The 121,896-nt window shown below is 37.5% G+C and overlaps 1 protein-coding gene across 1 annotated transcript; it reads right to left on the bottom strand.

Moving 5' to 3' along the window:
* Nucleotides 1-1,201: 1,201 nt before the first annotated feature.
* CRB1 (crumbs cell polarity complex component 1) lies at nt 1,202-115,277 on the bottom strand. The gene is given in 13 exon segments (XM_070941064.1): nt 1,202-1,417; nt 25,079-25,205; nt 27,478-27,606; nt 29,620-30,514; nt 32,857-33,022; nt 36,139-36,689; nt 48,896-49,843; nt 82,562-82,640; nt 82,642-82,748; nt 89,742-89,878; nt 94,474-94,654; nt 106,299-106,926; nt 115,182-115,277. Coding segments are annotated over 13 exon segments (4,260 nt in total).
* Nucleotides 115,278-121,896: the final 6,619 nt, after the last annotated feature.

The raw sequence follows: 121,896 nt of genomic DNA, 5'->3' as shown, positions 1-121,896 counted from the left end.
AATGTACTGCAGTCTAAAAGACAATTTGAGGTTTAGGACCTGTCGGTCTTGTTTCTGTTTGATAATATCGGATGAATTGCTGAAACATGGAATTTGCAAGGGCACAAATTATTTCCTAATAAAATCCAAATGAAAACAACTACATTGAAGCAAACTTCTACTGTTTCCCATGGATTTAAATGATGTAATAAATTAATAAAGTTTTGGTCTAATCCTAAAATGCAAAAAAAAATTCCCACTGGAATTTTTTATTTTTTTAAAATAAGGCAAGAGCATGTTCTTGATGAACAAAGCCTTGCTGAGTTTTGTACACTAAAAATAAATAGCTTGAACATCTCTGTGTCTTACATGCATATGCACAGCCATGCACCACACACACACATCTGCACGCTGCCTTGCATTCTTAGTTCTTCTCCTAGCCATTTAAATTTATCTCTGCCCAGTTTGAAAATGCTGGTAGTTTTATAGGGTTATGCATCTGTGCTCTAAGTCTACAAGTCTTTAAGATGACAAACACACTCCAAAGAGAAGAATGGTTTCAAAGTTTTATTTTGCTGCAAGAAGAGCTTTTTCCCATAATGTTGATTTAATTCCTGTTTAAAGAATTTAAGTTGATGTACTGCAGAGAAACACCATTACTTCTAAAGACTCTGTATAGAAGTAAGTGAAGGACAAGGAGTGTACATGGATCATTGTGTGACAACATTCTTCTGCAGTGATGGTCAGAAGGGAAAGTGACCCAAACAAGTGGCTTTCAGTCACATCTGAAATGCAGGCACTTAACACAGATCCCAGGAACCATTACAGTCTAAAGTTGATTGTAGTCTATATATAATGTTCAACGCAATGAATAACAATTTCCATAAAATGAGATATGGCACCCAGCCACTTTTATCATGAACGTTTTCCAGAATGAAGTCTTGCATGCCAAAGTGCTTTCCTGTGCAAGCAAGGACAGAGGGATAGTTTGGCTTTTTAAAAAATGTTCTCTTCCTTCCACAGGCACTGAATGTGCAAAACGCTACCACTAGAAAGGCAAAGCTGAAAAGTCTCATGCAATCTTGAAGCCTCCTTTGATTAATAAGCAAGGTATCTGAGTTTAATGGCAGAAATCCTTATGGTCTTATAGGCTTCTACGGTGGTATCCAAAACAATCTTTTTGTTTTATGTTATCGATTGAGAAGATCATTATTAATTTCAGTTAGATCAGTCTTTCCAAGGGAGGAGGTTGCACCATGTTCCACATTTCAACCCGGGATCCCTCCTTCTCTTGGCGACTGGGGCTGTAAGTCCCTTGAGTGGCACGTTTATTGGCAGTAATGATGGAAATTATGACTACCAGAAGAAAGATCAGCAACAAGACCAAGATCATTGAGCCAATGGTGGTGAATATATTGAAGGATAGATCAGCTGTCAGCTGGAAGAATGGAAAGAAGGAACAATATTATGTCACTGAAGCAGAAAAAATAATAAATACAATTTTATCATGGAAATAACTGGCTTACAGTCATGAGTACATTTCAGGATACTTCTCCCCATAGGGAGAAAATCTAGCTGGTTATCTTTATACATACAGCAAACTTTCAATATAGGAACAAATTTAGGAATAACAACAATATTGAAGATCCAGATTAAAATTTGTCTAATTTCCTGACAACTATAGCTGCTGCTTGTTTTTCAGCATGTTGCAGCCATAGGGTTGACTCCCCATTTTCTTATACTTCAGAGCTACCATGGTAAAAAAAAACTATATCAGTGGTATCTTCACCACAGGATGGGAGTTCAGAGCGCCAAGTTGCTTGCAAATCACTACAGAGATACAATAAACAGCAGGACATTCACATAACATTCTTCAGTCATCTTGTATCAAAGGTGCGAGATCCCAACTAAGTCAATGAAATTTGCTTATTCTGAGGGGAGGGGATAAAATTTCTCCCATCAAACTGAAACCTGATTTAAAAGTACAGAAAAAAATATTTTGCTCAATACTAATTAAAATCTTTGGGTATATTGCAAGGCTGCATATAAAAGAGAAAAACATTTCTTGTGGTAATCTAAAACTACAGACAGAAGAAATGAGTGGGGAATGTTGGGATATATAGATAAGAGTATATACACCCAGCAGAGTTCCCAAAGTCTGAAGTTCCAGCTGCCCAGCTAAAGAAAGCAAGCACTTACATTCAACAGTGGCAACATGGGAAGATGCTGGCCATTTTTCACACTTAAGACCTTTGCAGTATCCCCACAGTCACATGATCTAAAATTTGAATGCTTGGCAACAGTGTCCCCAAGGTCACATGATCACCTTTTGCAACCTTCTGACAAGCAAAGCCAGTGGGAAAGTGAGATTCTCTTAACTGTGTTACCAACTTAACAACAGCAGGGGTGGATTCTACTTACCTTTACTACCGATTCGCACGCGCTTGCTTCGCTCGTATGCGCAGAAGCATTTTGATGACGTCGGGGTCGGTGGGCAGAGCCTCCCGCTGGTTTTACTACTGGTTCTATAGAACTGGTGCAAACTGGGGGCAACCCACCACTGAACTACAGTGATTCACTTAGCAGCTGTGGCAAGGAAGGTCATAAAATGGGGCAAAACTCATTTAACAACTGTCTCATTTAACAATATAAATTTTGGTCATAAGTCGAGGGCTACCTGTACTCTGAATTATCCCTCCCCCTCAAAACAATCATACACATGTATAGACAAGATAAAGTAAAGACAACATAATGCCAAGTAATGGGCTCCTAGATGGATGGCATTCAATATGCTACTGAGGAATTGCTGAGGTTCTGTCAGGTATTAATAATGATTATGACACAGTTAGATTAAAGCCTTTGAGACAGCTACTTTGTGATGTTACCATGCAGGACAAAAAATTGCAATGGGATCAGGAAATGTGAAAAACATGAACACAGGAAAGCTCAACACAATGGAAGATGAAATTGGCTATATATTGACCTTAGCCAACTAGAAATGAATTAGTATTGGACACTAACAATATCACATTATTTGTTACTCAGGATATGAAAAACAAGCAATCATGTTGCTTTCATAGTCAAGAAAGAGATATCAAAGATGTACTAGAATATAATATAGTTAATGACCAAATAATACCAACTAGACATTGTGGTCAATGCTTTAATATGATAGTTATCCAAGTTTATACTTTAACACTGATACAGAAAAAAAGAAAGCTGATGAGTTTTACAGTCGTGTTTAATCTAAAACTGACCAAACATGTGCTACAGGTATCTGAAGACTAGAATGCTAATCTTTTCCAAGTTGGAAATTGATTGATTATGTGCCATCAAGTTATTTTTGAACGCTTAGCAACCATACAAGGAGAAAAATATAGATGGACTCTATAACTGAAAAAACTGAAATGAAGCAGGAGAATGACTTGTTTCTGAAAATCCACTGATTTCTTTATTGCCAACATAGACTTCAAACAACCCTAATTTTTACAAATAGATATTCCAAGATGGAGTACATAGAAATAATTTTAATCGTATTATTGGTAAAATAGATGGAAAAGATCAATTACAACAGCAAAGGCATGGCCAGACTATGGAACAGATTACTGCTCATGTGCAAAAGAGCTCAAGAAGGAATTGAAAAGTATTTCAGACAGCTGTGAGAGCCGAGAAAAATTGGTATTGTAATAACAATCTAACCACATCAAAGATTAAAGTCTAAAGGCAGTTCCAACCTCAAATTGAAACGCTAAAGAATACAAATGATCCAACAGTAAGAGATTCCAAGAAGATCAAACAAAAATGGAATATATACTGAAATTCTGTTGAGTAGAGGTGTCACTATCCAATATAGCTTAGAAGATATTCCCTATGTATAAGAACCTTTGTTATTGGTCATTACCAAGGTGGAACACCACATAAATTGATGGAATTCTACAGATATCTGGCAAGTAACAGAAGAAGTATCTATCAAGGATGTAATCAATTTATCCTAACAAATCTCTACCATGATACAGTGGCTAACAAATTGGAAAAGCTCAGTCTACTTACAATATATGGAGGAGGAGGAGGAAGAGGAGGAGGAGAGTTAGAAGAAGAAGAAGGAGGAGGAGGAGGAGGAGGAGGAGGAGGAGGAGGAGGAGGAGGAGGAGGAGGTGGTGGTGGTTTAGGAAAATCCAACACAACTTAAAGCCCTGCATGAAAAGGAAGATAGTAGACATTCAACTGATTTTAGAAAAGGCTGAGGAACAAGAGATGCACAGAGGAACAAGAGATGCACAGAACAACAGTATGAATTATTATTGATGCACACTGCTGGGTAATTGAGAAAGCCAAAGAACACCAAAAAGATGTCAATATGTGCTTCATTGATTATGGAAAGGCCTTTAATTATGTTAACCATTTGAAGTTGTGGAAAGAGAGTGAGAGGAAAATGAGAATTCCAGAGCATTCAATTGTTTGAATGGGAAACCTTTACACAGGTCATGATGCTAAAGATCAGGTAGAATTTGTTGAAACCGACTGGTCTAGATTGACAAATGAGCAAGACAAGTCTATATACTCTTTATTTGATTCAACTTAAATTCTGCATATACATTTGGGGATGGGGACTGTATTGGAAGAGGATGATCATGATATCAAAACTGGAGGAAAAACACAGATAATATACAAATTAAAATATATGATATATTCAAAAGCAACATGTGTCCAGACAGCATTCCAAAATCTGCTTTCAAATAATGGATAATTAGATTGGGAGAGTATACCTCCATGTCTAAAATAACTTTCTCTCTTAGAAGTAAATATGACATAGAATTGAATTCAACTTGAAAACCATTTATATATAATTCTACATATGAATTTTCATTACATTCTAGGACTATAAGTTCAGTAAAATCAGAATAGACCCTCAACAGCTTGGACAGTATTTGATTTTACTTTATGAATTGTATTGTGCTGACTGTGCTATTGATATATTTATATTATAAATTTTAAGAACAACCTGAAATCTTAAAAACAATACTTAATTCAGTTAATGAAATGTTGAAATTATGATGCTTGTAAAATTTCTGTTTAATCATTTCATTTGTATTACTTTTTTCTCTCTAATTGTGTATCTTTTTCTCTCTCTTTAAAAATAAAAAGGCTTAATAAAAGTATTTTTTTAAAACATCAACTTTATCAATCAATCAGTCAATAAACCAGTCAACAAAAATTCAAAGGTTACTCCAAACAAAACTTTATAAATGCAGGAGTTTCTCTAGTTCATTTTATTAGTACAGCTAAGCCCACATACAGTTCTATTAATAATAAATGACTCCCTGTTGTTTCCTAGTGTTTATTTTTCTTTCTTCATAAAGGCAACAGCATGCAAGAATAATTAATTTATTATATGAATCTTTTTTTAAACTTAAGACTGTCCTGAAGTTAAATTAAACCTTTGCAAAGACACCAGCCATTGGTTATGAGTTGCAGCCTATGTCAAATATGGAAAACAATTATCGTTTCCATAATGATATTGTGATTATGTAAGATTTATATTAAAATTATTACTGTAATTATTAAATAATGCTGATAATTTTTAAATTATCGCAATGTATATTTTACTGTAAGTTTCTTAGAATAGCATGATTCAAGCAGCATAGAAGCTTTTATAATAAAAATAAATATAATATAAACAATACTAAATATTAGAATGAAGAAAGTTGTATTATATTCAACAATGTAATATTTTATACAGTGTCAGGAAACTTTCATGGCATCACCACTAGCATCAAATATTTTCCAGGTGACATTAATTAGTTGTTGAGGGACACTTGAATTTGAAGAGCTATGAAAGATATTAAGATATTTTCCCTATCTGTATCAAGAAGCACAAATGTAACTAGAAGTACCATGGGAAAACAGACGTGCTGGACAGCATCACCCTGGGAGAATTTTGATTGTCAATTCCGATTTTGTTTTGGTACTTTTGATTTGGAATACTAGTGACAATTGAATTGTCAAAAACAGATTATATGCTTGGGGCATAACTCCAAAAATATTTAAAAACAAAAGAACCCAGGAGGGTTTAAAAAAAAAAAAGTAAACCAGACCAAAGCTTTCAAAAGCCACTTCCTGAAGATTAAGAAATCAAATTTGACTATATCTGCAGAGTGGTATTTCTGACAATGACTCTTACAGATTGCTTTGAGCAAAATTGTTTGGGCTCAGCATCTATAGGAAAGATAGTAATCTAGTTTCTATTTTCCCATGATAACAGAATCACAGGGTCACATGACAGATAACAAATAAATTGTTGATAGTGGATCCATGTAAAATTGACTCCATGAATCTCTTTAAGGATCTAGTAATCTAATTATCTTAATTCTCTTTTGTCTGGGAAAATGGAATATATTGTATTGTACGGACATATGGTATTTTCCACACAAACTCACTTTTATTAGATAACATTCTCATCGCAGATGAGAAATAATAGGCTATTCTTCCACCGTAATTTCTTAAATGTTTGGGGGAAAATGTTTAATTTCACTCTACTTCAGGAATTTCCTTCCTTCCTTCCTTCCTTCCTTCCTTCCTTCCTTCCTTCCTTCCTTCCTTCCTTCCTTCCTTCCTTCCTTCCTTTCTTTCTTTCTTTCTTTCTTTCTTTCTTTCTTTCTTTCTTTCTACATATGGCTGGGCAATGGTGTTTGCAGTATTCTTCAAATTTTTGCCCATCAGACACATTAGGACTGTAAGTTACTGAATCCCTGACTATATGACCTTAGCTGAACATTTTTCTAAATTCACTTCTGGGAGTCTTCTCCAATCTGAAGTCTTCCATTCCTAGATATTAGGGATGTAAAGCTGCCCAACAACTTTAACATCAGTTCCCAGTGGAAAGTCAAATGGGTCGCTCAACATCCAAACATAGGAATACATATAAATGACCCCACAAAAAAAGTGCTAGGCTTTGAACTATCAGATCAGCAATGGACAATCCTGAATAGGTTTTGCATCTCACATAACATCTCCCAGTATAAACTGACCATAGTATCCTCTGCTCAGTGTGATTGCAGGGTCCCACATCAAACAGTACATCACATTGTGACTGGTTGAGGTCCAATATCTGATTTGTTTAATATAAATGATGCTTCAATGGTTGGATGGCCTAGACCAAGGATGGCTAAGCTTTTCGTTGCTGTGCATGCATGCACCCATAATGCAATGCACGTGTGACCCCCCCACACACCCCACCCCATGCATGCGTGCACTCCCCCCTGCACTCCCCCCTGTACCCCTGCTCATACACATGTGACCCCTCAAATGCGCCCCACCCCCCTGTGCATGTGTGCATGGCTCCCGCACGTGACCTGCCCCTGTGCATGCACACACATCTCCCACATGTGCCCCAGCCCCCACGCATGCTCAGCAGAGACCCAAAAACCAGCTGGCCAGGGGGAGGCACATGCGCATGTGTGATGGAGCTGAGCTGGGGCAACAGTTTGCGTGCCCACAGAGAAGGCTCTGCATGCCACCTGTGGCATACATACCATAGATTTGCCATCATGGGTCTAGACATTGATATTTGAACATAGATCTTTTTGACATTTATACTTTATCATGTTTTATTAATTTAGATGATATGTAAATATATATTCCAGGTCCTTGAATGATATACCATACGCTGAATAAGTAAGTAAGTAAGTAAGTGTCCAGAGTTACTCAAAAGGATAATTCAGGCAGCATGTTGAGATTCACCCTACAAGTGAGTTGGAGACCACATTTTGAACCTCTAAGGTATAAATGGGAATTATTTTTAAAGAAGTAAAAAATTCTAATGTGATGGAAACATACAAAGCTGCTTTAATCCCACCCGACAGTCCTTCTAATTCTGTATTTAATCTGATTGATAGCAGATCTCTTGGGTCCCTGGGAAAAGCTTTTCCCATCACCTGCTAGACTATATATATGAAGGATGGTGGAGTGTTGAAGCTGTGAGATTCTGTACCCAGCTTAGTGAATTTACTTAATGAATCCTAAACTCTTTTTCTGGGAAAAAGAGTTTATATATCTGGGAAAAAAATATCATTTCTTGGTTTTTAATAGGGATTGAGTTCCAAACTTCCACCCCACTTTATTATGAATGTTTCAGAAAAAATTATGTTGTTTCCTTAATTATTCATAAAACACACACAGAGACATATACATGCACCCATATTAGTCAACAATGAAAGGGGGTTGGGGGGGGTGTCTTAGCATGAAAATTCCCCTGCCATCTCAGCCCAAGGAATAGCCTTGGAGGACAGGATGAAGAGTTGCTGCTAAGGTAATGGAAAGATAAACAAGGCTTGAACCCATTCCGTGAAATTGAGTAAACATCTTCCCTAGTTCACATTTAAATAAAGTGAGAGAAAGATGACTCACATTTTCATTTGCAAGATTCTGTTGCTATGGCTGTTACAATAATACCAGTCCTGTATCACCTGTGTGACATTGGTTTCTTAGTCTGGTCTACCTTATAAGATTATCACTTTCCATTTATTTGTGCATTTATCTAAACAATCTTTATAAAGAAAGAAATATAATCTGGGACTTGAAAGGTACCAAAAGATGGTGTTTAGCTACATGTGGTGGTATATGTAAATTGCCTGTATAATTATAATCTTTTTCTAACCATTTATTATTTATATTACTTTCCTCACTGCTTTAAATTTCAATTTATTTTAGCTTGGATTCTTAATCGCAGGGTTTGCTTTATTTTAAAGTAAAATTTAAATTCACTTTCATCCTCATTACAGGATTTAATCTGCCTTTTAAATGTTTGGAAATTTTTAGCAGTTCTTTGAGCCAGTTGTTTAGAAAAACAATATTAGCTCTAGATCAAATTTGTTTCTATAGCATGCACTTCCATCTCTCTCCTCTTTCTCTATGATGATGTGGTAAAGGAGCTTTTTGACATTACTCTAGACATCAGAAACAAATGGTTAGAATATGTGCACAAGCAAACATTTAGTACTGCCTGCTTGCCAGATAGGCTGTACTCAAATATAATTATTCAAGCATATCTTTTAGTATTATGGTATATATGGGAAAGACCTTGGGAGATGGAGTGAAGAGATGTTGTCTAAGGAATAGTCAAATAAGAGATAGCATAACCTGCACCTGTATAATGGGCAGAGCAAGAAGTTCAGAAGGAACCTTCTCAAAGTTCTTGGGCTGTAAAGTCAATGGTGGACAAATTGTACTTTCAGACTTGTAGTATTGATAGCCTTACAAGGTACACTAGATGGGAAACATGACTTTTTCTAGTAGTATTGTAAAACTACTGTTAACAGAATCTTGCAAGTTTTTAAAGTATAATTCTCTTGCTGTCACTTTTGTAGTCTAAGAGAATTTAGGGAGGATTGCCTTCTGAACCTCTTGCTCTGTCCACTATGCAGCTGTGGGATATGCTATCTCTTACATGACAGTTCCCTGGGCAGCATCTCTTTCCTTTAGCACATTTAGGAACAAAATAAAATGATTATTGGAGGAGCTCTCTGGAATGTTAGGCATAAAATATTTCTTCTGGCTATCCTATCCTATCCTATCCTATCCTATCCTATCCTATCCTATCCTATCCGTATTCAAGGAGTCAGTTAGCCCTTTTTGGATCAGGCCTGGATTCATTTGTATTTGGGAATTGAGAACTCTTTCCTGCCTTTATCAACAAGGCAGTGCCTCTTTTTTTTTTTTTTTGCATCTCTTGAGGAACCTTTGTCCCTCATTTGATTAACTGGGAATATGTGTATTGAATGTTAAGCAGGGAGACCCCCACATTTTCACCTCAAACAAAATAAGAAATGAATTTAAGGGCTCTGCCTCAGGCAAAACATCAGAGGAATTTGGAGGGAAGCCGAAAGAGCTCTGAAATCTTGAATAAAAGCTATAGGGATTTAGGAATCCTTTTTTTAAAAAAATAAAGAATGACTGGAGAAATCTGAAGCAAGCTTGCAGATTCCTGCTCAGATAAGGCACGTGAATTTTTTCAAAAGAAGCTAAAGGGAGATTTGTTCATATAAAACTCCTTAGGTAGCATGTGCCTATTCATATTTAGAACCAAACTCATTCAGTATTTTGATAATTTACTCTTTCTTAGTTGAAGGTTGTAGTGTTCTGACTCTTTGGAGACTAAATGTGATATAAATAAATAACAATTGATACAATATTATAAATTATTTTGCCATCATTTCCCAACCCCTTATGTATGAACTGGGTTTTTTCCCTCTCACAGATTTAACTTTGAATTTAAAAACTGATAAAATTAACTATAGTCCACTAAATGGGAAGTTCAGAGGGTGATCTGTAAGTAGACCAAGGGTTTATAAACTTGACAACTTTACGACTTGTGGATATACAACTCCCAGAATCCCTCAGCTAGTCATGCTGGCTGGGTTAATTCTGGGAGCTGAAGTCCACAAGTCTTAAAGTTATCAAATTTGGATCTAGACATTAGCTCTCCGCCTAGCCTACCTGACAGGTTTGTTGTGAGAATGAAATGGTGGGAGTGATAGGGAGAGAGTGGGGGGGAAATTATGTTACTTTGCCAGTGGTGCAGTAGAGCAGTTTTAGGACTGTGGACTCAGATGGACTTCTAATGGATATTGTGAAATATTAAAAATACTCTAAGCCATTGCATAATCAATGCTTTCCTTAAGAGCTGTCTCCCTATTCTATTGTCTTGTCCTGATGGATGCTGCTGCTGAAAGAAAAATAAAGCTCAGAAAAATAAAACATACATAAACTTTTATGTATGTTTGTGTGAATGGTAGCTGCTTAGCAGTTACTACTGGAACTACCAATGGGGCAAAAACACTAGAAGAGACACTGATAATGCTTTATTGTCTTATTCTACTGCCTGCTTGCCAGAAGAACTGAAAACAGAGTGTGGAGATTGACTTCTAGGTAAAGGCATTTTTAAAGATCACTTTGATCCTTGTGCTGGAATAAATCAGAGAAAACAAGCTTATGTACTCCAAGTATTTTTTCCTGTTTTTTTTTCATTGATAGTATTTTAAAATATTTGGATATGTGCATCTAAGTGTGTCTCACTCTTAGTTTGACAGATTTAATAGACAGTTAAAAAAGGAACAGGGCCACACTGTTAACATGAAATCCTTTTCAGCAGTGAAGCTCTCAAGTTCCATTCTTGATGTTCAGAAATATCGTGATTTGCACCTTCTCAGTAACAAAAAGGTGTATTTTGGTTGTTGAGTTAAATGAATGAATGTCCTACATAAATTTGCACTGGTATTTTCTGGTTTTCATTTCGTAAACGTTGCTACAGTACTGTGATAATTTCCCTCTAGCATTTTACAACATCTTCTTAAATCATCTAAGCATTGTGCTACCATATCAGTAACGAGGATGGGTTTTAGATTGCTTTAGTGATGAATGGGAAATGACCTATGAAAAGTGTTGACCTATGAGTAATGGTTGCAATTTGGTGCATTGTAGTCTTTCTTTTAGCTACTGAGAGTATCATTTAAGTAAGATGGCAAAATTATCAAATTTAAGTCAATGGAATGGATAATGGAATGTTTGGGGCCATTTTTTCTTTCACATGCATGCTTTGTACAATTGTAAAAATCGATATGTCTTTCTTTATGATGCTATTAAACAGGTATTTAATTTATTCAATCAACAAATGTATAAGCCCAGTGCCAAGATTCTATACTGTTGTATTATCCTTTCTTTTTTTCCTGCTATATATCAATTCAACAATTAATGAATTGGGGAAATTACTTCTGTGTAATACTGCATGAAATAATGAATTCCTTGTCTCATACAGTAGCATCTGAAAGTCATTCCATCCATAAATATCAACTGTGAAAATCTCCACTCTGTAATTCTTGGATTGGAAAACTATATTTCAACCACTGCATTCAAGGAAGTAGAGTATGAAGATACAAGGCTGAACAAGGAATGCCCAAGATTAAGATTATTTTCTTTCATTATTAAATTAATTATTTCATTAAAAATTAATTATAAAATTAAATTTAAAAAATCATAAAGAAATTTACAAAATTAACGACAGTAGCATTCACATTTTTTAAAATAGGTACTTCAAGCTTTTTTCTCTCAATGCCATTTAATCAGCATGTAATATTGCAAACTTCATCAACATCTGCCTATCATTTTGAACAATCAATGTACGTGCAAATACCATCAGTTTCAGGGTATTTCCTTAACAATCATGTCTGTGGCATAGATTTTTGAACATATTTCAGAGAAAACTGTTCTAACCAGTTAGTGCCAGAATTCAGCAAATAACATTGAACATGTCTCTACTGCTATCATGAATCTCTGATTAGCAAAACATTTAAAAGGTTTCATGCTGTCACAGCTGGATATCAAGTCAACCCCTCATCTACTGTACGTAGCTGCAACACTTACAGTGCAACCAATTTCTGCTTCCAACTAAACATAGCAGAAGGTAGTGTGCTATTGGTCTTGTGTCCAACATGTGACTCCCTGCTATCTCATTGTTTATTGTCATCTAAATAACTGTGGCTTGTGTTAGCAAGCTTCTGTGAACATTATTGCTGTGAATAATTTCTTTTTAAAAAGCTGATATGATCTGAAAGATGGGGCAACAGACTCATCTGAGCTTCTCCACTAATTATCTGGCATGCTGGTCTGAACACCCTGTATCTTCCATATGCAAACAATTAGTGAAGGGGAAAAGAATGGTCAAGTAACAAATCCTTTGAGATGTTGGGAACTGTGTTTATTTTAATTCTAATTATTTCATAATGCAGGAGGGCAGTGATGTTATTAAAGGTGTCATAGGTTAATTAAAATTAAAAGAGGCTTAATTCACTTATTCTACATGATTTCACGCCAATATACAATAGCCTAGACTAGAACCAAATATTGACCATGGGGACGTTCTTGAGAAGGCTGCAGAAAAAGAGATAGAAACATGTGGTACAGTGGTGGGTTGCCCCTGGTTCACACCGGTTCTATAGAATCAGTAGTAAAACCGGCGGGAGGCTCCGCCCACCAACCCCGATGTCATCAGAATGCTTCTGTGCATGGCCTCATTGCGAACCGGTAGTAAAGGTAAGTAGAACCCACCCCTGATGTGGTATCTGAAGTGGGGTTGCTCAGCTCTTTCAAAATATGAGGTTCTTTCATGTACTGTTGCATTATTGCTGTACTAGTCAGTTCTTTGGAGAAACAATGTCAAATGTTACATGTTTTCCTATTCCTTATTTCTTGGTAGGTCTTTCTCACATGAACATGAAAGAAACAGTTTTGGTGATGTTTATGAAATAGAATTGTGACTCTACTGTTTTAGTATGCTATAGTAATTAAGGCATCAGGCTAGAACCTGGGATACTGTGAGTTTTAATCCTGCCTTAGGCACAATGCCAGCTGGGTGACCTTGGGGCAGTCACTGTATCTCAGCCTAGGAAGGAGGCAACAACAAATCATTTCTGAAAAACCTTGCTAAGTAAACTGCAGTTCAGGCAGTGACTAGGAGTCAAAACAAAGAAGGAGAAGAAAGGAAAGGAGAGGAGGGGAGGGGAGGGGAGGGAAGGAAAGGAAAGAAGGAAAGGAAAGGAAAGGAAAGGAAAGGAAAGGAAAGGAAAGGAAAGGAAAGGAAAGGAAAGGAAAGGAAAGGAAAGGAAAGGAAAGGAAAGGAAACGGAGTTGTAACTAGGGATGTAAATTAAACTTGTTACAGATTTCTCTGAAAGTGGATTTATAAGATCCCTCAGAATGGATTCCGTGAGTGGCATGATGAGCAACACTGAAAAGTTTACTAGTATGTAACTCTTTCTTGTCTAAAATCACAATGTGAAGAAAACTTAGCTTCTAAGAAGTGCATGCAAGGGAATATTTACTTAAAAATAGCTGCATTAGGAAAAAGTATTTAACAAAGGACAGCTCCCCCCTCCAAATATACATATGTTATTCGGTGACAAAAATGGTCAACAAAAATGGATGCCATGTTTTTATGATCTTAATTTTTTTAAAAAAAACATTAAAATTCCTGTTGCTTCCCACTCTTTTTCTACTCCATACTATCTAATACCTTTGGAATTTTATTTTTTATTTATTATTTTTAAATTTAAATGTTCAAACTTCCGCATACATAGTATTTCAAATGTAGAACAAAAGCACCTAAATTTAATACGCTGCACTTTACAACTGTAATGAAGGTGGCACTAAAATATTCATTCTTTACCGACAATAGGTGACTTCTGGATCTTTAAAAAAAATTACTACTTTTGTAGAATCCCACCTACTTGTCTGAAATTTAATAGCTTTCAACACATAGGAATATGCCTTAATGTATAATTTATTTCTATATTTAAAAAGTAACAATTGCTTAAAAACTTTATTAAAGCACCAATTATCTGCACTGATTTTTTTAAACATTAGGTTAAAAAAAATCAGGAATCTAGTAGCATTTTTTCTCCTAACAATACATTTTATTAAAAGGCATATGTTTGCGTGAACTGCATCTTACTTCATCAGAATTGGCAGGAGTGCTTCTAAATTTCAGCTAGTTCTAGCAGTTAAAATGACATTAATAGAGGTAGAAATAAAAACCAATTTATAAGAGAAACTTTGCAGCAATACTAAATAAAATAAAATGGCAAGTTTGCCATAATAGTTAATTTAGAGCATCTAGATCTCTACCTTAATCTATCCATAAATCAGACCAACCTAAAATACAGTCAAAGTCAGCTTGGTTCACATCAAAACTTTGATTAGCTGATATCCATGAAACATCCAAAATCTCTTCTCTCTCTTTAGGAGAGAATTTTAAGCACAATTAACTACTGTATTTTTTGGAGTATAAGATGCACCTTTCCCCCCCAAAAAAGAGGGTGAAAATCTGGGTGCCTCTTATACTCCAAACGTAGCCCCACCCAGCCTCGCAAATGGAGATTTCAGAGGTTGAAAGAAGCCTCTGAAAGAAGCTCCAGAAATAAAGCCTCTGAAAGGCTTTTATGTAAAATAATAGGGCAAGGAACAAAAGAAGAATCAGTAAAGGTTCTAACCAAACTATGCTATCAAATCTGGAGAATGACACAATACCCAACAGATTGGAAGAGGTTAATCTACATACCAATACCAAAGAAAGGAGATTGAACAGAGTGCAGATAATCCTTCAGTATAAAAGCCTCTGAAAGAAGCTTCAGAAAAAAAGTCTCCAAACAGAGCTTCAGAAAAAAAGGCCATTTTTTCCTGAAGCTCTGTTTCGGAGGCTTTCAGAGGTAGAAAAAAAAGTTTTTTTCTGAAATGGAGTTTCAGAGGCAGAAAAAAAAGCAAGGCACAGAGCTCACAACCAAGGAACCAGTTGCTAAAATTCACCTCTGGGAACAGCTGATTGGGGGTATTCTGGGAGGCATATCCACCAATCAATCAGCTTTTTTCCTATTTTCCTCCTCAAAAAACTAAGATGCGTCTTATACTCCGGTGCATTTTATATTCCGAAAAAATACAGTATTTTCAAACATAAGAAAGGTGTATATATTTAATTCCTTTGCATGCTGCTGATATATCTGAGGGAGATAGGCAATTCAAAAATGTGAAAATAAATAAAATATCAGATACTGTATATGAAAAATTGCTATAGTTCCCATTTTTAGTTCTAATCTGAGATCAAGTTCATGACATGGCATGGCTTGGCATAGCATGGCTTTGCATGGCTTTGCATGGCACGGCATGGCACGGCACGGCACGGCACAGAACAGAACAGAACAGAACAGAACAGAACAGAACAGAACAGAATAGAATAGAATTTGTCTCCAGTGCATAAGCTCTCAGTGTACATGCAAAACAACAAAATAATCATAATGACAAATGATAATAATCAGAATAATGATACTAGTAGAGTAGGAAGTGAAACAGATGAGAAGGATAAAAGTAATATAGCCATACTACATAGATTTTATTATAGATTTTAAAGAAATGCATATACTGTAGCCCCAACCCCCTTTACTCCTATTTGAATATTGTTTATAATGTAAATAAAGCTCAGAAGTTTCCCATGAGTTTTCCTGGTGCCAGAAGTTCTTATTCCACGGGGAATGTTGTGTGAAGTGGTGGGATGCAGTGGGGAAAAGAACAAGATGAAACCCAAGGGAGAAGATTTCACCTAAAATATGCCGAGAAAGTTGAAATGATCTATTCCCATCCAGCCATCTCATTATCTGTAATTGCCCCCTAACCAATAGAACTGTGCTTCTTTTTAACTAGCGGTGTGTTTTCATTTTTTTTCTACTTCTCAACAGAAGCAAGGGGAGGTGTCACAGGCACTTTGTGTTTCCTTTTAATCTCTCCTTTTTTTATTTTGTGTTTGTTTTGCTTTTCAAAGAAAGTGAGCAACCGGTTTGACAGAAGTACAAACAAGACACCACAGAGGCACTAGCCATCCAAATTAAATACGACGGTTAACAAAATAATAAAACAAAGCATCGTTTACTACACTGATATCCTCCCACAGATTTTGCTTTTTGTAATATTTAACATAGCTCTTGTTCTTAGCACTTGCGAGTCTATTGCAAACAGAATGTGTTTTGAACAAAGCTTGTAGAAAAAAGGAGATTTTGCAATTTCGAGGAACCTTTATTATTATTATTATTTTAAAAAGGGGGAAACAAGATGAACCACAGTTGGTACTGCCAGGAGGACCCAACAATCTGAAAGCATGCTTTGTTAGCATTAATGAGTTTATAAAATTTTATTAAACCTCATTAGGGAGTCACCAATTCCCAGAATCCCTTCTTAGAACATTTTATTTCATTTTTACTTAGTGTTGTCTCCAGGTTATATTTAGCATACTATCACCACAAATCAGTGCCACTGCTCATCTCTTTGACATCTCTTTCAGGGCAACTCTGCACCACTACCCAGAAGAAGCAAACAAGGTGAGCACCTAGCATTTAGAAAGACAGACAGACAGATAGAAATTGATTTATAGTTAATGAATACAATACAGCATCTGTTATGCTTTTAACACGATCAAGTGCAGCACACCAATGCATCTGTTGTAGCTATGGGGGAATCATTTAGCTTTATCATCTGTATTTATAGCAGGAGGATATGCCACAAACATAGAAATATAGTGGTGCACTTGCATGAAAATACAAAAAGCTATTTCAGGATTCTTTTTTTATTTTTTTAAGGGGGAGGACTAATATTGCATAACACCTCAGCAGCTGTGAATATTTTTAATATAAAAAATGTTTGGTTATTTATACCTGTGCAATTGTGTAGTGATTGAAAATCTGAAGGTTTGAGGAAGATGTAAGTGTAACTCAGTAATAAATGAACCTAAAATAGGAGCTTTTACTGAGTGGATTATTTTTACAAATAACTCAATAGGGTGAATATATTTAACACATTTCCTCCTACTATTTCCCCCACAACAACCCTGTGAGGTGAATTGGGATGAGTGTTCTGACCTAGGCTTCCTTAAAAAGCAGGAAGCAGGAATTGGTCCCGGCAAAAACCTCTTTTATTTACACGACTGTGAATTACTTTCATTCACAGTCAACAAGGTTTGTCCAAACAGTTTTTCAAAGGAATATTTCTTAACACACCTTATCTCGCTTGGCAAGCCAAGCTGCCATGTAACTTGTTTCCAACCGCAGAGTAAGGCAAAACTTGCCCCAGAGTCTCTTAGAGTCACAAACAAAACTTTTCCCTCTTGAAACTACCAAACAAACGAATTGTTTCCTGCAAAAGCCCCCTTCCTGTTCGCTCCTCTTTTGTTTCCTATGGGAGGGGCCAATCATCTCCAAGGTGTGGTTTTACTCCCAAGTCGACCCTGCTTTCTGAGTTGTTCTTGTCTTCTGGCAGCTCTGCGCATGCGCACGCTGGGAATGGACTCCAGCTATTCCTCTGCTTCACTGCTGTCTATCTCCCTCTCTGCCTCCAACGCAGAGCCCTTGTCCAAGCTTTCCCCAGCCTCCAGGACTGGCCCATGTTCCTCTCCAAGCACCTCACTGTCTGACTCTGCTGCCAGCTTTGCTGGCCTCAGGCAGGCCACAATGAGAGAGAGTGACTGGCCCATTGTCATTCAGCTGGCTTTCATGCCTAAGGTAGAACTTGAACTCATGGACATGAACTCATTGTCTCTTGCTTTCTAGCCTGGTGCCACTAGATTAAGGTGACCAGACGTCCCACTTTTGGTGGGACAGTCCCGCTTTTGAACAATTTGTCCCGCGTCCCGCGGTGTTTTAAAAAAGTCCCAATTTTTGGAAAGAATGCATGGCGCAGTGGTGGGTTGCTCCCGGCTGCTTCCTTAGTCCCAGCTGATGGCTAGAGGGAAAAAAACTGTTTAAACTCTTGCCGCGGGGCTTCAAAGGGCCGCCCTACAGCTGATCAGTGTTAAAAGAAAACAAATGAGTAGACCGATGCCTGCAAAATAGAAAAAACAGCCCCTTAAAGCTTCAGCATAGGTTAATTAGCACAAGTTGATTAGATCGGCTTCCCCACTCTCAGCTGATTTGCTCTCAGCTGTTTTGCTCAGGGCTCTGTAGTTGCTAGCTGCAGAGTGCTGGAGATTTTTTTCCCCTAACTATGCTGAAAAAGCAAAACTGAAAGTAAAGAAGGGTCTTCGCTGCAACGTGGCAAAATGAGGTAGAGAGAGATTTCTTTTTCTTTTTCCTCACCAAAAAAGATAGGTGCAAAACTGCAAACAATGGGAAATTTAGGGCAAAAGAGGAGAGTTCAAGATTTTAAAACACAAAAGAAAAAAAGCTCTATTTAACTAGGGAATTGTAATAATTGAGATACCATTAATTGTATATTGTGTTGAAAGCAGGAATGGTTAAGTTGTGGTTTGGAGGAATATATGGGGGAAATTATTTGGTTTATTATTATTGGTAAATATAATTAATTGATTTGTAAGAAATTGGATTGCATGGAAATAATTGGAATATTCATGTTCATATTGATTAATATACAAAAAGATAGTTATATAACTAATTGATTTATATTAAAATGTTGAATTTGTATTAAACAACTGTATTACATAATTAACCAATGTGAGGATGGATATGAAAATAGATGACAATGCGAAGGAGTATAATATAGAATAGAAGGGAAAATTGAATTTGATTAAGATTAGAGATGAGGATGAAGGGTAATATTGGTTTTTTAAAAAAATAGATGAGGAATAAATATGGCAAAAAGGAAATAAAGTAAATTTAATAGAAATGACTAAACACTGTTTAAATTTGTGAACCGGCCAAATATTCTGTTCAAAGAAAATACATTGTATGTTTGTATGTGTGTTTCTAATTATTGCTATTTATTCATATTTGTTCTCTTTTATTCTTTAAAGTTTAACAATTCATTCTTTATCTTAATATCTTTATATTTGTTTGGGGTTGGCTTTCTTCCCTTTCATCTTTTTTTTTGTACAGCAATCTTTCTCCTCAAACCTACCACCTCTCTCTTTTCTTTCCTTCTTACTTTCTCTTCCCCCCCCATCTTCTCCTCCCTACTTCCTCTTCCTTTCTCCTTCTCCTCCTCTCTTCCTCCCTCTCTTACCCTCACTCCTACTCTAATTTCCCTTCCCTTCCTTCATCCCTCTCTATTGCTGTATCCTTTTATGCATATGGACTACTCAGAGGGCTGAAAAAGTTATTTTTGACTGGTCTGGTCCTCACACTTTTGACCAGTCCTCGAACTTATAACTGTCCTCACATTTTACATTTTTGCCCTATCTTGTCATCATGGTGAAGAGAAGCAGTTGTGAAATGAGTGACATGGTTGTTAAGAATGCTGCACGGGCATAAATGTGAGGATGGTCATAAGTATGAGGACCAGTCAAAAGTGCGAGGACCTGTCAGAAATGACTTTTTTCAGCCCTCTGGTTAGTCCTTTTGTGCATATGGACTACTCAGAGGGCTGAAAAGGTTTTTTTTTTACTGGTCCTTGCACTTTTGACCAGTCCTCAAACTTACAACTGTCCTCACATTTTACGTTTTTTGCCCTATCTTATCATGGTGAAGAGAAGCAGTTGTGAAATGAGTGACATGGTTGTTAAGAATGCTGCACGGGCATAAATGTGAGGATGGTCATAAGTGTGAGGACCAGTCAAAAGTGTGAGGACCTGTCAGAAATGACTTTTTTCTATACACATAGCCATGGCCACCTGGTCACATGACCAGCTAGCCACGCCCACAAAATGGTGGGTGTCCCACTTTACCAATGTTAAAATCTGGTCACCTTACACTAGATCAAACTGGCTCTAAGACAACTTGCAAAGCTGTATATTAAATTATTATTAAACTCCATTTGAGAAGCAACCTCTGCTTTCAAAAATTATATAAATGAAAAAATAGATTAGTGCAGTATGAAGTAAGTTTGAAGGGAACTTCTTTTTATAATGAAGGAAAATAAACACTATTTCAGTATTTGTAACTAACTGAATACTTCCATAAAAGAGATCCTTTTGAATTATTGTGATATGAAAAATGAAGGAACAAGAACTAGGTCTTCATTATAATCTGGACACTGTATGAATATAACTCTAATATAAAGCAACCACAAGTATTTATAATTACAGTTCAATCCTTCTCACAGCATTAGTTCTTAGCCACAGCAAGCCACTGAATCTAACACTTGTTGTCTCACCAAGTAGAAGTACCTGTGTAACCTTGTTAGGTTCAAAAGCTAAGCAGAAGCTAAGCAAAATCAGACCTGGTTAGTATTTGGAGGGAGAAAGTACAAGGTTGTTGGTTAATCTGAGAAGTAGAAAAAACATTCTGAAAGAATATACTTCTGCATTGCATGAATATGTCTGTGAAGCAGTGGTGAAATCCAATTTTTTTTTACTACCGGTTCTGTGGGTGTGGCTTGGTGGGCATGGTGTGGCTTGGCGGGCATGGCTTGGCGGGCATGGCAGGGGAAGGATACTGCAAAACCCTGTTCCCACCCCACTCCAGGGAAAGGATACTGCAAAATCTCCATTCCCACCCCACTCTGGGGCCAGCCAGAGGTGGTATTTGCTGGTTCTCCGAACTACTCAAAATTTCCACTATCAGTTCTCCAGAACCTGTCAGACCCTGCTGGATTTCACCCCTGCTGTGAAGTCATCTGCAGTCAAACTTCACGCAAGGTAATCTTTTATATTACCTTTTACTAGTAAAATCTGAAGTGCTGCCCACAAGGAACAAATAAGAAATATATTTATACAAAGGCCATAATTTGTTTTGGTGAATATACTACTCATTTTGGAGTTGATTTAAAATCCCTCAAGTTAACATTATATTGCTGAGCTAAGGCCAAAGCACATTCTGCTTATTCTTTCTTATTTTAATAGGATTATTATTAATTTGTTTTGCTTTGACAAAATGAGCACATATAAGAATGGCAGTAAGATAAAAAACGAAAGATGAACATGCAAGATGAAGGGAAAAGATATGTCAACGGAAGGAAAGGTTGTTATTCAAGGTTTGACACCTTTTTCGTCAGTACGATAATTAGTCAAGAATAACTGCATGGAAACAACTATGCAAATATGGAATAAATTATTTATGAAGTGGTAGGCATTTATTATTGTAATTTAAGTGCCATTAGGATGTATACGTCTAACTACCAATTGCAATTAATGAATATATTAAGGCCCCTCCAATAGGCAAATCCCAGTGTCATATTTTGCAAAGAGGTATTTTTCAGTTTTGAATTCATCATTACTAATATTTGCCATGCTTATTCATGGTTTCAACATTATTAGGAGAAGTGTAACTCTGTAATATACAGCTGTCATTTTTTTTGTGTTTGTTTGTTTGTTTAAAGAATGCACCAATACTAACCCTGAAGATACAGTACTGGATTTGGTTATTGCATACTAGAAAAAGGTAAGTCTGAATGGGAGCCTGTAGGCTTTTAATCTGGGCCCTGGGTGCTGCATTTTCAAACCAAAGAAACACAGCCCGGGCTTCAAGCCTTGGTGATTTATATGGCTCTAGTTAAGGACTGTTATATTCTACTGTTTACTCTACTCTAATAACTGACAAGTTGTTAAGAAAGTTGATAATTCAGAAAAGTAATGGGTCAGAACCAGAGAGAGAATTTTAAATGTAAACAAACAAATTTCATGCAGGAGAGAGAGAGAGAGAGAGAGAGAGAGAGAGAGAGAGAGAGAGAGAGAGAGAGAGAGAGAATATGTGTATGTGTGTATATATTTCAGTTGACATTTGGTGAAATCAAAATAGCAGGCACCAAATGTATTCTGAAATTGGAAAAGAAGGCTTTCTGTCCTGAGGGAGGGCTGATCCTCCCAGCTTTTAGTCTTTAGTGAAAGACACTTGTCTCGAGAGATGTTTAAGTAATCACACACCTCAGGGCTCAGGTGTAATGCAGTTTGGAAACAGCATTGCTTCAGCTTTCGAAGTAGCATGGATCTGAAGTGTGCATAAACCTTTATAAATCATGACATCCTCAAAGACAATGAGAATAGCACAGAGAGACACAAATGAGAAAGACAGTGGCAGCATGACAAAAGCAGAAGGTTTATTATTTGCACAAAGACAGAGATGCTAATACAGACAGAATGTGGCAAAAGAATACAGATGTACAATGAATTTGGAGGATGGACTTGATAATCAAGGTGTTAGGAGGAGTCATTTCCATGATTGCAGGAGTTAATGGGCTTAGCAGCATGTATGTAGGGAATATTTAAAAAAAACTTTTATGTTTTTTATGCAGTCAGCTGAAAACCCCTCAGAGTCACTCTGAGAGTGAGGTGTTATCTAAATTTTATGAAGGATATAAACAAATAAACAAATATGAAGGAATGGCTGTTAGTTATTTTAATGACACATTTTAAATACATATTTGCACCCTAGTATCTGATCCCACAATCTCAAAATTCATTTTGAAGAGGGGATTATATACATGCCCTGCCTATTCTGCAAAATGGACATTTTTTTCATTTTCATGTTTATATTGTAGAAGATATTTTTGAGAGCAATCATTCTTACAAATTCTGTAATTTTCCCATATTCCAAACCTATAACATAATTTATTATTGCAACATCATTGGTGTTGCTTAGATATTTTCTATTTTTTTGTTTTGTTTTGCAAGATAGCCCCAAAAAATTATGTACAGCAATCAGAACTGTCTACCATAATATAATATTAGTAAAGCATTTTTCTTCTATGTTATTCAACTCAGTGCTACAGCCATTTTCAATACGAAACAAAGAAAAAGTGTTTATTCAGACTATTCTGTGTCAGAATAAAAGCCCTTATTAAAATATTGGTAGCCATACATTAATTTTTGCTTTGGAGCACATGGTTAATGAACTGAATATTAAATTCATTCATTCTGCATTCTTTCCAGGTCATTATCAATTCACTTTCCATTTAAGATGGTAATGCTAGATACCATCCACCCATCCATCCCTCCCTCCCTCCCTCCCTCCATCCATGGAGATGAAAGGATACCTAAAGTTTTGATGACAAAATAAGGGTTGAACCTTAATACAAGCCATGGTGGTGCAGTTTTTAGAATGCAGTACTGCTAACTCATGGCTCACTCCAGGAGTCTGATTCTGAATGGCTCAAAGTTGACTCAGCCTTCCATCCTTCTGAGGTCAGCAAAATGAGGATCCAGATTGTTGGAGGCAATATGCTGACTCTGTACACCATGTAGAGAGGCCTGTAAAGCACTATGAACAGTATATAAGTCTAAGTGCTATTGCTACAAGCCCAAATTTGGGTCTACCTACTAAAGATGGTGAAGCAGCAATACAGGAACTGGGTGGGACAGGCTAGTATTGAATCTTAGCAAGACAAAGTAACTTTATTCATAAATCATCTGAACCTAGATTGAGTCCATTATTAGGACAATCTGGAACAGCACTTTTCTGAAGTGAGTGCTTTAAGTTCATAGGAGCACCCAAATATATCATTGATTTCATTATGATCTGAGTTCAGTGTGTAATTTAAAATGTAATTGGGAAGGATATTAATTTGATCATTACATTTGAATCAATCTGTAAAAATAATTATGATTTTAGCTGCAACTAAACTAAACTATCTACTCTCAATGACATCACTCTATCAAATGTCTGGACTGAAGGAAGCTAGAGTAATTTTAAGAATACTGAAACAATTCAGTATTCAATTTTTTATAGTTAAAATTGCATGTGTACAATATAACTAAAGACATGCAGGGGCATGCTTCCATCCAATCAGACATTACATGCATGCACACACATGTGCACAAATTAAGACACTTAAGATCAGTGATAACATTTTGAAAGTCAGAAATACAAGTTGGTGATTTCAAAGTATTGGAAGAAAATGACCACATTAAAAAAAAAAAAAAAGTAAGGGAATAAATAGCCTCTTGATGCTCAAGCTGCAAAATGTAAAGGAAACCAAAGCGAACCTAAATTGGATTTAATGTAAGTAAACTGAAATCAATATTAAATTCAAACTGATAATATAATTAATCCCTATTCCTGACACACTTTACCCTTACTATCATATTAAAATTACAATTTGGCAGCAACATTTGGACTGGAAGGGCTCCAAATACAATCCTCAGTGCATTGGGAGCACTCTCTATATAACTCTAAGGCTATAGGCTGCATCCCCTGTTTTAAAGTTTGTTTTTGCATCATACAATATTAAGGGAGGAGGCAGGATAAAAACCAGACTACTGAAGAAATCCAAACTAGAAGACATTATCAGCAAGTGAAAACGGAGATCTGTTTTTGGAACCTTTCCCTGCCTTCTCTATCACTTTAAAAGTATCAAGTATCACAAATCTGTCTCACGGCCCCTGTGTTTACCATTGCAATAACAACTCCAAATCATTGCAATGACGGACTTTACATCTACCTGAAATACTGCAAAACATGGTTAGAAGTTTTGGATTTGTTTTTATTTTTACTCTCACTTTGGCCAAGATATCTTCTGCTGTGTTTTGATGGCTTTAAAATAACACTGGAAGGATTTCGCTGCTAATCATCTGGTTCACCCCATTCCACGGCTGGGTCATCATCCATGCGCAGAATGAGGTAAGAAAGTAGCTGAAAAAAATTCTGCCACAACAAGAGAGAGACAAAAAAGGAGATGTCGCTTACATCTATTTCACAGCGATCACCAGCATAATTCACATCACAGATACAGTAAAATTTGTTGAAATGGTTCTGGCAGAGGCCCCCATTGAGGCATGGGATAGAGTTGCATTCATTGATGTCCACTTCACATCTGTAAAGGAAACATTAGATTAATATTTAGACCAGCTGTTCTAAGAAAAAGTGAAGGGAAAGAAATTTGGCTTTCTGTTTTCAAGGGCTCTGAAATGGTTTAAGCCATCTTTCCTCAACCTGATTCTTCCAGATTTACAGGACTTCACTTCCTGTTATCTCAAGTCATCAAGGTCCATGCTGGGTATTATGAATATTTAAGTATAAAACATCTCACTGCAGAAAGTGAGTTAACAACTTCTTTGGAAGTCAAGATTAATAGTTTCCATAAATGAGACTAATGCTCTCCTTTTTAAAAGTTGCATTTTAATGAAAGTTGCATTTTAATGAAAGGAAACCAGAATGGGAGGAGAGAAGGACAAAACAAATAGGAAAAAAATTCAGAAAAGAGAAACAGTTATAATAATAAAAACCAATGGATTCTCCTGCATTGCTGTATTATGGATGGATTGCAGATTTGAGAATGTTGAGAATATCATTTGACAATGATATGAAGGAATATTTAAAGTGAATTAGATATATGCAATGTAAATTCAAACACAAGCATTAGTATGACATTACTGCTCTGCTATTTGTAAAAACAATAGCAACTATAACTAGAAAGTTGTGGTATCTGTTAGTTTATGTTCTCTGATCACACAGAACACGGATGAAATCTAGTAAGTATTGATAATGCTATAGAAAAGTTTGTAATGTCAGATATATAAATATATATTTGTGTATAGATCTAGGAAGTGTGAAGTGTCGTAACAAGAGTTCCAAGATGGCAAACACTTTAAGAACTTTAAACATAATTGTGAAAATACTTCAAACAGGAATCAAGGTTTTAATTCATATATCTATAGCATACTAGAAGAAAAATTTTAAAATATCAATCTGACCTAAAAAAAATTTCCAGGCCACATAACATGAAAAAAGTTCTGGGCAGTTTACAATATTTAAAATAAACATTTCAGAATTGGTTTGGAATATACAGTATGTTCACTTAGAATAATCCTAAAACATGCAGGCACTCTTATTATATGTCAAGAATATAGGAAGTGATACCCAATGTCATTTATTCATTACTGAAAAGCTAAAACTTTTTGCTAACTAGTAAGCTTGAAAATATAATGATTTTAATTTCTTTAATTATAGTAATTAGGTTTCTAGATCAGCAGAACATGCATTTTCTTCTTGTTAGAAGAAGAAAAAAATGCACCATTGCTTTTTGAATATTCTTAATTCATCCTTAAATATACATGAACTGGTATTTAATGTTTTCTTTGGGTATTTGGGCCATATAGTGCATCATGGCCAAATTCTGTCTGCATTTATAGCCAGAAATATTTCATGTCATTCATCATTCATATTTCACATTAAACAATACATGCAGTTGTGTGCAGTTCACTTTCATTTTTGTTAAAAGTGATTCAGCTATGAACAGGGGAGTGAGGCTGTGAAACATAGTTTTATTCTTCTTCTATAAGTTTTTTTCAGGTGACATTGGTTACATCAGCCTTCCCCAAACTAGGTTCTCTTTATATTTGTGGATTCCAACCACTAGAATTCTTAGTTACATCAAAATGTTTGTCAGCATTCCAGTGCTGACATAAGGAAGAGAGTTGAGTTCTTATAACTCAGAGAGTTATAAGATGCGTTGCAAGCATTGCTTGTAGGTAGTATTTAAAGGATGAACTCCATAGATTACAAATTTTTTGAAAGTAGCAATGTAGGATTTAGGGAATCTTGTTCATTGTGTAAATGGAGTGTGCATGGAGCTAAAATGAATAGGAAACCATAAGGTAAAGCAAATCATGATTTGTGCTATATGTAGGGTTTATCTACACATGCAGAGAAACCATGTGGTATAGCTTCCCGGAGATGGGCTTGATCACAATATCTTCCAACCTTTTTGAAACAATAGCATTTTGTAACTGACGTAATCTCATTCATGAATTAAGTTCCTTCATGCCAATAATTTTATTTTACCTTTTAAAAAACTAATCCCACCTTATACAAAATAGCCTTTTAATGTGAAACCTTCATGTTGGAGTGAGCCCTTCAAAACACATTTGTGTGGGTTCTGTTTTATTTTTTGCCCCACTGCTTCTGCAATAGAATTAATAGCAAGGTGATACATTACTGTAGTAAACAAACCTAATATTTCTGCTAAGCCCAGTGTCCGTTGAATTAGATTGTAATAGTAACAGTTAATACATAGCATTGTGCAGTTGCATGGAAAAATTAAACATTCATTCTCAAATCATATATGTCACATCAAAAGGTCTTACTGTAACCCTGCAAAGCCTGCGAGGCACATGCACTCTAAGCGTCCTTCAAACTCAGTACAGTTGCCATAATTGTAACAGGTGATATTTCTGTTCTCATTCCCACACAGTGTTGAAGGCATTCGTATGTGCCTATAGTGGGAGAGAGAAAAACCAAGTCTGTAATAATATCCCAATATTCTTTCCAGGCATATCTATTTTTAATATATTAAAACCCTGATATGAAATCTACTGAGTCTTCTCTTGGATTCAAATAAGACTAAATAGAGATGATTACTTCCAAGTAATCAGATACCAAAGATATAAATAGGAGACCTCTTGGGGTCTTGGGCACTCTTTTTCTAGAGTGGGAGACGGAATGGGACAACTTGCCACAGACAAATTGCTGCAGCCAACTCGCCATGGCCAACTCATCATGACCAACTTGCTGTGGTACAACTCACTGTGGGACAATTTAACAATTTTATTTAATTTAACAATTTATTTTATTTAATTAATTAAAGTAAAAAAAATTTAAAAAAATTTTTGACATTCACATTTCATTCTGTTCCTCCTTTTGCATCCTTTCTTCAATAATTCTATTCCATTATTTCTTCGATATTACTGTCCTACAGCGAGTTGACTGTGGCTAGTTGCCTTGCAGTCAGTTGGTCACAGGGACTTGGCCGTGGCAAGTTGACTGTGGCGAATTGTCATAGACAATTCTATGGGAAAGGTGAGTGGGAAGAAGGACTAACCCAAATAAAGGGAGCGGCTATTTTTAGGAAGTGTCTTACTGAAGTTAATGTATCTTCTTTTTAGGCTTTCAGAGAAGACTGAAAAAAAAATTGGGTTGCTTAAAATGAAGAGCAGAGAGGTGTGGTGCTTGCCTAGGATCTGATGCATTTCTTCCGAATCACTTCTAAGCCTGCCCATTCCTGGTATTTCTATAGTTAAGAAAGACACCATTGATGGCTACCTTGACAAAATTACAATCCTTTTTTTTTTTTTTGTAACAATGGTTTACCACTACATTCTTCCAAAAAGCTAGTTCAATTTCACAGCCTAATTTACAGGTCTGGAATTCTTTAATGGTCTCTCATTTAACAATTAAGCAGGTCTGTGAAGAGTGTGTTTTAAAACCTCTTTCAAGCTTTCCTGAATTCCAAAATAGTAATTTTCCCTATTGTTTCTGCTGCATGATCCAAAGACTGTACTTCCAAATTCCCACACTTCCCAAATGTTGGGGGGGGGGTCACATTTATGACCTGCTTACATATGTATTCTCACAAGAAGAGGAAAAATTCCAGCTCCCATCACCCATTTTTTCTGATATATTTCTTTAAGATTATTCTTTTGATAGTGTATCTAATTGTTATCTAATCGTTAGAAGTTATCTATCAAAACAGATTATTTTGTTTAAGAAAATTTAAATGGCCACCCAACTCACTCTCAGGGACAAGAATATCCCCCCCCCCTCAAAACAAGGGTACTGGTAAAAAATTGGGGGGGGAGGTACAAAATAATTCGTATAAATTACACAAAACCCCAATAGCATAAACAAGCCTAAGTCACTAAACAAAGAAAATGAAATGAAGCAGATCAGAATTATATTTTTGGAAAAGTTTTAAATACTGTAGCTATTTGCATTTTAGATAATGAATTAAATGTAATATTAAGTCTCAATGGCTGTTTGTTTGTCCATGAGGAGCCGTTTGAGGGTAAGGGTTATTTTGAATTCTGGAGTATCAATGTAGTTACTTATTTCTTTCTTCCGCTCCCCATTTTTGGCTATTTCCCCATGCCAAATGGCCCCCATGAACTGTAGTTGTTATGGGTATGTGAAAGTTAGGATCCACTCCTGTTTTTGTATATTAAAAGCCTTTTCACACCTTCTTTTCTTTGAGTAAGTACTGACTCTTGGCAACTGCCTGGAGAGGTCCTTGCACTTTTCTTGGCAAGATTTCAGAAGTGGTTTGCTATTGCCTGCTTCCTAGGGCTGAGAGAGAGTGACTGACCCAAAATTACCATGATGGCTTTGTATCTTAAGACAAGACTAGAACAATTTCCCAGTTCCCAATCTTGTAAGCCTTAACCACTACATAAAACTGGATCTCTAACTACTCATAGTGAATGACTATCTTTATCAAAGCTTTGTTACCGTACCTGCAAAATCTTCCAGTGAAATTCCCAGTGCAGAGGCATGAATAACCATTAATGCCATCTACACATGTGGCACCATTTCCACAAAGATGTCCATAACAGTCATCTATGTCTTCTTCACACCTCGTTCCTCTGTATCCAGGATCACATACACATTTGTAAGCTGATATCCCATCACTGCAATTTCCATGAAGACAAGGGTTTGAGGAGCATTCATCAACACTGAGTTCACATTGAGATCCAGTCCATCCCTTGGCACATGTGCAGCGAAAATAGCTGTAAAAATCTTCACACAGCCCACCGTTCAAGCAAGGATTTGAGCGGCAGGCATCCAGCTTAAGGCAACCGGTGACAACAGAATTGGCAGAGATCTTGAGAAACTGCTCTTCTTGTGGTTTTTTAGTATTGTTGAAGTAAGAGAGATGAATTCCACCAATCTCCACAGTGCTCATGCACCCTCTCAGTCCACCTTTTTTATCAAAAGCTTTGTCAGCCAGATAGACATCTGTGCCTTCTCTTAGGAAGTTAAGGTTTCCAGTGGCAACAGTACTTGTAGCATGGTCTCTCTCATCATTTATATCAAGACGCCATCTTGATGACTGAGATAGTGGCTCTATCATAGAGTAGGTGACCTTGTGCCACTTCCCATCATTCACTGATAGGGAACTAGCCAGGCTCAATATAAAAAAGCTATTACCACTTTGCAGCTGAAACAACAATTTGGTATCCTGAATGCTGACAGAGAAGAACTCTGGCTCCTTCTCGGCATAAAGTAGTATCACATCTGAGTCTCGAGTCCGAAAACCAAAGGTTATATTAGTGAGGTCTCTCCTGATCTTCCCATTGCTTCTATAAAAGATGGCACTGCTTCTGCCATTAAAAATGGCATTGGAGATACCTGAGCAGGGATGGGAAGAATTAATTTACTGCATAAGGCTAGTGCTATCATCTCTATATATTCATGGAAGAATTCACGTGGTTTCCACGTGGCATGAATCCAAAAATGCTCAGCAATAAAAGAGCACACTTTTGTGAATCTTAAGAGTTAGAGAATTGATTATTTTCTCCCTATTGTCTAAAATATTGATAGCCCATACTTATTATTTCCTTGATTGTTCTGACTTTGTAATGATTGGTGTAATTATAGAGCTGGAAAATTTCTTAAAACTTTAAGAAACCTGCAACCAATTAGCATGATAAAGTACATCTGAAATAATTTGCCAGAAGAGAAGAAGAGGAGGACATTTGAGGTCAGTTTAAAGGTTTAACCTTATCTCACTGTATCCTCAAATAGAAAGACAGTGGTACTGAATTAGCACTGTGCTGTTTTTAGAACTGCCTTAACTCCAGCTAAAAGATCTGGGTTGCAAAACTGTAGATAATTACATCACAACAAAGAATTAGATTTTTCTGGATAAACTTTGCTACCACATAAATGTTCATCTAGATATAAGAGTACTATCTTGTACTATTTCAGAATAGTGAACATATTCTGAAAAGTCAAAAGGCAACACTCTGATAGCTAAGCATTCCTCTTCCCCTTTCTCCCTCTTAATGATACAAGTAGAACCATATAATTAGTTGAACATTTGGGGCTTTCTGAGAAAAATGAGTTGGCCTTGGTCAGTATCATGAATTCCTATTCTGTCTTGATGGCCCTACAGTACATGATTTTATGGGGTTCAAATCTTAGTGGCATTAAGGATATTTGGCAATTTTTCAGAAAAAAAATCTCTACAAAATTAATATTTTCCTTCTCTTTACTCCTTCTTCAAAATATAGAATACACCTAAAGTAGATAGACATGCATCTACTACCAGATCATTTCAGATTTGTAGCAGCAGGAATGTCTGATTCCTGATCATTTAACACAATAACAGTATGTCCTAAATTGTATTGCTAAAACATTTCTGATTTGGGCAATCAGAAATTGATTCTCTATTGTTACGTTTGTGTATTGCCTATTTTGATGAATCTCAGGGTATAAAAAAATAGCAGATTTCTGAAACCACAATCTTGCCTTGGAGAGGAAGATCGGAATGTAATATTTATTCATACCATCTTCTCCTGCTTCCTATTTTACCGTGCAAATGTGCATTTCTATACACTATGGAAAGCTACTGACTCCCTGCAATTTTCTTCTTAATGTGTCACTGCAGAATGCATTCCACCATCATCTTAAATGCATACTGGAGCTCCGATTGTTTTTAAGGATTTACTATGACCTTCAGAATAATGGAACTATATATAATTACAGTAAGTGGCAAAATTTAACACCAAAATTTCCATTAGAGCCACTCACATAAGTTCCTCTGTGTGTTAAAAGCAAAAATGAAACCATCAGTTGAAGGAGCCTTGCTGGTCAGCCCCATTTCTTCTGGTGAATTGCACATTATCTCTGGAGCTATGATGCTTAACCCAGGGCCATAGGTGGCACTCCTATTAAAACCCTCTATTTGCATTTTTGGACTTTGGGGCAAAATGGATTGTACAGTCCAGTGGCGAAATCCAATTTTTTTTACTACCGGTTCTGTGGGTGTGGCTTGGTGGGCATGGCTTGGTGGGCATGGCAGGGGAAGGATACTGCAAAATCTCCATTCCCACCCCACTCCAAGGGAAGGATACTGCAAAATCCCCATTCCCTCCCCACTCCTGGGGGAAGGATATTGCAAAATCTCCATGCCCACCCCATTCTGGGGCCAGCCAGAGGTGGCATTTGCCGGTCCTCTGAACTACTCAAAATTTCCACTACCAGTTCTCCGAACTGCTCAAAATTTCCACTACCGGTTCTCCAGAACCTGCTGGATTTCATCCCTGTTACAGTCTTAAGGTACCTGCCTCCCAAAATGAACTCAACTATGTTCACTTTTAGAGTATATGATCCTTAGCATCCCATACAAAGCCTTGTGTATCAGCTGATCTAAGTTGCCTATTTGTAGTCTTCTGTTTTTTAAATTACTGGTCATGCTCACCTCAGTTGGAATGTTTCTATGCTAGTGATATCAATAATTAGGCAACCAAAATAACAGAATAACATAGTTGCAAGGGACCTTGGAGGTCTTCTAGTCCAACCCCCTGCTACAGCAGGAAACCGTATAACATTTCAGACAAATGGTAACCCAAACATAGTACAAGAAGCGGATCACCCATTTAGCCTGAAAGAGTGGCAGAAAACCTGTCACTCTATTACTTTAATTTGCAAAAGGCAATAGAAATAATGGAGGAAGCTGAAATACTTGCATTCAAATCCTTGATACACCAGCAGGCATTGGGCTTCAGGAGGGCAAGGACTGAGGTCACACCATTTGACTTCTTCGCAACCTTTCCCGGCCATATTTGGTGGACAAGTACAAGTGAAGTCATCCCAGATTGAATAGCAAACACCACCATTCTGGCATGGAGTGGACTAAAAAGGAAAACATGGGAATGAAAGGTGAGCAAAGTTTTCTGTTTTTCCAATCAATTGAAAAGAGCACGGGGGAAGAAAGAATCTGACTTTCTCCTGGCTTCCACTCAATGCCACTAGTGGCAGTTAATCTTGTTTTATTGTTAATATATTTTAATCAGGGATGCATCAGATCTGGTCTTCCAGATGTTGAGTAACTTTATCATCAGGTTGGCCAGTGGACTAAAGGGAATTTTCTACTCAACATTTTGCAGGCCATATGTTATCCATTTCTTTTACGCAATGTTTAGAGTGGAGCTGGCAGCCACTCTGGCCTATTTATCTGTTTGCTAAGCAAGCAAAACCAATAAAAAGTGGTGGCTTTAATCCATTGACAAAATACTTGCTTCAAATGTCAAAAAATTCTCAGTTAATTTCCTGACCTGACCAGCTAAAGTATCTTAGGTAGCAGAGTTAGCGAAGACCTCTGATTTCACCCTCAACTGGGAAATAGACAGGAAGCAAGAAATCTGAGATTGGGTCTTTCAACTTCTCTGCCCTTTCAAACAGCCATGGGGGGGCTCCAGTTTTTATGAGAATAGCGGTACTGTGAGAGAGGAAGTTCAATCTTCTGTGCCACTTTCTCTAGATCTAAATTAGATCCTAAGGCTGCTAGGAGACACACTTGGGAGTTGTTGTGGGGAACATAGGTAACATTTTTGGGCCTGCATTTCTTTTCCTGCTCTGGTCTAATAACTTCAGGAGATGGAGAATTGATTAGACCCAAAAAGCAAAGAGAACGGAGGGAGGAAAATAAATATTAACCTTTCTCTTGCTACTTCCCACCACACAAAGGTCTCCACCCCTGTGGATGATTTTTTAAAATTATTATTATTATTGTTGTTGTTGTTGTTGTTGTTGTTGTTGTTGTTTTCAAATAAAAAAATAGAATCCCATGTCAATACAGACAATACTGGTAGGCGTAATAACGGTTTTGCCTATTATAAAGGCACTCTGTTGTATAGAAAACAGCTCTAACCAATCAATTGCTTTTTCAACCTAATCGTAGAAATGCTTCTTCTTTAGGGATTCTTTTTTGTCTTTGAACTGCCAACAAATCGAAGCAACAGCAAACAGAAAACTCTTAAAATGACAGCAAGATGTTTGAATATTTGTAATTTTAAAGTCTTGCTTTTATTTTATTTATTTTTTGTACTTTTTTACAATTTTATTAACTTCCTTGTGCATTCAGCTGTACAGGAAAACTAGTTTCAACTGAATGCATGCCTGCCTGCCCAGATGCATAATTAAATGGATGTAAAGGCTGGAGGAAAGCAAGGAGTCCAGGTGAAGGGAGAAATAACTTTGAACTTCTCAAGTCAGAGGAAATGTCAGGCTATAAAGTTGTGAAGAATGAATGAATAGTAGATCCTGTCTACCTTTTTTAAAAATATATTTTTATGACTTTTGCCTTGACTGGCTTCTGTTCACCACTTAATGGTTCTGATATCAAGTAGCACATGTATGTAAGCCTTCATAGAACCAAGATTACAAATAGCATGCTTGTCAAAGGACTCCATTAATGTATGCAGGGCATTCCCAGACCTACTGTTTCGCTCATAATTTGAAGCAATCGAGAATGGTAGCTACTTCGGCAGGCCTAGAAATACTACAAACCCACTAGGAACACTAGGAAGCAATCTGTGCTCATCTTCCAGCCGAATACTGGAAAAGCAAAATTTAATCAGCCTCCCAATTCCCTGAACTCTTGCAGGTCCCGGAGCAACAAAAACCCTTTCCACCATTCCATATAGAAATAAAATAAATTGCCAGCTCTTTTTTTAAATCCATGTATTCAGGCTCCATTTGTCTGATTTCCATGAAAAAAAGAAAAAGAAACAAAATCTTAATAGTTACTGTTACGGGACCTGAATGCCATTCCTATTGCATTAAAATGCTTCTTTCAAGTTGTGAAGAGAAATAATAGCTTGTCAGCATTTTTTTGTAACCACATGCTATTCCCTATAGTATTAACTATGGTTGAATCTTGCTCTTGAGCCTGGAATGGTAGGAGAAGCAAAAATGTCTATAAATAGGGACCAGGTCTGCTTCTGCATTAGTGCAAATCCGTTAGATTGAAGTCTCCTCAGCTCCTCAACTCGTGAGGGGAAGAAAACAACAACTACAAATAATAAGAAAGCAAAAAGTATTGGTGAACATTAGCCATTGCATTTGAAAGCAGCAGAAACCATGTAATAGAGAAATACAGAAAGAGAGTAGCCTAGACAAGGGTTAGGCATGCTGTGAGTTCAGTTGTCATTCCTCTCGTAGGCTTCAAATGGCAAGGAGAAGTGAAAATGAATAAGGAATGTCATCTTTTCCTAAAAATATATATATATATATATAGCGGTATAATTTAAAAGTTGAAAGCAGGGCAAACTCTTGAGGAGAAAATCAGGCAAGCTTATAAGGAAATTGTTAAAATATTCCTAAATGTTTGAGATTTAAATGAATAGCTGCTTAATTTGAAACATACATCATATAAACACAGAATCCTCAACATAATATATTCCATAAGCCTGCACATTCCCTTGCATATAATTGATAGATAATAGTTTTTTTTTTTTTAAAAAGGATGCCATGTTTTACGAAGTGTTAAAAGTTGTGAGGTTTTTTGATACGTCTAATCCATTTTTGGCTACTTTTACACTTCTTCAGCAATACAACATTCACTTCTTGTTTAACATTTTATGAATCTTGATGCCAGGTCTAAATGCCTGTAACATGCCCCATGATTATCTTGTTCTGTAAAGTGTGGTTTTAAAATAATTATGAGAATATTTTGGTTTGGGAACTACAGTGAGTTCAAGTTGCTCTTAATGAACAGCAGCTTTGCTTACTGGTTGTCATTACTGAGAGATTTAAGAGCTGCCCTTCCAGTCTACCAGACATTTTGTGGTATCATTGCCCACAAACTGCAAAACAGTTTGGCAAAATCAGATCTTACCCACTTTTTTCACAAAAAGCCCTGAGATATTCCTAATATTCTTGTCACATGTTGCTTAGGAACCCTACCAGGTCAAAGGGAAACTCTTTTTAATTATGAGAACAGCACCTTTAAAAAACCAGATTCATACCTTGCAGAGGTCATCTCCAATGCATCCTGCAACTACATTGAACAGGGTACTCTTGCTGCTGACAGAATTCAGCGACGCAGTGACCGGGTAAAATTCAAGTGGGTGGTTGCCAAATCTTAAATCTTGAACACAGCCTTTGAAAAATCCACCATTTAGAATGGTTTCTTGCTTGTCTGGTAATCCACCGATGTAGAGAATATCCCTTCTGAGTATTTTTCTTAAGGGTGTAGAAACAGAGCCCAACTTTTTTGATGATTGGAACAAGTCCATCGTGTTTGGCCCCATTTTTAAAGAAATGAAATAGAAATTTCCATCGTTCATAATCTGCATACTTAAGAATTTGTTGGAGTGCGGGCCTGACATTGCAAGTTTCCCGTCTTCTAGCCAGATCTTGAGAAATAGGGACGTGTTTCTTTCTAGACCCAATAAGAAACCAAAAGGCTTGCGTGTTCGCACGAACATTGATATTGTGGCATTTTCATGACTTTCTTCTAGGGAAAAAGCAGCATATCCAGTGGTTTCCTCATGACCAAATCTTCCTGGAATGTATTCTTGCTTTCACATGAGAAAAAGAGAGAAAGTAATGACCTCTTTAATATAAAAATGCTATTTAACATATCATAGATCAGCAGTGCCCAGCACTGAATTTAAACTAAATGCTTGACACTGATTATACTTTTAATGGTAAAATAAAAATGAGCTTCTCTACCTGATTTTAGAGTTGTGATCTGTTGAATTGGTTTGGGTATAGAGTTGCTAAATTTGATTTAAAATACAATGTCTCTTGAGTCAACCTGTGTTACATCAACCTGGCCATCTGAAGCCAACTTTGCAAAACAAGGATGGAATTGGGAGGAGAAGAGGCAGGATGGAATGACTGGAGTCTGGTTGAATCTGGATCATCTTTTTTTTTTTTTTTTTTTTTAATACTCCAAAGCTATGTTTCTAATAAATTCACATTTCTAATAATTTATCAGTAAAATCAATCTGATTAATTAGCAAGTCCCTCTGAACAGCATATCAGCAAGAACTCTTTTACTGATATATGTTATATGCTATAATGCATGGAAGTAGGGGAATGGAAAATCAGATTGGGGTTGACAGAGACAAAATGGATTACATGAAATGGCTGAGTGACAACTAGAATACTGAACAGTCACTGGGTACTTTTCACTGACAAGTGATGCTAATTTTTTTTCCTGGTTTAGCACTCCTGGTACTTATCAGATGTATTTCTATCCAGCTTGAAATGTTCATTAGAGAGGCAACTGTATTGCTATTGGCTCTTCTCAGATTTCCTAGTTTTAATGTGATAGGTAAAATCTGGTCAATGACAAAAAAAATATGTCAATAATATGGACTGGCAAGTACATCAAATTACTTCAAAACCGAGGACTTCCGGTTTGCGAGCCTCGGCGACGGCGGTGTTTCTTTAAAGACCGCCAGCCCCGCCGCCTGTAGAGCCGCCCCGCGATCGAGGAGCGGCTCGAAAACTCCAAAATCTTGAAGATTGAAGGAGAAGAGATAGCAGGGTACAGGTTGAGCCCCTGTAACCCCCCAGGGAACTGTTTCTGGGGAGGAAACAGGCGTGGCTCCCTTCCAACCTGCTGAAACTCCGGGCGGCGTGGGACGTTTCTGCTAATTAGCAGAACAAGCCGGCAGCAGCAAACTCTTAAAGCGAAAGGAACTAATTTTAACAAACAACGGAAATATCAACTTGAATCCAGAAACTTGAAAACTGCAAGTATCAGTGCTTTGTTGACTTTTTAATTTAAAAGAGAAAGTGAGTGAGTGAAAGTGATTTGAAAAAAAATGGCGCCCAGCATTTGAGTTAACGAGCTAATGAAAGTGGATTTGTGAAGCCTTCCTGCTTTGTTACAAAGTTATAAAGCTGCTACAAAGTTGCTCTATCTAAAGAAAAAATTTCTTTTTCTAAAATTTGACTTTGTTTTACTTCAGCTTCACTTGATTAAATCTGGGGGACTTTTTTAGAAGCTTTTGTGGAAGAGGGAAAGGAAAAAGAACTTCCCTCTTTAGAAAAATTAGCTTACGTGGCACAATGGCTTCAAAGAAGCAGGAAGGGAAGGCATCAGGGGGGGGATCCCCCACACATAAACATCAAACGCAACTTCCCCCTGCTCAACAGTTACAAACTCAGAAAAAAGAAATTGATGTGGGAGATTTAAAAGACTTTATTTCTAAAACTTTGGATGAAAAATTTCAAGAATCTCAACAGGAAATAGATCATAAACTTCAAAAATCACATGAGGAATTTCTGCAGGAAATTAATGAAGTTAAAGATATGGTGAAGCAGAATCAAAATATGGTGACCAAAAAAATATCAGAAGTGGCGTCTGGCCTGGCAAATTTTATTGGGAAAGTTGATTTTAAAGTTGAAGAACTCAAATTAGAAGTTAATGTTAGGATGAAAGATAATGACTATAAAATTGAAGAAGCTGATAATAAAATGCAGAGAATTGAAGATGAGATTGTCATGATACAATTCCGGGCGATGGAATTTGCCATACGGCTTCGGGGAATTCGAGAGGAGGAGAGACAGGACTTGAGACAAGTTTCCTCTGAAGCCCTGGCTAAGATCTTACAAGTTAACCCTGATCTGGTATTTCACAAAATAGATAAAATTTACAGAGTGAACTCTTGGGTGGCCAGACAAAGACAATTGCCTAGAGATGTGGTCATATATTTTACTGAGAGAGAAATTAGAAATGAAATCCTCCAAAAATCTTTTCACACCTCTGTACAAGTGGGGGGCTCACGACTTGTAATTTTTAAAGAATTACCTCCTAAAATGCTGAAAGCTAGAAAAGAATTTGGTTTTCTTGTTAAGGAATTGAAAGACTTACAGATACCCTTCCGGTGGGATGCGCCAGCTGGGATAATTTTTAGATATAAGGGAGAAGGATATCGATTGAATACTGTGGAGAAAGCACAACATTTTTATAGTACTATTCTTAAGGAAAGAACACCATCTCCACGTACATCTACAGTTTTGGAGATTAAGGAGAGTGAAGAGAGGCAATTGGAAGAACAGCCTAAGCAGGAATTAGAAAATGTGCAAGGTGCAGAAGGAGGTTTTCTGAGTGAGCCCTTGCTGGATTCTTCTCCAATTTTGGATTTGATTCAGTTGACTGAAGTTAAAGATCAACGTATAACTAGAGCTCAATCCAAATTACTTAAACAAAAGCAACAACAACAACAGGAAAGACAAGACAAGAAGGCAGCAAAGAGTACCCCACAAGAGAGTGGAGCTATGGGAGGAGCAAGATCGAAGCTCTTGGATGAACTTCAAATATTTTGCTCTGCGCTCCAGAAACAGGCCGATGACCCTTAAGTGTTTATCTTGGAATGTCAATGGGTTGAATTCAGCACAGAAAAGGAAGAAACTATTTACATATTTGAAACAATTTAATAATGATATAATATGTTTACAAGAAACGCATATTACAACTCAAGATCAGAAATATCTGATAAATTCAAAATTAGGAGTACATTATATATCTTCAACTTCGCAGAAAAAGAATGGTGTGGTTATTTATGTAAATAAAAAATTAACAGCAAAAGTTATAGAAGTAGATCAAGATGGTAGGTTTGTAGCAATTGAATTGCTTACAGCAAATGGTCAAATTCTTTTGATTGGAATTTATGCTCCCAACCAACAACAGGATTGTTTTTACAAGATGTTACATACTAAAATAGTGCAATGGGACTATAGATCTATTTTATTTATGGGAGATTGGAATGGAGTAATTGATTCTAAATTAGACAAAAAGAGCTTGGCAAAGTCTAGAATTAGACTACCGCAGACTTTTTTTGATTTGAAAGAAGATATGGAACTAAAAGATGTTTGGAGAATACATAATCCAAATGAATTGGATTACACTTTCTTTTCCGATAGACATAGGTCCTTTTCTAGGATTGATTTTATCCTGTTGTCAAATGATCTACTTATTAAGACAAAAAGAACAAAGATTTTTCCAAGAACTTTGACTGACCATAGCCCTGTATGGATAGAAATTGAGATGGATAAGGTTGAGAGACGTTCTTGGAGATTAAATGAGAATTTGTTTAGATATGAAAAAAATACAATAGAACTTAAAAAGCATTTGAAAGAATTTTTTGAGATAAATTTGAATAAAGGTACCCCAATTGAAATTGTTTGGGACGCTAGTAAAGCTTATATGAGAGGGGTACTTATCTACATGAATTCTAAACATAGACTGTTCCGACAAAAGAAAAGATCTGAGTTGGAAATGGAAATAAAGAATAAGGAACAATTACTTATTAAAAACTCAACAGATGAAAGAATACGAAGTGCTATAAAACTTTTGAAAGACCAATTTCAAATGCTTATGGCGGAACAAGTTGCAACAAGTTTACAATACGCGAAGCATAATACATTTTGCAATGCCAATAAACCGGGCAGATGGTTGGCCTACACACTGAGGAAAAAACAAAGTATACGGACTATTGATAGTATTAACATTGGAGGGAAAGAAATTTTTCAACAAAAATTAATTAAAGAAGCTTTTGTGGATTATTATACTAAATTATATGCCAAAGAAGAGGTGCAGAATGGACTTATAGAAAAATATTTAAAGGATAAGAGAGTTACAAAAATTACTGATCAACAAAAGGAAAGAATGAATTATCCTATAACAGAGGAGGAGATAATAGCAGCAATTAAGCAGCTAAAAACAGCCAAAGCTCCTGGCACGGATGGTTTGACTGCAGTGTATTACAAAACTTTACAAGCTGAAATGGTGGAACAACTTAGAGATTTATTTTGCAATATTCAACAAGGGGGTAAAATACCCCCATCTTGGACAACTGCTTATATATCTCTGATACCAAATTACTTCAAAACCAATTTACTTTGGAAATCACATCTTTATCTTTAAATCATGAAGATACTTTGGAACAATTACAGTACCAATATATCGTAGAGCATTTGATGCATTGTATATTTAAAGAAAAAAAATCATATAATAAGCCTTAGTGCCTATGCAATCTAGGGAATGGTGAAACAAGTATTATTACATTGTGCTTTCTATAAAGAATAGAATAGAATAGAATAGAATAGAATTACAGAGTTGGAAGATAGCCATGCTCACTATTTGCTGGATTTCCTAATGAAATATTCAGGAAGGCTGGATATATTTTGTGTAAACTATCTTTTATCAAATGTGAATGACAGTGATTGCTAGGTTTTGTCAAATACTGTAGCAAGTAAGGTCCAACAAGATTTCTTTTTATCAGATGAGGAATAGATAAGGAATAGATAAACACAAGAATAGGCTAACAAATTACCATATTTAAAATGGGGGGGAAAAGGAGTGTTTATGTGCATGTTTATGTTTTTATAGTCCTGACCAAGGGCTGAAATCTCTCAATCAGGTTGGAGAGAAGGAAGTGGATTACGCTCAGTTGTTGGCCCAACTAAACATCAATCAGTTTGGCATGGTTCAAAGCAGAAAAATCAGCTTTGGTCTTCAGTTAAAATAGTTTTTGACCACTAATGACTAGAGTACCTCATTTCATTACAGTTCAATCACCTCATTTCCAGTTAGATGCCTCAGTGCCAGCATTCTCCTTTGACTTTCTCAATGACCTTTCTTTGAAACCCAAAAAGGAAAAAGGGAAAATGAGGAGTGACCCAAGTAGATTTTCTCCAGCTGAGTGTCTCCAAGATCAGCCTCTATGAGGAGAAGCTGGAACTTGAAATAAAATAAACAGACAATTCCACTCTATTGACCAGTGCAATGGCTTTATATCATTTATCAATTACAGGAGCTAGTACTCAACTTCCCTGTAGCCACATGTGTTTGAAGAAAGCTTTGATGAATAAATAGAGGAGTTACCATAATAGGTATCAACCTCAGAATAGTGGGATTTTGGTTCAAGTCACAAAGCCCTGAGATCCAAGGGAAATGCAACTATTTACCAACCAGGTATCTTGAATCCCATTAGGACTGATTTGCTAAGGAAAGGTAGGTTGACAGTTTCACAATGCAGGGCAGTCTTGGCCTAGAAGGACTTTCTATTTATATCTATGATTTTGTGACAGAAATAGAGATTACGCATGAGTGCCAAACTCTCTTACTGTCACTCATGGCTGAATCATAGGTTCTGTCCTTCTGTTCTTGGGTCAGAATGAGCATGTGGTCCCATAGGTACACTTCTTCAATTTTAACAACACAACTAGAAATGGATCACTTTGAAAGACCCACAAAAAAAAGAAAAAAAAACCTTGGTAGTACAGTGGTCTAAGGCACCCTGTTATTAAGCTGCTTATTAAGACCAGCTGCCTGCAATTACTGCAGGTTCGAATCTCGCCAAGGCTCAAGGTTGACTCAGCCTTCCATCCTTTCTAAGGTAGGTAAATTGAGGACCCAGTTGTGGGGCAATAAGCTGACTTTGTATAAATATACAAAAGGATGAAGGCTATTGCTGAGTACATTGTAAGCTGCCCTGAGTCTCTGGAGAAGGGCGGCATATAAATCAAATTAAAAAAAAAATATTTAGTTGGACCAACAATTGAAGCTAGTCTACTTCCTTCTTTCCTTACCATTTTTCCTGCATATAACTTGGAGTTGCCATAATTCATATACAATTTGATATGACATAGGCCTGGACCAAGGGTGAAATCCAGCAGGTTCTGAGAGGTTCTGGAGAACCGGTAGCGGAAATTTTGTGTAGTTCAGAGAACCGGCAAATACCACCTCTGGCTGGTCCCAGAGTGGGGTAGGAATGGAGATTTTGCAATATCCTTCCCCCAGGAGTAGAATGGGGATTTTGCAGTATCCTTCCCCTGGAGTGGGGTGGGAATGGAGATTTTGCAGTATCCTTCCCCTGCCACGCCTACCAAGACACTCCACACCCACCAAGCCACGCCCACAGAACTGGCAGTAAAAAAATTTGGATTTCACCACTGGCCTGGACCCTAGGGACACTTGTCCCGTCCCACTGTAGTAATATATCATTCAAAACAAATTATCCAAAACTTTTAAAAACGTGTGGTTTAGAGAAGGGCGAAGTGTAGTGAGAATTGGGTTCCACAAAAGGAAAAAAATAATACCCGAATGAGAGTGAGAATTGTTAAAGTGTTACCCAATTTTGTTGCCCAACTGCAAGAAACACACATTCACTGTATTCTCATGTGTATCATTGCTCACAGCTACAAAATATTGAAGGCTAATTAGAACTAAGTTCTGCAACACACTTATCTTTCATAGAACAAGGAGTGTTAAGAGCAATAAACTATTTAAAATCAAAATCAATCCATAAAAGCAATGCCTCACAAACACCATTCCCAGACTTTTCTTTCATACGTGGCACTAAAAAAAACAAAAAACAAAAAACCAGTGGGGCTGAGATATCCGCAGGCCATTTTTTATTTATTTATGTTTGCCTGCAGCGTTTATTCTAATGAAGGAGCCTAAGACCCACAAAAACAGGAGAGCGGTCACTGTGAAAATCCTTTTTGCAACTCTCAAAGGCTACCTACTAGCTATTTCAGTTTATTTCAGGAGGAGCAAGTAAATCCTAGAGCTTGGAGAGAAACGTCCGCTTAAAAGCCAAATGTAAAAATGTTTTAAATTTGGTAACGAAAGTACCTTCCATTTCTTTCTCTATGTGTTTGTTAAACCCATATATGCATAAACTTTCCCTCAGATTGAAATGGGTATTTTTAACTATAAAAGGTCTGTGTCCTCCCCCACCCCCCCCACAGCAATCTCTTTCTTCCTCTATTAAGGGAGAAGTCATTTTTCTTGCTGAAGGGGGAAAGTTTACAATGCAGCAAAGCCAGCAAGTGATAGGAAGAGCCATCACCTTAAAAAGAGAGGAAGCTAGGGGAATCTTCAAAAAGGTAGCCAGACACACGTGCAGTTTTCAATTACTCTGCTTCAAAAGAAATGTTGAATATGATCTGCAATTTAGCATAAACCTTGGTCAGAATTAACCTCTTGAGCCATGGCGTCTGGAGGCTGATCCAAAGAAATCAGTGGTTGTGTGTCTTGCTTTGTTATGGTTCAGGGTGTAGTGAAAAGGCTGCTCAGCACTTGTTAACCGCTTGCCAACTTTTCTTGATTAAATCTGAGTCCAAAATAATATTCTCTCCCACCAGGTTAATACACTGGGTTGCACCAAAATCATCCTGACGTCAATTATCCCCCTCTCTTGGTGCCACTTAAAACTGGTCTTCCAATAGAAAGAAAATCACAGTAATGGAACACACGTTTTTTTCCCCCAAGGATTCTGTCTGTCTGCTTAGGATTAGCCCTTGGCTCCTAATATAAATGTTTGAAATCCAGTGGTTTAAAAAAGATGGAAATCTGTGACCAAATCTCCCTTTTAAGCATTTTGTCCTATTTATGAAAAGTGAACTGGCAGATCCAACTGCAGTGCATTATTACTATTGAAAGTTGTATTTATTTTATTTATTTAAAACATTTATATAGCCACCCGTCTTCCAGCCAACTCTGGCTGTCTCCCTATTAAAAATTCCAGTTTAAATGAGGTCTTCCCATACTGGTATCCAGTATTTTCACTCTAATCAAGGAAATACTAAATTAAGAAATGCAATATTATGATTATGGAGTTTTAGTGTCCCATGCAGTTTGAACCTTAAAGAAAGTGAAAACCAAAGTATTGTAATATTGTAAACAAATTTTGACTTATCTCTTTCCATCACTGTAGCTGTATCTCACACATTTTTCACACACATTATTCTAAATTTTTTTAATTTAAATTTAAAAATATAATATTCTTTAATTTTACATTGTCATTTTTCATTTTGTCCTATTTTATCATTGTGAACTGGTCTCTGTTGTGAAATTATAAAATATGAGGTAAAATTGTGAAAAAAGGTTTCAGATACCTGGGGATTTTAAACATACTTTCAAGAAAAATGTTTACAATATTTTTTTCTTATTTTTCTAGAAATCAAGATTCCTTTTGAACCAGATTTCAAGAAGATTAGGAAAGATCCCATTAATATTGATTTGAGTGAATAAAAATTCATGAAATGAAATAGTTTCCTAGTTTCCTTTCCCTCTGTGCGTGTATATGTGTATTCTTAAAATGTTGCAAATTGAGAAGAATATTGTAGCCAGAAAGAAAAGACATCTCAAATAGTTTCTAATCATTCACAACAGCTCTATTGGAAGCAAAAACCCCTCTTGGAAGACGGATGGTTTTAATTTTGCTTCATAAAGAAGCAAACGTATTTACCAGATGTAGTTCTCTTTTCCAAAGTTGCTTTTCAAACCTTTGGATAAATTACTGCCAAACTTCAAAGCTGTCGACTATAATTATGGCTCCTGCAATGTCATTTTCCAATAGGAATAACTGGGGGGGGGGGGGGGAATGTAGGTGTGGACTGTAAGAACAGCACAGAAAATATGGTATTTTTAAAATGTAGGAATGCATTTTGAAGAGGATGTGTTCCAAATAAAAGTACATAGCAAACTCTTTTACCAGACAAAAGCTCACACGGATCCCTATAATTCCATAAAGCGCTAAATTCAGCACAATTGTGCCATATTTACTAGAAGTGGGGTATCTTAATTGAATCAAAGATCTATAATAATATTTGTCATGCACATTCTAGCTTCCTACTTTTCCTGCCAGGGATGGGTGGGACACCACTCCTTTTTGTAGGAATATTTTAGCTCCACTTTTTGGCATGAATATATTTGAAAGCAAACTCTGGAGGGAGCTCAAACCAAGTCAGACATATTTTAGAGGAATGCTCAGTACAGTTGGACATAGTCTGCTTAATATGAATTGCTATGCACTTCATTAGGATTTATTCTCAGATAAAGAGGTGCATGTTATAACTTTCTTATTAAGTCTTGTCCGAGTGGTTGCTTTTATTTAATTCTGCATCCTTGCCTTTGTGTCTGAGAACCACATAAATTTGGTTGGGAATTAGCTTGTTATCAGTTACTTTGTCTATCATTCGAAGTACCAATATATAAGTACCTATAAGAAGTTAAGACTAAGGTACCTCTAGCAGAGGGATTTTATTTATTAGGGATATACAGCAGTTTCAAGTTAAAAACAAAAAAGTACTTTGGGCATATAGCACTTGTTTGCAACCAAAGCTGGTCCCACTTGCCTTGGTTCCTGCCCTGCTCAGGAAGCTATCTCTGGATCTCGCAGCATTGGATAATTTTTGACCTGCATCCAATCTTCTCTTTTTGGAGTTAAATTGCAACTCCGCATGGTTCTAGAGGGTTATCTGGATCCTTTCCAGTTCATCTTTAGTTCTGGGTAAAGTATTAGCATGGCACTGATTACGCTTGCGGGTGACGTCTGGTCATCTTGTGTGCCAATTAACTTATCTGGACCAAATGACACTTTCCACGGTCACTCATGCATCAGACAACTCCATATAAAACTATTCTTGAAGACCACTCAGAAGCTAAAGCTGATCCAAAATGCAGTAGAATGAGAAGTAGTTATGGATTTTTTTTAAAAAAATTGATTTATGTGCTGCCCTTCTCCGGAGACTCAGGGTGGCTTACAGTGCGTTAAGCAATAGCCTTCATCCTTTTGTATATTTATACAAAGTCAGCTTATTGCCCCCACAAACTGGGTCCTCAATTTACCTACCTTAGAAAGGATGGAAGGCTGAGTCAACCTTAAGCCTGGCAAGATTCGATCTTACTTTAATTGCAGACAGCTGGTGTTAAATTACAGTGCTTCTGTCCAGGGGTGGGTTCTAAATTTTTTTACTACCGGTTCTGTGGGCGTGGCTTATTTTGTGGGTGTGGCTTGGAGGTCATATGACTAGGTGGGTGTGGCTAGCTGGTCAGAGTCGTTTCTGGAAGGTCCTCGCACTTACAACCAGTCCTTGCACTTACGACCCAACTCATTTGTTTGCTTTTAACATTGATCAGCTGTAGGACGGCCCTTTGAAGCCACGCAGCAAGAGTTTAAACAGTTTTTTTCCCTCTAGTCATCAACTGGGACTCAGGAGGCAGCAATAGATTGTGGGTGGGACCAAATAAAAGGTAAGAATAACGTGGAGGGGTGGGGTGGGGTGGGAGGGCGGGGGGGGAGAACCGATTCGGTGATGTCATATCGTCACCGCTACCAGCTCGGCCGAACCGGACCGAACCGGGAGGAACCCACCACTGCTTCTGTCTGTTGAGCTATCCAGGCTTCATGTAAGACCATTATTACTGCAATTTACATTGGTTGCTGATTTGCTTCTGGGTCCACTTCAAGATGTTGATTGTCACTTTAAAGTTCTCTATGGCTCAGGAACTGGGTGCTTATAGGGCTATGCTTCTTCCTGTCTGGTAAAATCTGTCAGGATTGGCTGCATCCTAGGCCTCTTGGTATGCCCACAGTAACATTATTCTCTTTGAAATCTACATAGTTCCAATTCTACTGTGTTTTTGTAGACTATTGAAAATCTGATTTGTCCAAATGGGCAAGGGATTTTTTTTTGGGGTGTGTGTGTGTGCTTCTTGAGGGATGTCTGTATAATTTTGTCATCCAGTTTTCATTCCCCAACATGAGCTTTGGTAAATTATACAATTTTGGCTATTGTTGATTTTTCTTTTGACTTCTTGCTTTACTTTACTTGTTAATTAAAATAAATTAATTGCTGTCTAGGATTGCAACTGGTGATTGAGGAGGCCTGCAGAACCAATAAATAACATAAATAAATCAAGTAATTTAACCAAGAGTCTCTTTCTTCAAGATTGTATAGCACTTATGGAGGGTAGTTGCTGAAGAAGACCTAGTTGCTTTAATGAGTTGCAGACAGCTTTTCTATTTAACTCTCCTAGCTTTAATTGCCTTGTATAAGTTTTTTAACTTTCTATTATATTGTAAGCTGCCCCAAGTCATTGTATCAATGAGATGGGCACCATAAAAATTTAATAAATACATAAATATATAAAGTTAAAGATATTCCACAGAATAATGAGTGACAATGACTTCTTAGGACAGCTTCTTCAGTGAGAACGTACTTGAACCAAGTATGCATGTACATCTCATGTCTTCGAGAATATCTGAAGTATATGGGTCTCATGTGAATTTTTGGTGGCCTTTCCTCAGTTATGCAAAAGTTTGACTCAGTATATTAGGTTGCAGATGTAAAAAAAAATCCATAAAAGAGTAAAACAGTACCTTTCCATTTTCATTCATTAATGTACATATCACATAGACAAATAGCCTGAACTGATTGTGGCTAATTGTTGATGAATTCAAGGTAGAGATATTGATATGGCCAAGATGGATGTAAAAGAGAGGCAGTATATTAATTTGTATTAATATAACCCATGCCTGTATCACTCTGTACAGGCATGGGTTATATTAAGACAAATATAGTGGAAATGCCATGCTGCCATCCCTTTAACTAAGGCATTTTCAATTACCATGTTACTCTGCAGCAGGGGTGGGTTCTACTTACCTTTACTACCAGTTTGCAACCCACCACTGCTCTGCAGTCTCTCTACAGCAGGCTTACAATAGAGGTTTACAAACTTTCTGAGGCTGTGAAAATTGTTGGTTTAAATTAAACACAATTCCAAGAAGCCCTGATCAAGAGGCAAAGTTCTTCTGGTAGAAATATTGATTGTTCAAGTGAAATTGGGTCCAAGGGGATCCCTTAGTTGGACCTAGACTTCTTCAGAACATAGCTTGAAAAATACTGATTGATAATACAATTTCAATTATAATGAAGCATCCTAATTTTGAGATGTTGAAATGTTCTTACCTGTAGCACAGTTTGGCCCAGCATAAGGCCGGTAGCAATCACATTGATAATTCAGCCATAAGTTGTTGCAGCGCCCCTTATTTTGACAAGGCTGGTACTCACACCAATCTTTTTTAACACAGCCTGATTTGACATTTAAAAATGTGTCAGATGATAAGTTCTCTGGGATAATAATGCTGAAATCCACTTCTACGTCCTGAAGGCAGCCTACAAATGAAGGTGCAGAATGTGTACTGTAGATATTTAGTAGAGAGCCATTATTCCCTACTGGCAAGCCACCCAAAAATACGTTTCGAAAAGCAATCACTGCCTGCCTGCTATCTACTATGGCAGCAGTCTGACTAAGACATGATTCTGTGCAAGAGCTCTTGTGTAACTTCAGTGTTACTGCTCTGGCTATGGTGACCTCCACTGAATGCCATTCACCATCATTGACATTATAGGCTATATGTAAAAAGGCCTTCAGCTGATTGTTGACTTGCATGGATAAGTATAAACAGCCATTCTGTAACTCCAGCTTCACAAATGTATCTTTGTCCCCTCGGTAAAATATCAAAGTTGTTGGCTGAACAGTCAAAAAACTAAGGTTTATGCTATAAAAATAGTTCTCAGAGGAGGCTGCAATGCTGTTTACCTGAAGATACCCATTTCCCTGAAAAGACAATGTTGTTGTGGTTTCACAGTGAATTCCTGTGTAGCCAGCTGAACATATGCAGTTAAATCTATGTTGTCCATTTCTTAAATGAGGAATACACAATCCCCCATTCTGACATGTATGTTGAACACAGCCAAAGAGGATTTCTGTACAGTTCTGACCACCATAAAAAATCCCATCTTTCTCTCCAGTGAGACAATGACAGGTATAACTTCCAAGAGAATTTTCACAGATCCCTCCATTCTGACAAGGGTTCATGTGACATTCGTTGATGTCATCTTCACAGTGAATGCCTGCCAAAAAAATAAAATAAAAAATGGAATTGGATTATTTAACATATCTACTTTACAGATAGATATAGATATAGATATAGATATAGATGATATAGATATAGATATAGATATAGATATAGATATAGATATAGATATAGATAGATATAGATAGATACAGTAGATAGATAGATAGATAGATAGATAGATAGATAGATAGATAGATAGATAGATATTCAAATTACAAAGCAACATGATATATATCAATAATTTCATTATTCTGTGTATGATGAAAATGATATGTGAGGGCAAAATGTTAAAAGAAAAGAACACATTCATCTGGAACATAGTGATTTATCCTCAGCTGGAGCTTTAAGAAGAAAAGAAGAGTGATCCCTTAGCTCTGCTTCTGCTAACTCTTGGCTTTGTCTGAAGTCATTAATGCCAGTGTCTAGGAAACTGAAGAAATATAGAACAATTGCCTTTTGATTTTGAGCTCTTTGATAATGGGATAGCTACATCCTCAGACTAGGAAGGCAGAAAAGGAGTAATGGAGGCTTTATCTCAACTAGTGTAATTATTGATTCCCATACTCTTCCAGCTTTGTTAAGCTTTTGATCCTTTGCATATAATACTTAGTCATAATCCAGCTCTCTATGACTTCAGGCCCAACTGCAATATATACAAAAATGATATAAAGGACTAAAGACTAAAGATAGAAGGGACTAAAGACAGAGGGGAAAAAGGTGGAGGCCATTGCAGAGACATTCAGTCTATTTAAATGGAAACAAAAAGGCTGGTGGCCTGCCCAGATTACATTAAATGTGATATTTCATATTGAGGAGGATGATTCAGACAGATCATCCTAGCGAGAGTCCATACTGCTCAGAAATTGTTTAGTAATCTTGCACGGGGGTGGGGGGGGTGGGGGGGTGGATCCAACTGTAAAGGAAGAGTCAGAATCTGTAGTTACTGGCTCAGATGGATGAAAAAGAAAGGCCATGTTTTCGTTTAGCATCAGTACAGGATACAGTACAGGGGCAGGATCTCCCATCCAACAGTTATGACTTCTTAAAGGTATGGAGATATTTTGGGAGTTTTAAGATGCAATGAGAATAAAAGAAAGGTGTCTCTCACTTTTCCATTCTAGGAATGCTCTCCATGGCAGCCAGCTGCTGTTTTCAAAGACTTTCGCACCACTTTGTAATTAACTGTTCTTCAGCCAGCACTAAGTCTATTCTTCTTAATCTATACTAAATCCCACTCTAGAGTTCATGAGTTTAACTCAGCTACCAATATTTCTGTCCAGTAGGCTGACTCTTGCTTTCTTTCCTTTCAATATAATAAAGATTTACAGTTAAAATTGTTCTGGTTAAAATCACTCTGGTTTTCTGGTATCTTTTTTACTGCAGATGCTGAGATTAGTGCTGTATCTTTTTTGAAGGATAAACTAAATTCATCCTTGCCACAAATGGCTCTCTCTCCACCAGTAGTTAGCCATGGATGTGCTATACAAATACTTCACTACCCAGGCATCTGCTTAAAGGATAACCTGTAAGCAAGTTTATTTATTGGTTCGATTTATATGCTGCCCTTCTCCGGAGACTCAGGGCGGCTTACAATGCATTAAGCAATAGCCTTCATACTTTTGTATATACCCGCTTAGTAGGGCTTTCGCCCCCCCCCAGTGGTGTTCTTTTTTATACAAAGTCATCTTATTGCCCCCACAATCCGGGTCCTCATTTCACCTACCTCGGAAGGATGGAAGGCTGAGTCAACCTTGAGCCTGGTGAGATTTGAACTTGCAGTAATTGCAGGCAGCTGGTGCTACTTAATAGCACTTTAGTCTGCTGCGCCACCAAGGCTCTTGACAGAGTTGATAGTCATATACTACAGTCAGGGACTTGATGTCAATACAAAACCAGCCATACAGAGTGACTTACAAATAAGTAATTTCAGTTCACCTGGTCATGTCTATGGTGGGGTTTAATGCTCCCCATCTGCTCACATTCTGTAAAATTATCTTAAGATTCATATAAGTTTGTGGGGATTTGCCTAGTAAAGCAAATTCATTCAGGGACGGTTTTACCCATTTTCTTGCATCTGGCCTAGAAGAAGCTGCACGAAAAAGCCAAGAAGTGTCTCTGTATTAGGAAGGAAACATTATTTATCCATTTTACATTCATTTCTCCCGGTGCAAATGACTTCCTTGAGTCGCAAGACAGCAATGAATGAAGCTGCATATTATTTGATGTGTTTGCAAATATGTCTGATAGGAAACAGTTCCAGGAACTCGTTTGTAAAATCAATACATTTCCTTTCCACCTTTTAAATTAAGTGACACGCTTCTCAATTATGAGAAGTAATCAAACGTGCCAATGCAGTAAAACACATTTGCTAAGACAGAGTTAATATACGAAGTATCAGTAAGGTTTGCTTGTTTCTTTTAAACAGCCTGCACATAAGAAAATGTTTAAAAACAGGACAAAACCAAAACCCTCTACCATGCATGAACACAATAAGCACTTCAATGCCTCTAAGACAAATGAAGGAAATGTAAGAATTTTTGTATTGGCTTTTAATGAGTCTCACTTCATCTCACTTCAACATTCGTATTCTGGCAAACAATGAAGGAACGCTTATAGGAACTGACCCCTCTTAATAATACTTGATACACCCTGGTATACTCCAGGGGTGGGTTCTAAATTTTTTTACTACCGGTTCTGTGGGCGTGGTTTATTTTGTGGGTGTAGCTTGGAGGTCATGTGACAATTCTTTAGGATTTAGCAGAGGTACTGGTCTACCAGGCTTTTAACTGCTTGGAGAGCTGTACCAGTCTACTCATTTGTTTTTGGAGGCACTGGTCTACTCATTTGTTTTTGCAGGCACTGGTCTACTCATTTGTTTTTGAAAGCACTGATCTATCCATTTATTTTTTGGCGGCACCGGTCTACTTATTTGTTTTTGGAGGCACTGGTCTACCCATTTATTTTTACAGGCACCGGTCTACTCATTTGTTTTTGGAAGCACTGGTCTACCACCACACTGCCTTTTAACACTGATCAGCTGTAGGGCAGCCCTTTGAAGCCCCGCGGCAAGAGTTTAAACAGCTTTTTTCCTTCTAGCCGATCAGCTGGGACTCAGGAGGCAGCAATAGATTGGGGATGGGGCCAAATAAAAGGTAAGAATAACACAAGGGGTGGGGGGGCAGAACCGGTTTGGTGACATCATATTGTCACTGCTACTGGCTCAGTGGAACCGGGACAAACCGGGACGAACCCACCACTGGAAAGGGGGGAAAAAGAAAGAAAAGGCGTTGACTTCTAACTCCTTTTGGTGCAGTAGAATAAGATAATAACAACTTTTTACTTTTACATAATAGTCATTTCTGTAACAACAAACCTATCTAATCAGTAAACCCCAAAATCAAAGTTGGGGATGTGCAATGGTTGTAAGTCACTTTTTTCAATGCTGTTGTAACTTCAGACGGTCACTAAATGAATAGTTGTAAGTGGAGAACTACCTGCATGCCTTTGCTTTTGAATGTAAGGAAAGGTTGCAGTTCAGTAGCAGACTGCATAATTAATATACAGATGTTCCTAAGTTGCAGCTCAAACGTTTTCAAGTATCAAACATCTGTCTGAAACCTGGAGAGCCGCTTGAGGTCACTATAGAAATAGTGAGCTCAGATGGTCTGACTTGCTGTGAAGCTGCTCAGATTCCAGCTCAGATCTATCTGCTCAGGACCAAAACGATGAAATTCTAAAATAAACATGTTTATGATATACCTGACCAGGGCTTAGAGCTAAGCAAAATTAGGCCTGGTTTGAACAATGATGGAGACATACCAGACACCTAGAAAGCATCTGAAAAGAAGACAGTGTTAGTGAGTATTCATACTGTTTCCTAGGAAATGACATGGATATTACTGTATAGTCACCAGAAGAATTATATTTTTTACAGTATTATATGCATGCATACAGACACATGCAGACATGATGGGGGACAGATGTATGAGTATTTGCAAATTAAATGAATCAACATTTAATAGAATAGAATAGAATAATTTATTTCTATACCGCCCTTCTCCCGAAGGACTCAGGGCGGTGTACAGCCTATTAAAAACACAAGACAACATCAGTTAAAATAGTTTAAAATTATTAAATGAATTTGGCTCAATTTAAAACCCCAGGAATTTAAAACCCAATTTAAAATTGTTATGTTGATAGCCCAGCCTGGCAGAACAACAGGGTCTTGAGTGCACAACGAAATACCTGGAGGTCGGAGATCTTACGCATTTCCAGGGGCAGTTCATTCCACAGGGCTGGGACTCCCACAGAGAAGGCCCTCCCCTGGGTGTCGCCAGCCGACATAACTTGGCTGATGGCACCCTGAGGAGACCCTCTCTGTGGGAGCAAACTGGCCGGTGGGAGGTTATTGGTGGCAGAAGTCGGTCTCGAAGGTACCCGGGTCCCATGCCATGGAGCGCTTTAAAGGTGGTACCAACACCTTGAATCGCACCTGGAAGACCACTGGGAGCCAGTGCAGCTCGTGCAGGAGGGGTGTCACGTGGGCACAACGAGTTGCGCCCATAACCACCCGCGCGGCCGCATTCTGGACCAGCTGGAGCCTCCGAGTGCTCTTCAAGGGGAGCCCCATGTAGAGAGCATTACAATAGTCCAGCCGGGAGGTGACAAGGGTGTGAGTGACCATGTGCAAGGCGTCCCGGTCCAGAAAGGGCTGCAACTGGCGAATCAGGTGAACCTGATAAAAGGCCCCCCTGGCCACGGCCGTCATATGCTCTTCTAAAGACAGCCATGCGTCCAGGAGGATGCCCAGATTGCGAGCCCTCTCTGTGTGGGGCAAGGATTCACCTCCAATAGTTAGCGATGGCACCTGCTGACTATATCGGGATGCCGGAAGCCACAGCCACTCAGTCTTTAAAACTCAACAGGGCTCACAATAGCTGTGAACTTCCCAAATTTACAGAATTTTGAGGCACTGAGATAAGAAAATCATTAATAGTTACAAAAGCATCTATGTTTTTCATATTGAATGCCAAAATGGTCTCTGCTCTTATTCTTTTTTTTTTAATTTGCAGGGGACAGGTGCAATTGAATAGTTATATTAAAAACCTAGAATATTTCCCGTCTGTTTTATATATAACTCTGGTTTACATTCTGCTGTTGAAAATAGGGTACTACAAGAACCAGACATTTGGCAATTTAATCTACAGTCTAGAGCAATTTAGAAATAAAACATCAGGATGCAGTTGAGGGAAGAAAAAAACTAAGAGAGGGCAGAACAGAAAATGAGATTTTATCATTACCACATACCGTATTTTTCAGAGTATAAGACACACCTTTTCCCCCCAAAAAAGAGGGTGAAATCTGGGTGCATCTTATACTCCAATGTAGCCCCGCCCAGCTTCTCAAACAGAGGTTTCAGAGTTCTGAAAAAAACAACAGAAATGAAGCTTCAGAAAAAAAGCCCCCAAACAGAGCTTCAGAAAAGCTCTGTTTCAGAGGCTTTCAGAGGCAGGAAAGAAAGTTTTTTCTGAAACAGAGTTTCAGAAGTTTCAGAGGCAGGAAAAAAAAGCAAAAAAGAAAAGCAAGGCACAGAGCTCACAACCAAGGAACCTGTTGCTAAAATTCACTTCTGGGAACAGCTGATTGGGGGTATTCTGGGAGGCCGATCCACCTGCCAATCAGCTTTTTTCTTATTTTCCTCCTTAAAAACTAAGGTGTGTCTTATACTCCTGTGCGTCTTATACTCCAAAAAATATGGGTAACTCTCTTCTTTCTATAATCTATCCTGTCTAATCATCAGAATAAACCACAATAGGACTTACTGGTCTTTTCCCCATAGTTCTCTGGATAGTATCTCCCACTTTTTGTATGCAGATGCCCCAATGTTGTGTACAGAAAAGAAAGGAAGGGAGAGAAAAAGGGGGGCAGGGAAAGAAGATTCACCGAGGTTGCCTCCTCTTCCACACTGAATTTAAAGTTCTGTAATTGGAGAAAATAGTGGCAATTCTAGCTTTAGACAGTTGGCTGCCTATTCATCCATTAGTTATGGAATTCGCAGTCCTAACATTATTTGACTTTTTTTTCCTTTTTCGCTTTCTGTTTGTAGAGAGCAGAGAGAATGGCCTTGAAGGATGGAAAGTAAAGCTGCTACCAAGGCAAAGGTCAGGTAAGAGGAGCTTAAGACTGGGCCAAAGAAATAACTTGAGAAACCTTCTCAGGCAAGCTCTTCCTTAGTTCACACGAAGATAAACGAAGGAAGAGGGGGTGGGGTGGAGAGCACATTCAGATTTGCAAAATTCTGCTGCTATGGCTGATATAATAAAAGTAGTCGTGATCTATTTGACATTAATGTCTTAGTTTGGTTTACTTTGTAGGGCTGAGACTCTTTAAGGTAGAATAGAGAAATAATAAATGAACCATTGAATATCACTATCCATAGTTTGTGAAATGGGAATCTGAATATTACACAACCCCACAATAGTCACACTGATATATTTTATATGTCCGTATGCTGATAAGAACATCTGCTGCTCATTTGAATATTTACTACTGAGTAAAGCCCAGTTGATCTGAAAACCTGAAGAATACATGACAAGTTAATTTTTGCTTCTTTTTAATTGTATGTATTTTATTAATTTGTTAAATAACATGTTTCTACATACAATTAAGGAAGATAGTAGCAATGATTTACTAGGAAGGGACATAGAAAATATATTACTAATTAATAGAAAGCATGTATTACATTTTTAGTTCATGTGCTTCATTTTAAATCTAATGTTTAATTGGGAAAACAAATGTATACATCTACTTTAGGTTTTCATGGATGCCTCTGCAAACTCTTCTTGTATATTATGTAGATAATAATTCTTATTGCTTTACTGGAAGAAAAGGCCACTGTCATTATGTTAAAAGGATAAAGAAATATTTATGGAACCACTGAATGTAATACAAATACATTGAGAGACCTATAAATTAGTTCCATAGAAAGACTTTTGTAGAAAGGTATTACAAGTTATTACAAATTACGTTTTCAAGTCATTCATTGTTTTCAGCCGTTATAGGCATCTGCTAATCCCAATTTTCTGCATGTTCTTACATAGAAAAACAACCAATCTATCTATGTAAAAAATTTCTGTAGTTTAGGTATTTCATTCTTTCTGTAGCATTCTGTAGTTCTCATACTCCACACTTCCCACCCCCAAATGATTTGAATCATAATCTATTTTTATTCTATTTACAAATAATATTTTCTTTTGGTAATTCATTTAGATGTTTAATTTCATGATATCTAAGCTAACCCATGTACATTCCACATAACCGGTTCCTTCAATAGTTCACGTGCATACTAATTGTTAGGTTTCAGAAAAATAAAAATTAACATTATTTTTCCATAGTTTTTCAAAATATATTGTTACATTAGAAGCAAACTGATTTTCAAATTGTAAGTTTCAGATAACAGTGAGTTAAAAACAACTTAGAATGAAAAGGAAAAAAAAATACCTGTGATCATTGCCATTAAAAGACCCCAAATTGGTATCCTAGCTCCAATCATTTTCCCCCACAGTAGATGTGATTCCTCTATTAGCAATTTCCATGGGCCCTGCATTTATCCATTGCAAAACAAGGACTTGCAGGGTCTGTTAATAGGCTTGTTTTGCCAGTGCAGATTGACAATGCAGCCAGATAAGTAAGCTTAACATAAATCTCATTATGGTGCTTACGCAATGACTATGTGTTATATGTTTGGGTGCCATTCCAAGCATACCTGGATGTTAATTTTGGACAATAATTTAGCAGTGTTGTACTTTTCTGGGAAGTGTGTCAATAGCTAAGACATATAATGTTTTTCCAATGCATTCCATCACTAGTCAAATATAGTACTGTTACCTGCTGAAGCTACCTGAACATGCAAAGTGAACGTAATGGAACACATCTGAAGGCCACTGGCCTGGAAAAGACTGACTTGTTGTACAGGACAGGACATAACTTCTATGTGCTGGCTGGTTAATAAGACAGATCTTTTCTGAGTAGTTTTTCAAGTGGAGTGACTGCAGTGGATCTGATGTCAAAGAAACTACATTGCAAAACTATGATATGACACAGTGGTTCTCAAGCTTTTCTTCATCACTTTTAAATACCTTTTGTGGCCACGAACCCCCAAGACTTAGCTGAAGATTTAAATCATAACATTTTTTCAAGCCTTCACGGACCCCCTGTGACAACACTGCGGCCCCCTCAGGGCCCCTGAGAACCCCTGATGTAACAGATTCATTAGGGGAGGAGGATTATGCACAGAATTCTATTGAATTGCAGAGTAAGATGATCACGGTAATATGCATCGTTTCTGTAGTGATGCCATTTGTATTATTTTATATAATATGTGTGACGGCACTTTTCTTTAAACAATGTGTCACTTGCATGATGCTATATTACATGATGCAAACTGCTGTGGAAATGTAGCCCACTGCTTGTGGAATCTGGTATATTAAGGCAGGAGTTGGCAAACTACAGTCTGCGGGCCAGATGAAGTCTATCACCAATTTTTATATAGCATAGAAGCCAAGGCTGGGAGGGCAGGTAAGCAGATAGTCAGTTGAGCTCTCAGGACAAGGGGTAGGGCAGACGGCTGGGAATATAGTGAACTATAGAATGAAATGGGATGTGGGATGGCCTATCAGCAGCAACATTGATCAGTGATCCAATGGTTGCTATGTTCCTCAGCCAGCAGACCTGTATCCATTGCAAACATTTTGCCAACCCCCTGAAAATCTGGAAACTCAAGATTTCACTGGATACTCTGTAATGGTTTTCTAGACTCTTCGGATCCTGAGTTTAGAGCAGTATTGCTCTTATAAATTTTGTCTTATTAAAAACATATTGTGGGAACAGACACAGCTGCTATGAAGCATCTTTTGAAACTGGATCCAAAGATCTATATTGCCTTATAAAATATATGATATTTAGACATTGCCGGTTCTTGTTTCTAGTGTGGCCTAGAGTAAAATGCAGGTGTATTTGCATGCTTCTAAATAAGCGGTACAGTTTTACGGAGGCTTATTGTTAAGAAAGTGAGCACAGGTTTTTAATATTATGATACAGTAAGGATTATAGGGAGTTGCCTTTTATATAATCTGTCTAGTTTGACTGGAAACTCCAGAAATTTTTCTTGTTCTGCTTGAAGGTGCAAAATTGATGCAAACCTACTGCTTTATCAGTAGCTAAGATCCTTTTATATTTTTGCTGTTTTAGCTTCTATAAACCCCTGGAAACAGATGTGTATAAATAGTTTGTTTAAAAGTATAGTTTGAAGAGGAAAAATAAGCAAAGGGGCACTCTGATAAATTAATCCCATGAAAGTAGATTCTATTGAACTCAATAGGAATGACTTTAAAAACACTCCTCCTACACACACAGAAAGTATTTCACTGTAATTTCCTACACAATTTTAGCACCTTATACCTTATATGTTCCTTTTTGAAAATATAATGAATAAGCAACAGCATACTTTAAGGCTCAGTATATTCAAAGGCTTGTTCATTCTGAAGTGCTACATCAAATTTTATTGAATAATCATGAAAATTCAGATGTTACCACATCTGTCACTAATTGTCAAGTGATAATTGCTCTTTGCTGAAAAAAAGGAAATGAACTTTCATGGGGGCTGGAGAAAAGTCGACTGAGCAAGGAAGTAAACCAGTCAGGCTAAAATAATGATAATTAACCCTTATATTTCACGGCATAAGCATACAATTTTCTATAACAATCAGCAATCATTTCCCAACCATTTATCTCAACTGCGGATGGAAGGAAAAACATATACACAATACACTGTCAAAAATAGACCCATTATGATGGTTAAATTGATTGCTTTATTAAAAAAAAATATAGAACATATCTAATTTTGTTTTCATTGGAAACCGCTTCTGGATTTTGTGCTTCTGGTGGGAATAAAAAACTTTGATTTTGCTGATTAGATAGGTTTGTTGTTATAGAAATGGCAAGTATATATTATTGTCTAAAAGTAAAAGTGGAGGCTGTGATGTTATTAGCTTCTATTGTGCTACAAAAAATCAGAAGTCAATGCCTTTCCCCCATCTTTGACCCCCCCACTTTCTCCTTTCCCTCTTTTCCTCCCCTAGTTTCTCATTATTTTCATTTTCTTTGCATTTTATATTCTGATAAACTGATAAAAATTTCAGAAGTAACAAAACAGACCTGTTATGAAAAAGCGTGTGAGCATGTGTGCATTCGTCTATATATTTTGAGAGAGATTAGGAAATGTGCCTGTGGAAAAGTACATGCAGATTTCCATCGGAACATTTTTTTTTAATGCATGGAGGAACTGTTGGAAATAGAGCTGGGAAAACAATAAAGTCAGGAGAAACATATATCTATTTAACGTCAGGCCTACACTTCAGAAGCTATATATTTCTTTTATTATACTTTAGGCTAGATATCCCGTTTTAACTGTCTTGTACTTGACCATAAGCAATCCAATTAGAATAGTATTGCTCATCACATTGTGCTTGTTGTTGTGCCTAGCATAATATAAGAGAGTAATTTTTTTCTGTGGAATGGGTTCTAGTTCTGTGGAATGCTGCTAAATTCATTGGGAATCTACTGCTTAGTCCATAGAATTGCTACTTTAGCCTGAAATGCCACGAGTTTTTTTTTTTTTTAACCTAGGCCTAAGCCCCATTAAATTTAACACGATTTCATTCTGAGTGATGACTCAGATGCTTGAGATATTAGTCTCTTACTTGATATATGTTTATAACTTTACAAGTTTAAATGCTAGGAACACATCAGGAATGAGGAGATTAAACTGTGGATTTTCTCACAATGGTGGGATTGTGGGGAGAGAGCTGCCTTTTCATAGAATGGCTGCCACAAGTTTGTGATGTTATAAAAGCCAGTTTGGTCTAGTGGTTAAGCACCAGTTTAGAAAGCAGGAGAATGTGAGTCCAAATTCCGCCTTAGCCATCAGAGCCAGCTGGGTGACTCTCTCAGCCCAACCTGCTGCACAGTGTTGTTGTGGGGAAAATAGGAGGAGGAAGGTGTATTGAATATGTTCACCGCTTTGAGTTATTTTTAAAAATAATAAAGATGGGACATAAATAATTAAAAATAAGTAAATAAGTATGGTCTGTAACGAAAGACTTATTGACCAGGTGGCTAATTGGAGAGGTTGCTTTTTATCATCCTCTGCAGCTTTCCATGATGCTTCCTATCACCTCAGCTTACATTTTTGCTTTAAGCTATATGTATTTGAGAATCAATTCAGTGTAGTGGTCAAGGCACCAGGTTAGAAACAAGGAAATTATGAGTTCTAATCTTGATTTAGGCATCTCTCTCTCTCTCTCTCTCTCTCTCTCTCTCTCTCTCTCTCTGTGTGTGTGTGTGTGTGTGTATCTTTTTTATTTTAACATGCCTCTGCAGCTTAAAAATGGACTAGAAACAATATTGAAGTCTGGTGCTTTCCTTTGTGGCAGCATGCCAGCTTCCTATTTCTTTTCAAATTACACTAAATTGTACTTGATGGTCATCAACAGGCATCTTTAGATATATCTGGTGTTGAAGGAGACCATATTGCCTGGTGCAAGTTATGTTTATAAAAAGACTCCTGATTAATGTAAGCTTACATATCCAGAATTTGGGTTGTTTCTTCCTCATGGAAGACTCTTGTACTGTTAATCAGTGTACCACCCGTAAAAATTCATGATATAACAGGAATTAAAGTGAAATATACATTTTAAAGAACAGACACAACACAACAGAAAAAGAGCAGAATCATTAAGAAATGTGGGGGAAAAGCAGTGTGTGAATTTGAAGTCAAGTCAACTCAGAATCTAGTTCTTTATCTTGGAAAAAGTAAGACAAATGGCTGCTTTAATTTTGTTTTCTTAGATGAGTGTACCTATTTATTTAATTTGTCTGTATTGCTTCTGTTGGATGCTTATCCTACTGTTGGGTAGGTAATATATAGAAAACTATGTTCTGTAACTTTAACTGCTACAAGATGACTAATTGGCTGTGCTAAGCAAACATACAAGAAGGCAGGAAGTTCATTCACTTCTGCTCCTGCTATTAGAAGGTTGAACTGCTGAAAGGAACTGTGCCTGTGTTACTGAAGAGAACTGGAATTATAAGCAAACTATGTTTTTGTGTTGAACCGTGATTATTTGAAGAAGTGTTATCTTTGTTTTGAGAAGCCAACTTTGTTTTTTACTACAAGTAAAGACTGTTTATTTTTCTTTAAACGTTCAGAGTCTGTGAGTATCTGTGTGTTTGCTAAGCAACGTATCTATTCGCTGTCTGGTCCATTGCACCACTTTGCAGAGGGCAGTTTTACCCTCAACAGCTTCTCATATATCTCAGAAAAGTTTACAATTAATGACAATGCAAAATAAAAAAAATAAGTTATACATTAATGTTATATGTTAATGTTAAAACAGTCACTACTGACATTTCATCTATTTTGTTGACAGTCACGATAAACTTGACATTGTTTCACTCTGAGTTTCTTAATGTATTTCTGACTGTGTGATGGCATGAAGTTATTTTGGAATTGAATTGCAGTCATGGCTACAACTAGAATAAATTGCTTACATGGTGGGATCCTCCCTTTTCTTCTTTCCTGTTGTCACTTCCTGCTGTTAGCCACATCTGGCCAAAGGACTCCCCAACATTTCAGAGTATATTAGGAGGATGGGTTGGGATGCAGAGAAAATGAAGCAATTTGAACTCTCAAAGATATTTGTATAGCGGAATGTAAAGATAATGGTTGGTGAAAATATGCAGGAGCAGTTAAGAGAAAATAAAATATAAAATATAACTTAGTCCTGGGAAAGGGATTCACGACATGACAAAGAAATTCAAAATAACCCTGCTTTGTTTGATACAGTGCCTTTTGTCTGCTTTCGTGAGATGTGTAAGCTCAAAATCCATTGGAATGAAGATCTTGTACCAAGATTGGTAAGAAAATTCATTTTCACTTCTGAAAACACTTAAGGTTTTAAAGCATGCTCACTTGCATGCAATTGAATACAATTACACAGAGGGCTTGGGCAACATCCAATCTGCTGTGAAAAGGTCTGTGTATCTTGTCGCTTGTTGGCTGTTTCTTGTTCACTCTAATTGAGATAGGCATGTACATCCATTGTGCTGTCTAGTGTGAAACTGCTCCTACCTTTAAATCTTGCCCAGGGATACAGCAGCTGGAGAAAACAGTTCAGTGGTTTGTGAGAATTGTGTATTGCAGAAGTGCAATGTGTATATATAATATGTAAAACTGGCTAGGTTTACATAATCTCATTGTCAAATCATGTTATAATATAGTCTAAGAGCTAGCAAGGTAGAAAGTGATAGTTTTAATAGGGATGGACTAGTTGAAAAAAAAGAGCAGCATTTGGAGTAGCATTGAAGATGGTCTGAATGTCATTCATCTGGAATAAACCACTATCTTAGTTTGGATATGTATATATAATATATTTTGGAATGAGGTAAGAAGGTCTGAAGGATATCTAAACAACTCCATGAAATATAAACCTTAATATGATTAGAGATGCAATAGGTATGATTTAACTAAATTATGTGAACCCTGCCTTAGACACTTCATCTGCAAAATTTTTGCAATCTAAATTTGCTGTATCAGGATGTCTCAAATTTAGGTAAAGTGTTATTCATATAATAGTTGGTGAGTAGTCAAAGCAACTGTAGATTTTCTGAAAATATAGTCATTTTTAAACTAATATTTAATTATTCAGAAATCCTTAATTTGACTGCATCGTTGGGTTGGAACCAACTGTATCATTGGATATTATGGAATTTTTTTCCCTATTGAATAATATGGAATGGATCAATCATTGCAGTTATCGGATGATGAACCAGGTAGTATCTTTCCTTCAACAAGAAAAAAGAATTAGGGTTTTCCATACACTGTGGGAGCCCTTTGAATTAGTGTCTAATTGCTATAATTGAGCTTCATAAATAAACTCACAACAGCAATACAAGAGTCTTTTATAAGACATCCAGATTGAGGTGTGTTAACAGATACTGGAGAATGTATATTTGAACTGGCAATGTCATCTCAATTATCTTTTTACCTAGGTGATCTCCTATGGCATGTCAGCTCCTAATTGTAGAGTATTCACAGATAAATAAAAATGTGAACGGTAATGCATATTTATACTTCGCTCATCAACTCTAACCCTGATGCAACTGACTATAGGATATTTTATCTGTTTTTCATTTATAGATAACTTTCTGGTTGCTTTCAGGAACAGAAGAAGGGTAAATTCTGATTGTTATTAAATATGATTAATATATATTAGGGCTTCTGCAAATTCTTCCTCCTAGAAATGAGTAGCATTTCATATTTCATCTTAAACCTTCTTAGAGCTATTTCTTATTTTTCTTGATACCTCCTGAAATTTCCATTTCAGTCCTTATTAATAGTATTTCTTTCTTTTTTTTCCATTTGGATATTCTCTCCAAAAAACATGTCAGAAAAGTAGCATGTTGAAGCAGCTGAAATGGAACCACAGATATTTCCAATGGGAACTATTTATATTATCAGCTGGTATTCATTAGTATTCAGTGATTATGTACAGAGAATCATTTGGGTGAAAAGATAACATGGGTGACAAAATGCACATTTTTTCATATATCTTAACATACCTTAATCCTAGTGACATACTTGCATCAGGACTGGTTTATGTATTGCTAATTGAGAACCTGTGCATGAACAAAACTAGACATAATGACCAGCTTCCTTGCTTTTCTTAATACCTCTCAGCTTCACTGTCATGCCCTTACCCAATCCATTCTCTTGCCATATTCCTTAAACTAGCTACAATGAAGGAAAGGGCTGGAAGTGGTCCAGATAAAAGAGATTTTTAAATTATTTTCAGTTTTCCTCCTGAAATGTAATTCCCCCAAAATCTGAATGCTGAGATCTGTATAAATCAGGGCTGTCAAACTCCTGGCCCGCGAGCTGGATTCCTCACATGTTGACCACGCCCGGTTTAGCAAAGGGGGAAAAAGTTCTGATACATCACATGACACCACCGTACCAATGTGAGTTTGACACCCCTGGTATAAATGATACCAAAAGAGGGGGGAACTATAATTTGCATTGTGCTATCATAAAAAGCTCTTTGAATTATTTATTTTATATTTCAGATGCATGGAAATAGTCAAGGAGCTAAATAGACATTAAACTGTGGTAGCCTAAAAGTATACTGGATGCAAAAGAAACAGTGGTGGGTTGCTCCCGGTTCTTGCGAACTGGTAGTAAAAGCGGCAGGGGGCTCCACCCACCCGCCCAGATGTTATAATGGACGTGCTGCACTTGTGCAGAAGTGCACATGCTCCCGTTGCGAACCGGTCGTAAAGGTAAGTAGAACCCACCCCTGAAAAGAAGGCTTAAATAGTATCTGTATCTGTCTCCCTCCTTAGCTCTTGTAGATTTTCCTTCCTTTGGGGCAGAAATGAAACACCAGGATCCTTTGCACTTCCCGAAAGTACAAATCTGGCTTTTCATAGACACACTGCACTGTCAGTTGGTAAGCTGCATCCATGATGTGGATGCAGTGAGTTACTCCTCATCCGTTCACTGTTTTGGCTATGATGGAAAGCAGGGCTTCTGAAAAGGAGCACAGGTGCATTTACGCCTTACTACAGGAGTTGTACTTTTCTTGCTAATATAATAAAAATAAGGATCTTTTCTTTTAGCAAAAGATATAGGAGGCAGCACCAAAGGAAAGACAGCCTAGGATGCTATTATTGGAAAACGAAAGCAGCATGTTTACATCTCACCAGATAAGTGACATACCAAGAGGATAAGGGGGAGGGAGCAAGAAGCAGATCCAGAGGAAGGAAGGTATGAGCTGGAGAAATATATGCATATATCACAGCTTGTACAGTAGCTTTATCCAAGGCAATTCAGCCCAGCAACCAGTGGATTATAAAAGACATGATATGATAGCAGAGATTCCAGTAGAACCTCTATATCTGGATGGAAAAACCTCAATGCTTTTAGACAACCAATTCCAGGTTTCCAACAGTTAGGTAAATGAGTGGATAAATTATAAAAACATAAAGGCAGGTGAAGAATGTTCTAATGCAATAAAGCTTAGTTAAGCTTGGAATTCTGTGTGCTCATAGCTTACTAAAGGAACCTAGCTGCTTCTCTAATTGGCATCTATGAATTTTTAAAGAAAAATTAGGGAAAGAAGTCCCACTGAGTCTTCTGCATGTGGTTTTCCAAAATAAATCCTGTGAAAAAGTAGCTTCTTTTGAGATACACTTGCTGGCTGTTGATCAAAGCAAGTGGGAAATTTGAATTTGTGGTCAAAGAGAAGACAGAAAAGAAAGGAGAAAAATGATAAACTAGTGGGACTTTTAAAACATAAAAGGCCAGTTATATTTAGAGAGAAAATTCCATAATGCCACTTTAAATGGTAGATGGAACAAGAAACCAGCATTCTATAATGAGACACAACTAGCAGTTTCTCCTGGGTAGATAGAAGTGATTGGGTCAATTCCATTGTGAGAATGCAGTTCTGCAGATAACTAGGCATCAAGGTATGTAGGATTTTATAGGTTAATAACAGCAGCTTAAATTAGAGCCTAGTGGTAGGGTAGAGTCTGAAAATGCCACTCAGAGGACAGGCCATGGCACTCTGTATTAGCTACAGCCTCCAAATTATCTTCAAAGGTAGCCTAATAGAGAAGGCATTGTGGTAGTCTAATTAGGTAGTAATAAGGGCACGAGTCACTGTAGCAAATGTTCTCACCCAGATAGGGTCTCTACTGGTACCCCAGCCAAAACTGGGAAACAACTCCCAGTCCATTGCCTATATCTGCTGCTGTAGAAGGAATTGAGAGTCCAAGTTATGGATTTGCTCCTTCAGGAGTAGTCGAGAGATACCACCGGCCAGATAGAAAATCCTGTTGGATAAAGAGTAACTCCATCTTTCTAGGATTTAGATTAAATGTGTTTTCTCCCTTCCATATACTCACATTTCCCAAGCATTGAGGCAGGACTTCAATGGCATCACCATTTGGCCTGGTAATGTATCCTAAGTATATTGATGGTACTGAACCTCAAATTTGGAGCCTTCATATCAATGTTAAATAGGAAAGAGTAGATACCAGGCTGATCTTTCATTCCTCTACCACCCACTGGAGCTACCTACTGAAGGATTGAAATGAAACACAGTGATTCCAATTCTTAACTCCTGCAGGCAATCCAACTCAATTGTACCAAAAGGTGCTGAGGTCTAAAAGAATCAGAATGGGTAGGCACTTCCCCCATCCAGATAGTGACAGAGTTAAGTTATTAGTGCAACCAGTACCATCTTCATTTCACATCTGGACTTGGAGAGCATTCAGATAATTTTTTGTGTCCCTAGAATATTTCTTATGAGGATGGAAAGTTTTAAACTACCTGATGTTCAGTTGAAGTATTGGGCTTTTACTGGAGCATCTTAAGTTTAAGTTTATTTATTTGTCAAACATATATAAGATAACAGGTAAAAGTATAAACATAATTTGAATACATGAAAAGAGTAAGTAAAAAGGAATATTAGGACAGGGACAGTAGGCACGCTGGTGCACTTATGCATGCCCCTTACAGACCTCTTAGGAATGGGGTAAGGTCAACAGTAGACAGTTTAAGGTTAAAGTTTTGGGGGTTTGGGGAAGAAACTACAGAGTCAGGTAGTGCATTCCAGGCATTGACCATCTTTTACTGAAGTCATATTTTCTGCAATTGAGTTTGGAACAAAGGGATGGGGAATGACACTATTACTTTTCTCTTTGGGCCCAATTGAAGAATAAATGTGGTTTAAGTTCTGAAGTTTTAATCTAGATATACTAGACTTGCTTTGAAAGCTAATAAGTATATTTGGTAATAAATGGTTATACGTTGAACCCAAATCACACAAGAAGCTGACAAATATAATCCAGATTTGAAAATAGCGAGGAAGATGTTCTTTTGGAATGCTTTGGCTAAACAAAGAATTAATACTGTACTTGAAGTCAATTGATTTAATGGCTCTTTAAAGACTTTGAGTGTTTGCAGAGTATCCCAAATATATTTAATATATTGGCAATTTAATACAACTGAAATATGTATCAACAGTATGGCTGATGGTTCAACATTTCTGAGGTACCTGCAATTCTGGCTTCTTTAAGAAATGCTGTGCTTGAATAGTAACAAACAATTCACTTTTATAAGATATTAAAAGGTGAAATGCAAACATCCCTTTTATATTTGACCAATGGAAGGAAGAATTGGAGTACCCTCCAGATTTTTTTTTTTAAAAATCATGAAATATACTTCCAAAGACTAAAAATGAAATCAATTCATCAGAAAATATTATTTCAAATATACTGGGTCCTTCAAAGAATATTTAAAAAGGAGGGTCATTCGTTTTTAATGGTGGCAGTTTAAGAAATTTGAAGATTTTTTTAAAAAACTCATAATTTAGATTTGCCCTATTGTACTGTAATATTTCTTTTGTTTTCATAGATAGATAGATAGATAGATAGATAGATAGATAGATAGATAGATAGATAGATAGATAATTTTAGGAAGAAATATTAAATTTAATGAGCTCAGTGTGAAACAGAGTTCTATTTTTAAAACATGGAATTAGTTATCATAGCTTAGGCTTGAGGTACAGTAGAAAGGATAGTTTTACACTTTCCTGGTTTTAAGGAATAGATCCAGGTTTGTTGTCTGTTTTTGAAAAAGTATTTGTGTTGTAAAAGTGAGTAGATAGATACATATGGTCTAGATTTACTGATAAGCTTAAATTGATTCTGTATATGTATTTATACCTATTATATATGGATCTTTCTGTTAATTAGGCTTTCGCATTTCTCTGACATATGCATCTCCAATATATTGTAATTAAATGGTTTGCCAGATCTGTTCTCTTCACATTACTGCAGCATGATGAAATTGAACACTTTGCAGATTATAAACTTAACTCTTTATCAACTCAGTATAAATGCCTCAAAGCCATGTAACAGCTGCAAATGATTTTTAAAAGAGCAAATAAGCTAACTGCCCCTAATTTTAGGGGGAGTCTCTAGGCAATTTACTTCTGTCCCTCCAATCTCATTCCAGATAAAGTAGGTCTGATGGTTTAAATCAGTGTTTTTTAACTTCAGCAACTTGAAGACATGTGGACTTCAATTCCCAGAATTCCTCTGCCAACATGAATGATTTTAAATGAATTCTGTTAATCAGCTGTTTGCACAGAAAGATGTGTCAGACTTAAGTTTGGGGTTTTCAGTTCCTTCTAACCACTAGATAGCACTGTATAATTTGCTTTTGTTTATGGAAAGAGTGTGATATTTCTGGATTGATCTACCAAGGCACTTTGTAGGTGATGGTCTTCTAATTTTTGGTGTTTCTCTTTGTTCCATAACAGGAACAAAGACTGTAATGTAATGCTCACATTTGGGGACAGACACGAATGCCAAACTTCACAATTTTCAATAGTTTAAGTTTTAGAATTTCTCCTGTTTCATTTCCTTTTTGTTATTGTTTTATATGACACCATGTCTGAAGAAAAATTCATGCAAACCTGAACACTTGCACACCTGTTTGTGTTAATTTGGTTGACTGTAATATATACAGTAAATCTCCTGTTTCTGACTGCATACCGTGTTTCCCTGAAAATAAGACCCTGTTTTATATTTTTTTGAACCCCGAAATAAGCGCTTGGCCTTATTTTCAGGGAAGTCTTATTATTTTGGGGCATGTGGAGCAAGATGGGGCTCCTCTTGCTGTCTTATCTGTTTTCTAGCTCTTTCTCCCTAACCCTAACCAGAGGAAATGGCGGGGACTGGCTGTGCATGCGTTTAAATATTTGGGGGAGGCTTATTTTCAGGGAGGGCTTATTTTTGGAGGGGGGGCTTATTGTAGCACATGCGCTCAAAAGCCCAATTGGGCTTATTATATGGGGAGGTCTTATTTTCGGGAAAACATGGTAGAAATGTAGTAATAAATAAATAATGAAGGTATTATATGGTGTATATCTTGGAGAGAATAATGCTGTCATGGGCAACAATCTATGGTGTGTTGGACCCCAAGAATTTAGGCTTAAAATATCTGGGCTAAATGATCACTAGATGTGCAGAAAGCTAATTTTTAGCTGTTATCTTATGATCAACATGAGTAGGTGGTTCATTTTATCCAACCTCAGAAGCTAAGTAAGGTCAGGCCTTGTTCTGTCCCCCTTCCCCACACAGGCAAACACACAATCAGGCATGCCTGCCAAGATTTTATTAAGCAATCAGACTAGAAACCCTTGCAGATAAGAGTTTTGGCAGTAAACTGCGAAATGCCTGCCAAGTCAGTTTTCACTCACAATCAGCAAGAGAGAGTTTCTCCTCAGTCCAATTCCGTAGCAAAAAGTAATCCACGAAGCCAGAATTGGCCAAGGTCCAATCCAGATTTCAGGTAATGTGATGTGACTCAGGTTTTTAACTTTGACCGTCACAAAGCCTGAAGAGCAATCACACCCACTTTTATTCCTTGTGGGGTGTGGCTCAGTGACTCAGCTCAATCTCTGGCCCTCCCACACCTCTTTCGTTGCTGTGCATGCTTCTCCCTCCGACGCTGCCTGGGATCAAGCCAGGATTCATCATCTTTGTTCCCTATCTGTTGTTGTTCCGATATGCTTTCCTCCTGGCATATCCCAGGCTGTTCCTCTTGGCCTTCGGATGGAACCTGAGGCATTGCCAAAGAGGAGGGTCCTGGAGAGGGAGGCCTTGTCAGTTCCTCCCCATCACCTTCTGAGTCCTCTTCTTCTGTTAGGACAGGCTTGTGAGTCAGGGTCACACAGACCTGGTTAGTCAAGCTCAACATTATGCAGACTTGTACTACTGGTTGTCAGGCCAAAATATGCAACTGTGTGGAACATTTAGTCCAGGCCTTAGGAATGAGGAAGAAAAGAGTAAATTGTTAAGGCAGGGGGTGGGTGGGGTTCAGAAAAAGATTCCTTGGTCCTGAGGAAGATGAATCTGTGGGAAATAAACTCTAAATAACACTGCCTAGATTTTGTGTATTATAAGATGGCCATAAAGAATCTCTGACAGGCTTTCAAAGTTCTTTTATTCTCACCTCAATCGCACAACTGTTCAAACATCCGCTATTTCCACATACACACATATGCACACAACATTATTCTTTGATTTTTGCTTTCATTGTAAACCTAGTGACTACCAACCTGTGTCTCCTTGTTCATATTCATTGGGAAGCAATTGGGCTCGAAGAAATGTTATCATATAATGTCTATGTGTATTTATCCCTATAGGATTGCTGTAGTATTATTTCCCCTTATTATTTTCTTTACTCCTTGCTATTATTGTTATGATTATTATTCTGTTGCATGTACACTGAGAGTTTCTGTACCAGAGGCAAATTCCTTGTGTGTCCAATCATACTTGGCCAAATAAAGTATTCAATTCAATCCAATCCAATCCAATCCAATCCAATCCAATCCAATCCAATCCAATCCAATCCAATCCAACCCAACCCAACCCAACCCAACCCAACCCAACCCAATCCAATCCAATCCAATCCAATCCAATCCAATCCAATCCAATCCAATCCCATTTATGTAGTGATTAATATATAAATGCTGCCATCTCGGTCCCGTCTCCCTTTCTTTCTTATATAAAGGGTTTCATTTGTAGACTCTATTTTAGCAATGAGAATGGCCAAAGGGTTCTGCAGCTTCAGCCCAAACCTTAGAAATTGCACTCAGCAATTGGAACATAGATTTTAGGAGGCATAAATCAAATTTTGAAACACTTCTTTAGATCCATAACTACTAAAAACATATTTTTTAAAGAAGGAACAAAACACTTCAAATTTTTGGAAATTTGTGTCCTAAAGTTAGAAAAAGATTACTTTTGTGTTTTTGTGGAATTATATAAATGTATAACACTGTCTATCTCCTAGTACACAAGAGCTACTGAATGAAAACTAGGATTTAGCAAAATGAATTATTGGTATAGATGCATGCAAGTTTCTCAATAATTCCCATTTTTTGAATGAGGTGTAAGTGATTCAAAGAGCACACTTTGTCAGAATTTACTCAAAATTGAAACAGATCCAATGAAAAGCAACAGCAAAAAGAAAAAAAAAGACTAAAAAATAGTCAGGCTCTTGCATATGCAGTTTAACTCAAAGTTAACAGTTTTTCGTAATAAGGATGTGATGGATTAAACAAAGGCTTTAACACGATGGCAGAAAGACAAATCTTAAGATCTATTTTGAACTTCTCCAAATGCTTTTTCAAGATCAAAGAGTTTTGGAAAGAGGGAAAAGTGCTTTAAAATGCTAATTCTTTCTTTCTTTCTTTTTTAAATACTTGGGAAGTGCCAAGAATTTCCATGATGTTCTTTAGAGGCTAACATATTATAATGCAATCAAAAGTAAGACTCACTTAGTTCAATTAATGTTATTGATAGGTAAGTGTATATAGGGGTGCAGTCTTAATCCTATAATTCTGATCATTGTGTCCATAATATGGGTTTATATACAGTCTAGAAAACAAATTCTCCCACATAAAATATATACTGATCTTTCAATAAAGATCTGTAGTTTAAGCAATAAAGATCTGTAGTTTCAGTTATGTGTGAAATAAGATATGCTAAAGCATGGAACAGTGCCTTTTCATTTTATGGAATCGTCTGCTGGGTTTTTCTCAGAGAAGCCTATCAGGAACATGCCTGCCATTCATTTGTCTACCATTTACTTAATGAAAAATAATGAAGCTTTTTAACTAATTGGCCACCGCCTTTCAAGTAGTAGCTCAAATCATTAGGATTCATTAATCTTTTGGAACTCTGGGGTAGAGGTGGGTAAGCATAAAGAAATGTTAGAAGCTTGGGAATTCTTGAACTAGGTAGATCATCAATTCTATATGAAGCTCTCAGAAGTCTGTTCTGCATAAAATGAACCTGCAGTAAAACTAGACAACATGCACCTTTTCAGCTGGCATGGATTGTGTTCTGAGCTGTGCACATGACTTAGTTTGTGCCTTTAATAAATAAATAAATATATATATTTCTCCCGCGTAAGAAAACCCGAATAACCAAAGACCTACATACCAACACCCGCGAAAACCTCAGAAAACACACACACACACACACACACACATACATTCCTGGAATTCATAGCACATTTTACAGAGTATTTAATTTTACAGATTACTTTACAGATTACCTTATTTCCTCCCACAATAAACCTTTGAGATTAAATCATGGTTTGCCCAAAGTCCATCCAGTGAATTTTATTAATCTGCACCAAACCCCCAGTTTCCAATCAGACATCAAGATCAATGGATGGGTTTTGTTATATCTCACTCTAATCTACCTCTCAGAATTGTTGAACAAAAACAAATAATTGTAGAAGTTCCGCTAGAGGAAAACCCAATAGACCAATGCTGGTGCAATATTTGTGACTGGAAATGAATGGTAGTTCCTATAGTAGAATGTTCACAGATACTATTCCCATCAGTTCCATGTCAATGACCTGAATTAATACTTTGTGAGGAGAGGAAGATCAAAGAAAATAGCCAGAGCGGTAAGTCCTCTAAGGACAATAAATTCAAAGAAAAATACAAGGAAGCTTTAAGAGTTTGCTTCCTTTTATTATGCAAAATCTGGTAATGAATACTACTCAGTGGTTCCCAATCTGCCTTGTCTCTATTAAAGTCTAATAATGAAATCATAGCTAAAATGGGATCGACTGTTTTATTTCTCTTTTAAGGAAGATTTGCTGTTATATATTCAGTCATCTTGTTCAGCAAAAATAATAATTACATCATGGATCTTGATTTGTCTTAAAATGGACATCCATTGCACAAAAGCACTAAAACCTAACACATCTTGCATATAGGAAATGCAAAATAAGGATGAGGTGTCTTCAGAACAGCCCAACAATTATGCATATGAATTGTTCGTTTGCTTGTTATATTTATACCCAGGAGCTCAAGGCAGTTAACAATGAATTCTCCTCCCAAACCACTCCCTTGCAACAAAAATATGGTTAAATAGGTTGGACAGAGAAGTGACTGGCCCAAAGCCACCCAGTGAGTTTCTTTGTCCAAGGGTAAACTTGAACTTAGATCTTCTCATCTTAGTCCAACATACTTACATACTCACAATTTATTTGTTAGTCAGAAAAAGTCAAGAAGAAATAATTGTCCACACAACAGTTATCTATATAAAGACATAGCTGCCAGGCTTTCCTTTGGTTTAGCTATTTTACTACTTCTATGCATAAATAGTGAATGAATGCTAATGCAAGCTGAATAGATGTGATTAGTGCTTGATCAGTGCATCATGCACACATACAATCATTCTACTGAATACAGGCAGTAATATTAACAATACAGGGCAAACTGAAGTTGCAGCACCATGGAGAGCTCTGTGTAATCTGAGAGCTTTTAGTCCCTGCTCTAGTCAACCTTTTCTTAATTACTCTCCAGTTTTTTGTTTCAGAAATATAAACCTTAATATATTTCCAGAATTAAAGGAAATCTTTTGGCTATCTGTGATTTTTCTCAATACATGCTTGTTATGTATGCTGAAGCAAGAGCAGATTTGTCTTAGATGAAAAAATATGTGAGGTTCCTGACCATTAATCTTGAACTCATTATAAAGAATACAGTCCAATTCTTCAGGTCTGGTCAATTCTTTTTCCACTGAGCTAGACAAGAATGACAACATGGAGCCTTCATGGTATTTCACCTTGCAGGAATATTTGATTAGACAAAGATCTGAATGTTAAATCTGTTCTGCTAGAAGGAGGCTGCTTATAGTACTTCCCAGATGTGCTGCGATTACAAGTCACAAAACTCCCAGATTCTGGATCTCAATCCCAACACAACTGCAAGTGGCAGGGTGAAGAAGGCTGGGTAAGAAATTCTTATCAGTGTTTTGATGGGCAATGGTAATTCTGTAGCTTCGCTCCTTGAAGCTTGTCTGCTGGTGAGTTTGTCACCTCTAGGAAATATCACTACATTCTCTAGCCAAGAAATTATTGCACATATGGTTCAAGTGCCATTACATTACATTTGTTCATGTTGGTTCCACATGGTTGGAAAGGAAAAAAAAGACTCTGAGGATCCCCTCTAGGGACTGAAGATGCCAAGACCAATAAAACTGGGGAAAACACAATGCAGGCAGAGCCTTCCTTATGGAAGATACACCTCAAGTGTTATTTTGGACTGGGAATAATATACAAATTCTGAAACATCTATTTATTATAGTTAGATTTCCCCCCTTAAATGTAGCATAGTAGCATTTTTCTGTGAGAAGTCTCTGTCCAAAGCTTTTGTCTTACTTCATATTTTGAGGCTGAATTATAAAATAATCTAGCAACAATTGGTATTTTTGTAGCTAACACTCACAAAATGGCATAATATTACTAATTTTGATATGTGCATAGAACCTGCTACAAATTCAGTCTATAAACTGATTCAGCACATTTGAACTATATCTTAATTATGGCAAAATTGTGATTAAGTTGCAATTGAAAAAGCTCCCAATTCAAATGTCATGAACTTATTTTAGACTCTTCATAGGCATTAGAAGGTAACAAAAGTTACCTTCAACAAAAGTTGAAACAAATCAGCATACTTCAAAATTGAAGAGACCCATAATAGACAACAGTATAAAATACGCTATCAGTTATCCAAATTGCACATTGAAGAAAAATCTGCAACTGAAGTATAAGAAATCTGGGAAAATCAAAGTTTAAGCCTGATGTTTTGAGTCAGGTAACAACTCAATGACAACTTCTTGACCATTAGACTTGTGCAAATTCAACATAAATTGGAAATCTGAGACTAAAAGAGGTAATGATTCAATGTAAGACTGCAATCTGAGATTCAAGGGGAATCTGATTTGATTATATTGTTATTGTTGGTTGCACAGTTGGCCAGATGTTCAGACTGGATTTGGCATTTTTATCTATCCATCTGAGCCCTTCCCAAAGAGTTGGGATATTCTTGTTTGACACTGTCTTGTTTGACATTGTTGAAGGTACAATTGCAGGATGTAAGCTGTTCCAAGTAAAGCTGCTTTTTGCAATTGACTAATGGTGATTTTGTCAATACAATTGACTAATGGTTTTATTCAAGTAGTGCTTCAGATGTTTTGGGATTGCAACCAAGGTACCTATTACTAGTGGTATTGTTTTTGCTTTCTTTCACCACAGTCATTCTACTTCTATCTGCAGCAGAATAAAAATATATTTGTATTTTGTGAATTTCTTTAGTTATTTCTTGTCTATTGTGTTCTCTCCAGGTACTGCCACCTCCACTGTGCAGACTTTTCTGTCTTTCTTATCAATTGTTAAATCTGGGATGTTTTGCGGCAGATACTTGTTTGTTTGAATTCTAATTTATTCAATTTCTGTTGCCGCCCATCTCAAGCAAGTGATTTTATATGCCACATGATTCCCAGTGACTCTAATGGGCTTAAAGATCTGAGACCACAAGATGCCTTTAATTGCTTTATATTTTTTGACAAAATTGGATGAAAATACTGTTAAAGAAATTAGGCCTGCCATGTTTCAGATAGATACATCCAAAGGCTTATTGGAATAAGTTTTGAAATAATATTCTAGACCAATTTTAGAGTAGTAGGAATGTATTCTACTCTATAACACATCAGATTCTCCTGCAAAATTTCTAGAAGGGAAGTTTTTCTGAATATGATGTCAGAATTAATAAAAAAAAAACAAAACTCTTTCCATTTGCTTTTCTGGATGCCAGGCTAAACATGTCCCTAAAGAATGACCACCAACTTCTTCTGTAATTTATTGTTCCATGTCACTTATCTTTTCTGGGAGGCTAATAAAGTTTATCATGGTTGGCAAATATGGTCCATTATGATATTCACTGGCTTCAAATAGAGGTACAGGGCAAATTGGCGAAAGTAGATGGTTTCAGGGCATGCCTTTGGAAAAAGACAAATGACTTGCCCTTATGAGAGGTACAACTTTGTAGTTTCTGGTTGTTTGGATTTGTAGGAAGCCCAAAGAGCTGACATAGCTGGTTGACAAGTTAGTCTCTTAGAAAGCAATGTTCTAGGTCCGTGATGGCGAACCTATGGCATGGGTGCCACAGGTGGCACGTGGAGTCATATCAGTGGGCACGAGAGCTCAGCTCCGGCATGCATGCGTGTGCCAGCCAGCTGATTTTCGGGCCTTCTGGGCCCACCAGAAGTCAAGAAACACACTGTTTCTGGCCTCCGGAGGGCCTTGGGGGGGAGGCCGTTTTTTTTTTTTTAATTCGATTTATATGCCGCCTTTCTCCAGAGATTCAGGGTGGCTTACAATGCGTTAAGCAACAGCCTTCATACTTTTGTATATTTATACAAAGTCAGCTTATTGCCCCCACAAACTGGGGGCTGAGTCAACCTTGAGCCTGGTAAGATTCGAACCTGCAGAAATTGCAGGCAGCTGTGTTAATTACAGGGTGCATTAAACCACTATACTACCAAGGCTCTCTTTTTGCCCTCCCCAGACTCCTAGAAAGGCTCTGGAGCCTGGGGAGAACAAAAAACGGGCCTAAGGGGCCCACCGTGCCATCACGTGTCAAAAACGGGGGGAGCACGGGGGGCAGGGTGCATAGAATTATGGATGTGGGCACACATGCGTGTGACCCCACCGCGCTCCCCCCGCTTTTGGCACGCGATGACAAAAAGGTTAGCCATCACTGTTCTAGGTTAATTAGCTAGCAAAGACACCGAAAGTAGTTGGCACAGTGAACTACAATGCCACAGAAACTGACAAGAATCAGTACAAAGAAAGTACCAGCACTGAGAAAATTTATTTTAAAACTTAATACCCCACCCTTATATTTAGAACAAGAAAGGTTCAGGTGCTGCTTGTAAGTATTAACCTGGCACCGATTCATTCACTCACTGTCAAGATTCTTAAACCTGTCCAGACTGTACACAATTGCAAAGTAAGAGCAACTATGCTTAAAATACTGAGAGCCGAATTGTGGCCTTAGTTTTCTTGGTGGGGTAGTTTACAGTGCAACATTCCATACAAATAAAGAGTTAAAGCTTGTAGCTGGCCACAAGCAGTAGAAAAGCCACTAAATCTGCAAAGCTCTTTGAAAAGCTACAAAGCATTTCAAAAGCACCTGATTCAATTCACTGCTTCAAAGCAAATCATTGCTTTGATCTGTGAATCTGCTTCAGTTGGGTGATTTGACTGAAGCTTTATCAAACTGAAGCACTTTTGAATCTTTGCATAAGCTCACTGGTCATAACTATTCGTAAATTCATTCTAAATAAATCCTAAAATTCATCTGTCAAAGAAAGCAACTGATTTCAAAATTATCATGGCAAATTCACCAATCTGTTGAAAAATGATCAAAATGACAACAACAAAAAATACAATACGAGTGTATGCATCACTGATCCTGCAAAAATTGTTAGGAAAAAAAGCTTATTAATGTGTGGTCATTACCAGAAGAAAAAAGCTGGTTATTGATAGATGCATTCACTTAGTCTTCAGATCAGTGGTGGGTTGTTCTCAGTTCGATCCAGTTCTTGTGAACCAGTAATAATGGCGGTAAGAGGCTCCACCTACCCACCCAGATGTCATCATGGATAATCTGCGCATGCGCAGAAGTGCGCACGCTCCTGTTGTGAACTGGTAGTAAAGGTAAATGGAACTCACCCCTGCTTCAGATCATTCTGGTCTGATACTGAAGGCAGGCTATATGCCTTTCTCTGAAATAGAAAGAATTATTACTACCATCAGTATAGTGTTTGGTTGGTCCATCACTAATGTCCTTCAGAAGTTCTCAAGGCAGTAGCTTTCAGACTCTGTTCTGGCAATAGGTCTGATGTTAGTATCAACATCTTCAGCCAATTATCATAGCCTATTTGTCTACAGATCCCTGGTGTTGACATCTGCCTCTTCGCCTGTAGACTGAGGGGGCGATTAGTTTACTGATTAGCTTACTTTTGTGCAATGACTCCATTGGATAGATTGAAAAAAACCCTCTAAAATATAGCATGGCAAGCAAGATATAGCAAGATCCACTAATATCAGCAAAAGAGACCTCTCGCGTCTGCTTGCCAAGAGAGAAAACAAGTCTTCTTGCCAGAGAGAACATTGCCAAGGGATTCCTCAAGATCCAATCCTCCCTGGGAAGATAGAATGCCTGAAAATGTCTCAGGAGCTTCTCATTCAAAAGGTTGGCAAAAGCAGGCAAGCTGAAAGACATTTGTCCACTAGTATTAATATATTCAGAAGTATTAATTCAAAGGAGTGCTTGGGCTGCTTCACAAAATGCTTTGGTTCATGAAGTCAACAAGTTTACAAAGTCATCAGACCTTGCAAACTTCCTGCACTAACTGATTTTAAATTTCTGAGATTTCCTGCTGATAAATATAGAGGTTCTCCTTCACTAACATGGAAAGATTTCCATGAAAATTGAAATGTCAATATAAATCCTTATGTAAGGAGGAATACTAATAGTAATATCCTTATATTAGAAAGAATACTAATAGTAGTAATCATTGGTAGGCTCCTGCCGATTCGCACTGGTTCACAGTTCGGAGAACCAGTTGTTGGGAAAAATCTTTTCCCATTTTACAGGGCTAATCCTACAAGGAACGCAGGAAGGAAAGATTCTAGCGTGCCTGCATTTCTAACCCAATCCTTATCTTAATTGCCGTCCCTGCTGCTTTAAGTGTTTTCAGAAGCTGCCTCTGGGTTAAGCTTTGTTACATTGTAACAGCCTTAATAGTTCTTGGCAGTATGCCCGAACTTTCTATCTGTAGCTGAGCTTCTCTGGAGTCCCCACCCCACCCCAGAGTTGTTTGTGGTACTTTTATTCCTGGGACTTGAACAGCTATTTATAGAAGGGTTGGCATAGCCATAGAAGAAATGGCTGAGAGGCAGGATGCAAGCTTGGCATTCTGTCTGATTTTTTTACTGCCTTTCTGAGGGCATGTGATTTTTCCTTAAATCTGGATGATTACCTTAGGATATCTTGTGAGATGAGTGAGACCAGCTGGTACCTTTAAGTGGTGCAAATGGATCTAATGATTGCTTCTTCTGGGTGCTTTGTCAGTTCACTGAGCATAGAAGTCTCTTGTCTTTGGGGATTCTTCAGTCATCCAGGTCATGGTTATCCCAAAGGTGCTTTTTTCAAGAGGCAACTGGACTTTCTTGGTTTCCAGAAAGTCCAGTTGCCTTTTGAAAAAGCACCTTTGGGACAGGAGTCTCTTGCATTGCTTCAGAGTGGCCAAGCTACATAATTGCTCACTGATAATAAGTGGATCCTTCTTCCAATTTGTTATACTTTGCTCTCATGATAACATGGCATAGTAACATGGCACCAATTATAGAAAGTTAGCACCCACCACTTTCCTAGAAGAATGAAATATTTTGAGAAATATTAAAAAGGAAGAATATATTTCCCTGGATGAGAAATGGAGAAACATGTTTTCTTAGAGGGAGAAAGCAACCCCCACCTTCCTTAATAGCCCACAGAAGATGTCAGCACTTAAGAGATAGATAGCTATATTCATAGACAAAAATTCCCTGCAGCAAGGTCTGAACAAAGGCAGAATGGGATTAGCCCTCACTCAAAATGTTAATTTGTTAATTTGTCTCTTTAGCACAGCATTTTATAGCCCAAATATGCCCACCCACTTTCTGGAAAGCTTAAATGACCTCTTTGCTAAAGGGTTTCACTTTATGAGCAAGAGTTGGCTGTATTTTAACTATTTTAGTTCCTCAATGTGCTCTGACACCCTGCCTGATTTGTAACTCTGGGTTGCAGGTATTGCTGAGGAAAAGGAAGGTATTCAGACAGAATGGTTTAGCTTTCCATGAAAGCTGTGACTCATTGATCTTCAGTGAGTATTCAGCCATTTCTAATCTAATGACTGATATTTAGGGCAGCTTTTTGCAAGCAAAGAAGCTTTTTGTATTTTTGTACAGGTAATCCTTGATTTACAACAGTTCATTTAGTGACCATTCAAAGTTACAATGGCACTGAAAAAAGTGACTTATGACTGTTTTTCACACTTAAAACTGTTGCAGCATCCCCATGGTCACAAGAGGCCAGGTGAGGCTATGCGCTCCTCGACCTGAGTGACATCAAGTTGGCCATACCCATTCAGTCACATGACCATCCAGCCATGCCTACCCAGCCAGTCATTAGGGCAGAGAACCGGTTGTTAAATTATTTGAAGCTCACCACTGTAGTAATATATTATGACATGCTATGGATAATTCATACCAAAAAATAGGAAGCTGACTTAGCTCAAACATCCTATGGCTTGAAGTATTTTAGTAACATCTTTACAGGCAGAAACCAAATGGGATTTCTCCATGTTTGTCAGAGAAATCTTCACAACTTGGAAATCAAGTTGGTAACTTTGCACTTTCAAAGCATAAGCTCTGTCCCAGATGTCTAAGCCTTTTCCTACCATTCAAAATGAAGGAAAGCAGGACATGCCTGAAGATAAGGAAGTGTTTAGTAACAGGAGGAATTATGAGTACAGCACCTTATTTATAGGGTTGATGTAAAACATGTTCTGTTGTCCATTGTTCCATTGTATAGATGATTGTATGCACGCGCACACATTATTCAACCCCATAAGAATCCTGAAGAAATATATAGCATTCCTCAAATGATTTCAATAAAATAAGAACTGAACAAACAATGTGATTATTATAAATGCAGTGAACCTTGTTAAAGAATGAACCATTGGCATGCTTCTCTTTTCATATGCGATTGTTCTTTAAAATGTAAGCAATTTAATAGAATGGCATATTCCTGAAGATTCTTGTCTTAAAAATTTACAAATATTATGATAAAAGTGACTTTCAATGAAAATATTTGTGGGCCTACAAATTGAATTAATTAACTGATAGGTTTTGGAAAGAGAGGTGCTATTCACTAGCATTGGTTGTTACCCAACAAAATCCTCTTTCGACCCATTTAACATCTCTTTCCTTGGTTGGTCTTTGGTGAAAGATTGAATTCTTTTCTAAGGTGAAATTTTTAGTGTATTTCAGCGTGATATTTAAGCTATACCTGGATATTTTTCCTAATTACATTTTCATTTCAATTCCAAAACACTTTTTATAGAAAGAACTCCTGAGTTATATATATGGCATACAGACTTAATTCAGTTTACATCCTTTAAAAAACCTTCAGTTTGAAATTTTGAGTGCATAGAAACCCATCAGTTAATTAATTCAATTTCCAATACTAAGCAAATGAACCACATCTCAAATAAATAAACATATTAAATTACATCGTGATTTAAGACAGCAGAAAATGTTTGGGGGAATTTTTCTATTTCCAATTGTTCGGAAAATATTCTACTGTAGGAAGTAGCTAATATGCCATTGATATCAGTTACCAATATTGTACTCGCAGAGAATTGAGTATACATCACTATGTGTAGTAGCCACTCCTAAGGGAAATTTTCTTATCAATCATATGCATAGAAATATTTAGAAATATTTGTTTCTTGCACATCACTTTGTATTATAGTCTCTTCTACGGAAGTATGTTTGAAGTAATGAAACAACTTTCAGTCATTATAGTAGTTGTCCACCAGGGGGAACCTTTTGATTATAACACAAGTGTAGTGCACTGAATTGACAGAGCTAGAGGCTCACCTGTGAATCCAGAAGGACAGTTGCACACATAACCTGATGCTTTATGGTAGATGAACACTGAGGGCAGTTCTGGAATTTTTTCCATACCAATTTGGCCATGACAATTCGACGCACTCACTCCCGCAGAGACATGGATTATTGCTACATTCATTGGTGTCTATTTCACAGTGAGAACCTATATACCCTGTGGCATTGAAAACAACAGAAAGAATTGTAAATTATTGCCCTTATTTCTGATTGCGGGTTCTAGTGGTAACTTTGGAAGCAACAATGTGAATGTATTAGAGCATATGTGAAGGGAAGAGCAAGGAAGAGTTAAGAAAAAAAGAAAAGAAATTAGTTCTATATGCATTTGTGATACAATGTGAGTATGCCATAATTGCAGTGATGAAATCCAAATTTTTTTTACTACCGGTTCTGTGGGCGTGGCTTGGTGGGCGTAGCAGGGGAAGGATACTGCAAAATCTCCATTCCCACCCCACTCCAGGGGAAGGATACTGAAAAATCCCCATTCCCTCCCCACTCCTGGGGGAAGGATATTGCAAACTCTCCATTCCCACCCCACTCTGGGGCCAGCCAGAGGTGGTATTTGTTGGTTCTCTGAACTGCTCAAAATTTCTGCTACCGGTTCTCCAGAACCTGTCAGAACCTACTGGATTTCACCCCTGCATAATTGGATTGAAATATGTCACATACAAAAGACATTTCCTTATGGCACCAGAACTTTGAATGGCACCCAAAAACCTACTAGCATACAATGCAGTACTAACAACAAAGATACAATATAATATCTTTACAGCACCCAGTGCTAGTTAATAGGCAGGTTGCTGAATTTTGTACCAACAGTATAATCTCCAAGTGGTTCTCAAAGGTTGTCCCATGTGGAGAGTTGCAGTAGCCCAAATGAGTAGTCATCAGGACATAATAACAACTGCATGCAAGATCCATCAACCCAACTCCAGACAAGGCTGCAATTGACATGCCAGTTGAGTTTTCCCTGCCCATTCAGCAGGAGTCCAGAAAGAGCACCCACACAACCCGGTCATTCAAATGCTCCTCAAGGATACTTCTCCTCTAGGAAGTAGTACAGCTATTCTATTTTGCTTAGGCTCCACTATTTCAGTAACATCACCTACTCAGCCTGGGTTGGCAATATATAATATGATGTCCTATATTGACAATATTGTTTCCCAACTAATGGATGACCACTCCTAACAGCTCCATGAAGATGCTATTGAAGCGGTGTTCTAATATCTAAGGGGCTGCCATAAGGAAGAGGGTTCAATCTATTCTCCAAGGTACCTGAAGGCAGAACAAGAAGCAATGGATGGAAACTAATCAAGGAGAGAACTAACCTATTTATTGTTCCTTGGTCATCCTACACAGCAGATAGTTTGCTTCTTTTTTATAGTGTTTACTAAGGAGGGAGGCAGGGCTGTCTAAAGTCGAACTAGGTGCATGGTCCTTTATCACAGCATATTAGTGGAAGTTATTGTTATTTTCTCAAGTTTGGGTTCTTTCTTTATTGAGAACAATTATCCCCCCCCCCAAAAGAAATCCCTACAGAGCCAGAAAAATACTGATTCAGCAATTGAAACAAGCCAATATCATGGCGATAGTAAATCTGGAGCCCCAAACTGAAACAGGAGTGTACTTGGAGGGCCCCTAAGCTAAACACCATGGTTTACAAATCACAGTTTGCAGTGTTATTGTATTAAACCAATACTACAAGACAAAATCTCAAGCATATTACAAGTTAGAGTGATATCTGTAGGAGAAGCAATAGCAGAACCTAAGGGTGGAGTTAAAAGAGGAATCAGCCTAGAATCCCTATGTAGCCGCAACAAACTAACCAGGTGCTGATGGTTAGTTGAGAAGATTCCTGTGCATAAGCTTTCAAAAAGAAATCTATTTAATTGAAGATTTACACATGGACCTGGTCTTTCGTGCCTGATAATATCTGAATGTGGCCTGAATACAGTCAGAACAGTCTGATTACAGAACATTCAAACCTACTAGTATTCCATACACATATTTCTGTTCCCTTTTCCTTAATGTGCACTATTCCTGATTACAGGAAGGGAAGGCAGAAATGCAATGCAGTTAGGACCCAACCCTAAAACTAATCTTAAGACCTCAAACAGCAGCCTCCCTTATTTGTTTTACAACTTCCCCAAGTGACTTCCAGTGGGATTGATGCTACTTATTGCAGCAACCTTTTCTTCTTCCTACCTTGTTTCCTCCAAAATAAGACATCCCTTGATAATAAGCCCAATTGGGCTTTTGAGCCGATGGCAATAAGGCCAAGCGCTTATTTCAGGTTCAAAAAAATATAAGACAGGGTCTTGTTTTCAGGGAAACACGGTACATTTAGAACCATTTTACAATTTCAGACGCTCCTTTATATGCAGTCAAGAAATACAGTGTTCTTTTTAACCCAATATGGTGTCCTTTTTCAATTAATCCAAGTAATTAATACATCCACAAATTGCTTACTGGAAAGACAATTGAGGCCACAGTTCTAAAATTAGTGAGAGAATCACAGGAATTCTATGAAGGTGCCAGAAACAAGGAAGGGGAGAAGGTGTTTAAAATCAAGTTTTTATTTTTTGGTTTTTTGATTTTTAAAGGCAACCTTATCACCCTAAATAGTAAAGGGCTAAGAATTATTTATTTATTTTATTTTATTTATTATAATTTGTCAAACAGAAACAAAAACAGGAATAATATAAAAATACAATAACAGGGACAATAGGCACGTTAGTATGCTTATGCACACACACCTCTATGGACCTCTTAAGTATGAAGTGAGGTCCACAGAAGTCAATTTGTGACTAAAACTGAAAATTTGTAGCTGAGACAACTGAATCAGGTAAAGCATTCTAGACTTTGAGAACTCTATTACAAAAATCATATTTTTTACAATCACATTTAGAATGATTTACATTGAGTTTAAAGCAGTTGTTTGCGCGCATATTATTGTGATTAAAACAGAAAAAATCATTTACAGGTAAAACATTACTACGTACAATTTTGTATGCAATACCTAAGTCTGACTGCAAGTGATGCAGTTCCAAGTTATCCAAACCAAGAATTTCGAGCCTAGTAGCATAGGTAATTCTATTATGTACAGAAGAGTGCAAAACTTTTCTCGTAAAATACTTCTGAACCCGTTCGATTGTACTAATGTCAGATATATGGTAGGGATTCCAAACAGTTGAACAATACTCTAAGATTGGTCTAGTGTAAGTTTTATAAGCCCTAGTTAGCAATACAATGTTTTCAGAAAAGAAGCTTCATAGAATTAAGTTTACAACTCAGTGCTTTTTTAGCAATGCTGTTACAGTGAATTTTGGAGCATAGATCATCAGAGATAAGTACACCTAGGTCCTTAACAAAGTGAAGGTCATCTGCTAGATCAATACCACCTAGCTTATACTTGACATTCTGATTACATTTACTAATATGTAAGACAGAGCATTTATTAATCGAAATTTGAAGTTGCCAAATGGATGATCATTCAGACACATAGTCAAGATCACTTTGCAAAACAACAGAATTATCTGTAGTATTAAATAATTTTACGTCATCAGTAAAAAGGATGCAATTTCTTTTAAGTTGACCACATAAATTGTTAATATAGAGCAGTGATGGCTATCCTTTTTGCTGTCACATGCCAAAAGCGGAGGGAGCATGGGGGGGGTTGTGTGTGTGCATGCCCACACCCACAATTCAATGCGCCCCACCCCCTGCTCATGTGTGCATGACCCCCCATGCTTTCCCCGCTTTTGGAATGCGATGGCACGGTGGGCTAGGTAGGCCCATTTTTCGCCCTCCCCAGGCTCCAGAGGCTTTCTTGGAGCCTGGGGAGGGCAAAAATGGCTTTCCCCACCCCCAGAAGCCCTCTGAAGATTGGAAATGGCTCATTCTCTGACTTCTGGTGGGACAGGAAGGCCTGAAAATCAGGTGGCTGGTGCGTGCATGCACGCTGGAGCTGAGCTAGGTCAACACTCACATGCCCACAGATATGGCTCCGCATGCCACCTGTGGCACATGTGCCATAGGTTTGCCATCATGGATATAGAGCAAGAAAAACGTGGGACCTAAAATGCTGCCTTGAGGAACACCACTGTTAACTGACGCAGGATTAGACAGCGAGTTCCCTATTTTGACTTTCTGCAGTTTATTACACAAGAAAGCAGCAATCCACTTGTGCAAAAGTCCAGTAATGCCATAAGAATTTAATTTCAACAGCAGTTTATCATGTACTACTGTATCAAAAGCTTTACAAAAATCTATGTAAATTGCATCTACAGCTTTACCTTGATCAAGAGGTGTAGTCCAGATATTTTTACAGTGCAAAAGTTGTAAATTACAGGATGAGTTTTTTCTAAAGCCAAACTGTCAGATAGCAAGTTATTTGTCCCTAAGTGGTGAACGATGTAGTGGTTTATGATTGATTCCATAACTTTGCATGTAACACAACACAAAGAAATTGGTTTATAATTTTCAACTGAACTAGGGTCACCCTTTTCAAAGATTGGTATAACTATAGCTGATGACCATAGATTAAGCAGAGAATTAGTTCGAAATGATACTTCAAAAATTGTACACAAAGGTTCAGCTAAGACAGTAGCAAGCTTTTTCAAGAAAAAAAGCACATAATACATCTGGACCTGTGGGTAGCAATGGCTTTAGATTACATAATGCTAGTTGAACATTATCTACTGTATATTTAATATTCAGCAATTTGTTACAACTATTTGTGGTTCGACTTGTGAATGAGGCACTGCAACCATTGCTATCCACAAAAACTGAACTAAAAATGTATTGAAAAGATTGGCCTGACCAACATTGTCATTACAATCATCCCCATTTTGCCCTTTTAAAGGTGGAATCACTTGTGAGTCTTTAAGTTTTGAGCTTATGAAGTTGTAGAAGGCTCATGTAGAGTTTAACAGCTTTTCCTCCTGTTTACAGAAATAATTTGTGCATTTGTCTTTAATTTGACTACATAAGGCTTTGTAGCGGCTTTTGAAGTTGGCAACATAGCCTGTCTTGTTGTTCCACCAAAGAAATGTTTTCTTAGATTGTAATTTTCTTATTGCCTTGGGTAATTTATTCTTTATAACTTCTTTGGTTTGTCTTGGTACGTATAAATTTATAGCTTGATTAATTTCAAGCAAAAAAATGTTATAAAAATCTTCTACATTTTTACAACCTGAAAACAAACGGTGCTAATTTAAAGTTGTTAAATCAGCAAGTATTAAATTATAGTTTGCTTTTTCAAAATTATAATTTGAAGAACAGTCATTAAGACCCAGTTCAGGAGGATGCAGATTAATACAAAAGTCAATCGACTTATGATTGCTGTTAGAAAAGGGTCCTTTAACATGTAAACCATAAATTAAATTTAAGCTATTACAAAGAATTTGACCTAGACAATTGTTAAGACTAGTGTTGTCAAAACCTAACTGCTCTAGCCCCAAAGTTGTAACAGCATTGTAAAAAGTTACAAGTTCATTTGTTTAAGGCCCAATTAATTAATGGCAAATTAAAATCACCAAGAAGAACAAAAGGATGTGGGCAAGGAGCCGCCCAGGTTAATAGTTCAATTAACTTATTCATATGGCCAAGATCACAATCAGGGGCTCTGTAGCATAACAAAAAGAGAACTGTAGTATTTAGAGTCAGGCCACAGACAATGGACTCTGAGAAAGCAAGCTCAGGAGTAACATTAATCTTTTTCAATCCTAGGGACATTTTATTAAAAAATTGCAACACCACCATCTCTGCAATTTTCACGGTCAGACAGAAAAACATGATAATCATTTGCGGTAAAAGAAATGTCTAGAAAAGATGCTTTCAAGCAAACAAAAATGAGGTAGAAAAAAGACATGTTCAAGAGCAAAAGCAATTCAGACATTTTGTTTGAGAGGCTTCTTGCATTAAATAATTTACACATTAAACCAGTAGGGGTGGACCTTAAGGAGATGGGGGTGTATGTGCATACCTAATATTGGTGGACAGGAACACGAATGTTAGGGTGTGGGCCAATATTCTTACATTTAATACGGTCAGCACAGTACTCGACATATAAATCTGTTTCACTTTTGTCCAAACATTCTTTAAGTTCTGCACAGAGCTCTCGGGCACAGATACATTGTAGGATGGACAAATCAGGCCGCAAATGTAATTTCTTGTGGTCTACGCTGCTTTTGGCAAATGAATTTATCATGGATATGAACTCCCGATTACAGGCTTCACTCTTGCAAACTACTTTGCAAAAACGGAGTACCACTGAACCTTTGTTATTCTTATACTTCTTATATTCTACATGGAAAATGTCTACAATTTTGTTGGGTGTAATGGTCGATGCCTGGAAACTGCTGATAATGCCGCACACCCTGGTGATGTGATATCAAATTAATCAGAGTTGTCCAATCCGAATAAGATCACGTTTGGTCATTTCTTTTCTCTCAATTGTGTCTTTTATGAGGAACGAGATGTGGTGCAAGGGTTTAACAATGTCCTGTGACTTAGGTCAGCGATTTAAATCGGAATTGCAGGAAATTGATGGTTCACTACTCTGCGTCCTTTCCTTTTCTTATAAGGCCGTCAAACATGCTTCCATACTGTCAACCCGTTTGGACAAAACAATGAAATTGTCGAATTTAGGCTTGATACTATTGCCAATATTTTGCAGAATCATCAGAATGGGCTAAAATGGATCCAAGTTGGAGTATCAGGGCCTTCTTTGCCCTTATTTGTTGCGAGCAGCAGTAAAATGAATGCTGTATGCTAAATCAGGATATGGAACGTGTATTCTAAATATTTTTTGGAATCTAGTTCAGGCTTCTATATTGCTTATGTTAAGGAATTGTTTAATTATATCTGTTTGCTTTACACAAAAGTTAGGGTTATGCCACTATTATAGAAATGCATGTTTTTTTTTTCACTTTTTATTAAAGAAGAAAAAGAATAAGACAAAACTATAAAAATAATAAAAACAAGAAAAAGAGAAGAATCACCCCCTTGTGCATATAACAGCTGGTCCTGTATAGATGTGTCCCTGTGTGTGTATGTTTTTTTTAAAACAACAACAACAACAACAACAACTCATTCAGCAAAAGATAACCAGCAGAGATGGATGCTTGTGAAATAATGCAGAGCTTATCTGGCTAGCAGTGACACATGTAACCCTCTGTGGTATCTTCACAGGTACCATTATTATGACACGGATGTGACCAACAAAAGGAAACAGGTATTTCACAATGCAGACCCATGTATCCATTGCCTATGCAATTGCAGCTATATCTGCATTGCAATAAAAGAAACACAGACATATTTTTTAGTCCATACTACTGATCTGAACAATTGTGCAGTTTTCTCTATCCTGGGGGAAGAAACCCTGCATGGCTAGCAGTGGGCCTCTAGAAATGATCTAATGCAGTAGTAGGGAATATATTTTGCTCTGTAGGACTAGGTTACATTGCTTAGATCACTGGTTTGGGGGCTGCAATGTGTTTATATTTAATGTATTATAAACCACCCTTATTCACTGTTCTGAAGCATCTCTTAAAAACAATACAAATAAACAGTAATAAAAATAAAAGGTATGCAATGCTTTTCCATTGTTTTACTCTATTCCCATCAACCCTCAGCTGTCAGGGGAGAGGCAGATTAGTTTTACCAAAATGACTTCAAAATTAGGAAGGAATCTTGGGGCTACAAGTCACTGACCCTTGTTTTAATGGCTGTTTATTGGTGAAGCAAGAGTCTCATTTCTCTGAAGATTTCCCATCTAAGATATTAACTCTCCTTTTTAAAATCCTGTTTTCTTTAGCTAATCTTTTCAGCACCAGTGAGAAACCTGCATTTCTTTTCTTCTTCTTCTTCTTCTTTTTTTCATTTTATCTATTAATACAATCCATCATTTACACGCTCAACTGTGATGGGTCGCTTCGAAGGTTGATTCTTTGTAATCATCTTTAATGCTTAGGTGAAACTTTTTCCATGTTTTACTAGTCATTCAAAGATGAAATGAAACTCAGAACCCTAGTTTTATTTATTTATCTATTTTCATATTTGTATTTCTAGGCATATTCCAGAATTTGCATCTCATTATCTACAAACATAATCCCTCTTCATTGATCCAACTTCAAGACCAGGCTGAAAGCAAAGCTGCTGCTGAGACTAGCACTGTAAAAAGTAAAAAAAAAAAAAAAAATCTACCAGAATTCCTCTGAGACAATTTGGGGCTTTCATCTATTCCAATTTCCATAAAAATATTCATTAAAACAATACACTGCAGTACATAAAATTAAGGTAGGATATATATTCTTCTGTGACAGGGTGGGAGATTATATATGTAGGTCAGACTTCAGGAAAAGATTGACAGAAAAGAAAACTTCTTAATTTAATTGAAAATGCTCATTCAATGGATCCCTTTGAATACAAGGGTTGTATATTTGAGTGCTTTTGGGACTGAAAAATTTGAAAAACATGGAGGACCAGATCAGACAATACTGTTTTTCTAAACAAAGCCTTTTAGGATTTAAGAAATAGTTATACGCACTACTCTCTAATATATACTTATGCAAATATATTTAAACATACACATACACACACATATTCATATTAAAATTACTGTTACCCCATTAGGTATATACTGTATTAGGAAGGACTAGAAAGGTTTGGTTTTCTGCAGCAATGAAAGTCAAGCTATGATTATTTATATCATACTAACTTGGCTTTCTCAGAATATCTATGTTTTGTGTTGTATTGTGTGCGCGCATGTGTGTAATTCCATTGAATTTATGTGGTATTATGGTCTGTCTGCTACATCTGTGGTTTTACATGCATAAACACTTGCACAGTTGTAATTAAGTGTGATACAGTTTTTAATTGTTGTGGAAGAAAAACACACTCACACAAGTAGCAGAACTGAAATATGTAATGTACTTTGTATTGTAGTTGTGCAATACTATTAAAGATAGATGAAGTTATACTGAAGAAATTACTCTCTGGAACAGTGGTAAAAGACATCCTGTTGAAACATCCTGTTCTATACAGAGAACATCTGCAAATAAAGAGCACCATAAAATATTCAAGAGCGCTTTGCTGCATTTTGTGTAGTGCCTGCATTAATTTTTTTTCTTTTTTTGCAATTAATGCTCGCTATTTTCTGCATGAGTTCACCAGAGGATTTTGGGACTAGTTGAATGAGTCAAACTGAATCAAGGAGAATATTCATAATAGTCAAAATACTGAATGAGTCAAAAGGAACAACTTGCTAGTATCCATCTTCCTCTTCCCAAATACTTAGGAGCTAAGATACTGTACTAGTTTTATTTAAAGATATGCATTGGCCATGGAATCTTAGTGGTGCTGTGGCCTAGAGGTGGAGCTCTTGCTTCAGAATCAGCTGTGAGTTCGATCATAGGTAGCAGCTGATATTTCTCTCTCTGGGCACAATGAGTAAATATCAGCTGCAAACTCTGCATTGGCAACAGGAAGGGCATCTGGCCAGTAAACACTCAGCTCCATTCAGTTGCCCCAACTCCACCCCGATGCAAGGGATTATAGGGTCATTAAAAGACAAAAAAAAAAAAAAATGGCCATGGAATCTCTTCCAGCATGTTATAATTTTTTTATAATCTCCTACCTACCATCTGGATTCCAAAATTGCTCTGCCAAAGATAATGACAAAACAATTTGGATTTTTGAGAATCCACATATTCCACCTTGAGTGCATGTATAAAGCTGCATTTTTTTTATCTGCTAAGAGCAGAAACCCTGACCTTGTCACCAGAACCATTACTTCAGTAGACAACTTGATTATCTTCCTCGTACAGCAGCATAAATAAAACCTATTGTTTAATATAACCAGAAAAGGGTACCTTATCCCAGTGTGATGTCTGGTCTCTTCTGATAGGACAATGCGCCTGATTTACATTTTGAGGCTTGCATTCCCAATGGGACACTACCTTTAGTAAAACCATCATTTCTATTTTGAGGTTCTCCTTATTTATGTAATTAATTGGCACACACACCAGCACACTCCCACACACAAGAGGAAGAGAAAGAAAGGAATCATTAGCGGAAATTTCAGGTTTGCGCAATGCAATATTAGAGGGAGACATGAAACAAAGTGGAGGAAAATGGGAAATCAGGTTTTGAAAAATGCCTTGATTATTTCAATTTAAAATGTATCCTTGATTATATAAAGCAGCAATATATATATGTGTGTGTATATATTTTAAATGCAGCTATTTTGGAAAGCTTCCATATTCATTGATAGATGGGGTAAACATGGGTTTGGGAATTTGGGCTGTAGTAATACAGCCTACAAGTGGTATGTTACAGGTTTAAATATTTCTCAATATTTAAAAAACCAGGTAGAAAATCCTGGTTTTATGCAGTTACAAACAACCAGCTGCAACTACTGTACTAGAATTCATTTTTCCACAGTTCAGCAATCCACTATTGTACATTTGGGGTTTTTTAACTTGAAATCTGTATGATGCCTAAGATGAAATCAAGAATAGCACCATGCTCCAAATTCAAAAGGGGAAAAAATTTCCAAGCATGAGGGTTCCATTATGTCACACCTTTCAACAAATCCTCTATTCCTGGAGTGATTCAGCTTCTGCTATGCAATACCAGGAAAAGAAGTATTTAGGTACGTACCCTCATACTCAGAATCACTTTTTCTCCTTTGAAACTGGATCAGTGCACAGCCTTACTAAAGTTTCTTTTGAGTTGAATTCAAATCCTGTTGATTTCATGGATGCATCCATATTGTCTTCCTGATGGCTGTATGGAAGTGGTTCTCTTATTATCTCCTTTCAGAACAGTTGTTGGCTATCGAGTCTAAACTACAAGTGCTGACATTTTTTAGTCCAGTCCCCAGTGGTTTTCAAGTTCAGTGAAGTTGAAACAGTTGTTGCATTTATGACATCTGCAATTGGCTTAATTCATGCCAGTTTATGCCTTTCTCTATTGATGATTCCAATTTCATGATTGTAGCCAAAACTCAATCTCCCTCCCCCCCCCATTGATAGACCCGATTGCTTCTTGTCGGATGCAAAGGTTTCAGAGTTTTATTTATTAAGTAACTCATGAGACTGTTACCTGTGTTACATATTATATACATATTACATATTCAACTAATCTTCATTGTAACATTGATAACATTGCAAATGTGATGAAATAATCCATGTTCAAACTGAAAGAGACTTAATGAGCTAAACTGTTGGGTCTGAATTATAGATCTTAAATAGATAAAATGGATCTTAAATACTAAACTGTTGAAATAAGAATAAGGTTGGTTTGGTTTCTGGCTATTCAGGTAGTCCTTGACTTACAACCACAATTGAGCCCAAAATTTCTGTTGCTAAGTAAGACATTTGTTAAGTGAATTTTGCCCTGTTATAGGACCTTTCTTGTGACAATTGTTAAGTGAATCACTGCAGTTGTTAAGTTAGTAACATAAGTATTAAGTGAATCTGGCCTCCTCCTTGATTTTGCTTGTCAGAAGGTTACAAAAGGTGATCACATGACCCCAGGACACTACAACCATAAATATGAATCAGTTGTCTGAATTTTGATCACACAGCCATGGGGATGCAGCAACAGTTATAAATATGAAAAATGGTCATAAGTCACTTTTTCCAGGGCTGTTGTAATCTCGAACAGTCCCTTAAAGGAACTGTTGTAAGTTGAGGACTATCTGCATTTTCTAATTCATCCAAATTCCAGTTGCAATTAGAGAATCAATGTCCAGTCACAAAATCCACATGTTTATCTACATGACCTACAGGTGTTTTTAGAAAGTTAGGTGGAACAAAAAAAAAAGTACTTGGCATCTGCTGTAAACAAGTTATCCAAATACATGATAGAATCTATGCACTGCCCCCCCCCCATTGAGGCATGGTTGACTTGCACATTCATCATTGTTGATGGCATATTTTTCACCAAGGAAGCCAACTGGGCAGGAACAGTAATAGCCACCTAGAGTATCATGACAGGCACCATCATTCAGACAAGGCTCTGACAAACATTCATTGATTTCTAGTTCACAGTTGATACCTGCAGTGAAAGTTGAAGTTGAAGACATGTCATAAGTGCCTGTTCTGAAAATAGATGACAATTTATAGCTTTATACAATGATTTGAAACTCTTTTGGTTCCCAAATTTTACAGTGATTATTTTTTGTTTCATATCTGGGGGAAGAGGCAGAAATCTAGATTTTAATGAGGACAGAAAGCAGAGCTCTTGTTTTCTAACACTGTTGTCTGTAGAGTTCGGTCACTGACTTACTTCCTTGGAGACAGCTTTAAAATATAACATTATTTTATCCAATGAATCTTCTCTGCTAAGGTTCTGTGACCTGACCAGATTGACACAATATTTTAAGGGAGATCCACAATGAGGACCAATAACAGCAAAATGCTGGGTGTGATCAGGAAATTAAGTTCCTCCACTTTTTCATATATAAAGGGGTGGGTTTTGATTGCTTAGTTATGTCCAAATTTTCCACATCATTTACCTGCTCAAAGAAATCCCTATATGCAGGTCAAAATGTATCAAATGTGTTTAATTCTTAGCGTGTATTAGATCCTTAGATTCTTAGCATGTATCTTAGATCTTTAGCAGAAAATGTTCATTGTGGTACAGATATGAACAAGGCTACTAACCTAGTTTTCTACATATTGTGTGAAAGCTTCAGCTGAAACAAAAACAGTAAAGCTCTTCTCGTGAAAATAATGGCTTATGGATTGTGACTTGGAAGATAACAGGATTATATTGTAAAGAACGTTAATGTATCCTTGAAATGAATGATGGAAAAATAAATACATTGTGTGTCTATAAAACTGTAAGAAAAGAGAAGGATGTAACAGATCAGAATGAAGGTGGCCAGATCTTATATAGTAATGCTGATGAATACCTACAGCGAAGTAAAGGATGTAGATTTAATTCTGAATGATGATCTAAAATGTATGTCAGAAAGTATGAGAAAAATTAAGGAAGTATCCTACTTTTTTTTTTTTTTTTACTAAAGGTATATTTCTACAATCCATGTTTAGCCAAGATGTTAATTCATTTGACTTCATCAAATCATTAGGACAGGGACGGTAGGCATGCCGGTTTCCTTACAGATCTCTTAGGAATGGGATGAGATCTACAGTAGACAGTCTAAGGTTAAAGTTTTAGGGATTTGGGGAAGAAACCACAGAGTCAGATAGTGCATTCCAGGCGTTGACACCTCTGTTACTGAAGTCGTATTTTCTGCAGTCTAGTTTGGATTGGTTTACCTTGAGTTTGTATATAAGAAGTACTTGTGGTAATATTATCAGTGTGCGGGTTGGTGATGTGGATATATGTCTAAGCAACAAATCCCCAATGATTCTGCTGCAAATGTCAGATTGTTTGTATGATGCAACAAGCTATAAAAAAATATTAAAGACCAAAGTAGTTGTATTTGACAAGAAAAATGGAGTGAATAATTACAAGTTACACATACATTGTGAAAAACTAGAGCAAGTAGATGAGTTTTATACCTTGGTAGAATGATTACTAAAGATGAAAAATATGAAGAAATTTTATGAAGTGCAAACACTAATAGAAAAGCAGTATTATGTGATTTCTTGCAAGAAATGAATATTTACCAAATGAAGCAACAATTGCTATGTATAATAATGTTCTTCAGCTCACTTTGTTATACGCAAGTGAGAATTGAGTATGCAAGGAAAAACTGAATAAGGTGGGAGTGGGATACTTAACAAGTGTATGTGATAAAACTAGATGTGATAAGGTTAGGACTGAGTAAATGCTGAATTAATGTGGACTAAGAACAGACGTGAGTGACGAAAGAAATGCATTGAGATGGTTTGATGAGAGAGAGAATGAATGTTGACTTGCAAAACAAACACATGTAGGAAGAGTGAACTTATTGAGATGGAAAAGTAAAGTTAGTGAAATCCTGAAAAACAGAGGTAAAGAAGTTTTAAAAATAGCAGGCAATGCATGATGTGATATGAATGAAGCGAAAGCAAGGATTTTGGTTGCAAAGAAAATAATGAAGAAGCATTGTGAAAATACTTGATGTAAACTACTTTTAGCAATGTTTCCTTTTCTTATCTAATATCTTAATTTCTTTTGCTATTTCTTACTTCTTTTCTGATTCTGCATAATACTGCTTACCCTAAAAGGGAGTTGTGTGTGATTCATCTTCATTCCCCCCCCCTTTTTTTTAATTTGATTTATATGCCGCCCTTCTCCGAAGACTCAGGGCGGCTTACAATGTGCTCAGCAATAGCCTTCATCCTTTTGTATATTTATACAAAGTCAGCTTATTGCCCCCACAAACTGGGTCCTCATTTCACCTACCTTAGAAAGGATGGAAGGCTGAGTCAACCTTGAGCCTTGGCGAGATTTGAACCCTGCAATAATTGCAGGCAGCTGGTCTTAATAAGCTTAATAACAGGGTTGAATAACAAGTTGTTTTATCTACTCATCATTGAAATCTTTTTTTCATAACAAACAACAATCCAGGTCTTTAAATTCAAACTGCTGAAATAACCCAAGAGGCCACTTGGATTTGACATTATTCTTTATATAAATTGCTTGACATGCAATTTAAGATGCTAATGGGTTAATCCTTCTTATGTCTATTTTCCTGAAGAGCTGTGCTCTTTTCAGGCATTTGTTTGTGCTGTTTGTTTTTTCTAGTAATGCAAACAACAGGAAAACAGGGCACCAGGTTTTGGTATGAAGCTATCATACCTGGATTTGCTACAAATATCAACATTTATCACTGAATGTAGTAAACTTTGGCTACTTAGTAGAATACATTTCTCTGGTTGTACCAAAAAGTTGCACCAGGCTGGTTTGTTAATATATGGAATTTTTCAATAAATATGATTTTAAGAAGTTGCATCAGGCTCAGTTTCATCATGGCTGTTTCCTTGGTATAACTAGCTAATGAATTCCATTGAGTCAGCCATTCCAACTATGCCATAAGGCAGAGTGAAGCAACTGTCTCAAGTGACATACCTGGTAATCTCTGGCAATCCTTCTGAGTTCCCACCTGTAAAGTACAGCTACATGTACTACATGCCTTGTCTTCTAGACTCTACATTTTTCTAGTATCTCAGATGCAATGGAGGACACCATTGCCAATGAAATGCAGCTCAGTTGCTAGTCCTCTCTAGAAGATAATTCTGTAAAGGTGAATGAGATCTTATTTGATAAAATATCACCTACTTTCCAGAGATAAACTGGCTTTAGATATTTCTATACCATGAGCACAATATATCATACTGTTAGATGATTTGGATCAAAGCATGGGCAAAGGGTAGTTGGATAATGGCATAAACATCAGAGGTGTGTGAATCGGCTGAAATTTGATTCATAATTGAGATTTGAAGGCATGAAGATTTGATATAATCCAATTGAAGATTTGATTCAACAAAATATTCAACCATAGCCTATAAAATGTCAAAATAACTGCAACTATTTCAACTTTGAACAGAATGGGATGAAAATAGCAGGCGGATCCTTTACTGAACAAAGTGTCATCTGGATAGATGAAACAGTTTTATAACAAAAAGCTTCTGAAATATGTTCCCCCACCACTTCAATTATGTCTTCTGGGAAAGATAAAATAAAAATTATGAAAGGACAGTACTCCTATCTCCAAAGTGTCCAACAAAGAGCTTATAAAAATGTAGAAAATGTCCTAATCCAATTTTTAAATAAAAATGTTAAGTATTTAAAGTTGAACTAACTCTTACAAAAGAGTTCACCTCCACTAGCTTTTCTGAGTTTACAAACATGATTAATTTACTAGAGATTAACAGGAATTATATTGCAGATCATTTGGCGGACTCGGTTAAGGAACAACAATGAAATACATGGATTTGTGGAAATTCCAAGGATTATACAGAAAGAGGAAATCAAAATTTTCAAAAGAGTAGCAGAAATTCTTTTAAACCTCTTGCTAGCTCTGCAGGTGAACCTGCCTAAACAATTCTAACAGAAAACTAAGAAATAAATAGAGGAGCAGAATTCCTCTAAGCACTTTGACAAGGAGAGTTTGTAGAGACGATGATGAAATTCATTGGCAGCCGCACATGTCAATATCAGCAAACACGTTATACTGTTCATTATCCTTTCCAGTCTATGGATAGAAAAATATTATAATCTTTGAATTGATGAAAACCAAGAAAGAGTATTATATTATTATCTAAGAGCAAGAACAATTTGACAGTAGAGCTGATTACCAAGGGAAGGGGTGAGTTTCTATTCCATGGAAGAATTCAATAAGGGCTGGACAGTCAAATGTTGTGAAAACATTAATTAAGATTTATTCTTAGAGTTGAGGGATTAATTCAGTTTCCCAAAATGTCCTTCCAACTTCATGATTCTATGAAATTCCAAATCACTTTTAACTTTCCAGAGTTATTCAAAGCATTCCAACGAATTCTGTTCAGGTTGAAGGTTGAATTCATTTATTCAAATGGAGATAGTCCACTGATGAGTGTGATGTTTGCCTGGCATATTGTGAAATGTGAATGGTGTGCATGAAATACCATAAAAACTGCTTCACACAGGTTTTGCATGAATATTTTTAGAGATACATGTTCTCTTGTTCCTCCCAAAGAACACACTTTATTCTCAAACATGTGTGCAAGCAACTATATAATCAGACCACCACGCTATTAATGAAAAAGACCTCTAGACATACATATCATATTCTTTGCCCCGAGACAATGGGCAATATATTTAATCCTGAGAATTGTTCTCATGTCACAAAGTGTACAGAATCCCCATATTTTACAATTGCTGAAACAATTTGAAGTTTAAGAAAAGAATAACAAAAAGATTATACTGAGGAACAATAGGCAAATCTCAAGGATGGGAAGGATATGTTTCTCAATAAAATTGTCATAAGTAACAGGTTTTTATATACACACACACAAATACACCCACACACACCAAACACTGTCTAGTGACCGTAAATCTGTCAGGACTTGTTAACAGCAGTTCCCTGTGAACATTTGATAACACAGTGACAATAATAAATGAACTGTGTATATAAATCTCAGAACAATCATATTAAAACAAATATACCCTCCTCGCTCCCCACCCCCACCTTATCATTAACATGAAACTACGGCTTGTTTTTGCTGTGCTGGATCAGGCCATTGGTCTGTCAAACCAATAACTTGCCTTAGGCTACTGAGCAAAAGGCGCTTTCCATCTGTAAAAATGTAGCCACTGCAATGATTATATATACACTGCAATGGAAAATATAATACAGATACAGACATACACATATAAAATACATACACAATTATGGGTATGGGTATGTGTACATGTACATATACACATATGTACATGTACATATATGTGTACATGTATATGACTTGGATTATTTTAAGTCAGAAATTGCATGTTGATAATAAATGAAGTAGCAGCATGGGAACTTGGGCAAATAATTATGTGGCGGCCTCAAGTTTCATCTATAAACTGAACAATAGTCTACCACCTACTCCCTGTTAAGAAAAGAATAAGATGAAGAAAATTGTCACCTAATGACCTCCTGCAGATAAAATAGCCTTTGTCTCCGGTTATTCAAACAGAAGTAGTAAGTGTAATACAACAAAGTTGGAGTGACACCCACCAAAGAAACATTATTAGCCATTTTAAAAATAATAGACTCCGATTTTCAATCTTCAATCTTTCAAGCCACGTTTAATCTCTTAGCTGACACGTTACCTAAGAAAATCCACAGTATTCTTCTGTATAATGCTGACTTTGATAGTCAATACTTTTCTTCAAGGTAGATCTTAACTACACTTCATAGTGCCCCATCAGGAACACAGGAAATTAGTCTCTCTGGAGAATTCAATATTTTCTTCAGATTAACAAATGTTTACATAATGAAACACAATTGTTTTCTATTTCCTATATGGCCAGCGCCAGTTGCACTTCATCAGCTGTCCAACAGAAGCATTATATACACTATAAACTATATTCACTCTTCCCTGTGATTCAGGCATACTAAGCTCGTTTCTTCTAGTCAAAATTACATGAGACATTTCTTAACTCTTTGATGAAGCAGGACCAAAAAAAAAAAAAAATTAAAAAATTCATCCAGCAGATCAGTTGCAGAAAACCGTCTGGAGAGCTCACAGAGCAACTTGCAACCCAGAGCCGGTAACGAGAGCATTTGGTTAGCATTACCGTGGTTGATTTATTGCGAGCTCTCAGCATACATATCAAAAGTTATAAGCTTTTTTAACATCCCAGGGAAATGAGATGAGGGTGGATGATTTCCCACTGTGATTCATGGTGTCAGGCTGGGCTAATAGCAATAGGCAAGCTCCCTCTGACTGAGTAAATGAGGATTTTTATTACCAGCAGAGACACCTTGGGAGTTTCATGCAAGATTCCCTCTGGCTCGTGCATTTAACACATCTCACTCACAGCAAGCTGCAGAAAACTAAACAACCACCCGAACAACAGCAGGAGCCGCTGATAAATCATTCTGTTAAGTGGGCTTTAAAACCCACTCTTTTACTATTGCAGGAACAGAAAGCTGCCCTTTATGGAATTATTACTCTTATTATTTTAGGCATGGATGCTAAAAAACTATTCTCCAGTGGGTATCTCAGCACATCTCTTTGGGTTTATATTTTATGGCGCACTTTCTTTGCTGTTTTTAATCCTTCTGACAATTCTGTGCTCATACGGATTCTTGTGCTATACTTCCCTAAACAAAGCTACTGAACTAAAGGAGCCAAACAATATAAACTTAAATACAGACAGCATTCCTAGAACGTGCAAGAGGACTAGTGACTGGGAAGAATGCTCTTGTTTTTTCTTTTTTCCTAGAGGTGTCTCAACTTGAAATTGTGCTTAAACGGGAAAGAGTAAAAGGCAGAATTGCCAGAAAGGATTTTCATAATGCCCCAGGATTGGCTCAGTTTTCAACTGGATGGAAAACTGCAAACCATGGGAGAAGAAGAAGAAATAGGGGCATTTCTTTTTTCAATGTTTTGCATGGTTGGTACTGTCCTTTCGAATGGCTTAATTTGATTTCAACTATAGCTGAATTAGGGATGTGGTGGCTCAGTGGCTAAGACGCTGATCTTGTCGATTGAAAGATCGGCAGTTCAGTGGTTCGAATCCCTACTGTCGCGTAATAGGGTGAGCTCCCATTACTTGTCCCAGCTTCTGCCAACCTAGCAGTTCGAAAGCATGTAAAAAATGCAAGTAGAAAAATAGGGACCACCTTTGGTAGGAAGGTAACAGCGTTCCGTGGGCCTTTGGCGTTTAGTTATGCTGGCTACATGACCACGGAGACATCTTTGGACAGTGTTGACTCTTTGGCTTTGAAACAGAGATGAGCACCGCTCTCTAGAGTCGTGAATGACTAGCACATATGTGCGAGGGGAACCTTTACCTTTACCTTTTATAGCTGAATTAAGAAGCAGTCCCCAATTATGATCATAAATATAATGAAACCATCCTAGAAAGATATTATGTATTATTACAAAGTGACTAGTAATTTGAATTTCTTAGCACTACATTTTAGGAATGCTTAAAATCCTAACCTGATCTACCTATTTATTTCAGGGTACTGACCTCTCCTTAGGTTTGCAGAAATTAAATCTTTTAAACTTTCAATTCTACTACACTCCTGGTAGGTAGGATTAGTCAGTAAGCTTAAATGAGAACAGTGTGTTTTTCTTTTTTTAGTAAAGAAGTGTCATATAAATAAAGGTCAATGTGCTTGATTCCAATGCTTGTAAATACATGAGATTGGAAGAGAAAATATGCACTTGCCTTCCTTTCCTTTTCTTTCCTTCTTTCCTTTCCTTTCCTTTCCTTTCCTTTCCTTTCCTTTCCTTTCCTTTCCTTTCCTTTCCTTTCCTTTCCTTTCCTTTCCTTTCTTTTCCTTCCCCTTCCCTTCCCTTCCCTTTCCCTTTCCTTCTTTCCTCAATCCCTACATAACCAACTATACAGATGATAGATGATGCTGAATGAATGACAATCAGATTCACAATAAGGATAAACTTATTGTGTAAAAAATTCTTAAAGTTTTAGATAAATAACATTCAGATCATTGCCATGCCCTGTAGGGATGAGAACAGTATGAATGCTACTGTAGAAAGCTTTCTGCATTTTGCAATTGGAGGAAGACATTTTTCTAGGTAAGGTGACTGAAGCAACAAATGCACAAGAAAACCCCTGTTTTCATCTGTGGCACGTTTCATGGTAAATCAGCCAAATGATTGGTCAAATGTTAAAAGGAAAACTGGGGGAGGGGGAGAGTTTGGAAGAAGGACAATACTACTCTTTCTTCCATCTGATGTTCAAGTTTCTCCTCCTGATAAAGGCCACCAGCCCCGCTGAGCAATCCCGAATCCTGTCTGGATGATTTAATTTTCTCTTTTCCCTTTTTAATACTGGTTTTCTTCTTGTTGTTGAATGGCGAGCTTGTCTTCTCCATCATCAAGGAGTTTATTCCTGGGTTGCAGCTATTGCCTTTGGTTTGGCTAACAGAATCATGTCATGCAGCTTCCTACATACAACAGGAGGTCCAGGTTGAATGTGATCATTTCAGAGCAGCTGTACTGGCAGTTAATGGGCTTTTCCGTCTCTCTCCTTTCTGTCTTTCCTGTGGCTCTGTAGTTCTTCTCATCACTTGCCCTGGACCAAGACACATACTGATAGCAGCAGGGTGGCAGGAAAGCAACACATTTTTTTTATTTGAAATATTATTTGGTGTCCATATGATGGATCTTAACTGAAGGCAGACTTCAAAATAAAGTCTATGCCACTCAACAGAAAAGATCTACTTTTACTTTTTGACATAACTCCTACACTCCTTGACAATTTATTTCCCAGGGGTGGAGTAGAGATGGGATGCAACATTTACACTCCTGTAAACGCCATCATATTTTTATACACTATGCGTTATCTGCTACCAAGCTCCTTATCTTTCTAGAAATTGCTCGCTAAACTTAATGGAGGGTTATTTGTTTCGATAGTTTTACATGTCAGCTATGTTCCTAATTAAAATTTTCAGGATGAAACCACACAATTCTCCCTGACAACAACATACATTCAGGAATACACTCAGGGCACTTCAGCATGAGGATTTGTGCCAGTATGAAAGCAGGTCCGGACCGTGATGTCCCCAGGACATGAGTGGCGCTGGAGAGCTGAGCTGATTTATTTCCTGCTCAGCTGCCTTGCAGCTAAAATGGCTGCAAACTGATTTCCCACTGATGAGAACATTTGCTTTCCTGCTTTTCCTGATTCCAGCATTCAGGTCCTGTGAGGTCTCACGGTTCCCCTTTAAGAGTTTAGAGAGATCCTGAAGCACTGAATCAACTGGACTTCAAGGGTTCCTCCCTTCATTCCCCATTTGAGTGAAACGAGGGGAGATTATTTTTGTTGCAACAGCAATTTGGATTTGCCCTCTTTGTTTTTTTTTCACATTTCAAATCAGCAGAAGTGAACTGCTTCTCACAATTTGGGGAATGAAAACAATAATAATATGGAAGGCTCTACTTTCAAAACCTACTTAGCACACGTCCTGTTTTGCTTTCATCCCTTTCTTTCAATACTAGAGTAACTATCTAAGTAAATAGATAGTTGTTCAACCCTTCAGAGACTATGGGATGAATGAGATAATATAATACAAAGGGCCAATTAGATGATGGTGCCAGTGAGGTTCTGGAGGACAAATTTAATGAAATAAGCACAAGGAATGAAATTGAACCAGGTTCATAAAAAACACTGAGCAATTTCAATTTAACTGCTTTTTTTAATCCTTATAATACTATTTTAAATATATCAGCCTGTGAAATATAGCCTAATAGACTATCTAAGAAAAAAAAAATGGCATTTTTGTTGAAAAGAGGCCCAACATCATAACTCCATTAGTTAATGCTATTGATTTCAGTAATGGTGGATAGTGCCCCTTATATACATCAGTTCCAACAATTTTAATGGAACGCACTTGCCAAGAAATTTGAGTTGCAAGTAAATATCTTCTGCCTTTTCATGTACAGTTGCTGAAATGCAGGAATGGGATATTGAAACAATGTGCAATATTAAGAAATATTATTGGAAATTTCATGGTGAGATTTCACATGATATTGTGTGAAGTGAGGTTAAACAAGAACATTTTGCATTGATCTCCAACTGTGCTTTTTTTCTTGGGATTTGTGAACTTACCCTATCAATGATTCATACTGAACAGTGGTTAGATAATCCTACAGTTTCTTTGACAGGCAAGACAATAATCTAATAGATAGATAAAAATCAAAAGTGAATTTAAGATTCATAGAAATATTCTTATGTGCTGAAAAATATGCAGCTTTGTGAGAGATAAGGCAACGCTTCAGAATGCATAACCACCTTGTCAGGACATATGAAAATGTCTCTTTCTAAGAGGTGGAGAATGAGGTGGCCTTTGATGAAGGTGATCTGAAAGTCTGATGCATAATTTAGAGTGATTCTTATAGAATCCCTGCAGCTGCAATCCCATGGTGAAATGGTAAGGGAATATTAGGTCCATAACGAGATTGCAGTCTACAGATGGTAAAGTGAAATGAAGGGAAAGCGAAACCACAGCATATGTTATGTGAAAACAGTGTGTAGTGCTGCTGAGTGGAGAAAGCAGCATGAAACTGACAGTTCCTAGAATGAGAGAGAAGCCTGTATACAGTACGGTAGGTCAAGCAGATCGATAGGAAAACTAAGCAGGCATGGAGGTCCAAGAAGGTAAAGACTGGTGGAAGTGGAAATTAGGGAAAGTCAGCTTCAAAAGAGAAGGCAACAGAGTTTCAGATAGTTATATCTTGTTCAACAAACTTTCTCAAAAGGGAAATGGATGGAAAAGAAAAGGAACTCAAGGAGACATGGAGACCTAAGAATATATTTCCCACATTATATCCTAATACTTGCCCTGGACAGTGAGGTACACTTAGCTGATCCGACACATACAGCAAACATTAAATATTAAAACATGTTTTTGTGGGAACTTTGGTGTTCTTTTATTGTTTGCTTGCAAACATTTCATTACCCACCTAGGTGACATCATCACTATTGCAATTTAACATCAAACAGGAGAATCTTTTCTCCATGTACAGCATGCTGACATAGGTAAATGTAAAGATTCCCCTCGGGCATATATGCTAGTCGTTTTCGACTATAGGGGGCGGTATTCATCTCCGTTTCAAAGCCGAAGAGCCAGCGCTGTCCAAAGACGTCTCCGTGGTCATGTGGCCGACATGACTAAATGCCTAAGGCGCACAGAATGCTGTTACCTTCCCACCAAAGGTGGTCCCTATTTTTCTACTTGCATTTTTTACGTACTTTCAAACTGCTAGGCTGGCAGAAGCTGGGACAAGTAACGGGAGCTCACCCCATTATGCGGCACTAGGGATTTGAACTGCTGAACTGCCGACCTTTCGATCGACAAGCTCAGCATCTTAGCCACTGAGCCACCGCATTCCCTGTACCTTGTCCATGTATAGCATGCTGACATACCCACTTCCAAATTACAAATGCAAGGATTCCACTGCCTGTTCTTACAGTTTGCATAGGTTTGCCAAGACAAGGGGACTTGAGTAGCTATCTGGAAGGTGCTGCAATTGGGGGGCTGCAAAATATAGGTTGCATGCATACTAATTTTGTGAGTTCTTACCTGTGTACTCAAGAGGACAAATGCACTCATACTTCCCTATGAGGTTCAAGCAAGTGGCACCATTCAGGCAAGGTTCAGAAGCACATTCATTCACCTCCCGTTCACAATATTTCCCTTGGTAACCTGGGACACAGTAGCAGGAGTATCCCCCAATCTTGTCTCTGCACAAAGCTCCATTGAGGCAAGGATTGGAAAGGCATTCGTCAGTGTCAATTTCACAGTGTGCACCTGTGAATCCTTCAGCACAGAGGCAAGTGAAACCACCAGGTTCATCCTGGCAGGTGCCTCCATGCCTACAGAAATATGAGTCACACAAGCTAGTGGCAGTTTCACAAACAGTGCCAGTGTACCCCATGGGACAATCACAAGTAAAGTTGAGGTTTCCAGGAACACTTGCACAAGTAGCATTGTGAAGGCAAGGGATAGAAGAGCAAGGATCATCTGTTTCTTTAATACAATCTTCTGCAGAAATGTTTGCCGATGAGTCCAGACAGTGGCAACTAGTGGCCGTGGCAGCAGCATGGCACTCAGAGTCCTTTTGGCAAGAATTGGACAGGCACTTGGGGCCATCATTCATGCAAAGTGATTCTAAAAATAATAGAAACGCAAAAGAAAAATTAATAGACAACTTTCAGCAAATCAGCACATGAGCTATGCAAGAAAAACTTGCACTCCCTTTTTCTAGTTTAATAGAAAAGGCTCTCTTGTTCAGGGCTTAAAAGTGCATATACAGTAGTGGCCAAAATTGTGAAAACCTTTTGGGAAAAGTGCATTTTTGAGGTTTGATGGCTAATAACACCACTTTTTTTTTTCTTTTGGCGTTTCAAGATAATCATATTCCATTGCTGGAATGGCCTGGGAATAGCCCAGACCTTAACTCAATTGAAAATCTTTGGAGTCAACTAAAGAAATTTGTTAGTTGGAAGCAACCCAGCAATAAAACCCAGTTAATAGAAACAATCATTCAATCTTGGTTTCACATTATAATAGCTACAGAACTAAAATACTTGGTTCACTCCATGGGAAGACATTGTAAGGTGTAATTCAGGCTAAAGGTTACCCAACTAAGTATTAACTGACGTGATAATTTTTGTATATCTCATTTTTTCTATGTGTTTCACTTTTCTTCTTTATACTGTAACTGCTATTCTAATAGCAAATCCTTCATAAAAGTTATTGCATTACATTCTTGATTAAATTATATTTCCATTGATATATAATTTTATGGTACTACTAAAAAAAAAGTGGTGTGATTAGCTAGTTTTAGAAAATAAACTTTCCCCAAAAGGTTTCCACAATTTTGGCCACTACTGTATATCTCATAATCAGGAAGTCCTCAAAGTATTTACAGGCCAATATTGGGACAGACATACCTTATAGTTCTATATACGTAATTATTTTACAATTACTTATTTTGCCATACTTATTCTGAGGTAAGCTGTTTTTCTTCCAAATGAATAGGCACTCTCATTTCTACTTCTACTGTTATAGGGATAATTCACAAACCTTCAAAGGCACTCAAAAAAAAAAAAAAAAAGAGCTGAACTTTTGTAGTTGGCACCAGATTCATTTTGATTCACTCCCATTTTCCTCCCCCATCCCCCCATCCCGAATTCCCTTTCCTTGGTAAGATATTCTGTCTGTATTCAGTCTGGATTTCAAGACAGTAGAAGATCATGGATCCGTTCTGTAGAACAGTAAGCATAATGCTTGATCTATTTAAACATAAAAATAATATTTCATGCACCTACTATAATTTGTTGGATGGTAGACAAACTTTCTATCAGGTGATTTTAAACGTAAATAAAATAACATGTAATATATGAGAATGTGTGTGTGTTTTTTAAAAAAACCAACTGTATCAATCATTTAAAATATAAATACAGAGTGTTGTGGAGGGATCTAGATAGATCACAGCTTGAAGAACGATCAACTACCACAAAGCAAGAAGTAGTTTTTTTTAGTTTCTAAAGATGCTGTTTTTTTATACAGCTGCAAAATCTCCCCCCCGCCTCCTCCTCCTCTTCCTCCCCCCTCCTCCTCCTTCTTCCCCCCTCTCTCCCTCTCCCTCCCCCCCTCTCTCTGTGCCACAATTTTTTCCCCAATCCTTACCTAGAAAAATATTTTATGTACCAGCTATCCAAATGATTAGTTGGAAAGCTGCAAGTGTTACATTTCAAAGAAGAATAAAGCCTAAAAAGGAGATATGTCTTCCCTGCAGTAGTTCTTATACAGCAACAGTAAATTATGAGATTAAAAAAATATAGGGGGAAATGCTGGTGATCAATTATAGGTTATAAAACTAAATATCTCTCCCTAGGTTGCTTTTAGCCTTTCTCATACTTAAAGTTTTTGAGCACAAGACTTGAAAAAAATAACAATTCCAACCATATCAATTCCTGACCTAATAAACAAAAATCCATCTCCCCTCAGTTGGTTACTTAAGATATTGCGTGAACCTTAGTACGGTATTGAATCTCATATGCCTTAGAATATAAACTGTGTTCACATTTACATCTCAGCTCTCTTGTTTTTAAAAATATACTGAAAAGGCACGTGTGACCTAGTCCAAAATATACGAGCGTTCATTAAAAGTCTGGATATTTAGAAGATGTAGGAAATTCTTTCGTCAGTAGACATAATTTCCTTCTTCACAGGGCTCAGTTGGCATATGTATCTCCCTGAAAAGGGAACATAGATAGCTTCCCGGTGTTTGGCCTTTTCACACAGGAAAGCAAGTATCTGATTCCATGGGAACTACCTTTCCTGTATATCCTGACCTGTTTTGTGAGTAACCCTTGCTAGGGGGTAAAAGCATGCTGTGTACAGGCACAAGTGCTTCCTCATGCTTGAGCTACAAACATCTGTTCTTGAAATAAGAATATTGTCCCAATTAACACTGTCAGAAGGGAGTAAAGAGAGTGTGAGAGAAAGGATGGGGTGTAGGTTAAAGCCCACAGTGATGACGGGGAACTGGGTCTTAGCAGCTTCTTATATAGAATTAGAACCACACATATTCTCTTCTGTTCTCCACCAATTAAGATCACATAGGAGTGACCTGCTCTGACAAAAAAATTTTTTAGAAAAATTTAACATCTAAAAATATTAAAATAAACTGCTGACCATTCTAAATTTAGACTGACTGATACATGAAGTAATGCTCGGAGTCTATTTAAAAGGCATTATGGCACTAACCTAATTACTCAAATAATTAGCGCCAAACATTTTACCCCATCGTTAAAGCCTTTTGATGTAACTGAGAAGTTTGGCAAGAGGCTTTTCCCGCTTAGAAAATGGAATATATTACAGTTGAAGTAATGAGTTTTCCCAGGAAGATTTTGTTCATATTAAAGATTGCCATCTACTGGCTAGTATTAGTATTAATCAAGATATAGCAGAAATTATTTTTTAAAAAAATCCCACAGAAAGATTGACATCTGATATTATAATACAATTATGGTATAAATCAGAAAGCCAGCTACTATGGAAAAGTGACTTTCCTTCAGAGTCTTGGGAAAGCCTGTACAGTTGCTGCTAAATTGTAATTGTTAATATGATTGAAGGGAGGAAATTATTAAATACGTGGGAGGTAATCACATAAACCGAAATTAATCAAGATAATAGTTTTAATTAAACAAAATGCAATTTTCTCTGGTCTCTATTTTTGGGAATGTGATCAATGCACACCATTCCAACACAAAAGACAGTGCATGGCCTAAAAAACATTGTGTATCCTTTGAGAAGTCTACATTACTGGCAAAAGATGGAAGGAAACAGAAGTGGTCCACCAGCAGAAAAGTGAGTGCCCCACTGGGAGACAGGAAAGAAGGAAGGAAGGAAGGAAGGAAGGAAGGAAGGACTGCATGGATATTTCCATGTAACCCTCTCTTCCTGGTTACATGTACCTGTCCCATCAGGTCTAGCAGAAAAGTTACAGGCCCTATCTATTAAGGAATGTCATCTGATGGAACCCCAGAGGAGAGCTTTTTCTGCAATAGCACCTGACCCTTGGAATATCATTCCCCTAGAGCCATGATGGCGAACCTATGGCATGCGTGCCCGAAGTGGCACGCAGAGCCATGTTGCCTGGCACGCCAGCCTTCACCCCAGCCCAGCTCCACCACGCATGTGCACTCAGGGGCGGGCACATGCAGGGGACTCTTGTGCGCATGCGTGGGGAGCAGGGCATACGTGCGGGGGCACTTGCATTGCATTTGGGGGGGTTCATGCATATGCGCCCCCCCGCACCCCATTTTGGGCCTGGAAGGCCTCCTGCACCAACCTGGAAGCCAAAATGGGGCCCGAGAGCAGCTGAGGCACATGTGCGGGGATGCGTGCACATGTGCAGGGAACACGCGCATATGCGCTGGGGCAGGGCGCATGCATGGGGGTGGTTGCATCACATTTTGGGGGTCCAGGCACACACATGTGCATTTGTGTGCGTGCGCACGTGCATGGGTGCAAGCTTTGGACATTTGGCACCAAAAAGGTTAACCATCACTGCCCTAGAGGTTAGATTGGCCCAGTGGTGAAATCTAAAATTTATTACTACCGGTTCTGTGGGCGTGGCTTGGTGGGGGGGGTAATGTGACTGGGTGGGTGTGGCCAATTTTTTTTTTTTTTTACTTTTAAAACCATTTTTTCTCTAACCTTCGGCAAAGAGGTTGTAAAAAAATGCTTTCAAAAGGCTCTGACGATCCCAGCTAAGTTGCCTGATCGGCAGAGACTTTTTTTCTTTTAAATGCCTCTGACGACCAGGCAACTCAGCTTGGATCATCAGAGGTATTTAAAAGAAAAAAAGAGTTTTTTTCTTTTAAAAGCCTTTGATGATCCCAGCTGAGCCGCGCGATCATCAGAGGCTTTTTTTTACTTTTAAAAGCATTTTTTCTGCCGAAGAGGTTGTAGAAAAAATGCTTTTAAAAGTAAAAAAAAAAGCCGATTGTTCAGCTCAGCTGGGCATGAGGGGGGGCAGGGATTTTTGCTACCGGTTCTCACTCCTGGATTGGTCCCAACCCTACTTGCCTTTTGAAAGGCTCTATCAATAGTTGTGTCAATGTGCCTTAGCATCCAGTGACAGTTCAGGACCTGCCTGATGGCTATACTGATTGATCTGTGACTTACACTTGCCTGTCTTTTATATTTTTTTGGTTTTAACTTTTGGTTTTAAAGAGAAATTACTGCATTATTTATTGATTTCGGTATTTTATTTTACTGGTTATACTATCCGCTTATCTTAATAATGTGAGTCACCTACAGTACGAAATGTGAGATGGGAGGTTATACAAATTGAATAAAGAAAGAAACAAAATCTATTTCTCTCCAGGAACTGGATTCACTTTAAAGTTTTGGGTAATTTTTTTCTAGATCAAGAATGCGCTTTGTTGGCTCAAGGCTGCATTAGACATGTGTATTATATTGAGGTCTGCATCCTTAAGCAAATTCAGGGTATTCAGAAAAGGATTTGAGGTAATTAGTGGGTTTAAAAAAAAAGATGAAATGAATGCTTTAAATCTCTGTAAGTCTTAATGTTCTTCCTGTATTCTACATTTCTGAAATATCACTCTATGAACTCATGGAGCAATAGAAGGAATTCTAATACAGTCTGTGGGATGTGTTTTATACACCTCTTTCCTAGAACATTTAATAGCCTCTCCCTTTGGCAGAATGCACCAGCCAGTGACTCTTTCTAGCTATGTGTTCTGACTCAGCTTAGCAAGTAATGATAAGCCGCTTACTTGCGAGTAAAAACAAACCCCTTTTCAAACAGGGTAGGAACAGTCTTTTATTCACATGGATAAACAAAAATCAAACTTAATTAGCCCCAACAGATCTGGCCAAGAAATCCGAATTCCTTGCCGCATCCTAAAAGTGAACTGTTGTCTGCAATGACAGGCCACTCCCAAACCTCTATTATTTATTTCCCAGCCAGGGAGGGGCTGGCTAGCATCCACATCTGCTTTTTCTTGAGAGCCAGCTTATTGTTTTCCTTTGCTCTCCTCTCCTTTCTTCTCTGCGCATATGCACATGTGGAATGGGCCCCATCTGTTCCTCCCCCTCACTCAGTTCAGACCCCGAAGACAGCTGCCTCTCCACCTGGGGGGGGGGAACGGAAGGTCCTGGCTCTGCTTCTGTCTCTGAAGCCATTTCCTTCCAAAGGCCTGAAGTGGCCCAGGCTCTCCCTCAACCTCCTCCTTGTCTGACTCTGCTGCTAGCTCTGCTGGCAGCCAATGGGCCACAACATTATTGGAGAATTTAGGCCTATATGGAACCATAGAGAGAGATATTTTTTAATAACAGAGCAAGGCTATCAGAATAATCTATAAAGGATTCTTTTCAAGGGAAATGGTTTGATAAAACAAACAGAATCCATCATGTTATGCCTAAAAATGTGTATTGTTGGGACAAGTATATCATAGTTTAAATATTAGGGAAAGAGACACATAAAATGTTAAGGGATTTTACATATGAAAAGAAATTGCAGTGTTCCAACTTCCCACCCACCCCGATTCTCGAATTATATTAGTATTTACATTTATTGAATTTAGGTTTGTATGCAATGTCAGCCTTCCGTTTTCACTTTAGCTTCCAGACCCACATACCTTAAGAGTGGCACTCCTGAATACAATGACAGTTGCCATTTCCTTCATGCAAATCGTATTTCCACAAAGATCATTACAGTGACCACAGTTCAGTAAAGTACAATACAGAACAACACAGTGGCCTTCTGGACTGCCGATGACCAGCACAGTATATCAGCCTGTCATAGTGCAAAAATTCTCAGTGTGGCACCTGAGAGTGCCAATGTAGTCATGGACACCTCCTTTGTCACCTCCTGGATCTCAGATATGTGTGATTTTTCTACATTAAAAACTAATTTAATTTAAAAACTGTTAAGCTACAATGCTGCAAAACAAGGTTTTTCAGCTTCCAGTACAATGTTTCTGTTCAAGAGTGGCCCTGAGTCTCAAATGGCTTCCATAATCAATGCCCTCTTTTAGAAAATAAAAATGATGGGTGGCTACTACGTGGTCTTTATTTGGATATGGATCCACTTTTCAGAAGGAAAAAAAAAAAGGAATTGAGAATAATAAGAGATGTCCTGCAGGATGGTAGGCTAGAGTAGTTTGTGCAGAAGTAGCATTCATATAAATCCATGCTTTGAAACTGGCTAAAAACATCATAGCCATGAATATGTCCCTTATTGTAGGTAACGAAGCGGTAGTTGCAGCAAACTTACTTTGTTCCTTCCTGTCAGATGGGACTCTCATTTACTGACTTTTGCCTGAGAAGAGCAAAACCTGTTGATAATTATCTAAGAAAGAAAAGCACTAAGAGAAGATCCAACACCCCACTTTGATATAAATGGCATCTTAGACTTGCCTTCTTGAAAGTGCTCCTTCTTCCTTTCTCTCAGTTCCTTGTATATGTTGTCTCTTTAAACTTAACCTATTAGCTGACCTGAAGGGACGCGGTGGCTCAGTGGCTAAGACGCTGAGCTTGTCGATCGAAAGGTTGGCAGTTCAGCAGTTCGAATCCCCAGTGCCACATAAGGAGTGAGCTCCCGTTACTTGTCCCAGCTTCTGCCAGCCTAGCTGTTCGAAAGCATGTAAAAAATGCAAGTAGAAAAATAGGGACCACCTTTGGTGGGAAGGTAACACCATTCCATGCACCTTTGGCATTTAGTCATGCCTGCCACATGACCACGGAGACATCTTCGGACAGCGCTGGCTCTTCGTCTTTGAAACGGAGATGAGCACTGCCCCCTAGAGTTGGGAACGACTAGCACATATGTGTGAGGGGAACCTTTACCTTTACCTATTAGCTGACCTCTTTTTATCATCCCCATTATTTGAGGACTCAATAACTGTTTAACAAGATACACATTCAGTAAATAATAAAAATAATTCTTTTGAAATATTCCCTAATATTAAACTGAGCCACAATTAGAGCTGCATCAACTAAGTTTTTTTTCTTTCGTGCCTTAGAATTGTACAAATATTTTTTTTTTAGTAATCAAGTGGTTGTTTAAAGCAATCCAACCTGCCAATGAGATTATACCCAACCATGCTCAATTCATGGTACCAATGAAATATCTTCAAATCCTAAATAGGAATTGAAATAACATATTTTACTGGACATATATTTATTGCCCAGGATATTCAGCATGGCTTTAAGGAATTTGTTGCTATGGTATACCTAGGCATGTCTCAATTTGTTTGCAATGGGTTGTGACAGATAGTGAAGAAGGCATCCTGTAAACCTACTAAGAACTCCCTGGCAAATCAAACCCAGAAGACCATGTATGCTGTCTTGAGTTTTCTAGTGCTACATAATGACTCTTAAGGGAATGCCAAAAAGAATAAGAACATAAGCATATAACTTTATGAAGAGCCTAAGAGACATGGAATGCTTTTTCTTAGTCATATACAATATGAAAAGAAAGAGAAATGGGATACTTGAATCATACGGAACAGTAGGCAACGAATTAAGATAAGCAAAGAAAAAAAATGGGGCAGAGAGGCTACAGAAAAGCACTAAGTTTTATTTTTGGCATTTTCACCCAGTCAAGGATCTCTGTAGATCACAAAGCTACTGATCTGTTCTGTTCTGCATCACAGGCAATACTGTTGATAAGCAAATGGTGGTGCTGTTGATTGTGGCATTCTATAACCTTCATATTCATTGCCAGTCTTCAAGAATTAAACTATTAGATTCCATCAGTCCATTGTCATTTTTTAAACATGTTTTCCCAGAAGTAAGGCTCACTTAAGCCCCTTGCTATCCATTTGTAGACAAAATACAAATGCACTATTTGTTCCAATAGGGTACGAGCAAAATAATCCTCTCAACTGCAATAGATGAATGAGGAAGTCCACAACTTACACTCATGTGGTTTAAGTGTATAGCTGCAGCATTGTCAAACTTTTTTTTAACTTCTCCTCTCAGTCTGCAAAGCATTCTATTTCCATATTGCGCCATGTTTATACTCTTTTCTAAATGACCTCATAATTTCCTGATTCTCCAGGCAAGACTTGTCCAAATGCATTATATATAAGGCTCATAGCACTCTACATCCTCATCAAAGCAGTGTTATCTTGGGGTGAGATGGGCCGCAAACAAATTTAATAACAAAATAATAATAAATGAAATGAAATCAAAATACTCTGTAACAAATTCTAGTCGAACAGATGGAAACTTTGTGTTCTTCAGGAATGAAATATTGCTCTAGTTGCTAATGAAGGTAATATCCCCATTCTTTGACCCAAATAAGGGTGAAGAAAGTGAGGCTAGGGCAAAAGGTTGGACTGCGCTATAAGAGGGATAGAAGAAAAGATGAAGATCTATAGACATACATTGCAAGATTCGCTGATACAGACTTGGGAGAGAAGCAAGAAGAAGCACTATTTTAAAATACCGGGCTGGCTATCCACTATGGAGGCAATGATTCACCCTAATACATTAGACATTGGTAAAATGGTAAAATATAACGAAATTTTGGATAACAGGAGAAGATTAAAATCCAACCAAGAATTAAAAGAGCAGGGTATAATTATAGACTGGTAGCCGTATCTCCAGCTACAATTGAGATACAAAAAAGATTTAGAGGAATTTGGATTTGAACCGAATTTAACACAAATAGACAAATTATTAACTGGTCCGGAAGTGAAATTACTATCTAAAATATATAATTATTTATTAAACTTTAATTTGGAAGAGGAAATCGTAAAGGGGCCAATGATAGCATGGGCTAAAAATGTGGGACATAATATTGAGTTAGAAGATTGGGAAAAAATCTGGAAGAAAAATTATACATTAACAAAATCTGCTGCATATAAAGAAAATCAATATAAAATGTTCTATCGGTGGCACTTAGCCCCAACAAGACTTGCAAAAATGTATCCCAATCTAAACCCTAATTGCTGGAAATGTAAAAAAGCGCAAGGTACCTTTTTTTTATATATATGGTGGCTTTGTCCAGAAATCAAAAAATACTGGATTAAAATTCAAAAATGGCTAAATGAAATTATGCATTGCCAAATAGAATTGAAACCTGAACTGTTTCTTCTGGGGATCATTAAAGGAAAATATCCTAAAAAGATTAAATATTTGATCATTCATATTACTACAGCAGCAAGAATTGTACTTGCACAAGCTTGGAAAATGTTCACTATACTGACAGATTGTGTAATAATCCGGAAAATCTTTGAGTGTGCAGAAATGGACAAACTTACTATAGAATTAAATAATAAGGAAGACTCAGAATATTACTCAATTTAGGAAAACTAAATGGATCAATGGATAGAAAAAAAAATAGGAAATATATAGATCAAAATAAGACATAAATTGTGTTTACATATATTTGATCAAGTAGGAATATCTGGGAATATATGAATAGAGTTAAGATTTGTGTACTGTCGGAACGACGTTGAAGTGTACAATTATTATGGACGTATTTTTGTTACAGATGTATTTGTATTTTAATATTTTAAACTTTAATAAAGGTTTCTTGAAAATTAAAAAAAAAAGAAGAAAAGATGAAGAGCAGCGGCAGCAGCAGCAGGAGGAAGACAGTAAATAAATAAATAATTTGGAAGGCATTCCTTGTATTTTCCAGAAGGCTAATGACAAATTGGATCACAAAAGAAAAATGAACAAGCCTTTAGGTCATACCTTGTGCAGAAGCAGAAACATTATGGCCATAAAAACGCCAAGGCACTAAATATAGAATTTATTTACTCCAGGCCTGTTTTTTGAAGCATCCTTCTAAATTGCCATGGCAACCTTATGCGTGGCTTATTGCCTTGAATGAAGAACATTGCCATGGAAACCAATAAAAACAACCTCAATGGCAACAAAAGGAAGACGCAGTGGTTCTGTTTCCGTAAGAAAGAGCCAATTATTTCGTTAACCCCCCAAAAAACATTTAAATCAGAAAAGACAAAGGAAACTCCATAGTTGTATGAGTGAAAAAGCGAAGTAGCACCAACCTTCTCTAGCAAGGAGAAACTGGTATTATAATAGAAACAAATAAAGAAGAAAAGAAGCAGCGAATTTTAAAATGATGTTTGGCATTCAAATTGGTACGGTTCCAATTTGGACCAAACTATTTATTCATGAATTCTGATTATGTTTTAGTTAATTTGCAATCTGATGTTATTTTTTTTACCCTTGTGAAATTGAAAATACTAAAAACTGGGGCAATGAAATTAACCTAAGTATATGTGTTACTATACATGTTGATGTAACATTATTATACTATTATCGAGAAGTAAAGAGATATGATAGAATAGAGAACCACAAAAGCAAAATACATATGCTGATACAGAAAGCTATAAAATCACCTTAGATGGTATGTATTGTTTGCTGTGTTATGTTTTGTTTTTATGTATTTGTGGTTGTTTTCTATGTCGTTTTTAAAGACAAAACTGTTTAATAAAAATTATTTTAAAAAAGAAAGAAAAGAAATTAACCTAAGTAAAGGGTTTACGCACACACACACAAACACACAAACACAAATACACACTGGACTAGATTAGTTTAATTGTAATTTATTTATTAAACAAGAAAGCTACACATAACCCAATTGCAGGCTGCCTATTCATGCAATAACCCTCATAAACATTTTCTAAAGCCAAAATAAGCTTAACTGGTCCTGGAATTATCCAAGAATGATTCAAGGTTAAGATGGACTGCATTTGGTTTCAATCCATGTATGGCCTCCTGAAGTCTGTTTTTGTTTGTTGGTTTGTTTATTAACATTCATATTTTGTCCCAAACCACCCAAACTCTGAGCAGCAAACAACTCCAAAATACAATCATTAAGAACCAACCAGATGGGGAGGAGGAGAAGGAGGAGATGGAGATGGAGATTAAACAGATTAACAGAGTTGGAAGGGACTTTATAGGTCATCTAGTCCAACCCCCCACTCAAGCAGGAGACCCTACACCATTTCTGACAAATGGCAGTCCAATCTTTTCTTGAAAGTCTCAAGTGATGAAGCTCCCACAACTTCCGAAGGCAAGCTGTTCCATTGGTTTATTGTTCTCACTGTCAGAAAGTTCCTCCTCATTTCTAGGTTGAATCTCTCCTTGGTCAGTTTCCATCCATTATTCCTTGTCTGGCCTTCAGGTGCTTTGGAAAACAGTTTGACCCCCTCCACTCTGTGGCAGCCCCTCAAGTATTGGAAGACGGCTATCATGTCTCCCCTGGTCCTTCTCTTCACTAGATTAGCCATGCCCAGTTGCTGCAACCGTTCTTGGTATGTTTTAGCCTCCAGTCCCCTAATCATCCTGGTTGCTCTCCCCTGCACTTTTTCTAGAGTCTCAACATCTTTTTTATAGTGTGGTGAGCAAAACTGGATGCAGTATAAAGGCTTTATAGAGTGGTATTAGTACTTCACTTGATCTTGATTGTATTTAGGACTTTAGGATTGCATTGGCTTTTTTAGCTGCCGCTGCACACTGCTGGCTCATCTTTAGTTGGTTGTCCACTAAGACCCCAAGATTCCTCTCACGATCACTGCTATTAAGCCTGGTTTCCCCCAGTTTACATGAGTGCTTTTGGTTTTTCTTATCTAAGTGTAGGACTTTACTTTTCTCTACATTGAATTTCATTTTGTTAGATAGGGCCCAGTTTTCAAGTCTGTCAAGATCCATCTGGATCTTGAGCCTATCTTCTAGGGTGTTAGCTATTCCTGCCAGCTTAGTATCATCTGCAAATTTGGTGAGTTCCACTTCTATTCCCTCATCTAAGTCGTTTATGAAGATATCGAAGAGTACTGGGCCTAAGAAGGAACCTTGTGGTACCCCACTGCTTGCTTACTGTAGACCTTCTTTTCTCACACTACTGTTTAATTTGTGTACTGTTCTTGCTGTTCCTATCTTACAATTGCTATATATTAGCCTGAGTCTGTCTTATAAATATAGTAACATTGGTATCCGCAAGAGACAGGATATGTAAAATGACATTTTCCTCTGCAAAACAGTCACATCCGTGTTTCATTTTGCTTACAGCGATGCAATGCAAATATACAGAAAGGAGTTATTTGGAAAAGTTTTTCCTTGTCTCGTGGCATGGAAATGATATAAAAAGCAAGTAGCAGTAGCGCCAAAATATCCCAAAGGTCAACTTCAGTCCCCCAGCAAAATAACTTTGGTCTGCTGTAAGCTTTTTTTTTTTTTTTTTTTGGTCTTCTTGCTCAACTCTAGAAGTTCTGTTCCCCAACTTTTAATGCATAGAGAATATGTTTTCTTTTATGGCTGAAACTTGGAGATACACATCCTTGTCAGTGCTGTATGCAGCTAGGTCAACATTATATCACAAGGTTGTTTTTTTTCCCTTTGTCAGTCAGCTGGGAATCAAGAATGGAGCCTTAGTTTAAAAGATAAATGTACTTTATAAATCTAAGAGCTATGGTGGTGCAGTGGTTAGAATGCAGTGCTGCAGGCTACTTCTGCTGACTTTTGGTTGCCAGCGGCAGTTCGATCCTCACTAGCTCAAGGTTGACATAGCCTTCCATCCTTCTGAAGTCAGTAAAATGAGGACTCAAATTGTTGGGGACAATATGCTGACACTGTAAACCACTTAGAGAGAGCTGTAAAGCACTGTGAAGTAGTATATAAGTCTAAGTGCTATTTTTACTTATTTACTGCTGCCCCGTTCATTGCTCTTGGTATATGTTGTGGCCCGCCGGTGGCCTGAGGAGCTGGAGCAGAGTTGGACAGTGAGGGGGTTGGGGAGGAACACGGGCCAGCCCTGGGGGCTGGGGGAAGCTCAGACGAGGGCTCTGTGTCAGAGGCAGAGAGGGAGCTAGACAACAGTGAAGCAGAAGAACAGCTGGAGCCTGTTCCAGTGTATGCATGCACAGAGCTGCCAGAAGACAAGAACAACTAAGAAAGCAGGGTCAACTTGGGAGTAAAGCCACCACACCTTGGAGGTGATTGGCCGCTCCCATAGGAAACAAAAGAGGAGCAAACGGGGGGGGGGGTGGGCTTTTGCAGGAAACAATTCATTCAGTCAGTCGTTTCAAGAGTGGAAAGTTCTGTTCATGACTCTAAGAGACTCTGTGCCAAGTTTTGCCTTGCCCTGCGTTTGGAACCTAATTACCTGGCAGCTTTCCAAGTGAGATAAGGTGTGTTGATAAATGTTCTTCTGAAAGACTGTTTGCCAAGCCTTGCTGACTGTGAATGAAAAGAAATAAAAGGGGTTTTGCCGGGACTAAGACTCTGCTTCTTGCTATTTAAGGAAGCCTAGGTCAGAACAGTGTGGTCTTTTAGGACATTTAGACAGCAGGGCGCCCAAAAGTTCAATACAACCATCCTACTGAGACTAGGGCTTTCTAATTTCTTTTAAAAATGTAAGTTTTTAAATTAAAATTCGAAGGCATGCTGAATATATATAAATAAGAATTATTCCTAGCTTTGCATAGCTCTCTTCCAAATGCATCTGCAAAAATCTCTGTTCTAATATGCCTTCTATTCAGAAAGTAAGCCCAACTTAATGTGGATGTGGATGGGTGTGCATGCAAAGGAATTGTAGGTGGGTGACAATAGGTTGAATGGATCAGAGGCTTGCAAATTTGGCATCAATACAAAAGAATATTTGTAGTTCAGGGTTGAACTACAGTATGAGCTCCTTGGTGTTCTCTGAGCTTGGTTGTTTTCTTGCAGATGTTTCATTGTCATTAATGGTAATGAAATGAATGGTAACGATAATGAAATGTCTGCAAGAAAACCACCAAGCTCAAAGAACACCAAGGACCCCATGATTTTGCACCAGTCAATTTCTGGCTTATCGTTTGGATCTTTCCAAATGGAATGGTAAGTTTAGAAAGCAAGAAACAAGCAGGGACTGGAGATAGAGTTTACCACTACTAATGATGATTGCTGGCAATGTTGAAGCTCTCTTTGGTCAGTTATCATGATAAGTTCATTATCATTGTTTCACATGATAACAATGGGAATTGATGATGATTTGGATTACCGCAATGTCCTCTACATGGGGCTGCCCTTGAAGATCATCTGGAAACTTCAACTGATTCAGAATGCAACAGTGCACACAGTAATGGAGGCCCCACATTTTCCCATGAAACACCTCTGTTGTCCAAGTTGCACTGGCTTCTTTCTGGGTGCAGCTCAAGGTATTGGTCATCACCTTTAAAGCCCTATATTCAGTGGTGGAATTCAAATCTTTTTACTACTGGTTCTGTGGGTGTGGCAGGGGAAGGATACTGCAAAATCCCCATTCCCTCCCACACCTGGGGGAAGAATATTGCAAAATCTCCATTCCCACCCCACTCTGGGGCCAGCCAGAGGTGGTATTTGCTGGTTCTCCGAACTACTCAAAATTTCTGTTACTGGTTTCTCCAAAACCTGTCAGAACCTGCTGAATAGCACCCCTGCCTATATAGCATGGGGCCAGTTATTTGCAGGACCATGTTTCTTAAGTACATCTACTGTCCTACCAGGTCAGATAGGGTGGGCATGCTCCTAATCCCTTTCCTGAAATATTGTCATTTGATAGGAGCTAGAAAGTGTGCTTCTTTGATGGCCACCCCTCCTCTATCGAACACTTTACTCCCTGAATTTTCGTAAGCCT

The sequence above is a fragment of the Pituophis catenifer genome, unplaced genomic scaffold, assembly GCF_029215685.1.
Source record: "Pituophis catenifer annectens isolate HBS135680 unplaced genomic scaffold, rPitCat1.0.hap2 SCAF_3, whole genome shotgun sequence".
Taxonomy (NCBI): Eukaryota; Metazoa; Chordata; class Lepidosauria; order Squamata; family Colubridae; genus Pituophis; species Pituophis catenifer.
Note: the sequence above shows the minus strand (reverse complement) of the source record. Positions and strands in the feature narration are given on the sequence as shown.